This window comes from Rutidosis leptorrhynchoides, chromosome 4, assembly GCF_046630445.1.
Source record: "Rutidosis leptorrhynchoides isolate AG116_Rl617_1_P2 chromosome 4, CSIRO_AGI_Rlap_v1, whole genome shotgun sequence".
NCBI lineage: Eukaryota > Viridiplantae > Streptophyta > Magnoliopsida > Asterales > Asteraceae > Rutidosis > Rutidosis leptorrhynchoides.
In genome coordinates, this window is record NC_092336.1 from 593,471,872 (window position 1) to 593,616,050 (window position 144,179).

The window sequence follows — 144,179 nt, forward strand, 5'->3', positions numbered from 1 at the left end:
GTTCTTCATGACGATTAAGTAATCTCTAAATGTTTTAGAGATTATGTATTCTAGTTCTAATGGTAAACCAAATGAGTTTAATATCATATTAACTCATTAACTCCATGATTATATCTGAAGAAAATATATATGTATATATATTTTCATAAAGATTGTAATTAAAAATTCTTTTGTACAAACTGTTGATGATGAAAATATTTTAACGGGTAGGTAATACCCGAGGAATATTTAAATTTCACATTAATAAGTTACATTGTACGTTCTTCGAATCTGTTTCAACGATCATATACTATCCTACTTACATCCACCGATATACGTATCCGTTCACCAAAGAATAACTATTTTCATTCAAATTCAAATTTCATATTAGAATTTTGACATATCAGAATCCAACAAGTGGCATAATGAAGAAAAAAAAATGGACACAATAAAAATTGATTAGAAACACACTAATTAACAATATGAAATTTTGTTAAGAATCCACGCTAACAAAATCCTAGCTAACTGTTCCTAGCTAACTGTTAATTCCGTATTACATTTTATTTATCGCAATTTAATTATCGCAATTTATTTTATCGCAATTTAATTCTCGCAATTTTATTTATTGTTATTTAATTTCTGTTATTTACTTTACGCACTTTATTTATCGTTATTTAATTTCTGTTATTTATTTTACGCACTTTAAATATCGGGACACGTATTTAAGGTTTTGACATATCATATCGACGCATCTATATATATTATTTGGAATCACCATAGACACTCTATATGCAGTAATGATCGAGTTCTCTATACAGGGTTGAGGTTGATTCTACAATAATATATATAGTTTGAGTTGTGATCGAGTCTGAGACGTATACGGGTCACGACACGTATTAATTAATTCAAATATTATATATTAAACTATATATATGAACTATTGGACTGTCAACTGTGGACTATCGACTGTGGACTAATAACATTAAACGATTAAAATAAATTAAAATATTGATTATAACATATGAAACTAAACAATTCTTCAAGTTGCCACTTGATTTCATCTTAATTCTTAATTGTACCTTGACGATTACATTCTGCGTTCAAACTTTACATGATTCTTGAAAACACCTCAATCGAGAGGATGAACCAACCGCACTTCATTTACGGGAGAAAAGATTGATGCATATAGTTATGCACCTAAAAATACTCGGAACCTGAGTAAACGTTTAACACGTATCTGTGCTAGCTCTTTTGGCGTTGTTATTACCGAAAATAACTTTGCAAACCCTTTCCAAAATTAGTCAATTTTGTCACAGCTCCAGCAAGTCAACTTCAATTTTCATTCGGATTAACCTTATTATAATCTTGATATATATGCGTGCTCTTTTGTTGTTACCGGGGAACCTTTTATATCCCACCATATTATCAATAGATGTACCAGCAACCTCGCTGCTCCTTGGCTTAAATATCTTCGACAAATCACTATATTTATCTATTGAACTCTCATCATATACTCATCTGCATCTTGTAACAAGAACTGCCATACCAATTATCGGGAATCAGCAATCAGTACTTTGAAAACTCACAGCATATCTACATCAACAGTTATGTGTATGACATTTATCTCTTAGAATTATTGATGTCGAACGAGGTGTATATAAAATAGTTATTATTTTACTAGGAAAACACTATTAAATACGATACAATTTTACACAAGATATTTATTTATTTATAGAATGGATATACTTAAACCTTGCTACAACACTTATAGGCAGTGTACCTAATCGTACAGTAGTGTAGTTTTTAGTAAGTCCGGTTCGTTCCACAGGGAAATCTTTAAACAAAGCTCAACGCTATATTAGTTTACTTTTATAAAAATACAAATATATATATATAGGTAATATTATTATTATAAAAGGGGGGTTTTTACCGTTTAATGACCGGTTTGTCGATTTTAAAACTTTAGTCGCAGTTAAAACCTAATGTAAAATATAAAATAAATACAAGACTTTAAATTAAAGCGTAAAGTAAATAACGATAATGAAATTGTGAATAATAAAAATGCGATAAAATTAAATTGCGATAATTAAAAGTACGATAATTAAAAGTGCGATTAAATAACAATAAAAGTGCGATAATTAGAAGTGCAATTAAATATAAAATAAAGGAAATAAAATATGAAATAAAAGAATTATGCTTATTTAAACTTCCGTAATCATGATGTTTGACGTGTTGATTTTAGTTTTATGCCCTTGGGTTAATTGTCCTTTGTCCTGGATTATTCAATATGTCCGTCTGGTTTTTGTCCATAACAGTCCATCAGTCATAAATATAAATTGCAAGTGTCCTTGTCAAATTATTATTATACCCGAAGATAAATATTCCAACTAATTGGGGATTCGAATTGTAACAAGGTTTTAATACTTTGTTTAATGAATACACCAGGTTATCGACTGCGTGTAAACCAAGGTTTTACTACTTTGTTAACAATTACACCAATTACCCTTGAATGTAATTTCACCCCTGTTTTGATTATTCTAGTGGCTATTAATCCATTCCCGTGTCCGGTTAAATGAACGATTATTCGTACATATAAATACCCCGCCCATCGTGTCCGATCGAGTGTATATGGTAATTTATAGGGACGCCCAATTGTAAATCTTTATATTAACATTAACAAACTTTCATTTAGTTAAACAAATATAAAGCCCATTAATAGCCCATAGTCTAATTTCCACAAGTGTCGTTCTTTTATCCAAACCCCAATTATGGTACAAAGCCCAATTACCCAATTTTAGTAATTAGCCCAACATCATGATTACTTCGTTTTAAATAAGCATAATAATAACTTAGCTACGAGACATTAATATAAAAAGGTTGAACATAACTTACAATGATTAAAAATAGCGTAGCGTTACACGGACAGAATTTCGACTTACACCCTTACAACATTCGCTAACATACCCTTATTATTAGAATTATAATTAAAATTAAAATATAAATTATAAATATAAATATATTTACGTTGAAGAGGAAGAGAAAAAGGATGTCTAAAACTCGGCAGAAAACTGGCTTTATATAGGACCTGACCAGCAATCTCACACCATGCGACTCGCATGATTTTGTGCTTCTGGCCATGCGAGTCGCATGGCCACCCTGGATTCAGCCAACTACTTTGTTTTCTTCTTGCCGACGTAATATAATAATAATAATATATATAATATATAATTATATATAATTATATATATATTATATTATATTCTTGTGCATAGTAGACTAGATATTTTTGGTCCGTTGCGTCGGGCGTTTCTTCTTGGCTCAGGTCCCGGTTCCGGATTTTCGGACGTCCCCGCGTATTATTTTAAATCGCGTACTTTGCGTTCCGCAACTTGTACTCTTGTCATTTTGAGACGTTCCTCATCAATATTTTGAACCTTTTTGATTGTATCTTGTACTTTTTAGCTCTTTGGACCTTTTTGTCTTCAATTTGTCGAATCTGCCTTTTGTCTTCACCTTTTATTATTTAAACGAATATCACTTGTAAATAGAACAATTGCAACTAAAAGCTTGTCTTTCTTGAGGAATAATGCTATGAAATATATGTTCGTTTTTAGCATTATCAAATATTCCCACACTTGAGCGTTGCTTGTCCTCAAGCAATATTGTCTTGAAATACTAGAATCACTTCTTTATTCTTCACACTTTGTACATCAGTGATTTCTATACGGCGGTATAAACAATGGAAGTAACGATATGGTTTACAGTCCCACATGACTATAAAAATTTAGATCCATTAAGGAAATTGGATCTTTATGAAAACATTTGATCTTTTGAAATCTAGTTTTTACCCTAGATAAGTTTTCCGGAATAACCCTTTACCGGTGTTTGCAAAATATTTTTGTGGGTTTGGTGGGTTTCAGATTTGAAAATTTTAGCTCAAAACTTGAGGTTTTGTGTCACCCACTTGCTAACCTTGTATTTGGAAAGCAACACGTCCAGTTTACTTGTTCCGTATATTACCTTTCGGTAAACTACCGTCCGGTTGTAAAGGAAAGCGTTGAACAAGCAACTGTTAAGGCAATGTCCCGTGACATGCTTTTGATTATGGTCTATAACGTGTCGGACGCAATTACTATCCTTGGTAGGAGCAATAGTAAAGCTCACCCTTATAATTTGTCGGTTTGGCACAAGGTCCTGTCTTTGACCATGTTATGCAACCACCGTTCTTACGGTTGACACCCGATTTAGTTCAGGTAACCTAATGAATTTCAGGTGAATTCCTAGGATTTTACGTTCAATGGTAATGAACGCATTGAAAATAGGGTTTTTAGAAAACAAATCGGTTTATAATTTTGATCAAAATATTTTCTCGTTTTAAACTCGAGCTTAGATATCATCGAATTCCATGAGTTTGTAATTCTCAATCTTTAAGGTCAATCTCTAGGATTGAGTAATATCAGTCTTAAAAGCTGATTTTTAATCTTTAAGGAGATTATCCTTTCTGGGAATCTGATTCATTAGTCTTATCCAGCTAATTTGCATGGTGCCTCCCCATTGTACGAGATAAATCCTTCTCATGGTTAGGATAAATCTGACCACTTGGCGACCCTGTTTAATGCTGAGGTCCGTGGATTTCCTGCTGATTTTAGTGATGACTTTTCTAGATTTTTCGTCAACCTACAGCTGGTCTGAACGACAACTTCATGACCTAAATCAAGAAGCGCGTGTCTTTTTCGGAAGACTTTACTTCCTTTTAATGATGGAATTGATTCATCGTGTAGATCCATCTCTTCTTTTATTTCATCGGGTAAAATAGTTTAGTTTAGTCCAAAGCAAAAGTATTTTCAGTTATTTGTTACAGATATATGTGACATATGTTTAAAATAACTTGGTAAATTTTCCCACACTTGGTTTTTATTTTTCTTTTTATCGTCCTCTATTCCATTTTAAATGAATTTTAACATTTTAGTTTGTTTCTCAATTTATGTTCTTTCTGAGATAACAATAATTTCGGTGTTAAAACCTAGTTTTATCGTTCATAAATATGTATAAACATGATTTGAATTCATTTAATTAAAAATTTTGAAAAATTTTACTAGAATTGGGTAGTCAGTATATAAGACTAGGGCTGTTCTTTTTTATCAGAGAGCACTAGATTCTAATACAACTACTGATTTACTAGTATTTTTAATGGTAACCAAGTGTTTAATATAAAAATTTTAAAATCCGAAAGAATTTAACCCCTTCCCACACTTAAGATCTTGCAATGCCCTCATTTGCAAGAAATCAGTAACAATTTAAATTATTGAGGGTGATTTGTGTGAAAATGATTAAATTTTTACCAAAGTTTCCAAATATATTGGCGTTTGTTTGCTGAATGATAAATGGTGCACGTCATTTGTTCATTCCGTCTTGTTGTTATTTCACATATATTTTGCATCATTGTCGTCAAAATTACTTGCTTTTGCTGAACTTAATGCCAGTCTTTGAAAACGCGTTGTTTAACCCTGTTTTGTGCATAAAATAGAATACATACAATACAAATATAATCATACATGTAATTTGAAATGGAACTTTGGCATCCCACTTTCAAACTATAAGAAAAATATTAGTACACAATAATAATAAGAATATCAAACATTACATAAACGTAATAAAATGTTAAGTGTTTAAAATAATAAAAATAAAAATTACCAACTTATCTCTACTGATCAGGAGGTGGGTTAGGAGGAAAATTAGGATATGGATCCCAATTCATGTTCGCGTCCGGGTTCCATGGCTGATTATAGGTGAACTGGTATGCTGCGTCATAATCATATGAATCATAGGGTGGTCTCATTTCTGGCTGATGTGCGGGATAGTATGCGGGTCGGGTCGGATAATACATCTCGCCAGGCTGCAACTGGCTTATAATTTGGCGCTGATGATAATCCCATCGGCCATGCTCTCGTTGCCGGGAATGCTCGTAGTCATTCCGGCGTTGCCATGCCTCGTACTGCATATGCCTATCATAGTTCGTCATGTATTCATCCTCCATACGAATGCCTAAATCAAGAGCAGTCTCCCGAACAACTCCTATAATGTTGTTCGCCTCCTCCATCTCATCATCCGAACCTCTCTCTACCTGTCGCTGAGGTCCCTCGTATCGATATACCCAACCACGTCTCATCAATAATACCCTTGCACCGTGATAAAGGTTTGAACTTATAGTTTCACCTCCGTCCTCTATTTCGTTCATTGGACCCCCTTGGTGCTTATCTACACCTAAATACTCTCCAATGAGAGTAATGAAAATACCACCACCTATAATACTCCCCGATTTCATCCCCGAAACTACATTAGCGAGATAATAACCAACACAATAGGGAATGTTAACGAAACTCCTCGGGTCTCTAATACACTTGAGGTAGAACAAATCGTTTACGGTCAATTTCTCCTTATTCCTACCCCTTTGTGTAATTGTGTTTGCTAAGAATCTATGAATCACCCGGAGTTCAGCTCTGTCTATATCTAAGTATGTATGATTTCCACTGGCGTGAAATTCATTAAAGTGGGACATACGCCTCCAGACAGCGTTAATATCAAATTCCCTATCTACCCTTTCTCCTTGGGCAATCAAGCTATTACAGTCGGGGCTCAAAAGTTCAGCAGGGGTGTAAATCTGTAAGGCCCTAGCTAAATCTATCATGGACATTCTGTACATGCGTCCACCTAAAAGAAATCTAATAAAGCTTCTATCATCTATCCTTCTAACATCACTGTTTAACTTAATAGTACTAAGTAATTCTATACACCATTCCCTATATATGGTTCTACGAATGGAAAATAGGCGCATCCAATCGTTAAACTGAGAATTACCATACCTTTGCACCAATAATTCCCGAATCGGTTCGGCAAGGTTAACTGTTTCCAAAGGTACCCAGTCAATTGCCCTTGGCATTTCAACAACCTTAAAGTAGAGAATGTGCATGTTCTTTTGATAATCTGGATACTCTATCCAACATCGATCAAATCTCAGATTTGGGTGTAACTGATCTTCATTAATGTCTAAGCTCAGAATCCTTTGATGTGGAGCGAATTGACGAAACTGATTCATGAATAATTGATCTTGATCGTGATATGGAATATGTTGCTCCTCCTGTTCTTCTTCTTCTTGTTGCATATGTTGTTCTTGTTCATGAAACATTTCCGGTTCGGGCTCTGGTTGTCTGGATGATGATGCTCCTGAACCTCCAGTATCGGCTTTCTGCAAAACACATTAAACACAAAATTTGTGCATCCAAATATGCATTAGTGTTAGCAAAATAATAACTTGAAACAATTATGATGACATGTTCAATTCATAACACATTTTATACACATTTTCTTAACAATAACAATTCTACACTTTTACATACGAAAATGTGTACAATGTTTTATCACCTTTAAACTCTTAAACATGTCAACAATAATCATTATAGCAATTAAACACTTGTTACATGGCATTCAAATCAAACTAGTGCTCATTTTCATATTTTTGTCAAGTCTACACTTTGTCAAATAAACATATACGAAAAATGTACATCAAGTTCATAAGCATTTATCTTAAATAACATGCCAAATAATCACTACTAGCAATGAAACAAGTTTCAAATGGCCTTTATATCAAATTATCCAAGTTCATGAATTTTTAGACTTAAAAAGTCTACTTTAATTCTTAAAAACATGTTTAGGCTCAAAGTTTGGATCAATTAACTACCTAAACATGTTACACTACTTAATTTAGCAACAATTCATGAAAAAAATCGGCCATAACCTGTTTATATCAAAAAGCCCCAAATTGCTCAAGAACACAAACCCTAGATTCTTAAAAATTTGAAGTTTTTAGCTTCAATTCATGTTAAATAGCTTCTATCTAGGATATACATGCATAATATAACAACAATTTAGCTCTAATTACACCTAAATTTAACAAAATCAAAATATAAATTTTCTAGCTCAAGAACACAAAAATTCGAATTTAAAGAGATTAGGGGTGAAATCTTTACCTTTCTCCTGAAGGGGTTGAGACTACTGAATCTAGGCATGATTATTGTGAAGTTTTGCAAGAAATTTGGTGAAAATTGGTGAAAAATTGAGAGAGTTTGGGAGAGTTTTCGTGTATATGTGTGTGTTTGTGAAAGAAAGAGCAGAACTCGGCTGGATTTTGATCCTGTCCAGTTTTTTATGGCCATGCGAGTCGCATGGCTTCCTGCCCATCCCCATGCGACTCGCATGGGGTGTAATTCTGGATTTTTTTTTTTTTTTTTTTTTTTTTTTTTTTATATAAAAACCTTATACTTTTAAAACATAAAATTTAATAAAATTTTAAAAATTTTGTTTCTTTTTTAAGACGAGATCGTTTCGGGACGATGCCCTAGTCCGTCCCTCGACAAAATTTTAAAATTTGTCTTTTTGTAGCGATTGTTTTAAAAGCTTAGATTTTTTTGGGTTTTTTCAATGTTTTTGGCATACTCTAATTCAGTAAGATTAAAAATAATGATAATAAAAGTTCTCGTCCCTTCCTCGGGTAAAGCAATTTCGGTTCAAAGACCTAGTCTTCAACTTACGACGAATTTTAAAAATCATATTCTTAACTTAATGAGATAAAGTAAATTTTTTTTTTTAAATTCACACAACTTAAATATAAAATTCAAAATTTAATATTAAAAATTCACACCAAACTTAAAATTTGAAATGCATAAAATTAAAAATTCATATTTTAAAAATTCACACCAGACTTAATTTATAAATTCATATTATAAATTCACACCAAACTTATTTTAAAAATTCAAATATTTACAATTTTAAATATATTGTTTTTACAAAGTTTACAATATTAACTTAAGATTTAAATATTAATTTTAAAAACATGGTAAAAATAAATTTAAAAATCTTTTTGTCTTTTTATCCCACTTTAATCAATCAAATATTATCAAAAATATGCGCCCCTCTTTTCGGTAAAGTAATTTCGGTTCCAAGACCTAATTTAACTCATGACGAATTTTTGAAATATTTTGGGTTGATTGATTAAAGATATTTATACCTTAAGAATAAACGTTAAATTTCGCAGTGATGTAATAAATTTTTGAACAATATCAATAATTTCGGTCGCCAAACCTAATTTTATTTAATACCAATTTAATACTTTTTAGCGAACAAATTAGCGTTTATTATCAAAAGGTTAAAAATAAAAATAAAAATAAAAACTGTACAGACATACCTGTGAAATAGATTTCTTAGTTATATGATCTATTATATTCATAAGATAGTCGGTTTAATTGGTTTTCCATGGCTGCATAGGCGTAACCTCGAGCATTCATTGTCTTTTCTTCTAAACATATGAACGGTCCGTCTCTGCATAAAGTAACAAATTCGGTATTTGAATAGGTTTGATTATTTGAACATTTACCTCCATGTGACCATTTTCCGCATTTGTGACATCGTTCTAGGTGTCGTGCTCTTCTTTTTGCTGCGGATTTTGATTTTCCTTTACCAAATTGTAACTTATTATCTTCGCATCTGGATCCTTTTCTAACTCCGTCCATTCTTTCTCTGATTACTGATACTATTTCACTCGGGAGTATGTCATTATTACGTTTAGTGATCAAAGCGTGTAGCATTAGACCATGGTTTAGTTCACAGGCAGTCTTCATTTTGTAAAAACCTAAAAAAAAATAAAAATTCAGAATGGGGGGAGAAGACTAGTTCTTTAGGGTCTGCTAGGGAAAGACCATACGTGTTCCATTTTCGAGAACTACACGAAAACAGACAATCTAACTCTAACAGAAATACATATTATCCTTTAAAGACTTGATTCTCCCCACACTTAGTTAGCTGTGGTGTCGAAATTGTGATTAACTTCGTTGTCGACTTCCATCGGACCATGTATGTAATGTTTAACTCTGTGACCATTAACTTTAAATTCAATCCCATTTGAATTTATTAATTCTATCGTTCCGTATGGGAAAACTCTTTTGACTATGAATGGTCCAGACCATCTTGATTTCAATTTTCCAGGAAATAGCTTGAATCGTGAATTGAAAAGAAGAACTCTGTCTCCTTCTTTAAATTCTTTTGAACTTCTGATTCTTTTATCATGCCATTTCTTCGATCTTTCTTTATAGATTAACGAATTTTCGTATGCTTCATGTCTTAATTCTTCTAATTCGTTTAGTTGACTTAATCGTAGACGTCCGGCTTCATGTAAATCAAGATTACATGTCTTCAAAGCCCAAAATGCTTTGTGTTCAATTTCTACTGGAAGATGACACGCTTTTCCATAAACAAGTCTAAAAGGTGTGGTTCCAATTGGAGTTTTGTAGGCTGTTCTAAAAGCCCAGAGTGCATCCTCCAATTTAATGGACCATTCCTTCGGATTTGATCCTACAGTTTTCTCTAGAATACGTTTTAAAGCTCGGTTTGTATTTTCAACTTGTCCACTTGTTTGTGGATGATATGCGGTGGAGATTTTATGAGTTACTCCATATCTTTTAAGAACTTTCTCAAGTTGATTATTACAGAAATGAGTACCCCGATCACTTATTAAAGCTTTCGGTGTTCCAAACCTTGCAAAAAGACGTTTTAAAAAGTTGACTACAACTCGTGCATCGTTAGTTGGGAGAGCTTGTGCTTCCGCCCATTTAGATACATAATCAATGGCTACGAGTATATATAGATTATTATGAGATTTTGGAAATGGACCCATAAAGTCAATACCCCAAATGTCAAATACTTCACATACTTGGATGACATTTTGTGGCATTTCATCACGTTGACTTATTTTTCCGGCCCTTTGACATGCATCACAGGATTTGCAAAGAAGGTGTGCGTCTTTGTAAATTGTAGGCCAATAGAATCCAGCTTCATAAACTTTTCTTGCTGTTAGTTGAGGCCCATAATGCCCTCCTGTTGGTCCTGTGTGACAATGGTTTAAAATTTTACTAGCTTCATCTCCAAATACACATCGGCGTATTATTCCATCGGGACAACTTTTAAACAAATGTGGATCTTCCCAGAAATAGTGTTTTATATCACTGAAGAATTTCTTTCGTCTTTGGTACGATAATCCTTTTTCAAGGAATCCACAAACTAAGTAGTTTGCATAGTCTGCAAACCATGGGATTTCTTTATAATCTATCTTCAATAGATATTCATCAGGAAAGTTGTCTTGTATGGCCGATTCATTTAGAACTTCTAATTCGGGATTTTCAAGACGAGAAAGATGATCAGCGGCGAGATTTTCTGCTCCTTTTTTATCTCGGATTTCAATATCAAACTCTTGTAAGAGTAAGATCCAACGGATTAATCTTGGTTTAGCATCTTGTTTTGAAAATAGGTATCTAAGAGCAGAATGGTCGGTATAGACCACCGTTTTTGCTAGAACGAGATATGATCGAAATTTGTCAAAAGCAAAGACAATAGCAAGGAGTTCTTTTTCAGTAGTTGTATAGTTCGTTTGTGCTCCTTGTAATGTCTTACTAGCATAATATATAGGTTGAAATCGTTTTTCAATCCTTTGTCCTAAAACGGCTCCCATTGCAAAATCACTTGCATCGCACATTAGTTCAAATGGTAGATTCCAATTTGGTGTTATCATGATTGGTGCATTAGTGAGTTTTTCTTTAAGAATATTAAAAGATTTGATACACTCATCTGAAAAGATGAATGGCGCATCCTTTTCTAGGAGTTTATTCATAGGAGTGGCAATTTTAGAAAAATCTTTTATGAAACGTCGGTAAAAACCGGCATGCCCTAGAAAACTCCTAACTCCTCTAACATTGGTGGGATGTGGAAGTTTAGCAATTACATCTACTTTAGCTCTATCCACTTCAATTCCTTCTTTTGAAATTTTATGTCCAAGAACGATGCCTTCTTTAACCATGAAATGGCATTTCTCCCAATTAAGTACTAGATTTGATTTTTCGCATCTAATTAGCATTCGTTCCAGATTAACTAGACATGATTTAAATGTATCACCGAAGACTGAAAAGTCATCCATGAATACTTCCATGCATTCTTCTATCATGTCGTGAAAAATCGCCATCATACACCTTTGAAAGGTTGCAGGGGCGTTACAAAGTCCAAATGGCATGCGTTTGTAAGCAAAAGTACCATAAGGGCACGTGAATGTGGTTTTCTCTTGATCTTCGGGTGCTATTGGAATTTGAAAATATCCGGAAAATCCATCTAGAAAACAATAGTAACTATTTCCGGCTAATCTTTCCAACATTTGATCTATGAAAGGTAAGGGAAAGTGATCTTTTCTGGTGGCGTCATTTAATTTTCTATAATCAATACATACACGCCATCCTGTTACAGTCCTAGTAGGAATAAGCTCATTTTTCTCATTTGTAATGACAGTCATGCCACCCTTCTTAGGCACGCATTGAACTGGGCTTACCCATGGACTATCAGAGATTGGATATATCAAACCTGCATCTAGCAGCTTAATAATTTCTTTCTTAACTACATCTTGCATATTAGGATTTAGTCTTCGTTGGCGTTGCACATACGTTTTATGACCTTCTTCCATAAGGATTTTATGTGTGCAATACGAAGGACTTATTCCTTTAATATCATGAATCTTCCATGCAATGGCTGGTTTATGAGCTTTCAACACAGAAATGAGTTGTGATTTCTCATTTTCAGTAAGAGAAGACGATATTATTACAGGTAATTCAGATTCACCATGTAAATAAGCGTATTCCAAATGGTTTGGAAGTGGCTTTAACTCTAATTTCGGAGGTTCTTCTATCGATGATTTATATCGATATCTGTCTTCTTCTTTTAGCATTTGAATTTCTTCTGTTGTTGGTTCATATCCATTAGCTATAAGTGTAGCTAACATTTCAGCTTCATCAATTGGTTCATTACCTTCTCCTAAAGAACATTCTCCTGTTCCTTGTAATTCTGGAAATTCTTCTAATAATTCTGCATGTGCATCTATAGTTTGAATATAATAACATGTATCATCTGCAGATTGTGGTTGTTGCATTGCTCTATCAACTGAAAAGGTAACACTCTCATCCTCTATACTTAGGGTCAGTTTCTTACCGAACACGTCTATCATTGCTTTAGCCGTGTTTAAGAATGGTCTTCCTAATATGAGAGGAACTTGAGAATCTTCTTCCATGTCCAAAACAACAAAATCTACTGGAAATACTAAAGTACCAACTTTAACTAGCATGTTTTCCATTATCCCTCTAGGATATTTTATTGATCTATCGGCTAGTTGTATGCTTATTCTGGTTGGTTTCAATTCTCCAAGGTCTAGTTTAGCGTATAGTGAATACGGCATTAGATTTATACTAGCACCTAAGTCTGCTAATGCTTCTATTGAACTAAGACTACCCAGAAAACATGGAATTGTGAAACTTCCTGGATCAGATAGTTTTTCTGGTATCTTATTCAACAGCACTGCTGAACAATTAGCATTCATAGTAACAGCCGAGAGTTCTTCCATTTTCTTTCTATTCGTGATTAGATCTTTCAAGAATTTAGCATATCTTGGCATTCCTGAAATCACATCAATGAAAGGAAGATTTACATTTATCTGTTTAAACATATCCAAGAATTTGGATTGCTCGGCTTCAAGTTTTTCTTTCTTCATTTTACTCGGATAAGGAAGTGGTGGTTGGTATGGTTTAACATAAGGTTTATCCTTAACTGTGTTATCTTCATTAACCTTTTCAACTACCGGTTCTTTTTCCTTATCTTGATCGGGTTGTGGTTCTTGTGTAGTAGGAATAGTTTCATCAGAAGTTACAGGTATTTCAGGTGGTTTAAGTGTTGTACCACTTCTTGTGGTAATAGCTTTAGCTGTTTCATTCCGGGGGTTAGCATTTGTATCACTAGGTAAACTTCCCGGTTTTCTTTCACCTATTAACCTTGCTAGGTTACTTACTTCTTGTTCCAGATTTTGAATAGAAGCTTGTTGATTTCTAAATGCTTGAGCATTTTGTTCATTGGTTTGTTTTTGAGATGTGAAAAACTGCGTTTGAGTTTCAACTAGCTTCGTCATCATATCTTCTAAATTCGGCTTTTTATCATCGGTTTGTTGTGGTGGTTTGTTTTGAAAATTTGGTCTTTGCTGATTATAAGTATTATTGGATACTTGTTGATTGCTAGGACCTTGTTGGTTGTTATATGGAATATTTCGGTTATAATTCTGGTTTTGATTGTAAATCGGTCTTGGCGGTTGATAATTATTCTGATAATTATTTCCAGGCCTTTGGTTTATGTATGAAATATTCTCTCTTTGTTCTATTGTTAATTCAATACTGAGACAATCTTTTGTCAAATGTGGTCCTCCACACTGCTCACAACTAATTCGTATAGAGTGAATATCCTTAGTCATCTTTTCCATTCGTCTCTCGAAAGCATCTATCTTTGCCGAAATGGAATCTAAGTCATGGCTAGAATCGGCTCTAGCTGCTTTAGATGATCTAATGATATCTTTTTCTTGGTGCCACTCATGTGAGTGGGAAGCAGTATTATCAATAATTTTGTAAGCATCAGTTTCGGTTTTCTTCATAATCGAACCACCAGCTGCTATATCTATGTCTTTTCTTGTAGTGATGTCGCATCCTTGGTAGAATATTTGTACTATTTGGCAGGTGTCTAAACCATGTTGCGGACATCCTCTTAGCAATTTTCCATATCTTGTCCACGCCTCATATAGAGTTTCATTTGGTTTCTGTGTGAACGTAACAATTTCTGCTTGAAGTCTTACTGCTTTTGATGCAGGAAAGAATTGTTTAAGAAATTTGTCAATTAAAACATCCCATGTATCGATCGCCCCTTCAGGTAACGATTCCAACCAATCTTTGGCTTCTCCCTTTAAAGTCCAGGGAAATAACATGAGATATATCTGTTCATCCTCCACTTCTCGTATTTTAAATAGTGTGCAGATCCTATTAAAGGTACGTAGATGTTCATTTGGATCTTCCTTCGGCGCACCACTAAATTGGCATTGATTAGTCACCATGTGTAGAATTTGTCCTTTGATTTCATAATCTGGCGCATTAATGTCTGGATGAGTAATTGCGTGACCTTGGCCAGTGCGTTTAGCTCTCATTCGGTCTTCCATACTTAAAGGTTCCAGATTCTCCATAATTGAATTTGTTGAATCGGTATCACTAGATGATTCTGATTTAATGGTTCGTTCCTCAACAATCTCTGTTTGGATGATTGGTGGTTCCGGAGGAAAGTTTAATGGTTCAGGATCTATGAACCGTTCCTGAATATTTTCTGGATTCTCAATTGTGAGGTTGGGTTCAAAAAATGGATTATCGGAAATTTGAACTGAAGTACTTGGTCGACTGGATGACGATTCTAAAGAAAAATTAACGGCGGTTATATTTGTTAAACGATGTCTTGATCGAGTTACAGGTGGTGAACGTACAAAAGGTGATGAACGTCTTGCTCGGTGCATTCACTGAATATCCTATTAGTTTTTAAAAGGAAAGAAAAATTATAATAAGTTATCCAATCAATAGACTTTTCTGATTTTGCCCACGTTTCGAATAGCCAAAAGATGCAGCAGAGGGGCAGGATTCGTTTGGTCTCAATATAATTGAGGACTGTTTGGCTCCAATAACCCGGTCCACGTACAAATCCAACTATTACTACGAACCAGAAAATTTTGATGTCTATCAATTTAACTACTCAAAATAAATTTTCGTAATTTTAAGAAATTTAGATAAGAAGTAGAAAAAATTCTAAGTCCTAAAACTAGAATAGCGAGAAATAAGAGAGAAAAAGAGTTCGTCGAAAAAGGTCGAAAAAGAAAAATTGGTTGAAAAATAAAAGGCGACGGAAAAATAAAAGAAACTTATAAAAACTTAAAAATACTTTACTAACCTAACCTTATTACTACAACTAACTTAAAATTATAATCGCAAATTGAAATTACTAATTGGAATGATAATTGATACATAGTAAAAGGTCTAAAAATATTAAAGCTTACAAGGAAAAACTAAATCCCAAATGAAAAAAACTTAAAAAGAAACTAAAACGTAAAAAGGCGTCGCAAAATTCTAAAGCACCTAAATCTTAGTCTAAAGAAAAAGTACTTAAGGAATTCTACGGCAAAGCCTAAAAATATAGGAGTAAAAATAACTATAGCAAAAACTAAGTTTAAAATTAATTTTGAGCTAAAAATACAAATATTACGCTACAACGATTAAAAAGGGACAAAATATAAAAAGAAACAAAAAGTGATAAAAAAAATACAATTTTTATTAAAATATTATTTTTATATTAATTATATTAAAGTATTAAGTGTTAAATATAATAAAACTAATTAAAAGTAATTAATTAAACTAAAAACTTAATTAATAATAATAAAATCAATTAGGGTTTAATTATAATAATATATATTATACTCCGTAATTAATGCGTTTTTAGGGTTCAGATGTGGTCCTGTCAGACCCCTCATGCGACTCGCATGGGGTTTAGTTGAAATCTCATGCGACTCGCATGGGGTTCGGATCCAGGCCAAAAGTTGGGCTGCTACAGTACCTTGGCCCGATTACTTATTATTTTTTTTTTTTTTTTTCGGTTTTAAAAGATTTTTTAATTTTTTATATCTTTTTAATTTTTAAACAAAAATATAAATTTTACAAAAACTAATTATAACTTAAAAATTAAAAATATGGCGTTTCGCTTCGGCGAAAATATCCCCGGCAGCGGCGCCAAAAATACTTGATGTCGAACGAGGTGTATATAAAATAGTTATTATTTTACTAGGAAAACACTATTAAATACGATACAATTTTACACAAGATATTTATTTATTTATAGAATGGATATACTTAAACCTTGCTACAACACTTATAGGCAGTGTACCTAATCGTACAGTAGTGTAGTTTTTAGTAAGTCCGGTTCGTTCCACAGGGAAATCTTTAAACAAAGCTCAACGCTATATTAGTTTAATTTTATAAAAATACAAATATATATATATAGGTAATATTATTATTATAAAGGGGGGTTTTTACCGTTTAATGACCGGTTTGTCGATTTTAAAACTTTAGTCGCAGTTAAAACCTAATGTAAAATATAAAATAAATACAAGACTTTAAATTAAAGCGTAAAGTAAATAACGATAATGAAATTGTGAATAATAAAAATGCGATAAAATTAAATTGCGATAATTAAAAGTACGATAATTAAAAGTGCGATTAAATAACAATAAAAGTGCGATAATTAGAAGTGCAATTAAATATAAAATAAAGGAAATAAAATATGAAATAAAAGAATTATGCTTATTTAAACTTCCGTAATCATGATGTTTGACGTGTTGATTTTAGTTTTATGCCCTTGGGTTAATTGTCCTTTGTCCTGGATTATTCAATATGTCCGTCTGGTTTTTGTCCATAACAGTCCATCAGTCATAAATATAAATTGCAAGTGTCCTTGTCAAATTATTATTATACCCGAAGATAAATATTCCAACTAATTGGGGATTCGAATTGTAACAAGGTTTTAATACTTTGTTTAATGAATACACCAGGTTATCGACTGCGTGTAAACCAAGGTTTTACTACTTTGTTAACAATTACACTAATTACCCTTGAATGTAATTTCACCCCTGTTTTGATTATTCTAGTGGCTATTAATCCATTCCCGTGTCCGGTTAAATGAACGATTATTCGTACATATAAATACCCCGCCCATCGTGTCCGATCGAGTGTATATGGTAATTTATAGGGACGCCCAATTGTAAATCTTTATATTAACATTAACAAACTTTCATTTAGTTAAACAAATATAAAGCCCATTAATAGCCCATAGTCTAATTTCCACAAGTGTCGTTCTTTTATCCAAACCCCAATTATGGTACAAAGCCCAATTACCCAATTTTAGTAATTAGCCCAACATCATGATTACTTCGTTTTAAATAAGCATAATAATAACTTAGCTACGAGACATTAATATAAAAAGGTTGAACATAACTTACAATGATTAAAAATAGCGTAGCGTTACACGGACAGAATTTCGACTTACACCCTTACAACATTCGCTAACATACCCTTATTATTAGAATTATAATTAAAATTAAAATATAAATTATAAATATAAATATATTTACGTTGAAGAGGAAGAGAAAAAGGATGTCTAAAACTCGGCAGAAAACTGGCTTTATATAGGACCTGACCAGCAATCTCACACCATGCGACTCGCATGATTTTGTGCTTCTGGCCATGCGAGTCGCATGGCCACCCTGGATTCAGCCAACTACTTTGTTTTCTTCTTGCCGACGTAATATAATAATAATAATATATATAATATATAATTATATATAATTATATATATATTATATTATATTCTTGTGCATAGTAGACTAGATATTTTTGGTCCGTTGCGTCGGGCGTTTCTTCTTGGCTCAGGTCCCGGTTCCGGATTTTCGGACGTCCCCGCGTATTATTTTAAATCGCGTACTTTGCGTTCCGCAACTTGTACTCTTGTCATTTTGAGACGTTCCTCATCAATATTTTGAACCTTTTTGATTGTATCTTGTACTTTTTAGCTCTTTGGACCTTTTTGTCTTCAATTTGTCGAATCTGCCTTTTGTCTTCACCTTTTATTATTTAAACGAATATCACTTGTAAATAGAACAATTGCAAATAAAAGCTTGTCTTTCTTGAGGAATAATGCTATGAAATATATGTTCGTTTTTAGCATTATCAATTATGATCTCTCATTCTGAAATTCTGAAAAGTACTCAGTCACAAATTAATACTCTGAATGTTGAAAAAGCTGAATGAAGTAGCAGAAACCGTAGACGACTATAAACTACCTTAATCATCAGAAGTTTGATGATAAAGAATAGTATGTTGGAAAAACTCATAAAAAGTTGGAACTGGAAAATGGATTGAGCTAACCACGAAGGAGACCTAGGACAAATACAAGGACCATACCCTATATTCAAAGAATCCAGGTAACTCTGGATCCGTTAAAATCTTTAGAGATTAACTTGCTCCGAAGTCATGTTAAAATCCTGCAGAAAATCTTTCTCCATCAACCATCGAACTTAGAAATTCCAAAATATCATCATCAATATCTTTGATATTTCTGAGGATATTTTCATAAATATTCTCGTCCGAAATTATATACCTCCGTATGCTTCATGTGTATCATTATATTGGAAATATTCAATAGAAAATTTAGTACCGAAAAGCAGATTATGCTAAACTAGGAAGAAAGCCGTGGACAAATCACAAAGAATAAGTTTGACTTCAAAGAATCCAAATAATTCAATGTCTGATAAAGTCTTTAGTGAATATCTTGCTCCTTATTCTAAACCCTTGCAGCTAATAGTTTCTATCATCCTCTGATCTTAGATATTCCGAGATATTATCGTATCTTTCATTATAAATATCCTCGATATTTCTGAATATATTTTTATAACTAATACTATCTGGAATCATTTATCTCTTCGTGCTATCAGTGTTACCTCATATAGAAACTGTTAGTTTCTGTATTCTGTAAACTTTTGAGCTTAAAATATGAATGTTATTGAAGTAATGTTGGGAACTGATGCATGAGTTAGTATAATATAATGACACTTGATCAACGTGATTATATTACAGTAAGTCATACTGAGTTCTAATGGGACATGATGGTTCACAGTAGATCATACCACCATCATGTGTCATGTTACATAACTCTTTCATTCTAATTAACTTCTGAACATATCAAGAAAGTATATTCTTGATAGCTCTATTCTCAATGATTCTGGTAATTTGACGAATCAAATCGTGCTATTACGTTCTTTCTTGATTATAACATTAAGTTCATTCGAAACTCCATACTTACAAATTCTAGACCATTACTCGTTTTACTAGAGATCGAGAGGAGATTAAAAAGATGAAGAGCTCCGAAACATAAAGGAAGATATAAAACTCGACAACAACACTGAAATTACAATAATTAAAAATTAAAACATCACGACAATAAAAAAAAATTAAAAGATTACAATCAAACTACTCGTCGTCGTCAATTGTCATCTGCAAAGTAGCGTTCACCAGTCATTTCACCATCCGTGAGGTACTCTGGAGATATCGGTATTTCTCTTGATGCCTCAACTGCTGCTTCAGCTGATTCATCGAGGTAACGATAACCCAACGTCTCTTCATCTTTAAGAACTGCATACAAAGAAATGCGTTTACCGCGATCTTCAATGGTATCTTTTATAAAGTACCATTGATCATCGGTACACAGAAAACTTGCCCTACAATCCGAATCATAATCGTCTTTATAAAAGAACACAGACGTGAATTCACACGGAACTTTTTCCTTCAGAAAGGATAGCAAGTCTTGTAAACCAACATCACGAATGTCGATATCTTCAAACGAAATACTGTCGCCCCACTTATATTCCTTCATTTAATTACGGAAATCACCTCCGTAATGAACATTAAATGAAACAATCATTGGGGGAAATGTTAACATTTTGCAGTTTGGGAGTGTTTGATTTTGATTTTAAGAAAGGTGGAAATATAAAAGAAATATATGTTTGAGTGTATAAAATGAAGTATATGGTTGGTATTTTTTTTATAGTGTAAAAGTGACCATTGGGATAGCCGTTGGAATTTTTTTATTTTATTTTACTAACGGCTAAAAAAAATAAAAAATTGGGCAAGTTTTTGGGCGAAGGTGGATGATGCCCGTTGGGACCTCTCTCATGATAGTTTCATTCGTACTCTTCGAAAAATCGAATTGTTTTATCCATATTACTCAATAATGATAAAACTCTATTTTATCAACTCATATTCGTCATGAAAACATATTTATTGTTAACCATGACAACCACACTCAAATTTCGGGACGAAATTTATTTAACGGGTAGGTACTGTGACGACCCGGAAATTTCCGACTAAATTTAAACTTTAATCTGTATATGGTTTCGACACGATAAGAAAAATCTGTAATGTTGAGTCTCGAAAGTTTTGAAATCTATATCCATGTAATCAATTACCCATTGACTATGCTCGACGATTCACGAATATTTATGTGTATACTGATATGTATATATAATATGTACTTATTAATTGAAAATGTTAACAAGGTATTAGATATTAAATTGTATATATCATGTAACTATTAATTACTACATGAATAATAAAGTGTAATATTAAAAGTAACTATAAATTAAAATATAGTTGTTATGGTAATATTATTATTATTTTCCTTATTATAAATAATACTAATAATAATATTAATATCAGTATTAGATATATAATTATTTTCAATAGATAATATATAGACATGAATTTTTAGTACATTTAATTTGTTATAATTACTAATCTTAATATTAGTATTTTCATTATTATTATTAAAATAAATATTAAATATTAATATTAGTGTTATTAGTGTTATTATATATAAAATATAAATATAAAAATTGATATATTTAATTACTAATATTATTGCTATCACTACTAATATCATAATTAATAATAAAATTAAAATCTTAGCTATTATCATGACTATTATTATTATGAATAACTAGAAACTTATTTTTTTTATTTATCATTGATATCATTATCATAATTACTTTTAAATATTGTTTTATTATTATTTCTATTAAAGTTATCATTATAATTAGTTTTTATTAAACCTATTCTTATTAAAGAGATCATTAATATTACCATATTATTATTATTTATCTTTATCAATAATATTATTATTGTTATTACTATTATTATTATTAGTTAAAATTAATATTAACATTTCTAATCTAATTAAATTATTAACTAATATAGAATATAAATCAGATAAAGAATCAAGTTGTTTAGCATCACTATCAACTTTCTTTTCTTGTCTCTGATCTTACTAAATTATTGTACGAATTTGTTTCAAAGTCACAATAACAGACAAATGCCATTGAAGGTCCTTATCTGATTTTTTTTTTTTATTTATGTACCTGTTGAATCATTAACTGGTCGACGAATTTGATACATAAATCCAACGAATTACACACTATTGAGGTTAGGTTAATCATTTATATATTTTCGTTATCAATTATAAACCCTTTAACTGATGTCTGATTGAAATTAAAACAGAAATCAAGATTAAAAAGCTCACGGTCCCTGTTCTTAATGATTTTCCTAAAAACTTGATTTCGAATTAAATTTCAAAATCCATATATACAGTTATGTTAGAAAACCTTTACTCAGTCTATCTGGAAAATCTCAAACCACAATTCTTTCTAACAAGGACGAATTTTGAAGTCAAAATTTCGGTTTTCAAAAGTCAAACTTCTGTTAATCGTGAAATTGGAATTCGTGTGATTGTTTCTGGTCGAATCAAGGTTATAGAAAGTTTCTAAAGAAGGATTAGAACCTACTTCGTGTTAAAAGTTTATTCTAAAACGAACTTTAAATCATAATCAAAGTTTGGGATTGAAGTCGTGTTCTTCAGGTCTGTATTTTATTTTTATTTTGTTGTTCTGTTTATATATATGAATCAACTCAATAGGTCGTTTCTGTTTCAAAGGGAATAACCTAAAGCAATATATTAATTAGTGGTTATGTTTGGATTTGATCTCTGGTCGAACTGGAATTGATGAAGATGATGAAATAGCAGCACGTATTATATAAATTGATATGGAATTAAAAACAGAAAGAGTGAAACAGTTGGGTGGTTGTGGATGTTCTTGGTTATACGGGAGGTCGCGGGTTCGAACCCGACTCGAGGCGTTTTTTTTTTTTTGCTTAACACTTATTTTAGTGAGGTATAACCCTTTTATTTTTATTATTATTATTATAATTATTATTTTTATTGTTATTATTATAAATTGTTATTATTATGATAAAACTTATGATATGATTATTATTATTATTATTACCATTTTAATTATTAACAAGTAATATCACTAAGTATTATTAATTATAATTAAAATTGTTAATATCATTATTATTATCATTAATATTATTATAAGTACTGTTATTATTAGAGATTATTATTATAATTACTAAAGGATTCATTTCTTTAAATGTACCATTTTTATTAAAAACTAATATTATAGCTATTACTATTATTAAGATTAAGGATTATCACTACTAAGATAATTAGTATTATTAGAATTGCTAATAATGATATAAGAATTATTGTGGTTAGTATTATTATAACTAATACTATGGAAATAATACAAACTATTATTATTTTCACTAACAATTGTATTAGTATCAGTTTTAGTATTAATATTTAGTATTAACATAAATATCATTCTTAACAATATCATTATCTTTATTAGTATTATCACTAGTAGTAACATTACTAAAATTATTATTATTATCAGTATTAGTATTATTAGTATTACCATATTTACTAAAAGTAACATTATTTCCCAAACCTGTCGTTTTTGTTAAAACTAATAGTATCATTAAAAAGTAACATTTTACTATTATTATTATTACTATTACTAACATTATCAATATCATTAAAATTATTAGGATTATTAAAATAAAGGTTTTAAAGATATTGTTAAGATTATAAGTATAAAAAAATAAAGATTACATATACACCAATATATATAAATTACATAACTTAACTATATTAAAAAGTTCTATAGATAAAAATGAAAATACACAAATAAATAATGAAACTTATAAATTGTTAAATATAACAAATACATCATTAATAATAATAAATAGAATTATTCGATTACAGGTATATGTTTTTTTTAATTAATATATGAATAATATAGGTTCGTGAATCCGAGTCCAACCCTACACTTATTCAATGTCGTCATATGTATTTTTACTACAAAATACAGTATGGTGAGTTTCATTTGCTCCCTTTTTAAATGCTTTTGCAATATATATTTTTGGGACTGAGAATACATGCGCTGCTTTATAAATGTTTGACGAAATAGACACAAGTACTTAAAACTACATTCTATGGCTGGATTATTAAACCGAATATGCCCCTTTTTAGTCTGGTAATCTAAGAATTAGGGAACAGACACCCTAATTGACGCGAATCCTAAAGATAGATCTATCGGGCCCAACAAGCCCCATCCAAAGTACCGGATGCTTTAGTACTTCGAAATTTATATCATGTCCGATGGAGGATCCCGGAATGATGGGGATATTCTTATATACATATTGTGAATGTCGGTTATCAGGTGTTCAATCCATATGAATGATATTTTTGTCTCTATGCATGGGACGTATGTTTACGTGAAATGGAAATATGAAATCTTGTGGTCTATTAAAATTATGAAATGATTATTTATGCTAAACTAATGAACTCACCAACCTTTTGGTTGACACTTGAAAGCATGTTTATTCTCAGGTACGAAAGAAATCTTCCGCTGTGCATTTGATCATTTAAAGATATTACTTGGAGTCATTCATGAAATATTTCAAAAGATGTTGCATTCGAGTCGTTGAGATCATCAAGATTATTATTAAATCAGTTATGGTTAGATATATTATAAAAGGGTATGCATGCCGTCAACTTTCGTTGTAATGAAAGATTGTCTTTTCAAAAACGAATGCAATATTTGTAAAATGTATCATATAGAGGTCAAATACCTCGCGAGGTAATTAACTGTTGTGAATCGTTTATAATCAATATGGACTTCGTCCGGATGGATTAGGACAGGTCCTTTCAATTGTTGCCTACGTCGGCCCAACAAATTATAGAACGATAATTGCGGTATTATAAAGTTTCGAAAAGGTGCGGCGTTAATACACGAAAGAAAATTTTGTAGTAAGAGAATTTGACTAAAGGTAAGTACTTTTCCTCAAGTAAATTTGAAGTCGATAACATGAACTCGTATTATGGTTTTCAAGGTTTGAATCCAATGTTTGTTCGGTCCTTCGGGATATGGTTGATGTATTGTACTCATGTTTAAACGTGGTCCCGAGGCTTTTTGTAAAGCACTCCGAAATTTAGAAGTGAAACGAGGTACAGTTCTTTTAAGATACATTTGAACAAGCTTGTTAGGACCTGAAAACGTTTGTTGGAACAAGTTTCTGTTTCTCAAGAATTTCGCGCCGCGGAAGATTTATCGGTTTTCGAAAACGTTTGTTAGGACTATTCTCTCTCGTGGTGAATACTAGTATAATGTGAAGAGTCTCTCTCTCCATTAAGAATTTAGATAAAAGATTTCCTTATACGGAAGTATGAGTGTAATACGAGAGAAGTTTTTGCCTTAATTTTAGCATAACTAGCATATCGTAGTTCGTCGGTAAAACTGCGCGAAGACGAGATAGTATACACGTGTAACATACGTTTGGAGTTGAACAAATTTGCCATTCATTTGGAAGCATAAATATGGTTCGACAATAATCGAAGGTGTGTCCCTGGTATAGTTGTTATCAGTATTCTCGGAGTTTTCGGATGTCCAACAAGAAAAATGAAGTCATGTACATGGCACATAGTGGTGATTAGGTTGATCGAGTCCAATCTCCATCACGAGTCATTAGAACTTTGGTATGACTTACCGTAATATAACCACGTTGATCGAGTGTCGTTATATTACACTAACTCATACCTCCATTCCCACATCACTCCATAGATTCAAGTTCGTGTAATCGTGAAAATTTAAAATGAACAAAGTGTAACGACGTCTCTAACTTGACACGTATTGAATCGAAAGAATTTGTGCAACTATAAAGAAGCGTTCCCTGAGGGAAGTGTATAAATGATTGTTCACGTCAATGCGGTTCAAGTTAAATAATAATGTATTCCGGTACGAGAAGTGTAACGAATCATGATAACGAATAGTACGCAACCGTAGTGATAAATAGTGATGACGATACTCACCTTGAGTAGTAATGGTAGTAACAAGAAGTGGTAGATAGTAAGGAACACCGGTGTGACACCGATAGTAAGTTGAAACGGTGGCGAATAACAATCTGGGAGACAGAGTTCCCGAACAACTATGACTAACGAAGTCGTCGTCGTCCTTACGCGTATGAATCTTAAGTTTACGTGTGTTACCAGAAAGTGGCAGGGTACGAGTTCGTATGATGAAAATTTGGTACCATTAAGGAGTTCACCTAAGAAAGATTCAAGTATAATGCACAAGTAGTCAAGTAAGTGCTATCTATAGCAAATGTATGTCAGAATGCAAAGGCTAACTATTCGGTTGTAGTCTAGATTCACTAATGCGTCCTAACGACTCTGTCAGACACACTAATGCACATCCTAGATCCCTACAACCAAGGCTCTGATTCCATCTGTAGCAACCCGACAAAATTTTCATTGACGGCGCCGTTAACTTAGGTCCCGTTGCGTGGTCATAGTCTCTAAATGAGACACGTTTGACCAAAATTATGTCGCATTCATTTGAAACGTATAAGACTTACAAAGTTTAGTTTACCAAACGGCTCGACAACAAGTTTAAGTTTACAAAAGTAGTAATGTATAAATGAAATAACTTGCGACAAAATTAGTTGAAAATCACGGTTGCTATAAATAGCGTAAATATGTATGTAAACATTTGTTTGAATCCAAAGGTGCTATCACTAGCGTATGCATGTATGCTTGACTCCAAGCAAGTAATCAAAGTGTATGCATGTATGCTTGACTCCAATCAAGTATGAGTGTACGCGGAAGCATGTATCAAATAACCAATCATGAACCTGAGAAACATATAGAAAACTGTCAATGAAAAACGTTGGTGAAATCATAGGTGTAATTGTAAATGTTGTTTTTGAACCACAAGATTTTTGTATTGCCATAACGTTGATTATCAAAATCGTTTTCATTCCAAAGTTGTTATACGTTTGTGGAGCACCCAATTATCAAGACTTAACTGTTGACTAACCCCGTTATCATAGTGTTAGAACCTACACTATATACTCGAAAATATATTTCATCCACTAACGGTAGCGAACCGTCCGAATGAGGGCTTGTCAAGCCCATGTGATCACACAACATAAGTTCATGTTTACACCCTGCAAGTGTAACTAATGATAATTGAATTGAGGCCTTTTTGTTCTAACTCCACGTGGAATGTTTGTTTCCGTACTTGTATTCAAAGCATAAAAGTATGATACGTATATGTTTCTCATCCCATGATTTAAAAGTATAAAAGTTGTTGAAAGATGGGACTATGTGTGATGATCGCTCCAAATCCATATGGACGAACACGTCATTCATCGATTTCATTGCGAGGTATTTGACCTCTATATGATACGTTTTGTAAACATTGCATTCTTTTGAAAAGGCACACCATACATGAATATTTAAATCAAAGGTTTTCGACATCTGATGATTTCTACATATAGACAATCACCGTAATATAATAGTTTACAATGATACTTCCATTGACAATGCAGTTAAAATAAGATACATGGTGATGATTTGGTGAATGCAACGTTTCCTTGAAAAATATGTTATGTAAGACTCCATGCACATAGCTTGTCTAACATATAAGAAAACAGCGGAAGACTTCTAGGAAACCTGAGAATAAACATGCTAACAAGTTTCAACACAAAGGTTAGTGAGTTCATAGTTTTATTGTTTCGTATAATCTGTATGTAAAGGTGGATCACAAGATTTCAGTTGTTTCATCCAGAAACGTTTATCAAAATATTCTATAAGATTGAGCACCCTGGTAACTAAGCTTTAACGTCTTTATAATAAGTACCCCTGTGTTTAACATGCAACCAACATGTAAAATACACTCAAATAGCATACGTCTGTTTTATAGTTCAGGCTAGGGTTTCTATACCTGGAACAGACGGGGATGTCAAGCCCTATGGATCCATATACTACTACTCGCGCCCACCAGTTCTTATAACTGGCAGTTACTAGTTACCAAAGCTAAGGGATTTTCGGTTCAAACTCAGTATAGAATTAAGTATGTACTTGTATCCATTGCGTTTAAAATAAATTGCATGTATTCTCAGCCCAAAAATATATATTGCAAAAGCAATTAAAAAGGGAGCAATGAAACTCACCTTAGCAGCATATAAAGTTGTTCACCAAAATGTGACCGAAACTCGAATTACCAATTAATCATAGATCTCAACCTAGAGAACATATGTTGGTCAATAAATGTCTATTAAGCTAGGCCAGGTCATAGTGTATCACAATCCTAATACTCGAGATCGACATATAATAGTTATCCAAAGTCGTTTCAAAAAGTCAATTTTGACAATAGTTCAACAAAACGAGACGTGCCTTATATAAGGATTCATTTACTCGGTTGGTAATATTTAAAAGTTCACTTTATTAGTCTCGTAAAAAATTTGTTTAAATCTTAATTGCAGATTCAAAAGCAATTTCAATTAACGTCAATCATAATTCAGTTGATCATATCTTTTAATCCGTTTATCGAAACTATTCGATATCTAAATGAAAAGTTATTGATTTTTTGTCAGCTTTCCAAAAACATGTATATCATATACCTTTTACCAGTAATATATGTATTTAATTAGTGATTCATTATAAATTTTTTAACGACGAAATTTAGCATACAAGCATATATAAATACATATACTTGAGCACTAGACATGGATACATAATTAATATATAAAAGATAAGATATGAGTGCTTACGTATCAGTATTGAGATTCAATATTGTAGGAAAGTACGTAGACATAACGGAGATGATAAACACTAGGTTTGATTTACAAATATACCCCCGAACATTACCCATAACCTCTTTGGCAATAACCCATAATTTCCTTAGCTCTATCCCGCTTGAAAAACATTTTGAAAGTGACACGCTCATAACCTCGTCGTAGTATTTTATGTATAGTACTAATTAATAATATTAATAATAATAAGATTAATAATAATATTAATCTTAATAATAATAATAATAATAATAATAAATAAAATAAATACAGAGTAATATATGATTAGAGAAAGAAGTGTGTGAAAACTGAGCCTACAGTCGAGCAATTTATAGAACCTTTTCTGAAAAAGTACCCCATGTGATCGCATGGGATTTGTGCTTCAAGGCCATGTGATAGCATGGCACCCTGGGACAGCTCACAAATTTTTAACTTCTTGTTTGTCGACATAATTTTATATTATATATATAATATATTTAATTTATATAATTAATTATATATTATATTAAATTCACATGCATAGTTGACTTGTAATTTTTGTTCTGATAAGTCGTACGTCATCACTCGACTTATGTCCCAGTTCCGGTTTTTCAAATGTCCTTTCGTACGCTGAGAAAACTTGCATTTTACGTTTCGTGTCACGTACCTTTGTCAAAATATAACCTTAAATTATCCCTAAACTATACCACTGAAAGTATATATCTTAAACTTTCGAGTATTTTGGTCATTTACTTCTATAAATTATCGTCTCGCTATTTGTTAATATATATATATATATATATATATATATATATATATATATATATATATATATATATATATATATATATATATATATATATATATATATATATATATATATATAATAACAATTCGTTTTTATGTCCAAGTTAATATTATATTTTATCGTATTGTTAAATATATATTTTCAATATTAATAAACACGTTTTAAAATACATATCGCAAGTTATTCATATATCTAATTCTAACAGTTAATATTCCTTATTATTGTATGTGTCCAAATTACGTTATTTAAACAAACACTTTACCATTTATTCCGAATACCGTTAAGAATGAATGATTTCCCAAATCAACGTAAACCTCACAACAGAGGCCCGTAATAATATCATAATCCTTAAGGGACTTATTAAATATCTTTTAATTCAATCGTTTGGCATAATCTTTTAATTCCGTAGTTGAATATATCAATCAGATAATCAAACCAATAAGTTTAATGCACAGTATCATTTACTTAACATTTTGTTATGTTTTCAAGTTATAGTATATGTACCTATTTACATATAATTGTTCGCGAATCGTTGAGAACAATCAAAGTGTAATTGAATAATTCAAAATTTTGAGATTCAACTTCATAGACTTTGCTTATCGTGTCGGAAACGTTAAAGATTAAGTTTAAATTTGTCAGAAATTTCCGGGTCATCACACTGAATATGTAATTGAATTTGTATGAAAACGATTGTATATCGTTGTGAGCATTGTTAATAATTTTTTTTTTTTAATCAAAGTTGAAGAATGTATAGTGTAATATATTAATTGTGAACTTAAATATTTTCCTGGTATTACCTACCCGTTAAAGATTTCACAATTAATATTTTGTACAAAAGAATTTTTATTACCGTCTTTATAAAAATATATGTATGTATATTTTCTTCAGATGTAATACAGATTTAATGAGTTAATATCATATTAAGCTCATTTGATTTTCGGCTTGAACTAGAAATTAATAATCTCTAAAACATTAGAGATTACATAATCTTCGCGGAGTATTTCACTAATGAAATCAATACTTCCTTATTTATTCTTATTGATATTCCTTAGTGAAGGATGTTGATGCTTGTGGAATTTTTGTGAACCTTACAAGGCACAGATGATGTTTTCTGGAAAGTTTTGAGTACATCGAAAATGAAAATGTAAAATCAATTATGTAATTGAATAATACACTTGGTTTATTATGAAATGGAATTCATCGAGTTGAAACAGAGATTGTAGTTAACGATGGTTAAGTCGTTAACGAAGGATGTACATCATAGCATATTAGTAATATAAATTTAACCGAGTAATATTTACCCTTTTTCAATTCATACATAATAGCTTAGTACGAAAAGATTTATGATGGTTTTAAAATTTATATATATAAGATATACATATAAATTCTTTAGAGGAATTGAGTTAATACTTCATAACTCATTGATACAATATACTCGTTGTTGACTCGTAATGATGTCCACGGTGCTTTCTTGAACTGGCGGAGCTTGTGATTTTAGAGGCGATGTTGACAGCACTGACCGTGCTGGTGAGGCTAAGGGTACTATTGATGCTGTTGGTAAAACAAGTCTAGCTTGTACCTTACGCACCGTTCTTGTCAGGGTTTCTATTCTTCCTTCTATTATCTCTATTCATCTGATTTACGGTTAGAACTGGGATAAATAATATCTAAGACTTTAGAGATTACCTAATCATCGTAGAATGTTTCTCCGATGAAGTTATGAATCAATACTTCATCGTTTATTATTGTTGGTACTTCTTGGTACCTATGGTGCATATGATGTTGATATCCGAGGTACAGATTGTGATGTTGAGGCGTGTGATGGGGATGTTGTTGTTGGTGGTGGTAATGGTACTGTTGGTGTTGTTGTCGATGGTATGTTGTCGCCAATGCTGGTGGTGCCTGTGATGCCTGCAGGTTGTGCATCATGTTCTCCAAAGTCACTACTCGAGCGCGAAGCTCGTTGACTTCTTCTACTACTCCCAGATGATTGGCGGTTCGGACAAGCTAATGAGTAAGATTTAGAATATTGGATATTACGTAGTCATTGCGAGCTGTTCTGGAAATGAGGGTGAAAATGGTGTTACGAACGGGTTCGCCGGTAAGTGCTTCAGGTTCTTCGCCAAGAGGTGAATGTGGTGGATGGAAGGGATCGCATTCTTCCTGTCTCCAATGATTAAGTAGATTACGAACCCATCCCCAATTCATCCAGAATAGATGATGGCTAATTGGTTGATCTATTCCGGTCACACTGCTTTCGGAGCTCGAATGGAAATCCATATCGGAATACCTGTCGGAATCTGAGGAATTCGAACTAGATGCGGAATTCAACTTACACGTTTAGATAAAGGATTTTCGATATGAAATGATTTTTGAATATCGGATGATATTCTAATTACATAGAATACCTATATATAGTATAAGGGATCCGTAAATTACGGAGGAACTTTCGAAAGCTGTCAGGAAAAGTTTACAGTAACATATACGCTAAGATATGAATTAGCAGATACGCTATGATACGAATTTTGTCTATACATTATTCATGCAATCAATGCAGTAAGACGTGTCTAGACTAGGAATGATAAGCAGGTAATTTCTGACAAGAAATGATAAGCAAAACTTTTGACATGCAGACACAGTCAAAGTCCAGACTTACTAATGCATCCTAACAACTATCGGTTAGACACACTCATGCAAGACCTGGTTCAAGTAACATTCCATTTTTCATCATACAAGTCCGAGGCACGTGATTGATCTTTAGAATGTTCATATTTGGTTGTATAATTGTATAAAGATGATTGTATGATGCGTGTATGAAGGGTACCAAGCATGTACGTGTTGCTTGTTCGAATGTCGAAGAAAACTGGATGTTGTTTGAGTTACAAGGTGTGTATGTACCTTTTTAACCCCAAATAAATTTTAGTTAATATTTCAAAACCTTACCATTAGAAAGGAAATATTGTTACGTTTCCAACGATATTTGATTCATCGAAAACGGAGTTACGGTCAAAAAGTTATGGCCAAAACAAGTTTGCTGAAGTTCGGATGAAACAGGCAAATGCTGCGGCGCGACCAGAATGGCCACGGCGCGACAAATGCCTATTTTGAAGGTCAGAAATCTTAAAAAAAGTGATCTAAAATCACCCTTTGGGCCACGGCGCGACAAATCTGCTCCGCGGCGCGACAATAGGCACGTTCTGGTACTTTTCAGCCTTTTAATGAGTTAAATGAGGGGCAAAGTTGGTATTTCACATATGGACGGGTCTTTGGCCATAAAACTGATCCCAATTTTATCTAAACCTCATTTCCTTCTCATTTCTTCCCTCCCACTCACACCCCAAACTCTAGAGAGAGAGTAAAGGGTTTAGAGAGAGAAAGCTCAAATCGGGGATGAAGAAGAGTGATTCGGGTCGGGTCTCAAGAGTTAAAGTTGTTCTCCTCGTTCACGGCTACATTGTGATAGTGATAGTATGTTCTAACTCCGAAATTCATCTTTATGATTTGGTATTCAAGTTAGGGTTTTTAGCTTTTTAGTTGTAAAACCCATTTAGATGATGAAGTAGGTTTATGGAAACTAGTTATTTTTGATACATGGCGGGTTTTGGGTTGATTGACATTTTGACCATGATTAGGCTTTGGTTTTGGGTGTAATCACTTAGTTTAGTGATTTTGGACGCGTTGGAACCCTTTTGGGTGTATTTGAGTTGACTAATTTTGAAATGGGTCAAAATTAGGGTTTATGTGTCAAAGTGGGTTTCGAGTGATGAAATTATGAGTTTGGGTCTTGCATGTGTTGGTTAAACGTTAGAACATTTGTGTTGACTTGGTTTTTGGGTGTAAACCCTAATTTAGGTCAAAACGGGTCAAATGGGTATTTCGGGACAAGTAAGCTCGATTCGTTGTCAAATTAAGTTTTAAGTCAAGTTTTGGTAAATCAAGTAGGTAAATACTTGATTTAAGTGTTAGTGGTTGTCTTGGAAATATAATCACTAGTCGTTAGTGATTTTGGAGCGTTTTATGACTTTGGTCAAAATGAGCAATTTGAATTGGGTCAAAATTGAGGATGACACTAATTTGGATTAATTGGATGTTAAACGCTTTTGTTGAGTGTTAAATGATGTTTTTCATGTAATTACTCGCGAGAAGTGATTTTAGGTTAAAATTTGGTGTTTTAGCAATAAAGTCAAACTTGGTCAACCATGGAATGGGTTTTGTGTAAAATACGAGCTAGTATGCGTTTAAAGGTTAAAGTTGACATAATTGGGTATTTCGAGAACGCGGGAACTAGTCTCGTTAGTTTTGGACCTTCGGGTAGCGTTAAAAGTGCAAAAGGGTATATTTTGCACTTGTTGTTCATTTGGGCGGGTCGAGAGTCCAAATGGGGTTGTATGTTGATTATGTGTATACCTATATGCGTATTATAGGTAAAATCTTGCTCGGTTGCGTGTGGTGAAGATTTCGTGCATGTTTTGTAATGCTCGAGTTCACGAGGTGAGTGGAATGATTATACATGTGTGTATATAATGTATCTATTTGTAGAGCGGGGGATGGGGCCGGGTATACATGTCTATACCACCAAGAGTTAGTGATATATTTTGTTGTACACTAACGATTGCTTGAACGGATATTTCGTTGTTCGTGTCGCCTCGGGGTTAGTGATATATTTCGTTGTACACTAACGGTTGTTATGAACACCGGTGGGAAATTCGAAGTACCATTCCCTTGTGTGTTGGTTAACCATGGTTATTGTGTTGTAGTGTAGCATACTATATTGTTCGGGTTATATATATGCTATTGTTATGCTAGCTTGTGGTATTGGAGGTTTATAGCTTTGTATTGTGATGATAAGCTATTTGTGTTGCTAGCATGTATGCGGTATGTGAGTAAGTGTTTGCAAGTAGGTATATTATATAGGTATGTGTATAATTATTGCATTCACTAAGCTTTATGCTTACCCCTCTCGTTGTTTACCTTTTTACAGGTATTGTGATTATGAAGCTAGCTAGTTGTAGACTAGATGCTTAGGAGCGCTTGGGCTCGACGGGGTAGCTTTTGGATATTTGGACGCGGATGGGAGATTTGGTAGTCCCCGAGATTATGCTCTCGGTATTGGGTTGGGTTATTGAGTCTTAACCCGTATTTCTTGTGATCGGGTCATTATTACAAATGATTTTGTAAAGTGTAATTTGTGTGCCAAGGGTATTGATAGATTGTTAAACGTATCGTTATGATGTTATGTTTCGATTAAAACAGAGTTGAAAATGTATTATATTAATGGGACCTAACTAATAAAAAGAAAAAAGAAAAAATGTACTCCGTTTTTAGTTAAACGGATTTGGGTTATTACAAGTGGTATCAGAGCATAGTCTAAGGGAATTAGGAGACCTTGTAATAGGTGCCTAGTCTTAGACTTATTGATAGTGGTGCGTTAATTGCGGGACTTGTAGGATTACGGGTCGGATTGAGATTTGTTAGTGCCTTAGAGTAGGTGACTAACTAGGACTTGTGCTTGTCCAATGTGGAATTTTGTGGGGCCTTATTTCGTGTGTAAATTAGTGCCTTAGATCGCTAGTGCCTAATGTAAGTAGGCGAACTTGGACGTTGTTTTAGTGATAGTCACCTAGGTTGTAGGTTGACTTGTTGTTGTGGTGTACTTGTGTATGTTTATTATTATTGTATATATATACAGGTATCTTTTAGTGCGGCGTCCTAGGGACGAATTTATTGGAGAGATTCGCATGTTTGGCGGTTTGAGTGATCAAGTTCACGGTAAGGACTTGGGTCATTCGGGCACTAGGAGTTATCGCGTGTTATTTTGTGTGAATGTTGCGTCAGTCCGGGTAAAGTACTTTGCATGACCATGCGGAAATGGTAAGGTACGCATTTGTAATAGTGATTGATCACCATTATTACGAAAGTGTATCTTGACATCAAGCATGACATAACGGGTACCGAGCGGAGGAAACGTGGCATGGTTAGGGTAGATTCGGGATGAATGAGGAATCTTTTAATGGTTCCTAGGTTATAGTTGTCTCGGGTGACGTGATTGTTGTCACGTCGAGTTCATTGCGAGTCGGAAAGTGTTACGGTGGATCTGGTTAGCTAAGGTGAGTGAGCAACTCACGAGTTTGGTGCGTGCTTAGTCACCCTAAGTAGTGGGTGCACTGTTGAGATTGTTATTGGTTTTAGTTACCCATCGTAACTAGGATGACCAATTTATTGTATGCGTGTGTGTGCGTCGAGGATTTAAATTCCGTAATGGAATGCGACAAGTCTAATGACTGTAGTTTTGAGTTACACTCGGTAGAGTGTGTGGTTAGAGAATCGTGTTAGGATTCTAGTTGTGAGTCGCCTTGGAATTGGCGAATCGAGGAGTCTTCGGGTCGTTAAACTCATAGGAGTGGGACCCATATGACGATGATTGTGTTAGTGTGTTGTGGCTTATAAGGTAACATTCCTAATGGAATATCCCTTGTAGTAGTGGTTTTTATTGAGATGTGCGGAAGAGTGTAAGACTTGGTGTTTCCAAGCATCTCTTTAGCGTTAGATGAAAGGTTTCGTGTGGCTATATCGTTTGGCCTTGCGGAAATTGCGGGTAGCGTGTGATCGCTAGGAAATTTCGATAAGACGATAAACCGTAAGGTTTTGTCAGGTGGATATGACTTCGGGTCATTACTATAGAGAGATAGGTGACATCGAGCGTATGGAACCTAAAGGTCGAGTTTCTAAAATTCGGTTGATTGTGGTGGGAGTCTGCATGACACGGCGTCAGGTGCCTTCTTATACATGCTAGTGTAATGTTCAACTCCGGTGATGGGGTGATCACTTTGTGCTTAGGGTGCCTGTGAGATACCCTTTGGAAGCATCGAAGATTTTAAATAGTGATCGACGGGTGATAGTAATTCGACGGTTGCAAAAGTTGAAGTTTAGGAGCGTTGCAGTAAATACTTCTTATGAAGTGGCAGATAAGCGAATCTTGTTGCTCTTATGTGATGGACGAGTAAGGATGACCGGTGAGCCGGTGATGGGCTTAATGGTCGATTAGGTTGAAGGTTATGATGAAGCGTTGATATTGCGGTCGATGCAATTATTGTGTCGGATTGGTCACTCTTCCCCATGAGAGTGAGCAATTGTTGATAATGGTTCGTTGCGTAGAAGGTCGGGTGATCTCGACTGTGATGCACGACTGATTAAGCGGAGTGGCATATGCCTAGTCATAGAGGCGTGTGTGGGACTTTGGTGGAGTTCGCTTTGTGAACGGTGAAGAGCTGTAAATTATGATTTGTGGTATGACTGTGCGATGTCGTCGCGTGTACGACGTCTCAAGTGATAGTACATGTCGGCTCTAAGAGCCTAAAGTGAATTTGCGGGGATTTGATGTTTATGACCAACGGTGAGAATGGTCAGGTGTGACGTGAAATTACAATTCCGCGGGATGTTATCATCTTGGCGGTGAGAATGGAGAGATAAATCCTAAGTGGGGGAGTTTTTACTGCCGCCCGAGGAATCTCCGGTGGTGTTAGATCAAGTGAAGCGTAAGTCTTCTTGTATAAGGTGGTCGTGCAGTACCAAGTGTGGTATGAGACCAAGTGTGAAGTTTGAGATCACGGACGTGAAAGAATGTAACTGTCGTTGCGGGTGCTCTCGTGATGAAAAAAAAATTGGGCTGGTGCGAAACCCGGATAGTGCTGTTGAGTAGGTACGAGTTCGATTTCGGTATGGATACTATATATTCCCTTTCGGGAAACGTGATCGTGGTAATCGTCAGTGGATTATTCCATTTTATGGACGATTGTGAGGCGCAGAATGCCGGTTCCGATTGTCTCACATAGAGACACGCGGATATTGTTTCTTTGCGGGGGTGTGTTCCCTAGTGATGTGACGTGTTGGTTGCATTGAAATGTCGAGGCTATCCTTAACGGACGGTCTAAGTAAGAGGATTTACCGAGTGTTGGTGAATACTTTTGAAGGTCGCTTGACGAATTGCGAATTGTTGGGATGATAATTCGCTATTGACAGGATTCTAGTACACAAATAGTTTCCATGCTAGTGCTAGGAAGCCGTTTTGTATGGATGTGTTGTTGAGTTTAGGGGAGAAACTCTGTGTCGAGTGTTGATGTTTTGTTTAGCACGTTGAAATGTCCCGTTCTTATTGATTAAAAACGTTCCATATTAATTGATTTCGTTGCGAGGTTTTGACCTCTATATGAGACGTTTTTCAAAGACTGCATTCATTTTAAAACAAACCATAACCTTTATTTCATCAATAAAGGTTTAAAAAGCTTTACGTAGATTATCAAATAATGATAATCTAAAATATCCTGTTTACACACGACCATTACATAATGGTTTACAATACAAATATGTTACAACAAAATAAGTTTCTTGAATGCAGTTTTTACACAATATCATACAAGCATGGACTCCAAATCTCGTCCTTATTTAAGTATGCGACAGCGGAAGCTCTTAATAATCACCTGAGAATAAACATGCTTAAAACGTCAACAAAAATGTTGGTGAGTTATAGGTTTAACCTATATATATCAAATCATAATAATAGACCACAAGATTTCATATTTCAATACACATCCCATACATAGAGATAAAAGTCATTCATATGGTGGACACCTGGTAACCGACATTAACAAGATGCATATATAAGAATATCCCCATCATTCCGGGACACCCTTCGGATATGATATAAATTTTGAAGTACTAAAGCATCCGGTACTTTGGATGGGGTTTGTTAGGCCCAATAGATCTATCTTTAGAGTTCGCGTCAATTAGGGTGTCTGTTCCCTAATTCTTAGATTACCAGACTTAATAAAAAGGGGGCATATTCAGTTTCGATCATTCAACCATAGAACGTAATTTCGATTACTTGTGTCTATTTCGTAAAACAGTTATAAAAGTTGCGCATGTATTCTCAGCCCAAAAATATAAAGGGTAAAAAGGTAAATGAAACTCACTTTCACAGATTTTTACTTCGTCGGGAAGTAAGACTTGGCCACTGGTTGATTCACGAACCTATAACAATATATACATATATATCAAAGTATGTTCAAAATATATTTACAACACTTTTAATATATTTTGATGTTTTAAGTTTATTAAGTCAGCTGTCCTCGTTAGTAACCTACAACTAGTTGTCCACAGTTAGATGTACAAAAATAAATCGATAAATATTATCTTGAATCAATCCACGACCCAGTGTATACGTATCTCAGTATTGATCACAACTCAAACTATATATATTTTGGAATCAACCTCAACCCTGTATAGCTAACTCCAACATTCACATATAGAGTGTCTATGGTTGTTCCGAAATATATATAGATGTGTCGACATGATAGGTCGAAACATTGTATACGTGTCTATGGTATCTCAAGATTACATAATATACAATACAAGTTGATTAAGTTATGGTTAGAATAGATTTGTTACCAATTTTCACGTAGCTAAAATGAGAAAAATTATCCAATCTTGTTTTACCCATAACTTTTTCATTTTAAATCCGTTTTGAGTGAATCAAATTGCTATGGTTTCATATTGAACTCTATTTTATGAATCTAAACAGAAAAGTATAGGTTTATAGTCGAAAAAATAAGTTACAAGTCGTTTTTGTAAAGGTAGTCATTTCAGTCGAAAGAACGACGTCTAGATGACCATTTTAGAAAACATACATCCACTTTGAGTTTAACCATAATTTTTGGATATAGTTTCATGTTCATAATAAAAATAATTTTCTCAGAATAACAACTTTTAAATCAAAGTTTATCATAGTTTTTAATTAACTAACCCAAAACAGCCCGCGGTGTTACTACGACGGCGTAAATCCGGTTTTACGGTGTTTTTCGTGTTTCCAGGTTTTAAATCATTAAGTTAGCATATCATATAGATATAGAACATGTGTTTATTTGATTTTAAAAGTCAAGTTAGAAGGATTAACTTTTGTTTGCGAACAAGTTTAGAATTAACTAAACTATGTTCTAGTGATTACAAGTTTAAACCTTCGAATAACATAGCTTTATATGTATGAATCGAATGATGTTATGAACATCATTACTACCTTAAGTTCCTTGGATAAACCTACTGGAAAATAGAAAAATGGATCTAGCTTCAATGGATCCTTGGATGGCTCGAAGTTCTTGAAGCAAAATCATGACACGAAAACAAGTTCAAGTAAGATCATCACTTGAAATAAGATTGTTATAGTTATAGAAATTGAACCAAAGTTTGAATATGATTATTACCTTGTATTAGAATTATAACCTACTATAAGAAACAAAGATTTCTTGAGGTTGGATGATCACCTTACAAGATTGGAAGTGAGCTAGCAAACTTGAAAGTATTCTTGATTTTATGTAACTAGAACTTGTAGAATATATGAAGAACACTTAGAACTTGAAGATAGAACTTGAGAGAGATCAATTAGATGAATAAAATTGAAGAATGAAAGTGTTTTTAGGTGTTTTTGGTCGTTGGTGTATGGATTAGATATATAGGATATGTAATTTTGTTTTCATGTAAATAAGTCATGAATGATTACTCATATTTTTGTAATTTTATGAGATATTTCATGCTAGTTGCCAAATGATGGTTCCCACATGTGTTAGGTGACTCACATGGACTGCTAAGAGCTGATCATTGGAGTGTATATACCAATAGTACATACATCTAAAAGATGTGTATTGTACGAGTACGAATACGGGTGCATACGAGTAGAATTGTTGATGAAACTGAACGAGGATGTAATTGTAAGCATTTTTGTTAAGTAGAAGTATTTTGATAAGTGTATTGAAGTCTTTCAAAAGTGTATAAATACATATTAAAACACTACATGTATATACATTTTAACTGAGTCGTTAAGTCATCGTTAGTCGTTACATGTAAGTGTTGTTTTGAAACCTTTAGGTTAACGATCTTGTTAAATGTTGTTAACCCAATGTTTATAATATCAAATGAGATTTTAAATTATTATATTATCATGATATTATCATGTATGAATATCTCTATATATGATATATATCCATTAAATGTCTTTACAACGATAATCATTACATATATGTCTCGTTTAAAAATCATTAAGTTAGTAGTCTTGTTTTTACATATGTAGCTCATTGTTAATATACTTAATGATATGTTTACTTATCATAGTATCATGTTAAATATATATATATCCATATATATGTCATCATATAGTTTTTACAAGTTTTAACGTTCGTGAATCACCGGTCAACTTGGGTGGTCAATTGTCTATATGAAACATATTTCAATTAATCAAGTCTTAACAAGTTTGATTGCTTAACATGTTGGAAACATTTAATCATGTAAATATCAATCTCAATTAATATATATAAACATGGAAAAGTTCGGGTCACTACAGTACCTACCCGTTAAATAAATTTCGTCCCGAAATTTTAAGCTGTTGAAGGTGTTGACGAATCTTCTGGAAATAGATGCGGGTATTTCTTCTTCATCTGATCTTCACACTCCCAGGTGAACTCGGGTCCTCTACGAGCATTCCATCGAACCTTAACAATTGGTATCTTGTTTTGCTTAAGTCTTTTAACCTCACGATCCATTATTTCGACGGGTTCTTCGATGAATTGAAGTTTTTCGTTGATTTGGATTTCATCTAACGGAATAGTGAGATCTTCTTTAGCAAAACATTTCTTCAAATTCGAGACGTGGAAAGTGTTATGTACAGCCGCGAGTTGTTGAGGTAACTCAAGTCGGTAAGCTACTGGTCCGACACGATCAATAATCTTGAATGGTCCAATATACCTTGGATTTAATTTCCCTCGTTTACCAAATCGAACAACGCCTTTCCAAGGTGCAACTTTCAGCATGACCATCTCTCCAATTTCAAATTCTATATCTTTTCTTTTAATGTCAGCGTAGCTCTTTTGTCGACTTTGGGCGGTTTTCAACCGTTGTTGAATTTGGATGATCTTCTCGGTAGTTTCTTGTATAATCTCCGGACCCGTAATCTGTCTATCCCCCACTTCACTCCAAAAAATCGGAGACCTGCACTTTCTACCATAAAGTGCTTCAAACGGCGCCATCTCAATGCTTGAATGGTAGCTGTTGTTGTAGGAAAATTCTGCTAATGGTAGATGTCGATCCCAACTGTTTCCGAAATCAATAACACATGCTCGTAGCATGTCTTCAAGCGTTTGTATCGTCCTTTCACTCTGCCCATCAGTTTGTGGATGATAGGCAGTACTCATGTCTAGACGAGTTCCTAATGCTTGCTGTAATGTCTGCCAGAATCTTGAAATAAATCTGCCATCCCTATCAGAGATAATAGAGATTGGTATTCCATGTCTGGAGACGACTTCCTTCAAATACAGTCGTGCTAACTTCTCCATCTTGTCATCTTCTCTTATTGGCAGGAAATGTGCTGATTTGGTGAGACGATCAACTATTACCCAAATAGTATCAAAACCACTTGCAGTCCTTGGCAATTTAGTGATGAAATCCATGGTAATGTTTTCCCATTTCCATTCCGGGATTTGGGGTTGTTGAAGTAGACCTGATGGTTTCTGATGCTCAGCTTTGACCTTAGAACACGTCAAACATTCTCCTACGTATTTAGCAACATCGGTTTTCATACCCGGCCACCAAAAATATTTCCTGAGATACTTGTACATCTTCCCCGTTCCAGGATGTATTGAGTATCTGGTTTTATGAGCTTCTCTAAGTACCATTTCTCTCATATCTCCAAATTTTGGTACCCAAATCCTTTCAGCCCTATACCGGGTTCCGTCTTCCCGAATATTAAGATGTTTCTCCGATCTTTTGGGTATTTCATCCTTTAAATTTTCCTCTTTTAAAACTCCTTGTTGCGCCTCCTTTATTTGAGTAGTAAGGTTATTATGAATCATTATATTCATAGATTTTACTCGAATGGGTTCTCTGTCCTTCCTGCTCAAGGCATCAGCTACCACATTTGCCTTCCCCGGGTGGTAACGAATCTCAAAGTCGTAATCATTCAACAATTCAATCCACCTACGCTGCCTCATATTCAGTTGTTTCTGATTAAATATGTGTTGAAGACTTTTGTGGTCGGTATATATAATACTTTTGACCCCATATAAGTAGTGCCTCTAAGTCTTTAATGCAAAAACAACCGCTCCTAATTCCAAATCATGCGTCGTATAATTTTGTTCGTGAATCTTCAATTGTCTAGACGCATAAGCAATCACCTTCGTTCGTTGCATTAATACACAACCGAGACCTTGCTTTGATCATTCCCTTCGGGCAATGACAATATAGGTGCCGTAGTTAGCTTTTTCTTCAATAACTGAAACGCTTTCTCTTGTTCATCATTCCATTCAAATTTCTTCCCTTTATGCGTTAATGCAGTTAAGGGTTTTGCTATTCTGGAAAAGTCTTGGATGAACCTTCTGTAGTAACCAGCTAGTCCTAAAAACTGGCGTATGTGTTTCGGAGTTTTCGGGGTTTCCCACTTTTCAACAGTTTCTATCTTTGCCGGATCCACCTTAATACCTTCTTTGTTCACTATGTGACCGAGGAATTGAACTTCTTCCAACCAAAATGCACACTTTGAAAACTTAGCGTACAATTCTTCCTTCCTCAATACTTCTAACACCTTTCTCAAATGTTCACCATGTTCTTGGTCATTCTTTGAGTAAATAAGTATGTCATCAATGAAAACAATGACAAACTTGTCAAGGTATGGTCCACACACTCGGTTCATAAGGTCCATGAACACAGCTGGTGCATTAGTTAAACCAAACGGCATGACCATAAACTCGTAATGACCGTAACGTGTTCTGAAAGCAGTCTTTGGAATATCATCTTCTTTCACCCGCATTTGATGATACCCGGAACGTAAGTCAATCTTTGAATAAACAGACGAGCCTTGTAGTTGATCAAATAAGTCGTCGATTCTCGGTAGTGGGTAACGGTTCTTGATGGTAAGTTTGTTCAACTCTCGGTAGTCGATACACAACCTGAATGTACCATCTTTCTTCTTGACAAACAAAACAGGAGCTCCCCACGGTGATGTGCTTGGTCGAATGAAACCACGCTCTAAAAGTTCTTGTAATTGGCTTTGCAGTTCTTTCATCTCGCTGGGTGCGAGTCTGTAAGGAGCACGAGCTATTGGTGCAGCTCCTGGTACAAGATCTATTTGAAATTCAACGGATCGATGTGGGGGTAATCCCGGTAATTCTTTCGGAAATACATCGGGAAATTCTTTTGCAACGGGAACATCATTGATGCTCTTTTCTTCAGTTTGTACTTTCTCGACGTGTGCTAGAACAGCATAGCAATCTTTTCTTATTAGTTTTTGTGCCTTCAAATTACTAATAAGATGTAGTTTCGTGTTGCCCTTTTCTCCGTACACCATTAAGGGTTTTCCTTTTTCTCGTATAATGCGAATTGCATTTTTGTAACAAACGATCTCTGCTTTCACTTCTTTCAACCAGTCCATACCGATTATCACATCAAAACTCCCTAACTCTACTGGTATCAAATCAATCTTAAATGTTTCGCTAACCAGTTTAATTTCTCGATTCCGACATATATTATCTGCTGAAATTAATTTACCATTTGCTAATTCGAGTAAAAATTTACTATCCAAAGGCGTCAATGGACAACTTAATTTAGCACAAAAATCTCTACTCATATAGCTTCTATCCGCACCCGAATCAAATAAAACGTAAGCAGATTTATTGTCAATAAGAAACGTACCCGTAACAAGCTCCGGGTCTTCCTGTGCCTCTGCCGCATTAATATTGAAAACTCTTCCGCGGCCTTTTCCACTCGTGTTCTCCTGGTTCGGGCAATTTCTAATAATGTGGCCCGGTTTTCCACATTTATAACAAACTACATTGGCATAACTTGCTCCGACACTACTTGCTCCGCCATTACTCGTTCCGACACCATTTGTTCCTTTCGTTCTATTAACCCCTGGTCCGTAGAACTCACACTTCGCCGCGCTATGACCATTTCTTTTACACTTGTTGCAAAATTTGGTGCAGAACCCCGAGTGATACTTTTTACACCTTTGGCATAGCTGCTTCTAATTGTTGTTGTTGTTGCGGTTATTATTGTTGTTGGGATGATTGTTGTAGTTGCTGTTGTTGTTGTTGTTGTTGTTGTTGTTGTTGTTGTTGTTGGGCCGTTTGTTGTAGTTGCGATTGATGTTGCGATTGTTGGGATAATTGTTGCGATTATTGTTGTAATTGCTGTTGTTGTTGTATTGGTGATTCTTATCACCGTTTTCCTCCCACTTTCTTTTGACTTGCTTCACATTGGCCTCTTCAGCAGTCTGTTCTTTAATTCTTTCTTCAATTTGGTTCACTAGTTTGTGAGCCATTCTACATGCCTGTTGTATGGAGGCGGGCTCGTGTGAACTTATATCTTCTTGGATTCTTTCCGGTAATCCTTTCACAAACGCGTCGATCTTCTCTTCCTCATCTTCGAATGCTCCCGGACACAATAAGCACAATTCTGTGAATCGTCTTTCGTACGTGATAATATCAAATCCTTGGGTTCATAACCCTCTAAGTTCTGTCTTGAGCTTATTGACCTCGGTTCTGGGACGGTACTTCTCGTTCATCAAGTGCTTGAATGCTGACCACGGTAGTGCGTACGCATCATCTTGTCCCACTTGCTCTAGATAGGTATTCCACCATGTTAACGCAGAACCTGTGAAGGTATGCGTAGCGTACTTCACTTTGTCCTCTTCAGTACACTTACTTATGGCAAACACCGATTCGACCTTCTCGGTCCACCGTTTCAATCCGATCGGTCCTTCGGTTCCATCAAATTCCAAAGGTTTGCAAGCAGTGAATTCTTTGTAGGTGCATCCTACACGATTTCCTGTACTGCCAGATCCAAGGTTATTGTTGGTATGTAGCGCAGCCTGTACTGCGGCTATGTTTGAAGCTAGAAAAGTACGGAATTCCTCTTCATTCATATTCACGGTGTGTCGAGTAGTCGGTGCCATTTCCTTCAAAATAGTCAAATGGAACAAGTTAATCATACAGAATATTAAGAGTAGTTAATAGTATTTCGTAGCATAATATGAACTCATTTATAAAAGCTTTTTCTTCATATTAGCGTTTTATAAGTTTAAATTCGGGTAGTACCTACCCGTTAAGTTCATACTTAGTAGCTAATATACAATTCAACTGTCATAACCCGTCCTTAACCATAAGAACGTGTTAAATAACGTATGATTTCATTGCGAGGTATTGACCTCTATATGCGACATTTTTAAAAGAAAAACTGCATATATTATACATTACAAACCATGATTCTTATTTTTGTTACAAGCTTTGGACAACATAAAAATGATTATCGTTTAGCGATAATCTTCGACTTACAAACTTTACATATAATGATAACAACACAGTTTCTAGCATATTTTACAACACAGATCCTCGGGTATGCAGTTTTATTTTTGACACAAATATGCGTACGCAAGATCCTGCTCAAATTCAACATAATGCAGTGGAAACTTCTAATTATCACCTGAGAATAAACATGTTTAAAACGTCAACATAAAGTTGGTGAGATATAGGTTTAGTGCCGGCAGCAATATATATATAGACCACAAGATTTCATATATAAACAGTTTAATAAAAATATTCTAAGTGGTTGAGCACTTGGTAACCATACTTAACATTTAATCACGTCGCATATTCCCTTTATTATGAAATCTTACTACACCGTACCAAGTGTAGTCACGAAACGAAGTACTGTGCAACCGTTGAATACTGGTCGTCCAGTCCGGTTGGGGTTGTCAGGCCCGATAGATCTATCAACAGGATTCGCGTTTACAATACCGCTGTAAATAACAGTTACCAAGCTACAGGGAAGTATGCCAGTGGTACAACTCAACGTAGAATATATTTTTCAGTTACTTGTGTCCATATCGTAAAACATAAAATACATGTATTCTCATCCCGAAATATTTAGAGTTTAAAAGTGGGACTATATACTCACTTTTGTCTTGAAGATATGTAATTTCGACTTGGTCTCCGATTGATATCACGAACCTATCCATATATAGTTTATCAATATATTTCTATTTTAAACAATCGTCACATATATATACTTTTTATACTTTTAATAGTTTTAATAATTTCTTAGTCCGTAGTTAGCAGTCCGATGTTAGTAATTCAATTTTAATGGTTCATTTTTAGGTGTTTAATAAACCCCCAATGAAATAAATAAAAACCCCCATCGTATATGTATTGGTCGAGATTAATCTTGACCCATGGTACCGGTGTTGTCAAATGACGTGTTGCGTACATAAAGTACCGGTGTTGTCAAATGACGTGTTGCGTACAATCATGGGATCTTATGATTAATCTTCTCGTATTGTTTACGGGTGATCCTGAACCATATAAAATTAAATTATGAGTACATATATATAAAATATCATGTTATTTTAAAAAGATGTGATTTATTTAATTTTCTCCAATTATTTTCGTAGCCAAACTAGTCTTAGATATCCGATCTCGTTTTGGTCATAGTTTCTTCGTTACAACTCCGTTTTCGTTGATTCAACTTGCCACTTCCTTGGATCGAGTCCCTCTTTAAGACTATGAACTGTAAATACCTTAGTTTGTATTCGAAATCACAGGTCATAGGTCAAACTTTAGTGAAACTTATGAAGTTAATCATTTTCCATCATGTAAACAACCTTAAATGATTATTTTTCTAAAAATACTTATACTTTGAGTTAAATCATGAAATTTTTATGTGTTATCATATTCATAGTAAAAATCATTTTTCCAGAAAATAAACCTCCAATTCAAAGTTTAAGATGGTTTTTAATTATCCAACCCAAAACAGCCCCCGGTTGCACTCCGACGTCATAAATTCAGTTTTTAAGGTGTTCTTTGAAAAACCAAGTTATACCTTGTTAAGTTAGCATATAATTAAGATATGTTACAGGTCTTGAAGTATTTTAAAAGTTAAGTTAGAAGGATCTATTTAGTTTGCGAACAAGTTTGAAATCATTCAAACTATGTTCTAGTTTATAAACTCTTATATATATAGCTATAAATATATGAATTGAAAAAGAGTTGAAGTAGAGTTTTTACCTCAAGTTTAAAATGTAAAGTTGCTGGAAAGAAGTAGTAAAATAAAAGTTGAGAGAGTTCTTGCAAGTGTGTGTGAAAATTGGAAGTAAAATTTGGAAAATGAATGTGTAAAAATGAGTTAGAAATGGTGCTTATTTATAGGCTTGAAAATTTGGTTTTTAGTGAAAATATCTAAGATAAGTTAAAATTTATTATGTCATGAATGACATATTATTCCAATAATTGAAGATTTCTATTGGTATATACCAATAGTAAATACTTCTAGAAGCTGTGTATAGTACCCTAGATATACGTATAGGATTATTGAGGAAACGGAACGAGAATTCAAATATAACTATCTTTTGTAAATATACTTATATTGTTTTATGTATAAAAGCCCTTTAAAAATGATTAAATACATCACTTATACGATATATGTATAAACATTATAAATCATCAGTATTTATGTCAAATAACGTTACGTAGGTTATTGTTTTGAAAACTTAAGTTAGTAGTTTCAAAATATACTTATGACTTTTTGTTATTAATACAAAATGAGATATTAAAACATCCTGAGATCATGTTAAATATGTATGTATAATTATCATATATTGTATAGTTCGTGATATCATCGGTCAAACTAGACGGTCAAACGTTGTGTAAAACTCTTTTCAAAAACATAAATCTTAACAATTTGGATTGCTTATCATGTTGGTAAGGTTTAATTTATATAAATATTAATCTTATAAGTATAGAACGATCGAAAAAGTGCGGGTCATTACAGTACCTACCCGTTAAATAAATTTCGTCCCGAAATTTTAACTATTGTTATGATAAACTATTGTTCATTATATATAAATAATGTAAATATATATATAAATAATGTAAATATATATATAAATAATGGGTCATACTTCTTCATTATCTCATTTCCTATATTTTCTTTAGTAAGTGCTTCTCGTTGAACTTCTTTGATTTGTGAGTTGAGATTCATGCGAATTTTTATGTTCATCGCTCGTACTCGAATTGGTTCTCGTTCCTTTCTGCTTAGTGCGTCAGCCACCACATTCGCTTTCCCGGGATGATAACGAATTTCACAATCATAGTCGTTTATTAACTCGACCCACCTACGTTGCCTCATGTTCAGCTGTTTCTGATCAAAAATATGTTGAAGACTTTTATGATCAGTAAACACAGTGCATCTAACCCCATATAAGTAGTGTCTCCATATCTTTAACGCAAACACGACTGCTCCCAGTTCTAGATCATGCGTCATATAATTCCGCTCGTGAATCTTCAATTGTCGAGATGCGTATGCAATAACTTTCTTTCGTTGCATAAGAACGCAACCAAAACCTTGTCGCGAAGCGTCACAATATATTTCAAAATCATCGTTCCCTTCTGGTAACGATAAAATAGGCGCCGTAGTTAACTTCTTCTTTAGTAATTGAAATGCACTCTCCTGCTCAGAAGTCCATTCATATTTCTTCCCTTTTTGCGTTAACGCTGTCAACGGCTTAGCTATTCGGGAAAAATCTTGAATAAACCTTCTATAATAACCGGCTAAACCCAAAAATTGACGTATCTGCGTTGGTGTCTTAGGAGTCTCCCATTTTTCAATGGCTTCAGTTTTTGCTGGATCAACCTGAATTCCTTTGCTACTAACAACGTGGCCAAGAAATTGAACTTCTTTCAACCAAAAAGCACACTTAGAAAATTTAGCATATAGTTGTTCTTTTCTCAACAACTCTAATATCAACCTTAAATGCTCTTCATGCTCTTGCTCACTCTTGGAATAGATAAGAATATCATCAATGAAAACGATAACAAACTTATCTAAATACGGACTACAAACTCGATTCATGAGGTCCATGAATACAGCTGGCGCATTCGTCAATCCAAACGGCATGACCAAAAATTCGTAATGACCGTAGCGTGTCCGAAAAGCAGTTTTCGGAATGTCCTCTTCTTTGACACGTAGTTGATGATAGCCCGATCTTAGGTCGATTTTCGAATAAACACATGATCCCTGGAGTTGATCAAATAAGTCGTCAATTCTCGGTAGTGGATACCGATTTTTGATAGTTAACTTATTTAATTCACGATAATCTATACACATCCTAAAAGATCCATCTTTCTTTTTAACAAATAGAATCGGAGCTCCCCACGGTGAAGTACTTGGTCATATGAATCCATGATCCAGTAATTCTTTTAACTGACTCTGAAGTTCTTTTAACTCGGACGGTGCAAGTCTATATGGAGCACGAGCCACTGGTGCGGCTCCTGGTACTAAATCTATTTGAAATTCTACAGATCTAAATGGAGGTAATCCCGGCAACTTTTCCGGAAAAACTTCAGGAAAATCTCTTGCCACAGGCACGTCATTGATGCACTTCTCTTTTTCTTTCTTTTCGACTTTATTAACATGTGCTAAGATAGCATAGCACCCTTTCTTCAAGCATTTTTGAGCTTTCAAATAACTAATGAGTTTTAGCTTTGAGTTACCCTTCTCTCCATAAATCATTACTGGCGTTTTATCCTTACGAGGAATGCGAATTGCCTTCTTGGCGCACACAACTTCAGCTCCTATTTTGGACATCCAGTCCATGCCGACTATTACATTAAAACTTCCTAATTCTACGGGTATCAAGTCAATTTTAAACGTTTCTCCGGCTAAATTTATTTTACAATCACGGCAAATTTTATCGGCTTTAATTAGTTTACCATTAGCTAACTCAATCATGTACTTAGCATCGAGAGGTAATGATGAACAATTCAATTTAGCGTGAAAGTCTCTACACACGTAACTTCTATCAGCACCAGTATCAAATATAATAGATGCGGATAAGTTATTAATGGTAAACGTACCCGTAACAAGCTCCGGGTCTTCACATGCCTCTTTAGCATTAATAACAAATGCTCTTCCACGTGCAGGTCCGATATTCTTCTCTGGATTCGGGCACTGGCTCTTATAGTGGCCTTGTTTTCCACACCCAAAACAAGTAATGGTAGCCAAAGCAGTTCTATTTGCGTTGGTGGCAGGAGTCTTGGCACCATTTGTATTCGTAACGAGAGCCCTACAATCTTCAGCAAGATGACCCTGTCGATTACATTTGTTGCATACCACACTACAGTAACCAAAGTGATGTTTGTGACATCGGTTGCATAAAGGACTTTGTCCTTTGTAACCAAAACCTGAACCACTACCCGTACCTTTCGGGGTTTCTTGTTTCTTAAAAGTTTGTTGTTGATTACCTCGATCATAGCTTCCATTCCACTTTCTCTTGTTACCTGATACCTTCACATCAGTATTGAATGCTTTCTTATCCAAAATGACCTGATCCATTAGCTCGTTTGCCATGGTTATAGCTTCATGAATTGTCTTAGGTTTCGATGCTGTAACATTTGCCTTGACCTTTTTGGGCAAACCATCTTTGTACATTTCAATCTTCCGTTCTTCGGTTGGAACCAATTCAGGACATAGCAAAACTAATTCCATGAATCGCTGATTGTAGTTGTTGATTTCAGTACCAATAACCTTCAGACTTCGTAACTCATCTTCCAACTTCCTAACCTCGTTCCTTGGACAATATTCATTGATTAACATTGTTTTGAATTCTTCCCACGGAGTATCATAAGCTACATCTCCTCCTACAGCCTTCACATAATTTTTCCACCACGTGAGTGCACTATCTTGTAAAGTGCACGATGCGTATTTGGTCATGTCCTTTTCAACACAACCACTGATTTTGAACACAGTTTCCATCTTTTCTATCCACCGGGTTAAACCGATCGGTCCTTCTGTTCCACTGAATGATGAGGGCTTGCAAGCTTGAAAAGTTTTGTAAGTGCACCCCACACGAGGATTTGGGTTAACTGCAGCACCTCTTGCAGCCTCGACCCATAACATTCTGTCGTTCACTCGCTGATTGATGAGTTCCTGGATTTCTTGTTCCGTCATTCGGTTCAATCGCGCCATATTCTTCTATAAGAATGAAAAGAAAATAATTATTCACATGGAATATTATAGATGTAGTGTATATTTACAGTACATTATAGCTTATTAATAATATGAACCAGGTATTATTATAAAAGCCTTTTCTTCTTATTAGCGTTTTATAATTATATCTAGGGTAGTACCTACCCGTTAATGTTCATACTTAATAGCTTAGTACCGAACCAATTACTACAATCTAAATAATACTTAACCATGGAAAATTATTGCATTTCACACTTCACTATTTTACATATGCTTATCTTACATCGAACATTAAGCAACCCACACTAATAATATTATACAAAACATTATATGATCCCATGGTTTAATACGGCAGCGCATCGTTTGGTCTATTTTCTAGGACGTTTAGGTTCAAAGAATCGCTTAACGCTTATCCTGGCTGTCTGCCTATATTTTGGCTGTGGGGCTGAAGAACTAGATGCCGGGACAGCACGAATAGGAATAGCGGGAATAGGGGTGGTAGTGTTTAGTGGAGTTGGTGCCACATCATCCTCCCTAAACTCGGGATTTGAATTTTCTAATTCATTAGCTTTTCGTTTCTTTCCTTGTTCGAATTTGTCTTTCGTAATTTCCTCGGGTTCACTTTCCTCCTCGGGTTCACTTTCCAGATTTTCTATAGTTGGTTCATCCGGAATTTGTGAGTCTTCCCCAAAGATATTATTTTCGTCATCGGATAGGTTAATGACTGGAACACCATCTGAAGATTCTGATTCGGAGTCGCTGAATGTGATAATAAGTTTTGAGCCCGACATCTATCACACCACAACTAACTCATTAGTACTACATAATATTTACATATAAATTTTAACCAACAGTGATAAGCAATGGTTTTTGAAATCAGACCCGGTCAAAGTCCAGACTTACTAATGTATCCTAACGACTTATCAGTTAGACACACTAATGCAAACCTGGTTCGCTAAGACCACCGCTCTGATACCACATGTCATAACCCGTCCTTAACCATAAGAACGTGTTAAATAACGTATGATTTCATTGCGAGGTATTGACCTCTATATGCGACATTTTTAAAAGAAAAACTGCATATATTATACATTACAAACCATGATTCTTATTTTTGTTACAAGCTTTGGACAACATAAAAATGATTATCGTTTAGCGATAATCTTCGACTTACAAACTTTACATATAATGATAACAACACGGTTTCTAGCATATTTTACAACACAGATCCTCGGGTATGCAGTTTTATTTTTGACACAAATATGCGTACGCAAGATCCTGCTCAAATTCAACATAATGCAGTGGAAACTTCTAATTATCACCTGAGAATAAACATGTTTAAAACGTCAACATAAAGTTGGTGAGATATAGGTTTAGTGCCGGCAGCAATATATATATAGACCACAAGATTTCATATATAAACAGTTTAATAAAAATATTCTAAGTGGTTGAGCACTTGGTAACCATACTTAACATTTAATCACGTCGCATATTCCCTTTATTATGAAATCTTACTACACCGTACCAAGTGTAGTCACGAAACGAAGTACTGTGCAACCGTTGAATACTGGTCGTCCAGTCCGGTTGGGGTTGTCAGGCCCGATAGATCTATCAACAGGATTCGCGTTTACAATACCGCTGTAAATAACAGTTACCAAGCTACAGGGAAGTATGCCAGTGGTACAACTCAACGTAGAATATATTTTTCAGTTACTTGTGTCCATATCGTAAAACATAAAATACATGTATTCTCATCCCGAAATATTTAGAGTTTAAAAGTGGGACTATATACTCACTTTTGTCTTGAAGATATGTAATTTCGACTTGGTCTCCGATTGATATCACGAACCTATCCATATATAGTTTATCAATATATTTCTATTTTAAACAATCGTCACATATATATACTTTTTATACTTTTAATAGTTTTAATAATTTCTTAGTCCGTAGTTAGCAGTCCGATGTTAGTAATTCAATTTTAATGGTTCATTTTTAGGTGTTTAATAAACCCCCAATGAAATAAATAAAAACCCCCATCGTATATGTATTGGTCGAGATTAATCTTGACCCATGGTACCGGTGTTGTCAAATGACGTGTTGCGTACATAAAGTACCGGTGTTGTCAAATGACGTGTTGCGTACAATCATGGGATCTTATGATTAATCTTCTCGTATTGTTTACGGGTGATCCTGAACCATATAAAATTAAATTATGAGTACATATATATAAAATATCATGTTATTTTAAAAAGATGTGATTTATTTAATTTTCTCCAATTATTTTCGTAGCCAAACTAGTCTTAGATATCCGATCTCGTTTTGGTCATAGTTTCTTCGTTACAACTCCGTTTTCGTTGATTCAACTTGCCACTTCCTTGGATCGAGTCCCTCTTTAAGACTATGAACTGTAAATACCTTAGTTTGTATTCGAAATCACAGGTCATAGGTCAAACTTTAGTGAAACTTATGAAGTTAATCATTTTCCATCATGTAAACAACCTTAAATGATTATTTTTCTAAAAATACTTATACTTTGAGTTAAATCATGAAATTTTTATGTGTTATCATATTCATAGTAAAAATCATTTTTCCAGAAAATAAACCTCCAATTCAAAGTTTAAGATGGTTTTTAATTATCCAACCCAAAACAGCCCCCGGTTGCACTCCGACGTCATAAATTCAGTTTTTAAGGTGTTCTTTGAAAAACCAAGTTATACCTTGTTAAGTTAGCATATAATTAAGATATGTTACAGGTCTTGAAGTATTTTAAAAGTTAAGTTAGAAGGATCTATTTAGTTTGCGAACAAGTTTGAAATCATTCAAACTATGTTCTAGTTTATAAACTCTTATATATATAGCTATAAATATATGAATTGAAAAAGAGTTGAAGTAGAGTTTTTACCTCAAGTTTAAAATGTAAAGTTGCTGGAAAGAAGTAGTAAAATAAAAGTTGAGAGAGTTCTTGCAAGTGTGTGTGAAAATTGGAAGTAAAATTTGGAAAATGAATGTGTAAAAATGAGTTAGAAATGGTGCTTATTTATAGGCTTGAAAATTTGGTTTTTAGTGAAAATATCTAAGATAAGTTAAAATTTATTATGTCATGAATGACATATTATTCCAATAATTGAAGATTTCTATTGGTATATACCAATAGTAAATACTTCTAGAAGCTGTGTATAGTACCCTAGATATACGTATAGGATTATTGAGGAAACGGAACGAGAATTCAAATATAACTATCTTTTGTAAATATACTTATATTGTTTTATGTATAAAAGCCCTTTAAAAATGATTAAATACATTACTTATACGATATATGTATAAACATTATAAATCATCAGTATTTATGTCAAATAACGTTACGTAGGTTATTGTTTTGAAAACTTAAGTTAGTAGTTTCAAAATATACTTATGACTTTTTGTTATTAATACAAAATGAGATATTAAAACATCCTGAGATCATGTTAAATATGTATGTATAATTATAATATATTGTATAGTTCGTGATATCATCGGTCAAACTAGACGGTCAAACGTTGTGTAAAACTCTTTTCAAAAACATAAATCTTAACAATTTGGATTGCTTATCATGTTGGTAAGGTTTAATTTATATAAATATTAATCTTATAAGTATAGAACGATCGAAAAAGTGCGGGTCATTACATCAACTACTACAATTCTATATGAAAAACTGATTATAATAATAATTCGCGTTCAAACTTTTACACAATATTTTACAAACTTACAATACCGCTTATTTTTCATATAGCATGAAATATAGCACACAATAAATTTGATACAAGATGGTTGTGAAGATAATTCTAGCTAGTACACAAGTCGTTCAGCAAATGCAATAAAGACACGTAATTCATACGTCCAGAAACAAGTCATGCATTCTGGTTTTACTAGGACTACTTCCCATCCTTGGTCTTGTGGAACATAACCGTTATGGCCGTTGATAAGACAGCGTGTTGTAACGTCGTCAAAGGGACGAGGGTTACGTAATGTCCAACAGTCCCGTAACAATCTAAAAACCTCATTTCTTACCCCAATTACCGACTCCGTCACTTGTGGGAACGTTTTGTTTAATAGTTGTAGCCCGATGTTCTTGTTCTCACTTTGGTGAGAAGCGAACATTACTAATCCGTAAGCATAACATGCTTCTTTATGTTGCATGTTAGCCACTTTTTCTAAATCACGAAGTCCAATATTCGGATATATTGAGTCAAAATAATTTCTTAACCCGTTGCGTAAAATAGCATTTGGGTTCCCCGCAATATATGCGTCAAAGTAAACACATCGTAACTTATGGGTTTCCCAATGTGATATCCCCCATCTTTCAAACGAAAGTCTCTTATAAACTAAGACATTCTTGGAACGTTGTTCGAATGTCTTACAAACTGATCTCGCCTTAAATAGTTGTGCCGAGGAATTCTGACCAACTCTAGACAAGATTTCATCAATCATGTCTCCGGGTAGGTCTCTTAAAATATTGGGTTGTCTATCCATTTTGTGTTTTAAACTGTAAAATAGACAAGAGTTAGATTCATAAAAAATACTTATTAATACAAGCAATTTTTACATATATCATAAAGCATAAGCACACTATATTACATATATTACACCACACGAATACAACTATCTTATTCCGACTCGCTCGTTTCTTCTTGTTCGGTTTTGGTTCGTTTTGCCAAGTTTCTAGGGATATATGATCTTCCCCTAATACGAGCCGTCGTTGTCCACATTGGTTTAGAAAAACCTGGTGGTTTAGAGGTTCCCGGGTCATTGTTACAACTTAAGGACTTCGGGGGTTGACGATACATATAAAGTTCATCGGGGTTGGAATTAGATTTCTCTATTTTTATGCCCTTTCCCTTATTATTTTCTTTTGCCTTTTTAAATTCAGTTGGGGTAATTTCTATAACATCATCGGAATTCTCGTCGGAATCCGATTCATCGGAGAATTGGTAATCCTCCCAATATTTTGCTTCCTTGGCGGAAACACCATTGACCATAATTAACCTTGGTCGGTTGGTTGAGGATTTTCTTTTACTTAACCGTTTTATTATTTCCCCCTCCGGTTCTATTTCTTCATCCGATTCCGATTCTTCTTCCGGTTCTGATTCTTCTTCCGGTTCCGACTCTTCTTCCGGTTCCTCTTCGGGAACTTGTGAATCAGTCCACGAATCATTCCAATTTACATTTGACTCTTCATTATTATTAGGTGAGTCAATGGGACTTGTTCTAGAGGTAGACATCTATCACATAATATCAAACGCGTTAAGAGATTAATATATCACATAGTATTCACATGTTTAAAATATATAGTTTCCAACAAAATTTGTTAAGCAATCATTTTTCAAGTAAACACGGTCGAAGTCCAGACTCACTAATGCATCCTAACAAACTCGATAAGACACACTAATGCAAAATTCTGGTTCTCTAAGACCAACGCTCTGATACCAACTGAAATGTCCCGTTCTTATTGATTAAAAACGTTCCATATTAATTGATTTCGTTGCGAGGTTTTGACCTCTATATGAGACGTTTTTCAAAGACTGCATTCATTTTAAAACAAACCATAACCTTTATTTCATCAATAAAGGTTTAAAAAGCTTTACGTAGATTATCAAATAATGATAATCTAAAATATCCTGTTTACACACGACCATTACATAATGGTTTACAATACAAATATGTTACAACAAAATAAGTTTCTTGAATGCAGTTTTTACACAATATCATACAAGCATGGACTCCAAATCTCGTCCTTATTTAAGTATGCGACAGCAGAAGCTCTTAATAATCACCTGAGAATAAACATGCTTAAAACGTCAACAAAAATGTTGGTGAGTTATAGGTTTAACCTATATATATCAAATCATAATAATAGACCACAAGATTTCATATTTCAATACACATCCCATACATAGATATAAAAGTCATTCATATGGTGAATACCTGGTAACCGACATTAACAAGATGCATATATAAGAATATCCCCATCATTCCGGGACACCCTTCGGATATGATATAAATTTCGAAGTACTAAAGCATCCGGTACTTTGGATGGGGTTTGTTAGGCCCAATAGATCTATCTTTAGAGTTCGCGTCAATTAGGGTGTCTGTTCCCTAATTCTTAGATTACCAGACTTAATAAAAAGGGGCATATTCAGTTTCGATCATTCAACCATAGAACGTAATTTCGATTACTTGTGTCTATTTCGTAAAACAGTTATAAAAGTTGCGCATGTATTCTCAGCCCAAAAATATAAAGGGTAAAAAGGTAAATGAAACTCACTTTCACATATTTTTACTTCGTCGGGAAGTAAGACTTGGCCACTGGTTGATTCACGAACCTATAACAATATATACATATATATCAAAGTATGTTCAAAATATATTTACAACACTTTTAATATATTTTGATGTTTTAAGTTTATTAAGTCAGCTGTCCTCGTTAGTAACCTACAACTAGTTGTCCACAGTTAGATGTACAGAAATAAATCGATAAATATTATCTTGAATCAATCCACGACCCAGTGTATACGTATCTCAGTATTAATCACAACTCAAACTATATATATTTTGGAATCAACCTCAACCCTGTATAGCTAACTCCAACATTCACATATAGAGTGTCTATGGTTGTTCCGAAATATATATAGATGTGTCGACATGATAGGCCGAAACATTGTATACGTGTCTATGGTATCTCAAGATTACATAATATACAATACAAGTTGATTAAGTTATGGTTGGAATAGATTTGTTACCAATTTTCACGTAGCTAAAATGAGAAAAATTATCCAATCTTGTTTTACCCATAACTTCTTCATTTTAAATCCGTTTTGAGTGAATCAAATTGATATGGTTTCATATTGAACTCTATTTTATGAATATAAACAGAAAAGTATAGGTTTATAGTCGAAAAAATAAGTTACAAGTCGTTTTTGTAAAGGTAGTCATTTCAGTCGAAAGAACGACATCTAGATGACCATTTTAGAAAACATACTTCCACTTTGAGTTTAACCATAATTTTTGGATATAGTTTCATGTTCATAATAAAAATAATTTTCTCAGAATAACAACTTTTAAATCAAAGTTTATCATAGTTTTTAATTAACTAACCCAAAACAGCTCGCGGTGTTACTACGACGGCGTAAATCCGGTTTTACGGTATTTTTCGTGTTTCCAGGTTTTAAATCATTAAGTTAGCATATCATATAGATATAGAACATGTGTTTAGTTGATTTTAAAAGTCAATTTAGAAGGATTAACTTTTGTTTGCGAACAAGTTTAGAATTAACTAAACTATGTTCTAGTGATTACAAGTTTAAACCTTCGAATAACATAGCTTTATATGTATGAATCGAATGATGTTATGAACATCATTACTACCTTAAGTTCCTTAGATAAACCTACTGGAAAATAGAAAAATGGATCTAGCTTCAATGGATCCTTGGATGGCTCGAAGTTCTTGAAGCAAAATCATGACACGAAAACAAGTTCAAGTAAGATCATCACTTGAAATAAGATTGTTATAGTTATAGAAATTGAACCAAAGTTTGAATATGATTATTACCTTGTATTAGAATGATAACCTACTATAAGAAACAAAGATTTTTTGAGGTTGGATGATCACCTTACAAGATTGGAAGTGAGCTAGCAAACTTGAAAGTATTCTTGATTTTATGTAACTAGAACTTGTAGAATATATGAAGAACACTTAGAACTTGAAGATAGAACTTGAGAGAGATCAATTAGATGAATAAAATTGAAGAATGAAAGTGTTTTTAGGTGTTTTTGGTCGTTGGTGTATGGATTAGATATAAAGGATATGTAATTTTGTTTTCATGTAAATAAGTCATGAATGATTACTCATATTTTTGTAATTTTATGAGATATTTCATGCTAGTTGCCAAATGATGGTTCCCACATGTGTTAGGTGACTCAAATGGGCTGCTAAGAGCTGATCATTGGAGTGTATATACCAATAGTACATACATCTAAAAGCTGTGTATTGTACGAGTACGAATACGGGTGCATACGAGTAGAATTGTTGATGAAACTGAACGAGGATGTAATTGTAAGCATTTTTGTTAAGTAGAAGTATTTTGATAAGTGTATTGAAGTCTTTCAAAAGTGTATAAATACATATTAAAACACTACATGTATATACATTTTAACTGAGTCGTTAAGTCATCGTTAGTCGTTACATGTAAGTGTTGTTTTGAAACCTTTAGGTTAACGATCTTGTTAAATGTTGTTAACCCAATGTTTATAATATCAAATGAGATTTTAAATTATTATATTATCATGATATTATCATGTATGAATATCTCTTAATATGATATATATCAATTAAATGTCTTTACAACGATAATCGTTACATATATGTCTCGTTTAAAAATCATTAAGTTAGTAGTCTTGTTTTTACATATGTAGTTCATTGTTAATATACTTAATGATATGTTTACTTATCATAGTATCATGTTAAATATATATATATATCCATATATATGTCATCATATAGTTTTTACAAGTTTTAACGTTCGTGAATCACCGGTCAACTTGGGTGGTCAATTGTCTATATGAAACATATTTCAATTAATCAAGTCTTAACAAGTTTGATTGCTTAACATGTTGGAAACATTTAATCATGTAAATATCAATCTCAATTAATATATATAAACATGGAAAAGTTCGGGTCACTACACACGTGGTGTATTATTGTTGTCCTAGATTAATCCAGAGACTGATGATCGTGTGCGGATCAATTCATGGGAAAGTTTGTATCCCTAGTGTGATTAGTTGGTGATACCGAGATTTCTTCATTGAAGGAATGACCTGGTGGTGCAGACAGGGGAAGTTGGTTCTTGATTCGGAGAACATTCGTGATTGACCGGTTAAGTGATGTGTTTATGAACCAACGAAGTACGGAGCTTTAATGAGGCCTGGATCCTTCTCGATTGGATTAATGCAAGACTTAGTTCACGGCATACTGAATTTAGTAGATCGCGTTGGGTGATATGGTTATGGATGTAGCTTGTTGCAAGTTGTAACCGGGTAAATTTGATGGAATATAATGGTGTTTTCCGTATTCTGACGTTGAGTGTATGAGATACCGCTGGTTGCGGTAATGCACGCTAGTGATTATTAGCATGTGGGGAAATTTTCAGATTACGAAAGATATTATAGATGACGAGCATGGTTATGTTTCGTAGGATCGTAGGGCGTGGTCCCTGTTGTATGTAAGGGTTATTGGGATTTGTTATGGACAACGAGTTTAGAGGGTGTCGGAGGACCGTTGGGTGTAGGTCCGGATTAGTTAAGTGACGGGGATCACGAGGACGTGATCGAAATAAGTGGGGGAGAGTTGTAACATCCCATTTTTCATCATACATGTCCGAGGCACGTGATTGATCTTTAGAATGTTCATATTTTGTTGTATAATTGTATAAAGATGATTGTATGATGCTTGTATGAAGGGTACCAAGCATGTACGTGTTGCTTGTTCGAATGTCGAAGAAAACTGGACGTTGTTTGAGTTACAAGGTGTGTATGTACCTTTTTAACCCCAAATAAAGTTTTAGTTAATATTTCAAAACCTTAGCATTAGAAAGGAAATCTTGTTACGTTTCCAACGATATTTGATTCATCAAAAACGGAGTTACGGTCAAAAAGTTATGGCCAAAACAAGTTTGCTGAAGTTCGGATGAAACAGGCAAATGCCGCGGCGTGACCAGAATGGCCACGGCGCGACAAATGCCTATTTTAAAGGTCAAAAATCTTTAAAAAAAAGTGATCTAAAATCACCCTTTGGGCCACGGCACGACAAATCTGCTCCGCGGCGCGACAATAGGCACGTTCTGGTACTTTTCAGCCTTTTAATGAGTTAAATGAGGGGCAAAGTTGGTATTTCACATATGGATGGGTCTTTGGCCATAAAACTGATCCCAATCTTATCTAAACCTCATTTCCTTCTCATTTCTTCCCTCCCACTCACACCCCAAACCCTAGAGAGAGAGTAAAGGGTTTAGAGAGAGAAAGCTCGAATCGGGGATGAAGAAGAGTGATTCGGGTCGGGTCTCAAGAGTTAAAGTTATTCTCCTCATTCATGGCTACGTTGTGATAGTGATGGTATGTTCTAACTCTGAAATTCATCTTTATGATTTGGTATTCAAGTTAGGGTTTTTAGCTTTTTAGTTGTAAAACCCATTTAGATGATGAAGTGGATTTATGGAAACTAGTTATTTTTGATACATGACTGGTTTTGGGTTGATTGACGTTTTGACCATGATTAGGCTTTGGTTTTGGGTGTAATCACTTAGTTTAGTGATTTTGGACGCGTTGGAACCCTTTTGGGTGTATTTGAGTTGACTAATTTTGAAATGGGTCAAAATTAGGGTTTATGTGTCAAAGTGGGTTTCGAGTGATGAAATTATGAGTTTGGGTCTTGCGTGTGTTGGTTAAACTTTAGAACATTTGTGTTGACTTGGTTTTTGGGTGTAAACCCTAATTTAGGTCAAAACGGGTCAAATGGGTATTTAGGGACAAGTAAGCTCGATTCGTTGTCAAATTAAGTTTTAAGTCAAGTTTTGGTAAATCAAGTAGGTAAATACTTGATTAAAGTGTTAGTGGTTGTCTTGGAAATATAATCACTAGTTGTTAGTGATTTTGTGGCGTTTTATGACTTTGGTCAAAATGAGCAATTTGAATTGGGTCAAAATTGAGGATGACACTAATTTGGATTAATTGGATGTTAAACGCTTTTGTTGAGTGTTAAATGATGCTTTTCATGTAATTACTCGCGAGAAGTGATTTTAGGTTAAAATTTGGTGTTTTAGCAATAAAGTCAAACTTGGTCAACCATGGAATGGGTTTTGTGTAAAATACGAGCTAGTATGCGTTTAAAGGTTAAAGTTGACATAATTGACTATTTCGAGAACGCGGGAACTAGTCTCGTTAGTTTTGGACCTTCGGGTAGCGTTAAAAGTGCAAAAGGGTATATTTTGCACTTATTGTTCATTTGGGCGGGTCGAGAGTCCAAATGGGGTTGTATGTTGATTATGTGTATACCTATATGCGTATTATAGGTAAAATCTTGCTCGGTTGCGTGTGGTGAAGATTTCGTGCATGGTTTGTAATGCTCGAGTTCACGAGGTGAGTGGAATGATTATACATGTGTGTATATAATGTATCTATTTGTAGGGCGAGGGATGGGGCCGGGTATACGTGTCTATACCACCAAGAGTTAGTGATATATTTCGTTGTACACTAACTATGGACATTTCGTTGTCCAAATCGCCCAAGAGTTAGTGATATATTTTGTTGTACACTAACGATTGCTTGAACGGATATTTCATTATCCGTGTCACCTCGGGGTTAGTGATATATTTCGTTGTACACTAACGGTTGTTATGAACACCGGTGGGAAATTCGAAGTACCATTCCCTTGTGTGTTGGTTAACCATGGTTATTGTGTTGTAGTGTAGCATACTATATTGTTCGGGTTATATATATGCTATTGTTGTGCTAGCTTGTGGTATTGGAGGTTTATAGCTTTGTATTGTGATGATAAGCTATTTGTGTTGCTAGCATGTATGCGGTATGTGAGTAAGTGTTTGCAAGTAGGTATATTATATAGGTATGTGTATAATTATTGCATTCACTAAGATTTATGCTTACCCCTCTCGTTGTTTACCTTTTTACAGGTATTGTGATTATGAAGCTAGCTAGTTGTAGACTAGATGCTTAGGAGCGCTTGGGCTCGACGGGGTAGCTTTTGGATATTTGGACGCGGATGGGGGATTTGGTAGTCCCCGAGATTATGCTCTCGGTATTGGGTTGGGTTATTGAGTCTTAACCCGTATTTCTTGTGATCGGGTCATTATTACAAATGATTTTGTAAAGTGTAATTTGTGTGCCAAGGGTCATGATAGATTGTTAAACGTATCGTTATGATGTTATGTTTTGATTAAAACAGAGTTGAAAATGGATTATATTAATGGGACCTAACTAATAAAAAGAAAAAAGAAAAAAAATGTACTCCGTTTTTGGTTAAACGGATTTGGGTTGTTACAGTTCACTAGGACCATCGCTCTGATACCAACTGTGACGATCGCTCAAAATCCATATGGACGAACACGTCATTCATCGATTTCATTGCGAGGTATTTGACCTCTATATGATACATTTTGTAAACATTGCATTCTTTTGAAAAGGCACACCATACATGATTATTTAAATCAAAGGTTTTCGACATCTGATGATTTCTACATATAGACAATCACCGTAATATAATAGTTTACAATGATACTTCCATTGACAATGCAGTCAAAATAAGATACATGGTGATGATTTGGTGAATGCAACGTTTCCTTGAAAAATATGTTATGTAAGACTCCATGCACATAGCTTGTCTAACATATAAGCAAACTGTGGAAGACTTCTAGGAAACCTGAGAATAAACATGCTAACAAGTGTCAACACAAAGGTTGGTGAGTTCATAGTTTTATTGTTTCGTATAATCTGTATGTAAAGGTGGATCACAAGATTTTAGTTGTTTCATCCAGAAACGTTTATCAAAATATTCAATAAGATTGAGCACCCTGGTAACTAAGCTTTAATGTCTCTATAATAAGTACCCCTGTGTTTAACATGCAACCAATGAAATGTCCCGTTCTTATTGATTAAAAACGTTCCATATTAATTGATTTCGTTGCGAGGTTTTGACCTCTATATGAGACTTTTTTCAAAGACTGCATTCATTTTAAAACAAACCATAACCTTTATTTCATCAATAAAGGTTTAAAAAGCTTTACGTAGATTATCAAATAATGATAATCTAAAATATCCTGTTTACACACGACCATTACATAATGGTTTATAATACAAATATGTTACAACAAAATAAGTTTCTTGAATGCAGTTTTTACACAATATCATACAAGCATGGACTCCAAATCTCGTCCTTATTTAAGTATGCGACAGCGGAAGCTCTTAATAATCACCTGAGAATAAACATGCTTAAAACGTCAACAAAAATGTTGGTGAGTTATAGGTTTAACCTATATATATCAAATCATAATAATAGACCACAAGATTTCATATTTCAATACACATCCCATACATAGAGATAAAAATCATTCATATGGTGAACACCTGGTAACCGACATTAACAAGATGCATATATAAGAATATCCCCATCATTCCGGGACACCCTTCGGATATGATATAAATTTCGAAGTACTAAAGCATCCGGTACTTTGGATGGGGTTTGTTAAGCCCAAAAGATCTATCTTTAGGATTCGCGTCAATTAGGGTGTCTGTTCCCTAATTCTTAGATTACCAGACTTAATAAAAAGGGGCATATTCGATTTCGATAATTCAACCATAGAATGTAGTTTCACGTACTTGTGTCTATTTTGTAAATCATTTATAAAACCTGCATGTATTCTCATCCCAAAAATATTAGATTTTAAAAGTGGGACTATAACTCACTTTCACAGATTTTTACTTCGTCGGGAAGTAAGACTTGGCCACTGGTTGATTCACGAACCTATAACAATATATACATATATATCAAAGTATGTTCAAAATATATTTACAACACTTTTAATATATTTTGATGTTTTAAGTTTATTAAGTCAGCTGTCCTCGTTAGTAACCTACAACTAGTTGTCCACAGTTAGATGTACAGAAATAAATCGATAAATATTATCTTGAATCAATCCACGACCCAGTGTATACGTATCTCAGTATTGATCACAACTCAAACTATATATATTTTGGAATCAACCTCAACCCTGTATAGCTAACTCCAACATTCACATATAGAGTGTCTATGGTTATTCCGAAATATATATAGATGTGTCGACATGATAGGTCGAAACATTGTATACGTGTCTATGGTATCTCAAGATTACATAATATACAATACAAGTTGATTAAGTTATGGTTGGAATAGATTTGTTACCAATTTTCACGTAGCTAAAATGAGAAAAATTATCCAATCTTGTTTTACCCATAACTTCTTCATTTTAAATCCGTTTTGAGTGAATAAAATTGCTATGGTTTCATATTGAACTCTATTTTATGAATCTAAACAGAAAAGTATAGGTTTATAGTCGGAAAAATAAGTTACAAGTTGTTTTTGTAAAGGTAGTCATTTCAGTCGAAAGAACGACGTCTAGATGACCATTTTAGAAAACATACTTCCACTTTGAGTTTAATCATAATTTTTGGATATAGTTTCATGTTCATAATAAAAATCATTTTCTCATAATAACAACTTTAAAATCAAAGTTTATCATAGTTTTTAATTAACTAACCCAAAACAGCCCGCGGTGTTACTACGACGGCGTAAATCCGGTTTTACGGTGTTTTTCGTGTTTCCAGGTTTTAAATCATTAAGTTAGCATATCATATAGATATAGAACATGTGTTTAGTTGATTTTAAAAGTCAAGTTAGAAGGATTAACTTTTGTTTGCGAACAAGTTTAGAATTAACTAAACTATGTTCTAGTGATTACAAGTTTAAACCTTCGAATAAGATAGCTTTATATGTATGAATCGAATGATATTATGAACATCATTACTACCTTAAGTTCCTTGGATAAACCTACTGGAAAAGAGAAAAATGGATCTAGCTTCAATGGATCCTTGGATGGCTCGAAGTTCTTGAAGCAGAATCATGACACGAAAACAAGTTCAAGTAAGATCATCACTTGAAATAAGATTGTTATAGTTATAGAAATTGAACCAAAGTTTGAATATGATTATTACCTTATATTAGAATGATAACCTACTGTAAGAAACAAAGATTTCTTGAGGTTGGATGATCACCTTACAAGATTGGAAGTGAGCTAGCAAACTTGAAAGTATTCTTGATTTTATGAAACTAGAACTTTTGGAATTTATGAAGAACACTTAGAACTTGAAGATAGAACTTGATAGAGATCAATTAGATGAAGAAAATTGAAGAATGAAAGTGTTTGTAGGTGTTTTTGGTCGTTGGTGTATGGATTAGATATAAAGGATATGTAATTTTGTTTTCATGTAAATAAGTCATGAATGATTACTCATATTTTTGTAATTTTATGAGATATTTCATGCTAGTTGCCAAATGATGGTTCCCACATGTGTTAGGTGACTCACATGGGCTACTAAGAGCTGATCATTGGAGTGTATATACCAATAGTACATACATCTAAAAGCTGTGTATTGTACGAGTACGAATACGGGTGCATACGAGTAGAATTGTTGATGAAACTGAACGAGGATGTAATTGTAAGCATTTTTGTTAAGTAGAAGTATTTTGATAAGTGTATTGAAGTCTTTCAAAAGTGTATAAATACATATTAAAACACTACATGTATATACATTTTAACTGAGTCGTTAAGTCATCGTTAGTCGTTACATGTAAGTGTTGTTTTGAAACCTTTAGGTTAACGATCTTGTTAAATGTTGTTAACCCAATGTTTATAATATCAAATGAGATTTTAAATTATTATATTATCATGATATTATCATGTATGAATATCTCTTAATATGATATATATACATTAAATGTCTTTACAACGATAATCGTTACATATATGTCTCGTTTAAAAATCATTAAGTTAGTAGTCTTGTTTTTACATATGTAGTTCATTGTTAATATACTTAATGATATGTTTACTTATCATAGTATCATGTTAACTATATATATATCCATATATATGTCATCATATAGTGTTTACAAGTTTTAACGTTCGTGAATCACCGGTCAACTTGGGTGGTCAATTGTCTATATGAAATATATTTCAATTAATCAAGTCTTAACAAGTTTGATTGCTTAACATATTGGAAACATTTAATCATGTAAATATCAATCTCAATTAATATATATAAACATGGAAAAGTTCGGGTCACTACAGTACCTACCCGTTAAATAAATTTCGTCCCGAAATTTTAAGCTGTTGAAGGTGTTGACGAATCTTATGGAAATAGATGCGGGTATTTCTTCTTCATCTGATCTTCACGCTCCCAGGTGAACTCGGGTCCTCTACGAGCATTCCATCGAACCTTAACAATTGGTATCTTGTTTTGCTTAAGTCTTTTAACCTCACGATCCATTATTTCAACGGGTTCTTCGATGAATTGGAGTTTTTCGTTGATTTGGATTTCATCTAACGGAATAGTGAGATCTTCTTTAGCAAAACATTTCTTCAAATTCGAGACGTGGAAAGTGTTATGTACAGCCGCGAGTTGTTGAGGTAACTCAAGTCGGTAAGCTACTGGTCCGACACGATCAATAATCTTGAATGGTCCAATATACCTTGGATTTAATTTCCCTCGTTTACCAAATCGAACAACGCCTTTCCAAGGTGCAACTTTAAGCATGACCATCTCTCCAATTTCAAATTCTATATCTTTTCTTTTAATGTCAGCGTAGCTCTTTTGTCGACTTTGGGCGGTTTTCAACCGTTGTTGAATTTGGATGATCTTCTCGGTAGTTTCTTGTATAATCTCCGGACCCGTAATCTGTCTATCCCCCACTTCACTCCAACAAATCGGAGACCTGCACTTTCTACCATAAAGTGCTTCAAACGGCGCCATCTCAATGCTTGAATGGTAGCTGTTGTTGTAGGAAAATTCTGCTAATGGTAGATGTCGATCCCAACTGTTTCCGAAATCAATAACACATGCTCGTAGCATGTCTTCAAGCGTTTGTATCGTCCTTTCGCTCTGCCCATCAGTTTGTGGATGATAGGCAGTACTCATGTCTAGACGAGTTCCTAATGCTTGCTGTAATGTCTGCCAGAATCTTGAAATAAATCTGCCATCCCTATCAGAGATAATAGAGATTAGTATTCCATGTCTGGAGATGACTTCCTTCAAATACAGTCGTGCTAACTTCTCCATCTTGTCATCTTCTCTTATTGGCAGGAAGTGTGCTGATTTGGTGAGACGATCAACTATTACCCAAATAGTATCAAAACCACTTGCAGTCCTTGGCAATTTAGTGATGAAATCCATGGTAATGTTTTCCCATTTCCATTCCGGGATTTCGGGTTGTTGAAGTAGACCTGATGGTTTCTGATGCTCAGCTTTGACCTTAGAACACGTCAAACATTCTCCTACGTATTTAGCAACATCGGCTTTCATACCCGGCCACCAAAAATGTTTCTTGAGATCCTTGTACATCTTCCCCGTTCCAGGATGTATTGAGTATCTGGTTTTATGAGCTTCTCTAAGTACCATTTCTCTCATATCTCCAAATTTTGGTACCCAAATCCTTTCAGCCCTATACCGGGTTCCGTCTTCCCGAATATTAAGATGCTTCTCCGATCCTTTGGGTATTTCATCCTTTAAATTTCCCTCTTTTAAAACTCCTTGTTGCGCCTCCTTTATTTGAGTAGTAAGGTTATTATGAATCATTATATTCATAGATTTTACTCGAATGGGTTCTCTGTCCTTCCTGCTCAAGGCATCAGCTACCACATTTGCCTTCCCCGGGTGGTAACAAATCTCAAAGTCATAATCATTCAATAATTCAATCCACCTACGCTGCCTCATATTCAGTTGTTTCTGATTAAATATGTGTTGAAGACTTTTGTGGTCGGTATATATAATACTTTTGACCCCATATAAGTAGTGCCTCCAAGTCTTTAATGCAAAAACAACCGCGCCTAATTCCAAATCATGCGTCGTATAATTTTGTTCGTGAATCTTCAATTGTCTAGACGCATAAGCAATCACCTTCATTCGTTGCATTAATACACAACCGAGACCTTGCTTTGATGCATCACAATAAATCACAAAATCATCATTCCCTTCAGGCAATGACAATATAGGTGCCGTAGTTAGCTTTTTCTTCAATAACTGAAACGCTTTCTCTTGTTCATCATTCCATTCAAATTTCTTCCCTTTATGCGTTAATGCAGTTAAGGGTTTTGCTATTCTGGAAAAGTCTTGGATGAACCTTCTGTAGTAACCAGCTAGTCCTAAAAACTGGCGTATGTGTTTCGGAGTTTTCGGGGTTTCCCACTTTTCAACAGTTTCTATCTTTGCCGGATCCACCTTAATACCTTCTGTGTTCACTATGTGACCAAGGAATTGAACTTCTTCCAACCAAAATGCACACTTTGAAAACTTAGCGTACAATTCTTCCTTCCTTAATACTTCTAACACCTTTCTCAAATGTTCACCGTGTTCTTGGTCATTCTTTGAGTAAATAAGTATGTCATCAATGAAAACAATGACAAACTTGTCAAGGTATGGTCCACACACTCGGTTCATAAGGTTCATGAACACAGCTGGTGCATTAGTTAAACCAAACGGCATGACCATAAACTCGTAATGACCGTAACGTGTTCTGAAAGCAGTCTTTGGAATATCATCTTCTTTCACCCGCATTTGATGATACCCGGAACGTAAGTCAATCTTTGAATAAACAGACGAGCCTTGTAGTTGATCAAATAAGTCATCGATTCTCGGTAGTGGGTAGCGGTTCTTGATGGTAAGTTTGTTCAACTCTCGGTAGTCGATACACAACCTGAATGTACCATCTTTCTTCTTGACAAACAAAACAGGAGCTCCCCACGGTGATGTGCTTGGTCGAATGAAACCACGCTTTAAAAGTTCTTGTAATTGGCTTTGTAGTTCTTTCATCTCGCTGGGTGCGAGTCTGTAAGGAGCACGAGCTATTGGTGCAGCTCCTGGTACAAGATCTATTTGAAATTCAACGGATCGATGTGGGGGTAATCCCGGTAATTCTTTCGGAAATACATCAGGAAATTCTTTTGCGACGGAAACATCATTGATGCTCTTTTCTTCAGTTTGTTCTTTCTCGACGTGTGCTAGAACAGCATAGCAACCTTTTCTTATTAGTTTTTGTGCCTTCAAATTACTAATAAGATGTAGCTTCGTGTTGCCCTTTTCTCCGTACACCATTAAGGGTTTTCCTTTTTCTCGTATAATGCGAATTGCATTTTTGTAACAAACGATCTCTGCTTTCACTTCTTTCAACCAGTCCATACCGATTATCACATCAAAACTCCCTAACTCTACTGGTATCAAGTCAATCTTAAATGTTTCGCTAACCAGTTTAATTTCTCGATTCCGACATATATTATCTGCTGAAATTAATTTACCATTTGCTAATTCGAGTAAAAATTTACTATCCAAAGGCGTCAATGGACAACTTAATTTAGCACAAAAATCTCTACTCATATAGCTTCTATCCGCACCCGAATCAAATAAAACGTAAGCAGATTTATTGTCAATAAGAAACGTACCCGTAACAAGCTCCGGGTCTTCCTGTGCCTCTGCCGCATTAATATTGAAAACACTTCCACGGCCTTGTCCATTCGTGTTCTCCTGGTTCGGGCAATTTCTAATAATGTGGCCCGATTTTCCACATTTATAACAAACTACATTGGCATAACTTGCTCCGACACTACTTGCTCCGCCATTACTCGTTCCGACACCATTTGTTCCTTTCGTTCTATTAACCCCTGGTCCGTAGACCTCACACTTCGCTGCGCTATGACCATTTCTTTTACACTTGTTGCAAAATTTGGTGCAGAACCCCGAGTGATTCTTTTCACACCTTTGGCATAGCTGCTTCTGATTGTTGTTGTTGTTGCAGTTATTATTGTTGTTGGGATGATTGTTGCAGTTGCTGTTGTTGTTTTGGGCCATTTGTTGTAGTTGCGATTGATGTTGCGATTGTTGGGATAATTGTTGCGATTATTGTTGTAATTGCTGTTGTTGTTGTATTGGTGATTCTTATCACCGTTTTCCTCCCACTTTCTTTTGACTTGCTTCACATTGGCCTCTTCAGCAGTCTGTTCTTTAATTCTTTCTTCAATTTGGTTCACGAGTTTGTGAGCCATTCTACATGCCTGTTGTATGGAGGCGGGCTCGTGTGAACTTATATCTTCTTGGATTCTTTCCGGTAATCCTTTCACAAACGCGTCGATCTTCTCTTCCTCATCTTCGAATGCTCCCGGACACAATAGGCACAATTCTGTGAATCGTCTTTCGTACGTGGTAATATCAAATCCTTGGGTTCGTAACCCTCTAAGTTCTGTCTTGAGCTTATTGACCTCGGTTCTGGGACGGTACTTCTCGTTCATCAAGGGCTTGAATGCTGACCACGGTAGTGCGTACGCATCGTCTTGTCCCACTTGCTCTAGATAGGTATTCCACCATGTTAACGCAGAACCTGTGAAGGTATGCGTAGCGTACTTTACTTTGTCCTCTTCAGTACACTTACTTATGGCAAACACCGATTCGACCTTCTCGATCCACCGTTTCAATCCGATCGGTCCTTCGGTTCCATCAAATTCCAAAGGTTTGCAGGCAGTGAATTCTTTGTAGGTGCATCCTACACGATTTCCTGTACTGCTAGATCCAAGGTTATTGTTGGTATGTAGCGCAGCCTGTACTGCGGCTATGTTTGAAGCTAGAAAAGTACGGAATTCCTCTTCATTCATATTCACGGTGTGTCGAGTAGTCGGTGCCATTTCCTTCAAAATAGTTAAATGGAACAAGTTAATCATACAGAATATTAAGAGTAGTTAATAGTATTTCGTAGCATAATATGAACTCATTTATAAAAGCTTTTTCTTCATATTAGCGTTTTATAAGTTTAAATTCGGGTAGTACCTACCCGTTAAGTTCATACTTAGTAGCTAATATACAATTCAACTACTACAATTCTATATGAAAAACTGATTATAATAATATTCCGCGTTCAAACTTTTATACAATATTTTACAAACTTACAATACCACTTATTTTACATAAAGCATGAAATATAGCACACAATAACTTTGATACAAGATAGTTGTGAAGATAATTCTAGCTAGTACACAAGTCGTTCAGCAAAGGCAATAAAGACACGTAATTCATACGTCCAGAAACAAGTCATGCATTCTGGTTTTACTAGGACTACTTCCCATCCTTGGTCTTGTGCAACATAACCGTTATGGCCGTTGATAAGACAGCGTGTTGTAACGTCGTCAAAGGGACGAGGGTTACGTAATGACCAACAGTCTCGTAATAACCTAAAAACCTCATTTCTTATCCCAATTACCGACTCCGTTACTTGTGGGAACGTTTTGTTTAATAGTTGTAGCCCGATGTTCTTGTTCTCACTTTGGTGAGAAGCGAACATTACTAACCCGTAAGCATAACATGCTTCTTTATGTTGCATGTTAGCCACTTTTTCTAAATCACGAAGTCCTATATTCGGATATACTGAGTCAAAATAATTTCTTAACCCGTTGCGTAAAATAGCATTTGGGTTCCCCGCAATATATGCGTCAAAGTAAACACATCATAACTTATGGATTTCCCAATGTGATATCCCCCATCTTCCGAACGAAAGCCTTTTATAAACCAAGGCATTCTTGGAACGTTCTTCGAATGTCTTACAAACTGATCTCGCCTTAAATAGTTGTGCCGAGGAATTCTGGCCGACTCTAGACAAGATTTCATCAATCATGTCTCCGGGTAGGTCTCTTAAAATATTGGGTTGTCTATCCATTTTGTGTTTTTAAACTGTAAAATAGACAAGAGTTAGATTCATAAAAAAATACTTATTAATACAAGCAATTTTTACATATATCATAAAGCATAAGAACACTATATTACATATATTACACCACACGAATACAACTATCTTATTCCGACTCGCTCGTTTCTTCTTCTTCGGTTTTGGTTCGTTTTGCCAAGTTTCTAGGGATATATGATGTTCCCCTAATACGAGCCGTCGTTGTCCACATTGGTTTAGAAAAACCTGGTGGTTTAGAGGTTCCCGGGTCATTGTTACAACTTAAGGACTTCGGGCGTTGACGATACATATAAAGTTCATCGGGGTTGGAATTAGATTTCTCTATTTTTATGCCCTTTCCCTTATTATTTTCTTTTGCCTTTTTAAATTCAGTTGGGGTAATTTCTATAATATCATCGGAATTCTCGTCGGAATCCGATTCATCGGAGAATTGGTAATCCTCCCAATATTTTGCTTCCTTGGCGGAAACACCATTGACCATAATTAACCTTGGTCGGTTGGTTGAGGATTTTCTTTTACTTAACCGTTTTATTATTTCCCCCACCGGTTCTATTTCTTCATCCGGTTCCGATTCTTCTTCCGGTTCCAATTCTTCTTCCGGTTCCGACTCTTCTTCCGGTTCCTCTTCGGGAACTTGTGAATCAGTCCACGAATCATTCCAATTTACATTTGACTCTTCATTATTATTAGGTGAGTCAATGGGACTTGTTCTAGAGGTAGACATCTATCACATAATATCAAACACGATAAGAGATTAATATATCACATAATATTCATATGTTAAAAATATATAGTTTCCAACAAAAATGTTAAGCAATCATTTTTAAAGAAAACACGGTCGAAGTCCAGACTCACTAATGCATCCTAACAAACTCGATAAGACACACTAATGCAAATTTTCTGGTTCTCTAAGACCAACGCTCGGATACCAACTGAAATGTCCCGTTCTTATTGATTAAAAACGTTCCATATTAATTAATTTCGTTGCGAGGTTTTGACCTCTATATGAGACGTTTTTCAAAGACTGCATTCATTTTAAAACAAACCATAACCTTTATTTCATCAATAAAGGTTTAAAAACCTTTACGTAGATTATCAAATAAAGATAATCTAAAATATCCTGTTTACACACGACCATTACATAATGGTTTATAATACAAATATGTTACAACAAAATAAGTTTCTTGAATGCAGTTTTTACACAATATCATACAAGCATGGACTCCAAATCTCGTCCTTATTTAAGTATGCGACAGCGGAAGCTCTTAATAATCACCTGAGAATAAACATGCTTAAAACGTCAACAAAAATGTTGGTGAGTTATAGGTTTAACCTATATATATCAAATCATAATAATAGACCACAAGATTTCATATTTCAATACACATCCCATACATAGAGATAAAAATTATTCATATGGTGAACACCTGGTAACCGACATTAACAAGATGCATATATAAGAATATCCCCATCATTCCGGGACACCCTTCGGATATGATATAAATTTCGAAGTACTAAAGCATTCGGTACTTTGGATGGGGTTTGTTAAGCCCAATAGATCTACCTTTAGGATTCGCGTCAATTAGGGTGTCTGTTCCCTAATTCTTAGATTACCAGACTTAATAAAAAGGGGCATATTCGATTTCGATAATTCAACCATAGAATGTAGTTTCACGTACTTGTGTCTATTTTGTAAATCATTTATAAAACCTGCATGTATTCTCATCCCAAAAATATTAGATTTTAAAAGTGGGACTATAACTCACTTTCACAGATTTTTACTTCGTTGGGAAGTAAGACTTGGCCACTGGTTGATTCACGAACCTATAACAATATATACATATATATCAAAGTATGTTCAAAATATATTTACAACACTTTTAATATATTTTGATGTTTTAAGTTTATTAAGTCAGCTGTCCTCGTTAGTAACCTACAACTAGTTGTCCACAATTAGATGTACAGAAATAAATCGATAAATATTATCTTGAATCAATCCACGACCCAGTGTATACGTATCTCAGTATTGATCACAACTCAAACTATATATATTTTGGAATCAACCTCAACCCTGTATAGCTAACTCCAACATTCACATATAGAGTGTCTATGGTTGTTCCGAAATATATATAGATGTGTCGACATGATAGGTCGAAACATTGTATACGTGTCTATGGTATCTCAAGATTACATAATATACAATACAAGTTGATTAAGTTATGGTTGGAATAGATTTGTTACCAATTTTCACGTAGCTAAAATGAGAAAAATTATCCAATCTTGTTTTACCCATAACTTCTTCATTTTAAATCCGTTTTGAGTGAATCAAATTGCTATGGTTTCATATTGAACTATATTTTATGAATCTAAACAGAAAAGTATAGGTTTATAGTCAGAAAAATAAGTTACAAGTCGTTTTTGTAAAGGTAGTCATTTCAGTCGAAAGAACGACGTCTAGATGACCATTTTAGAAAACATACTTCCACTTTGAGTTTAATCATAATTTTGGATATAGTTTCATGTTCATAATAAAAATCATTTTCTCATAATAACAACTTTAAAATCAAAGTTTATCATAGTTTTTAATTAACTAACCCAAAACAGCCCGCGGTGTTACTACGACGGCGTAAATCCGGTTTTACGGTGTTTTTCGTGTTTCCAGGTTTTAAATCATTAAGTTAGCATATCATATAGATATAGAACATGTGTTTAGTTGATTTTAAAAGTCAATTTAGAAGGATTAACTTTTGTTTGCGAACAAGTTTAGAATTAACTAAACTATGTTCTAGTGATTACAAGTTTAAACCTTCGAATAAGATAGCTTTATATGTATGAATCAAATGATGTTATGAACATCATTACTACCTTAAGTTCCTTGGATAAACCTACTGGAAAAGAGAAAAATGGATCTAGCTTCAATGGATCCTTGGATGGCTCGAAGTTCTTGAAGCAGAATCATGACACGAAAACAAGTTCAAGTAAGATCATCACTTGAAATAAGATTGTTATAGTTATAGAAATTGAACCAAAGTTTGAATATGATTATTACCTTATATTAGAATGATAACCTACTGTAAGAAACAAAGATTTCTTGAGGTTGGATGATCACCTTACAAGATTGGAAGTGAGCTAGCAAACTTGAAAGTATTCTTGATTTTATGAAACTAGAACTTTTGGAATTTATGAAGAACACTTAGAACTTGAAGATAGAACTTGAGAGAGATCAATTAGATGAAGAAAATTGAAGAATGAAAGTGTTTGTAGGTGTTTTTGGTCGTTGGTGTATGGATTAGATATAAAGGATATGTAATTTTGTTTTCATGTAAATAAGTCATGAATGATTACTCATATTTTTGTAATTTTATGAGATATTTCATGCTAGTTGCCAAATGATGGTTCCCACATGTGTTAGGTGACTCACATGGGCTGCTAAGAGCTGATCATTGGAGTGTATATACCAATAGTACATACATCTAAAAGCTGTGTATTGTACGAGTACGAATACGGGTGCATACGAGTAGAATTGTTGATGAAACTGAACGAGGATGTAATTGTAAGCATTTTTGTTAAGTAGAAGTATTTTGATAAGTGTATTGAAGTCTTTCAAAAGTGTATAAATACATATTAAAACACTACATGTATATACATTTTAACTGAGTCGTTAAGTCATCGTTAGTCGTTACATGTAAGTGTTGTTTTGAAACCTTTAGGTTAACGATCTTGTTAAATGTTGTTAACCCAATGTTTATAATATCAAATGAGATTTTAAATTATTATATTATCATGATATTATCATGTATGAATATCTCTTAATATGATATATATACATTAAATGTCTTTACAACGATAATCGTTACATATATGTCTCGTTTAAAAATCATTAAGTTAGTAGTCTTGTTTTTACATATGTAGTTCATTGTTAATATACTTAATGATATGTTTACTTATCATAGTATCATGTTAACTATATATATATCCATATATATGTCATCATATAGTGTTTACAAGTTTTACGTTCGTGAATCACCGGTCAACTTGGGTGGTCAATTGTCTATATGAAACATATTTCAATTAATCAAGTCTTAACAAGTTTGATTGCTTAACATGTTGGAAACATTTAATCATGTAAATATCAATCTCAATTAATATATATAAACATGGAAAAGTTCGGGTCACTACAACCAACATGTACAATACACTCAAATATCATACGTCTGTTTTATAGTTCAGGCTAGGGTTTCTATACCTGGAACAGACAGGGATGTCAAGCCCTATGGATCCATATACTACTACTCGCGCCCACCAGTTCTTATAACTGGCAGTTACTAGTTACCAAAGCTAAGGGATTTTCGGTTCAAACTCAGTGTAGAATTTAGTATGTACTTGTATCCATTGCGTTTAAAATAAAGTGCATGTATTCTCAGCCCAAAAATATATTGCAAAAGCAATTAAAAAGGGATCAATGAAACTCACCTTAGCAGCATATAAAGTCGTTCACCAAAATGTGACTGAAACTCGAATTACCAAATAATCGTAGATCTCAACCTAGAGAACATATGTTGGTCAATAAATGTCTATCAAGCTAGGTCAGGTCGTAGTGTATAACAATCCTAATGCTCGAGATCGACATACAAAAGTTATCTAAAGTTGTTTCAAAAAGTCAATTTTGACAATAGTTCAACAAAACGAGACGTGCTTTATATAAGAATTCATTTACTCGGCTAGTAATATTTAAAAATCCATTTTATCAATCTCGTAAACAAGTTGTTTAAATCTTAATTGCAGATTCAAAAGCAATTTCAATTAACGTCAATCATAATTCAGTTGATCATATCTTTTAATCCGTTCATCAAAACTATTCGATATCTAAATGAAAGGTTATTGATTTTTCGTTAGCTTTCCAAAAACATGTATATCATATACCTTTAGCAGTAATATATGTATTTAATTCGTGATTCATTATAAACTATTTAACGACAAAATTTAGTATACAAGCATGCATAAACATATATACTCGAGCACTAGACATTGATACACAATTAATATATAAAAGATAAGATATGAATGCTCACGTATCAATATTGTGATTCAATATTGCATGAAAGTACGTAGACACAACGGAGATGATAAACACTAGGTTTGACTTGCGAATAGTACCCATGAATATTACCCATAACCTTCATAGCTATAACCCAAAGTTTCCTTAGCTCTATCCCGCTTGAAAACCCATTTTGAAAGTGACACGCTCATAACCTCGTCGTAATATTTTATGTAATAATATTACTAAAAATAATACTAATAATAATAATAATAATAATAATAATAATAATAATAATAATAATAATAATAATAATAATAATAATAAGATTAATAATAATATTAATCTTAAAAATTATAATAATAATAATAATAATAATAATAATAATAATAATAATAATAATAATAATATATAAATATAATACGGAGCAAGAGATAGATTGATGAAATATATATTGAATTCGATCACCAGGCTTCGCATTTTATAGTACCTGACTTGTCCCAGCCCACCATGCGATCGCATGGTTTTTGGGCATCAAGGCCATGCGATCGCATGGCCCTCTGATCCAGCTCACATTTGTTTAACTTTTAGCTTGTCGGCATATTTTTATATAATATATTTAATTTAAATAATTAATTATATATTATATTAAATTCACATGCATAGTTGACTTGTAATTTTTGTTCCGATAAGTCGTACGTCATCACTCGACTCATTTCCCGGTTCCGGTTTCTCAAACGCATTTTCGTACGCTTAGAAAACTTGCATTTTACGTTTCGTGTCACGTACGTTTGTCAAAATATAGCCTTAAATTATCCCTAAACTATACCACTCAAAGTATATTTTAACTTTAGAGTGTTTTGGTCATTTACTTCTATAAATCATTGTCTCACTATTTGTTAATATATATAATAAGAATTCATTTTATGACCAGTTTAATATTATATTTTATATATTTTCAATATTAATATATACGTTTTAAAATACCTATCACAAGTTATTCATATATCTAATTCCAACAGTTAATATTCCTTATTATTGTATGTCTCCAAATTATGTTATTTAAACAAACACTTTACCATTTATTTCGAATATCGTTAAAAATGAACGATTTCTCAAATCAACGTGGACCTCACAACAGAGACTCGTAATAAAATCATAATCTTTAAGGGACTCAATAAATATCTTTTAATTCAATCGTTTGGCATAATCTTTTAACTCCGTAGTTAAATATATCAATCAGATAATTAAACCAATAAGGTTAATGCACAGTATCGTTTTCATAACACTTTGTTACGTTTTCAAGTTATAGTATATATATGTATCTATTTACATATATTTGTTAACGAATCGTTGAGAACAATCGAAGGGTATTTGAATAGTTCAAGAATTTTAGGATTTAACTTCATAGACTTTGCTTATCGTGTCAGAAACATTAAAGATTAAGTTTAAATTTGGTCAGAAATTTCTGGGTCATCACACTATGATCTCACCTCGAGTGCACGAGTATAATGTACTTCACAAAGTAAACGTGTGCATGATAGTTGCTTAGCCTTGACCTAATCAAGTAAGTTGTATCAATTAACCGGTTACGACACAAGGTCGGGCGAAATGTGTTCAATTAGTCATATGGCTCGTTACGACTCGAATAGTATAGCATGTGAATCACGTTGTCAAGTTTCATGCAAGAATCAAGTATAAAGGCACATTAGAATGATTGCATAAGTGTTTGGTTAAGTTTGACTAAAAGTAAAACTTGGTCAAAGTCAATGAAAAAGTCAACACGTTCGGGTCGGGTCCTGAACTATTTTCCTAAGCTTAGAAATCATATATGAGCATGTTGGCCAAGTTTCATGTCAATGGGGGGTGCGTAGCATAGCTAGAATTAAACGAAAATGGACATTTTTGGGCAGTCTGCCTCAGATGCATCGCATCCAAGGCAGATGCACCGCATCTGTGTCTGGTTCAGCAACTCTGGGGCAGTTTAACACTTAGACGTATCCAACTTCAAACAAGCATAACTTATGAACCATAAACATTCAAAACACGTATCTTATATCGTTGGCAAGGTATTTTGACGAAAAATACAACTAAACACATTTCATCAATCAAGTTCATCATTTAAAATAACAAAAACCTCGTCGAATGATCGTTAAATGTCCAAAATCAAAGTTTCAAGTTCGTAAAATGCATTTCTTGACTCGGGAATCCAATCTACACATATGATATGCCGTTTTGAAGGTAATTAAACATACAATATAACTAAACACTTACTAATAATATTTCATGGCATTCAAAACATCAAAAGTTCATTTTAAAAGCTATCAAATCCTAACCAAGAATCACAAAATCAATAATCATGTTAGTGATGTTTTCCAAATCAACCTACACATCAAATTGAAGCTAATGATGCTAGTAACACATTTAATACATGAACTTTAGCATTTAAACAACATTTAATCATCCAAAATTCAAGATTAAATAAACCCATTTCAAGTTCATGCTAGTTTATGCAAAATAACAAGATCGAGCAATTAAATCATATATTCATGCTAGAGACGAGCCATAGACACTAACTAACACCATTTCAAGTCAAAAACACGAATTAGAGAAATCTAGAGTTTTAGAAAATTTTACCCAAACGAGATGAATTTGATACTAAAATGTAGAGGATGATGAGAGGATCACGAATATGTAATTTGTTTTGTTGTAAGCCTCCTAGATAGAATTTAGATGATGAATGAATGATTTAGGTGTTTGAGTTCAAAAATGGAAGTAGAGAAAAGAGAGAAAGAGATGAGGAGGTGAAAATGAAATGAATGGTGGAAAGAGTGGGTTGACTAGTTGACCTAGTCAACTAGTTTGCCCACTTGGCAACTTCGGTCCCTCAAGTTTCAAAGCGGGTGCGTGAATTAACCAAACGAATATTTTAAAAACTCTAAAGTAACCGGGGGATGTTATAACCAAATAACGGAAATATTTAGAACGATAGTCAATGAAAGGTACGAATTTAGATAACGAAAGATATTATCTAAAAAAAGACGGGCGTTAAAATAATTTAACAGAAAAATGCGGGATGTTACAAATTGATTTCCGTGTTAAAAGCCCACAAACCAGCTATTGCATGGAAGATCCAATATATCAAGGGTATAAGTCCTTCATATTGTACACACAAAATTCTCATGGAAGATGATTTTAAACCTTGTGTGCAACTTCAACGAAGACTAAACCCTAACATGCAAGATGTGGTGAAGAAAGAGATAATTAAACTACTTGATGCAGGTTTAATTTATCCTCTCTTTGATAGTCCATGGGTAAGCCCGGTGTAATGCGTACCGAAGAAAGGTGGCATTACTGTGATCACAAATGAAAAAGATGAGCTTATTCCTACTCGGACTGTAACTGGATGGCGTGTTTGCATTGATTATAGAAAATTAAATGACGCCACCAGAAAAGATCATTTTCCCTTACCTTTCATCGATCAAATGTTGGAAAGGTTAGCAGAAAATAGTTACTATTGTTTCCTTGATGGTTTTTCAAGGTATTTTCAAATACCAATCGCACCCGAAGACCAAGAGAAAACCACCTTCACATGCCCATATGGCACTTTTGCGTACAAACGCATGCCATTCGGACTTTGCAATGCCCCTGCAACCTTTCAAAGGTGCATGATGGCAATTTTCCATGATATGATAGAAGAATGCATGGAAGTTTTCATGGATGACTTTTCAGTCTTTGGTGACTCTTTTGAGTCGTGTCTTTCAAATCTTGAATGAATGCTCATTAGATGCGAGAAATCAAATCTAGTGCTTAACTGGGAGAAATGCCATTTCATGGTTAAAGAAGGCATCGTTCTAGGTCATAAAATCTCAAGTGAAGGAATTGAAGTGGATAAAGCAAAAGTTGATGTAATTGCTAAACTTCCACATCCTATCAATGTCAAAGGAGTTAGGAGTTTTCTAGGGCATGCCGGTTTTTACCAACAATTCATTAAAGATTTTTCTAAAATTGCCACTCCAATGAACAAACTCCTCGAAAAAGATAATTCATTTGTCTTCTCGGACGAATGTATTAAATCTTTCAACATTCTCAAAGAAAAGCTCACTAATGCACCAATCATGATAGCTCTAAACTGGGCCCTTCCATTTGAGCCAGTGTTTTTGCAATAGGAGCCGTTTTAGGTCAAAGGATAGAAAAACGATTTAAACGCATTTACTATGCTAGTAAGACTTTACAAGGAGCACAAACGAACTACACAACCACTGAAAAGGAACTCCTTGCTATAGTCTTCGCTTTTGATAAATTCCGATCATATCTTGTTCTAGCAAAAACGGTTGTCTATACCGATCATTCTGCTCTTAAGTACTTGTTTTCAAAACAAGATGCTAAATCACACTTAATTCGTTGGATCTTGCTCTTGCAAGAGTTTGACATCGAAATTCGAGATAAAAAGGGAGCAGAAAATCTTGCCGCTGATCATCTTTCACGCCTTGAGAACCCTGAGCTAGAAACTCTCGATGAATCCGCGATACAGGATGACTTTCCTGACGAACATCTCATGAAGATCGAGAGTGATGAAATACCATGGTTCGCACCAATTGCGAACTATTTGGTATGTGGATTTCTTGAAAAGGGAATGTCGTATCAAAAACGAAAGAAAATCTTTAACGACATTAAACACTACTTTTGGGAGGATCCACATCTGTTTAAAAATTGTCTCAATGGAGTAATACGCAGGTGCGTATTCGAAAATGAAGCTAGATAAATCTTACTTCATTGTCACACAGGACCTACAGGAGGGATTACGGACCTCAACTCACGCGAAGAAAGGTCTACGAGGCTGGATTCTATTGGCCTTCTATTTTCAAGGATGCCCATCTTCTCTGTAAATCCTGTGATGCATGTCAAAGGTTCGGGAGAATAAGTCAACACGATGAGATGCCATAAAATGTCATTCAAGTCTGCGAACTTTTCGACATTTGGGGCATTGACTTCATGGGCCCTTTTCTAAAATCTCATAATAATCTCTACATACTCGTTGCTATTGATTATGTGTCTAAATGGGCGGAAGCGCAAGCTCTCCCAACAAATGATGCACGAGTTGTAGTCAACTTTTTGAAACGTCTTTTTGCACGGTTTGGAACACCAAAAGCTTTGATAAGTGATCGGGGTACACATTTTTGCAACGCTCAACTTGAGAAAGTTCTTAAAATATTTAAGGTAACTCATAAGATATCGACAGCTTATCATCCACAAACAAGTGGACAAGTTGAAAACACTAATCGAGCATTAAAACGTATTATGGAGAAAACTGTAGGTGCAAATCCGAAGGAGTGGTCCATGAAATTGGAAGATGCTCTTTGGGCCTTTCAAATGGCCTATAAAACTCCAATTGGAACCACACCTTTTCAACTCATTTACGGAAAAGCATGTCATCTCCCGGTTGAGATTGAGCATAAAGCATTTTGGGCTCTTAAGACATGCAATCTTGATTTGCATGAAGCAGGACGATTACGTTTAAGCCAGCTGAATGAATTAGATGAGTTAAGGCATGATTCATATGAAAACTCACTCATCTACAAAGAAAAAACAAAGAAATGGCACGATAAACGTTTAAACAAAAAAATGTTTCATGAAGGAGACCGTGTCCTTCTATTCAATTCTAGATTTAAACTATTTCCTGAAAAGTTAAAATCTAGATGGTCAGGACCGTTCATAGTTACAAGAGTTTTACCTTATAGAACGGTCAAATTAGTGGACTCAAATGATAAACCATTCAAAGTAAATGGACACAGACTGAAACACTATTTTGATGGACCACGAGAGATTGAAAATGATCTTAATCATAAGTTCGACACCACAGCTAACTAAGTGTGGGGAGAGTCGAATGTTCCAAGAAAGAGAAAGAACTCGTGTTTGAAATTCTGTTCTTGTTTAGTATTTTCAAGAATGGAATCCTATTGGTCTTTCCCTAGCAGACCCTAAAGAACTAGTCTTCTATTTTTACTTTTCTTTAGTGTGTTTTATTTTTGTTTCTATTTGTTTTCAGATGCATAAGTCGCGCACTTCGTTCGATCAAAACCATTCTCTTCTCATATACGCACTGATCTACACCTTACCAATTGATATGGTGTTGGAGATCAGGAAGAAAATGACTGCTGTTAGAAAAGAGAAAAGGACAGAACATAACAAAGTTAATTTCGCACAAGGTACATCTAAATCTGCTGTAAAACGAAGGGCAAAACAACTCGAGAAATGTTACAAGTGCGGAAAATGGTCCCATGAAGGGGAATGCCCCAAGAATCAAACTTATTCTAATTTTGAGTTTGTAACTTCATGCCGAGAAGGGCCAGTCAGGTGTTTCCAAGAAAAATTACTAAACCCGAGAGGGTACGCATATGAAGATATGGAAAATCAACTGGGTCGCCTCGCTTTCGAAGCAATTCGCTCAGGTCATTTTCAAGATGATAATTCTGTGAGATTCTGAAATTCTCACGAGTGTGCGAGTGTAATAGTTTGTTATGTGATTTATTTTAGTGTGCTATTGTGTGATAAACATGTATGATTGTTTGTAAAGAATAATGTATTTGTATTTTAAGTTTGTTTGTTTGTTTAAATGCATTCAATCTTCGGCTTTCAAGCGATATATCCTTTAATTTAAGTGTTTAGATTGGTAGTCGGTAAGATTAGGTACCTAAAACTGAAATTACTACTATCAAACAAAATTTGAAAGTTTGAATTAGGGAATATCGTTTATTGAGAAGATATAAATATCTTAAGTCAAATACTTAATATAACAATTTCAAAATATTCGCGAGTGAAATTAAGTTCCTGCCGAAATCGCGTAGAACGAAAATTTTGTTATTATTATTAAAAGATAATTTGATTTAAGTGGGATAAAAACTTACTTTTAATTAATAACTTTAAAATGACAATTGCTATAAATTAGTCGCGAGTTAAAGATTAGGTGTTTACACCGAAATTACTTTACCCAAGGGTGGGGCGAGAATTTTGTTATCGTTATTTTATCCTTATTAATTTAAAGTAAAAATAATAATAAAAAAATAATGCGTAAATATTTTTTTTTGTTTGATTTTCAAATCCTTTTGTGTGATTTTATCAATGACTTGAAATGATGAGAATAATAATTAATCGCGGGAAAGACTAGGTAATAAACCGAAATTACTCTACCCAAGGATGGGGCGCAAATTTTATTATTATCATTACAAGTTATCAATTTTAAGTATTGTAAATATTATATAAAAAAAATGTGTGTCTTTGTGTGCATGTTTGTTTGTTTTGTTTGTTGTGTGAAAATAGGTAAAAAAAACAAGTCATGTTCATAGACTGGCAGCAAGTTCAACAAAGTAACTAATTTTTTGACGAAACATGTGAACAAGAGAAGATATTGGTAATAAAGAATAATTCAACTCCAAACATCGCAAGTTAGGGCTTTCTAGCTCTAAGAGGTTTTAACACCATTTCTATACTATTTGCCCTCGTGAATTCTAATTTTTGTCTGATTTCATTGCAAATGAGGGCATTGCATGATCTCAAGTGTGGGGAGGGGTTATAATTCTCTCGGTTTATATTTGGCTTATTTTCTAAATTTTGTTAAAAATTTAAAAATTTTAACTAAATGAATTCAAATCTTGCTTAATACGTTTATGAACAACAAAACTAGGTGTTAAAGCTGAAATTATTGTTACCTCAGAAGGACATAAATTGAGAAACAACCAATTCGTGAATTTATTTAATTATAACAGGGATAAAAATATTCGAGAAAAAAGCCAAGTGTGGGGAGATTAACCAATCTATTTGTTTAAAACTGCATATCACATGTTTGTGCAAAGTTTTGCAGGTACTTTTGTTGTAATCCATAAAGAATGGTGATTAAACAACATGATTAAAACTGGGACATGGGCCAATTGGAGAACTAAAAGTGCGATCTACACTATAAGGGATAGTGTTGCACCCAACTGACCCTTCGTACAAAATGTTTTTAAAAGATCAAAATGTGTTCATAAAATCTTATTTTCCTTAAGAAAAACATTAATCTTTTAATACACGAGGTCTTCAGGATGAATCAATTCCATCCTTAGAGGAAGTAAAGTCTTCCGAAAAAGAAATGCGCTTCTTGATTTAAGTCAAGAAGTTGTCGTCCAGACCAGCTGTAGGTTGACGAAAAATCTAGAAAAGTCATCTCAAAAATCAGCAGGAAATCCACGGACCTCAGCATCAAACAGGGTCGCCAAGTGGTCAGGCTTATCATATCCATGAGAGGATCTGTCTCGTAAAATGGGGAGGACGCCTTGCAAATCAGCTGGATAAGACTGATGAATCAGATCCCCAGAAAGGATAATCTCCTTAAAGATTAAAAATCAGCATTTAAGCCTGATATTACTCAATCCTTGAGATTGACCTTAAAGATTGAGAATTACAAACTCATGGAATTCGATGATATCTATACTCGAACTTGACCGAGAAAATGTTTTGAAAAAAATATAAAACCAATTTGTTTTCAAAGAAATTATTTTCAGTACGTTCATTACTGTTGAACGTAAAATCCTAGGAATTTACCGAAATTCACTAGGTCACCTGAACCAAATCGGGTGTCAACCGTATGAACGGTGGTTGCATAGCATGGTCAAAGACATGACCTTGTGCCAGACCAAAAACTTCTAGGGTGATCTTTACTATTTCTCCTACAAAGGATAGTAATTGCATCCGACACGATATTGACCATGATTTTATGTAATGTCTTAAAAGACATCGCCTTAATAGTTTCTTGTTCATCGCTCTCCTTTGCAACCGGACGGTAGTTTGCCGTAAGGTAATATACGGAACAACTAAACTGGATGTGTGCTTTCCAAACACAAGGTTAGCAGTGGGTACACAAAACCGAAAGTTTTTAGCTTAAAATCAAAAGAGAATACGAAACCCACAACCCACAAAAATGTTTATGAAAACTTACACCGGTGATGGGTTAATTCGAAAAACGTGTTTAGTGTAAAAACTAGCATGCATTTTCAAAACACAAAACATTTTCATCAGATTCCTATTTTCCCTAAGGATCCAAATTTTCAAGTCATGTGGGACTTTAAACCTCCTTTCAAATGTGCACTTTTCTCTAGAAACCATAGAGTAAATTGGCTATTTGATTGCAAAGTGCCGTTGACCTGAACCCGAGGCAACTGTAGATGGCACACCCACTTTTAACCATGGTTCTAATGTTACGATCATTGTACAAACCACCGTTGTTTCAAAATCACCGATGTATATAGTGTGAAAAATAAAAGAGTGATTTGTGTGAAGTGTGATTTTATTATTTCGGAGTATATTTAGTACAGAATTGCTTGAGGGCAAGCAATGTTCAAGTGTGGGGATTTTGATATTGCCCAAAATGAACATATTATTAGTCACAATATCAGTCCTTAATGTTATGATTTTATGTGTATTCGAGTAGTTTAGGGTTGTAATTATTTAAAATGTCTAAAGCATCGAATGAAATATTATTATGGATTTTCAATGATAAAAAGATCAAAATGAAGATAAAATGAAGATTTCTAATTAGCAACAAAAGACTACGACATCGCGCCTCAAGACTACAAGTGAAAACTATCGAAATCAACAATTCTGCGCGCCTGCACGAGAAAAATCATAACTAAATCATCCGGACTCGAAAAAAAGTGAATCCAAAGCCCAGACGTTCGTAACTCAGAGGACTACAATTCTAAGTTGAATTTCTACCCCGAAAATATCCAAATCAGTCGATGGATTTGAGTCATATCCACGAAATATTAAATAATTATATAAAGTTAGGTATTGCTCAAGTTTAATACTAAAAGAAATGCTAAGTGGCCAAGTTTGGCCAAGTATCCTAAATTCCATACATGGTTGCTACTTCACTTTGAGATTAAAATACAGAAAAAAGAACAAGTAGTGATCAAGTTTGGTAAAGCAAATTAAACTATGGAGTATTATATAATATTTCTTAACTGATTGCAACTTTGAGGGATATTAAACAATTCAGAAAAGGGACTACATGGGATCATATAATGAGACTTAAATCATCGAGGGACTGGACGACAGGACACAAACTACACAACTCAAACTGTAATACTCCGTAGTAGTAATATTTAGAAGTTTATTATTTACTCCATAGTACAAAGGGTGAAGGTTTATAATATTGTTATTATTCAAGTATTGTACGGGTGTTGAATTTGAAGTTTTCTACCGCGTTGAATTAATGGAAGCTAAGAACTTTTGTGTAAGTTTTATGTATTTTTCTACCATGTTTAGTAGCTAAATTAATATTATGCTTATTTAACTCAAGTAGTTATGATGTTTGACTAAAAATACGAAATGAGTTGATTTAATTTGTACAACGGTTAATATTTAGATAAAGAACGACCTTAAGGGAGATTGGGGTTTTAACTATTAATGGGTATGGTAAAATAATTAAGTGACAACTTGTTAAATTACCACTACTTATAATTTACTATATGCATAAATAACCACATAAGTTGACCGGACACGGAAGACGGATTATTTATATATACGGTAAATTATTCATTGAAACGGACACATGAATGGATTAACGGTTAAAAGACTAGTTAAAATTAAGGTGGGTTACATACAGTGACAACTGGTGTAATTATTGACATAAGTGACAACCGCGTCAAACCATCTAAATAGTAATTAGTTAGAATATTTAACTGTGGTTACAAGATAAAATGACGAGGATACTCGCATTTGATGCTTGTAATTATAGGACTGCGCTGGACAACTCCAGGTGGACATATTAAATATTCTACGGGTACAAAAGAAAATTAACCCAGGGTAAAAAGTAAAAGTAAAAGTCAAACATCGTAACTACGGAAGTTAAATAAGCATAATACTCTTTTTTATTATATTTTCATCTCGTTTAGTTAAAGTAATTTTTATTTACTGCAGTAATTTTTATTTACTTTATTGCTACAATCTAGTTTAAATTTATTGTCTTGTTGTTTGATTAAATAGAAAAGCCAAAAAGACAAACCGGTCGTTAAACGGTAAATCCCCCAAAGCTACCTATAATTACTATATATTATTAAATCTAGTTTAACTACTTAATTAACTAATTTAACCTAGTAGAACACCTGATAATAGTGTTCACGGATCGACATCCCGGATTTTACCTTAGCTATATTACTATACGGTATGTATACTTGCCTATTGTGTTTTAGTTTAATTTAGGTAATTTCCTGTAGTAAATAATAAAAAACTGATAACCGTTTCGTACACCACTAAAAAATACATCAAGTAGCCTTAATGAGCAAAAAATACCAACACACACAGCTGTGTGTTGTAAATAAAAAATGCAATTTAAAGACAAAAGTAGGGAAGGAGTGAATGAATTAATCAATGAATTAATTAATCAATGAATGAATGAATGAAATGGTGGGCACATGAGGATATTTATTCATTCATTTCTGTCTCTAACTTTTCTTCTTTGGATGCCAACATCCGTGACTTGATTATGAAAATGACATCAACGCTAATTTACAATATTATATATTTGTGATGATATCTTTTTTCATCTTTTTAAAATCTAGACTATCTTGTCTTTATATTTGATTTGATACATATACTAAAATAACAATCCTTGTAAAACATATTTTTAATTCCATGGCCGACACTTGACTTTAAGTAATTATATATTAATTATTAAAATTAATACAAAACAATTATTACATATAATTTAATTAAATCATATTTAAATAAACTCTGCTTTTCGAATAATAGGTTATATAATTATATATCAACAATATATAACAATGGTGTCTAAATGCTAAAGTGTGTGACCCCATAGGCCTGTATATAATCAGTAGTATAGATTTATGTTATGACGTGCACACTAAACCAACATGTTTTAATATGTATAAGGTTGGGGCCTAAATCTAAGAACACTTCTAATCCTAAAAGGGTTAGTAGTGGAGGTATGACCTAGAGTCATTCTTTAAAAAGCGTGAATTTGAAGTTAGGAAATGTAGGAGTCTTTGGTTAATTAGATTGGTTTGATCAGTGAAATGTGATTTGGATTGTTATCACTACCAAATTAAAGTACATAAAAGTAAATAAGGCAGAGGTGTCACGAGGTATGCGCGTCAAAACCGGAAGACGAAAACGCGATCCGAAAATGCACGTCAAAACCGAAAGACAAAAACGCGCGTCGAAAACGGACGCCGAAAAAGCGCCTTAAAACCGGGCGCCGAAAAAGCGCCTCGAAGCCGGGCGCCGAAAACGCGCTCCGAAACCGGGCGCGGAAAATGCGCGTCGGAAAAGCGGGTTGAAAAATCGGGTCAAAACGGCCGGTAGAAGCCGAACGTCGAAAAAGCGCCTCGAAAACGCGCCTCGAAACCAGGCGTCGAAAACGGTTGTCGAATATGCGCGCCAAAAACAGGGGCTGAAAATGAGGGTCAAAACCGGGCGTCAAAAACGTGCGTCGAAAACTCGCGTCCAAAAATCGGGTCAAAAACGGGCGTCGAAAACGGGCTTCGAAAAATCGCGTCAAAAAATGCGTGTTGAAGAACGCGCCGTCGCAGGTCGAAATCAAATCTTTTAAAGTAAACCCATTTTGGTCTTCAGAAAATTTTTTATTATGTAATTTTGGACCCATTTTGGTCTTGAAGTAATTTTTGATATTATGTGTTTGGACTCATTTGGGTATTTAAATAAACCCAATGGACCCATTTTTAAAGTTTTTGGTCTTGTTTGCCGGGTCTAGGTAGAATCCACCAATTATAAAACATAACAATATAGGGTGTGTTTGGCACACCAGCTTATTGGAGCTTATGAGAGCTTATAGCTTGAGCTTATACTTTTAATAAGCTCCAAGTTATAAGCTTTATTTGGTAGACATAAAAAGTAAAGCTTATGAAAATCATAAGCTCTTAAAAAATAAGCTACTTGTAGTAGATTATGAAAAAAAGTAGAGTTTATGAACTGGAAAATAAGCTCCAGCTAGTTTGCTAAACACTTAAAAAAATTAATAAGCTCCAGCTACCAGCTTTAAAAATAAGCTCCATCTCCAGCTCTAGTCCATAAGCTAAGCTCCAGCTAGTTTCATCCAAACACACTCATAAGCTGGATATAGTTAATAGTAAATAAACCTTAAGATGCTCATTATTTTTATAGAGAGCCGTTGAATTTGTGGATGAAAATCATATCTGATGTACTCCAACAAAGCTACAATCTGATTATGATCTTGAGAAAGAATGACATCAAAAGTCTGCAACAAAAGAACCAATCACATCAAATAAGTAAATGAGATACAATGTTGATGCAAATAAGTAATAATGATTTAGTAATTAAAGACTACACATCACATGTTTTTTCATAATATCTAGCATGACCAAAATATTGATGTATATATGAGCCATTTTATGCTATCTCATGCAAGAAACTTTGAAGAAGGACCGTAGAAATCAGATTAAAAAAAATGTGCTAACCTGGTAAATATGGCACCAAAAATCAGAAACTTATAAATCCTTCTCCAAAACCATTTTTATAATTTTCAGAGTGAACCATAAGTATATTTCGAAATCCTGCATATAAATTCCTGCATATATCAAATATCGATAATTCAATTTGATAAAAACAGACAGTTAGAGAAAAAGGATAGTCAAGTTTAAAGAAATTACTGAAAAGGATCATGAATGCTCACCGAAAAGTCAGACCGGAAAGACAAAAAGGATAGTCAAGTTTAAAGAAATCACTGAAAAGTCAAACAGAAAAGTCATATCGAAAAGTCAAGTTTAAAGGTTTAAGAAAACTCGCCGGAAAATCAATGAGTGAGTTAGACCGGAGAGTCGACTTAAAATGTTTAAGAACACTTACCAGAAAATCAGACCAGAGAATCATGTTCAAATGTTCAAGAACACTCATCGAAAAATTGAACAGGAAAGTCATGTTCAAAGGTTCAAGAAAACTAACCGGAAAGTCAGACCGGAAGTCAAGTTTAAAGGTTCAAGAAAACTCACAGGAAAGACAAACAAGAAAGTCACACGGGAATATCAAGTTCAAAAGTTTAAGAAAACTCAACGAAAAGTCAAAACATAAATTCAGACCAGAAATTCAAGTTCAAAGGTTCGAGAAAGGAAAGTTAGACCGGAAAGTCAAGTTTAAAGGATCAAGAATATTCATCGAAAAGTCAGACTGAAAAATCAGACCGAAACAAGTTCAAAGGTTCAAGAGAACTCATCGAAAAGTAAAAAAACAAAGTCAGGTCAGAAAGTCAAGTAAAAAGTTTCAAGAATACTCAACGGGAAGTCAAACTATAAAAACGTATACCGAAAGTTAAGTTCAAAGGTTCAAGAAAACTCACTAGAAAGTCAAAACATAAAGTTTGACCAGAAAGTAAAATTCAAAGGTTCACGAAAACTCACCGAAATGTTAAACTGAAAAGTTAAATCAGAAAGTCAAGTTCAAGAAAACTCACCGAAAATTCATATAAGAAAGTCAAATTCAAATGTTTAGAAAAACTCACCTAATCTAAGTAAAAACAAAACTTACAAAATCGGAAATAAGTTTGATGAACACAATAAGAAGTTGGTTTAAGGTGAGAAAATCTTGGTTTGTTCTTAACAGATCTATTTTGCCATGGTTACGGTGGTGGTACATAGTTAGATATGATCTCTTTGAAGGTACATCGTTCGATTTGATTCAGGTACATTGATAAAGGTGCGCCGAAAATTCGGATACATCCGACCACCACCATAACCTAGAACCCATTTTTGTTTTAAGATCTAAAATAAGGGATTTCGGATTTAGATCTCAAACCTTGAAGCTCAACCAACTCATGTGAATCTTTAAATTAGTTTTGTTGCGTAACAAACAACCAAAACCCATGTGAATGATTTTTGCTTTTGATTTTATACCATGAAAAGTGTGACAACCCGGAAATTTCCGACCAAATTTAAACTTCAATCTTTATATTATTCCGACACGATAAGAAAAGTTTGTTAAGTCAAATCTCAAGAATTTTAAACTGTGTTCATTCATTCATTTAACCTCGACCAAAATCCGACGATTCACGAACCATTATACAAATGGATATGATTGTATATATGTGTGTATATATATACTATAACTTGAAAACGTAAACAAAATATTAGATATAATACTCTACATGAACGTATTTGTTTATCGATGGGATTTGAAGATAATATCAAATGACTGATTTATCAGTTACATTGTATGATTACGAGTCTCTGTTGAGAGATCCACTTTGAATTAGGAAACCTTTCCTTTTTAACGGTATTCGGAAATAATGATAAAGTGATTTTCATGTAAGAACAAAAGTGTCACTAACGAGAATTAGACAAAAGATAGTGGAAGACTAAATTACATAAGAAATCAATTGATTTAATTTCAAATGTACGAAAACGTTTTTCGATATAACAAGATTAAATTATTAATGTTTTTGTTCAATTAACATGAGTTGGAATATTAGTTGTTAGATATATGAATAACTCGCAACGTATATTAAAACATGTTTATGTATATTAGATAGATATGGTTAAGTAAACGCTCTTACATAAACGAACTATATCTATTTAAGTTTGAGAACGTAAACATTATATGGTACAATATTTTCTATTATGTAAGTGGATTTAAATTATATGTTGAAATATAAATATCTTTAAAAGACCAAATAATATATTACTAAATAAATATTTCTAATATGGATAAATTACATTTCTAAATAAAAACATATTTGTATTTTACAAAGTGATAGAATATAATATTAATTTACTCATAAAACGTTTTGGTAATATTATTAAACATATTTTGATAAACAACGAGACATTGATTTAAAGAAGCAAATAACCAAAACACTCAAAGGAATAAGTTACACTTTGAGTTAGATTGTTTTTCATTAATTTGAGTCTTGTTATGTATAAAGGTACACTACACGGAACATAAAGTATTAATTTGAGTCTTGTTATTTATCGAAACCCCATCATTTACTCATTCGCATCTTGTAACGATAATTGCCATACAAATCATTGAGAATTAGCAATCAGTATTTTGAAATCTCGAAGCATGTCTACGCTAACAGTTAGATGTGTACGTACAATGACTATCTCCTGGACTTACATACTTTGAATGTGAAGTTTCTGAAAAATACCCTGAACTGCAAACTAGTTCTCAAAATGCTGATGAAGCAGCAAAAACTATAAACGAACTTAACAGCAAAAAGTTTAATGATCAAGAGTAGTGTGCTAGCAAAGCTCACAAAAAGAGAAGGTTTGGTACTGAAAAACGAATTGAGCAAAGTATGAAGGAAGCTATGGACAAATCACAAGGACTGAACCTGCCTTCAAAGAATCCAAATGATTCAGTATCTGTTGAAGTTATTAACGAATACCTTGCTCCTAACTCTAAACCCCTGCAACAATACCCTTCATCATCCTCTGATATTAGAAATTATAAGATATCATCGTATCTTTCATTATAAATATCCTCCATATTTCTGAAGATATTTCCATAATTATTCTTATCTGAAATCATTTACCTCTTCGCGTTATCTGTATTACATCATAAAAGAAATTATTTTGGTTTCTAAATTCTAAAAAATTCGTATTTAAAATATGAATGTTTTGAAGTAGTGTTGGAAACTGAAGCATGAGTTAGTATAATATAATGACACTTGATCAACATGATTATATTACAGTAATTCATGCTGAGTTTCTAAATGAAACATGATGATTCACAGATCATAACATTATCATGTGTCATGTTACACGACTCTTGTATTCTATTTAACCTCTAAAATATCAAGAAAATATTTCTTGATGATTCGGCCTTTTCTGAGGTATTCTGGTAATTTGACAAATCAAGATCATGCCATTACAATTTTCTTCTTAGAACATTAACCATGTTCATTCCAAAATTCATACCTACGAATTCTAGACCATTAATCGCTTGACTTGAAGTCGGGAAGAGGAGACAAAAGCATAAAGCTCTGAAATGGAAGTTGGAGTATAAATCGCAGCAAATAGAAGGGAGCATTAACTGTTGATGACACTGATTATAAAGACAGAAGCAGTGACTTTGAAATATAAGGGAAGATATAAAACCCAACAACAACCCAGATACTATAAACCGTATATATCGATGCATATGGCAACATAAAGACACGGGAGAACTAAAAACACTATAAAACCAAGAGTATAGTAGAAGTAAATAGATTCTTACGGCGGTAGGTGAAAAAGAAGAATGACAGATATGAAAGTTAGGAGTATATCAAGAATCAGAACGGGATGGAGCATATTGGTGAATACTTTAAAGTATGAGTTAAGGGAGAAAGAATAAAAGGTGTGAGTTGTAAGGAAACGAAGGAGGTGGATTTATAGTGAAATATCCGACAGAGAAATCAAGATGGATTATCGCATTAATTCGAAGAGGATCATAATTTCCTTAATCGCCGAAGAATCAAATTCTATATAGATTACAAAGATTTTCTTTAATTCGGAGATCAACCGTGATGACGTCAAAAGATAAGGCAAATCTTTATTTTCTCATTTCACTCTTTTACGATGGCTTCACTCATACGCTTCGAGAAATCGAATTATTTTGTCCATATTTCTTAATCATGATAAAATTTTATATATCAGCTTATAATCGTCATAATAACATTCTTACTATTAGACATGACGACCTCGATCAAATTTCGGGGACGAAATTTCTTTAACGGGTAGGTACTGTGACAACCCAGAAATTTCCGACCAAATTTAAACTTCAATCTTTATATTATTCCAACACGGTAAGCAAAGTTTGTTAAGTCAAATCTCAAGAATTTTAAACTGTGTTCATTCATTCATTTAACCTCGACCAAAATCCGACGATTCACGAACCATTATACAAATGGATATGATTGTATATATATGTGTATATATATACTATAACTTGAAAACGTAAACAAAATATTAGATATAATACTCTAAATGAACGTATTTGTTTATCGATGGGATTAGAAGATAATATCAAATGACTGATTTATCAGTTACATTGTATGATTACGAGTCTCTGTTGAGAGGTCCACTTTGAATTAGGAAACCTTTCCTTTTTAACGGTATTCGGAAATAATGATAAAGTGATTTTCATGTAAGAACAAAAGTGTCACTAACGAGAATTAGACAAAAGATAGTGGAAGACTAAATTACATAAGAAATCAATTGATTTAATTTCAAATGTATGAAAACATTTTTCGATATAACAAGATTAAATTATTAATGTTTTTGTTCAATTAACGTGAGTTAGAATATTAGTTGTTAGATATATGAATAAATAGCAACGTATATTAAAACATGTTTATGTATATTAGATAGATATGGTTAAGTAAACGCTCTTACATAAACGAACTATATCTATTTAAGTTTGAGAACGTAAACATTATATGATACAATATTTTCTATTATGTAAGTGGATTTAAATTATATTTTGAAATATAAATATCTTTAAAAGACCAAATAATATATTACTAAATAAATATTTCTAATATGGATAAATTACGTTTCTAAATAAAAACATATTTATATTTTACAAAGTGATAGAATATAATATTAATTTACTCATAAAACGTTTTGGTAATATTATTAAATATATTTTGATAAACAACGAGACATTGATTTAAAGAAGCAAATGACCAAAACACTCAAAGAAATAAGTTACACTTTGAGTTGGATTGTTTTTCATTAATTTGAGTCTTGTTATGTATAAAGGTACACTACACGGAACATAAAGTATTAGTTTTCTAAACGTACAAAAATGCGTTCGAGAAACCGAAACCGAGACTATAGTCATGTGACAACATACGAGTCATCGATACTAAAATTACAAGTTAATTATGCATGTAAATATAATATAATATTTAATTAATTAAAAAGATTTTATATATATATATATATATATATATAATTTTATATAAACCGTCGGCAGAAAAATGAAGTGGGAATGAGCTGTAACTGAGGGCTCCGCAATCGCGGAGCTAATTCCCTCAAAGACTCCGCAATCGTGGAGGTGACAGGGACCAGAGTTTAGGCTATAAAGTTTGATGAATTCGGCCAATTCATTTCATTATTTACCTATCATCTTCATATTACTCCGTATTAATATTATTTATTTTATTATTTATATTAATTATTATCATTAATCCAAAGATATTACTAGTAGTATTAGTATTATTATTAATCATATTGTTATTATTAGTAGAAGTAAGAGTATTATTATTATTAGTACAATACATAAAATACTACGACGGAGTCATGAGTGGGTTATTTCAAAAACGGATTTTTATGAGCGGGATAGAGTTAAGGAAATTATGGGTTATAGCTATGGAGGTTATGGGTAATGTTCGGGGATATGCTCATGAGGTCAACTTAGTGTTTATCGTCTCCGTTGTACGTACCTTTCCTGCAATATTGAATCTCAATATTGATACGTGAGTACTCATAATTTAACTTTTATATATTAATAGTGTATCCTTGACTAGTACTCGAGTATATAGGATTATGCATGCTTGTACTTTTGATATTGCCATTAGATAGGTTATGTTGAATCCTGAATTAGTTACATATGCGGTTGAGATAAGGTATAAGATATGCATGTCGTTGGAAAGCTAGCGAAAAATTAAGAACTTTTCATTTAGATATCGAATGGTTTCGATGAACGGATTAGAAGTTATAGTCAATTGAATCTTTGTATTATTATTAAAAATGATTATTATTATCGTCCTTATAATTTTTATCTAATTGTTATTATTATTATTATTATTATTATTATTATTATTATTATTATTATTATTATTATTAATATTATTATTATTATTATTATTATTATTATTATTATTATTATTATTATTATTATTATTATTATTATTATTATTATCATTATCAATAAAAAGTATTATCATTAAAAATTGTTATTTTATTATTATTACTATCGTTATTATCGTTAAAGTTATAATTAAGTATTATCATTAATATTATCATAATATTTATTTTCATTAGTATTATTATAATTAAAAACTAATATTAGTAACACCTAATTATTATGATTACTATGATTATCATTAACATGAACGCGATATAAAAGACGATTAAAAAGCTATTAAACGAATCGATTAGGAAATAATGAGTATGAGTATCATGATGAAATTAAAATATTGTAAGATATTGATTTAGATAAAATTATCGTTCTTATTTTTATTATTACTATTATTATTAAAAGTATCGTTAGTATTAAAACTATCATTTTTAACTAAAATTATCATTTTAATAGAAATGTCTTTGTTATTATAAAATATCATTATTATTATCATTTTAGAGTTATTATTTTAAAGTTAATATTAAAAAGTATCGTAAATATTAAAGTTATCATAATCAGAATTATCGTTTTATCATAATATCACTTTTAGTAAATATAAATATTGATATTTTTTATTAATAGAATAATAATTATTATTATTACGAAATAATACAACTTTTACTTATTATTATTATCAATGTTATTTTATCAAATAATTATGTAATACAAAGATATTTTACTACGTGTAATATAATTACGTTAATACTACCTATCATATTATTTTTATGATATTAAATGAACTTTATAAATTTTACTATTTAAGATGTATAAAAGTATAGTTTTATTACATAAATTTTAATATAAAATTTTATTTATTAATGAATGAATTATATTATTTACTCTATTAAAATCTGTTAAAAATATTTAAATATATTAAACGACTATATTTAAGTTATATAATAATCATGTATAGATTTTTTTGAAATCATTTAAGATTAAGTTGACTTTTGTTAACTTCTACATATTAGTCTCGAGCATTAGGATTGTGGTACACTACAGTTTAACCTAAATTGTTAGACAAATATTGACCAACATATAAATATATATAATTAATATAGGTTCGTGAATCCAATGCCAACCTTGCACTTGTTCAATGACATTATATGTATTTTTACTACGAAATACAGTATGGTGAGTTTCATTTACCTTTTTACCCTTTATATTTTTGAGCTGAGAATACATGCAAATTTTTATAAATGTTTTACGAAATAGACACAAGTAATCGAAACTACATTATATGGTTGAATGATCGAAGCCGAATATGCCCCTTTTTGCTTGGTAACCTAAGAATTAGAAAACCAATCTACTAATTGACGCGAATCCTAAAGATAGATCTATTGGGCCTAACAAACCCCATCCAAAGTACCAGATGCTTTAGTACTTCGATGTTATTTTATCATGTCCGAAGGATTTCCCGGAATGATAGGGGATATTCTTATATGCATCTTGTTAATGTCGGTTACCAGGTGTTCAATCCATATGAATGATTTTTGTCTCTATGCATGGGACGTATATTTATGAGAACTGGAAATGAAATTCTTGTGATCTATTAAAATGATGGAAATGAATGATTATGATAAACTAATGAACTCACCAACCTTTTGGTTGACACTTTAAAGCATGTTTATTCTCAGGTATTAAAGAAATCTTCCGCTGTACATTTGCTCATTTTAAAGATATTACTTGGAGTCAATCATGGCATATTTCAAAAGACGTTGCATTTAAGTCATTGAGTTCAATAGAGATTATTATTAAGTAAATGACAGATTAGATCATTTATAGTTGGACATTATGAAATGGTATGCATGCCTGTCCATTTTCGATGTAAAGAAAGTTTATCTTTTAAAAATGAATGCAATGTTTGAAAAATGTATCATATAGAGGTCAAATACCTCGTGATGTAATCAACTATTGTGAATCATTTATAATGTATATGAACGGGTCCTTTCAAAAAGGTTTTTGTGATTGTGATTGAGTGGATGGCTTTTAGGATTTTTGTTTTAAAAAAAAGAAAATAAAGATTAAAGTGGGAGAGAGATGAAAATAGGAGAAAGAGAGAATAAAGCCCACAATTAAAAGTCAAGAGATAAACAAAAGATGTAATTACCCCTAAATGTTATGCATGTGACTGAAGGTAACGACATAAAATACTGTGATTTAGAAGGAAGGACAAAGAGTGGGATAAATTTATACCACGGGGGACAAGGAATGTAGTAAAAATGAAAAAGGACGAGGAGTGTTATTTAAAGTATGCCACAGGAACGAGGATCGTAATTTTGTCTTTTTAATAAGGTAAAAGGGGTAGAATCCACCAATTATAAAACATAATAATATAAGCTGGATATACTTAATAGTAAAGAAACCTCAAGATGCTCATTATTTTTATAGAGCGGTGTTGAATTTGTGGATGAAAATCATATCTGATGTACTCCAGTAAAGCTACAATCTGATTATGATCTTGAGAAAGAATGACAGTAAAAGGCTGCAACAAAAGAACAAATCACATCAAATAAGTAAATGAGATACAATGTTGATGCCAATAAGTAAAAATCATTTAGTAAATAAAGACTACATGTCACATGTTTTTTCATAATATCTAGCATGACTCAAATATTGAAGTATATATGAACCATTTTATGCTATCTCATGCAAGAAACTTTGAAGAAGGACACAGATACATGGCAGAATTTGGGAAATTTACGAGCCTCCCCAATCATTATGCGAGCCAAATGTTTGGCGAGATCAAGGAACAAAGAGGAGAAAAAATTGAGCAAACAAAAGGGGGTGAAAGGTAATTGCAATTCTAAACATTGAGAAAGCACGTGCTAGGCAAAGTAAAAGCAGAAGTAGACATTCTACCCAAGCTAGTAACGGTGAAGGAAATTCAGAACACAGTGTGGGTCTAAAGGAATTCGCAGAGCAACTGGGACTCGACGTGGAGGATGGGGAGCGGTCAAGGGTAAGTGGAAAGGGCGGGATGAAAAATTGATTATTGATGTGTATGGTCCACATGATGATGCTAATAAATTGAAAATGTGGTCGAGTCTTGAGAAATTTATAGGTGATTATGATGCGGCTTGGATTATATGTGGGGATTTTAACTAAGTAAGAGAGCAAACGGAATGACAAAATTGTTGTTTTAAAGAAAGGAGAGCAAAGTGGTTTAATGATTTACCCGGCAAAATGCTGAAACCAAGCACGAGGACCCTGTTTTATGCCATATAAATATTTATGCAAAAGACATACATGATCAGGGTATCTCGGGTCCCGAAAACATGGAGGTTGGTGCATGTAGACAGTCTCAGATAATTGCCCGTGGAGAAAGACGTTCTTGCCATCTAGCTGATGAACCAGCCAGTGTCGAGAGATCGCCAAACTGAGGACAGTGCATATCGTAGCCGGTTTAACAACCAGACTAAAAGTTTCGTCACAATCAATACCAACCTATTGCCTGTGACCGTTAGCAACGAGTCGAGCCCTATACCTGCTCAAATTACCTTCTGCATTAATTTGTGTTTAAATAGCCACATGGAGTGAACTATGTTCATGTCTGATGGGCGTGACATAAGTTTCTAAGTACGGTTGTTAATTAAAGCATTAAATTCGTCAGTCATAACTTGTTTCCAATTCGGGTCACGAAGGGCATCGGGATAAGTGCGAGGAATAGGAGAGAGAATGGAAGTATGAATATTAAGATGCTCGACAGGTTTGGTGGTACCTACACGAGTACGGGTGATGATAGGATGAGTGGACTGAGTGGCAGTAGCCTCAGTACGAGGAGGCTGTGTCTCTGAAGTGGTGGCAGTAGCCTCAGTGAGAGGAGGTTGTGTCTCCGAAATAGTGATAGTAGCCTCAGTAGGAGGAGGTTGTGTCTCCGAAGTACTGATAGTAGCCTCAGTAGGAGGAGGTTGTGTCTCCGAGAGTAAGTGAGTGGGAGTAGTGACAGCGAGTTCAGAGAGGTGAAGAGTTCGAGAGAACTGATTAGGTGGAGGGTCCAGAAATCATAAGAAGGTGGTTGAGTGGGAGTCATGGAGCCGAAAGGAAAATATGTTTCATCGAACGTAACATGATGGAATAAGATGATGGTGTTGGTTGTAAGATCGAGACATCGATAGCCCCGGTGATTTAATGGGTAGCCAAGGAAGATACATGGAGTGGAGCGAGGGGCAAGTTTATTAGTGTGTGAAGGTGCGGGTAGCAAAGACAATCAAACACGCAGAGAGTGGAGTAGTTGGGTTTTTATTTATAGAGGTGAGTATGAGGTATGTCGTGATTTATGGCAGACGATGGAAGAATGTTGAGGAGATGGGCTGCCATATGAAGAGCTTCCACCCAGTAAGTAGGCAGAAGATGGGCTTGGAAAAGGAGAGTGCGGATGATATTGTTGATGGTGCGAAGCATTCTTTCAGATTTCCCATTTTATTGAGAGGTATGAGGGAACGAGAATTGAAATTGTATCCCGTTAGTTTGTAGAAGATGATGAAACACTTTATTATCAAATTCACCACCGTTTTCACATTGAAAAGCTTTTATTTCTTGGTTAAATTTAGTTTTTATAAATGAACAAAACTGAATAAAGGTATTAAGAGCATCAGATTTGTAACGTACAGGAAATACCCATACATAATGAGTGAAATGATCCAGAAAAATAATTTAATATTTCAAACCACTAATACTAGCAACTGATGAAGTCCATAAATCAGAATGAATAATAACAAAAGCAGAACTAACATTAGAACTTGAAACAGAAAACGATAGACACACGTATTTGCCAAATTGACATGCGTGACAAAGCAAGACATAGTTTTATTACACGTAATATCATTATTAGAAATAAGTTTACAAAAAACATCATGTCCGGGATGGCCGAGACGTTGATGCCAAGTAACGGGGCTTGTCAAGAGAGCATGTTGCGGAGACTGCGGTGTGACAAGGTATAAATCACCGGTGCTGTCACATCGGAGAAAAAGCTGGCGTGTCAAATAGTCCTTTACAGAAAAATCAAAGGGATCAAATTCAACAGAAACAATATTATCACGTGTAAATTGACGAACAGAAATAAGATTTTTTTAACGATGTTGGGTGTTACAAGAACGTTATGTATAACGACCCTCATTTTTCCATTCTATATTTCTCATTTTTCCATTCTATACTTTTGCTTATTAAATGCCGAACTAAATAATTAAACTTAACAATTAAACTTTAATTAACGATTGATAAGAATAATATCAATTAACTTTATGTAATAATTAATAAGTTACTAAAAGATAAAAAAAATATAATAATGAGATTATTAACTTTTGTGAATAAATAAATAACTTTAAAACTTGTGTACTTAAAATAAATAAACTTGGATAATTAAGGAACCATTTAAGCTAAATTAAAGTGCAAGGTCTAAAGTGAAAAAGTTAAACCTAACCCTAATAAAACCCTAGCCGATTTTGGAAGGGCAAAATTACCCTTCCGCCCCTCTAATTTTTGGCCCAATCAACAACCCTTAACCCCTTCTTCAAGCTAACTTGTTCCCTAAGTAATTCCCAATTAAACCCTAATTCTAGAATCCTCCTAACACTCCTATAAATAGAGACCTAACCTAAACCTAATTCTTGTACCAAATCACAACAACAATTCTCTCCCAAAAATCTCTCTCCCTCCCTCTTGTTTTCGACCAAAACCGAAACCTCAACACCATCATCACCATCGAAATCTTCAAGGATTTCCAAGTGATCTTCAAGTGTTCTTCGCGTTCTTCGTGTTCTTCAAGAATCTTCAAGGAGTTCTTCAAGTTTTTCAAGGCTTTGATCTTCAATCTTCATCGTGTTCATCACTTCTTTGTTAGTCATCATGAATCTTCAAAGGTATAACATAAACCCTAAACTATTTACATAAACTTTGATTCATTTAATTCATATTCATGTTATAACACATTCATAAACATACACACACCTAGATCTACACATGAAAGAAAAAAAAAATATGTTTGTATGTATATGTATGTCGACCAAGAGGAAAAAAAAAAGGGAAAAGGAAAGTTTGATCTTAAAACCCTAGGTTATTACATGAAAGATTTGTTTATGGTTAATTTAGGAAACAAAATAAATATATGTACATATATATATATATATCGACATATATATATATATATCAACATATACATATATATACATGTAAAAAAAATATTTTTATTATATATATATATATATATATATATATACATATATATATATATATACATATATATATACATATATATATATACATATATATATATATATATACATATATATATATATATATATATATATACACGAAAATATACATATATATACACTAAACCCTAATTACTTAAACTCTAAACCTAATTAATTATTAAACCCTAATTAATTAAACCTAAACCCTAGACATTTATGAAACCCTAGGACATTAATTACGAAACCCTAGTTATTAATTACTACTTTAATTAACTAACCCTAATTAATGAAACCCTAATACTACTTATACTATTAATTAACATGTATACACTATTACTATTACTAATACCTATAACCTACTACTTATATTATAACACATAAAAACATTTTGGGATATGTATTAGAGATGTATAGATCTTCGAACTTTCTTGACGAATGGTTTCTACGAAATTCTAGGTGGAAGGATTTGGATTTCCGATTTAAAGGATCCTATAGCTCAAGCCCCTAGACCTGAAATGGCCATTCGAAGGGAAAGGGGTGATTGGAAGCTTATCTAATACGGCAAGTATCCTAAAATAGAAAACACTCTTAAAGTAGAACCTTTCTAGTTATAGAAACTTACTAAAATAAGGAACCTACTAAAAGTGGAAACTTTCTAAAAATAGAAACTTACTAGGAAAGGAAACTTAGTAAAACGAACTATACTTAAAACACTATCATACTTAAACATCTACTTAAACTTGGGCAAAAACACTTACTACTCTTAAATGTCAATAGGTTGACTTTCTGTTCGTTCCAACTTTCTATTCCGAGGAATAATCATCATCTCTCTCTACTTACTAAGGTGAATTCATAGCCCCACTTTACTTTGTGCACAACTTATTTACTTTATGGGGTGAGACACATGCTGCTTTTAATATTTACAATTTAGACACAAGTGCCAACTGTTAAAACTATGCTATACCCGGCTATGTCCGACTAAGTCCCTACAGTGATATTTTTAATTGCTCGTTGAATGCATGCTTAATTATTGGGGGTAGGTGTAGTGACCCGAACTTTTCCATGTTTATATATATTAAATGAAATTGATATTTACATGATTAAGTGTTTCTAACATGTTAAGCAATCAAATTTATTAAGACTTGATTAATTGAAATAGATTTCATATAAACAATTGACCACCCAAGTTGACCTGTGATTCACGAACGTTAAAACTTGTAAAAACTATATGATGACATATATATATGATTATATATATAGTTAACACGATATTATCATAAGTAAGTATCTCATTAGGTATTTTAACAATGAGTTATATACATAAAATTGTGTTTATTGAATTAAGAAACTCGAAACGATATATATAACGATTATCGTTATAACAACGTCTTACTAATTACATATGAATCATATTAAGATATTGTTACACTATGTTTAATCATGATAAATTATAAGTAAACATGTCATTATGTATATTAACAATGAACTACATATGTAAAAACAAGACTACTAACTTAAGGATTTCGAAACGAGACATATATGTAACGATTATCGTTGTAACAACATTTAAATGTATATATATCATATTAAGATATATTAATATATCATAATATCATGATAATATAATAATTTAACATCTCATTAGATATAATAAATATTGGGTTAACAATATTTAACAAGATCTTTAACTTAAAGGTTTGAAATCAACATTTACGTTTAACGACTAACGATGACTTAACGACTCAGTTAAAATGTATATACATGTAGTGTTTTAATATGTATTCATACACTTTTTAAAGACTTCAAGATACTTATCAAAATACTTCTACTTAACAAAAATGCTTACAATTACATCCTCGTTCAGTTTCATCAACAATTCTACTCGTATGCACCCGTATTCATACTCGTACAATACACAGCTTTTAGATGTATGTACTATTGGTATATACACTCCAATGATTAGCTCTTAGCAGCCCATGTGAGTCACCTAACACATGTAGGAACCATCATTTGGCAACTAGCATGAAATATCTCATAAAATTACAAAAATATTAGTAATCATTCATGACTTATTTACAAGTAAACAAAATTACACATCCTTTATATCTAATCCATATAACAACGACCAAAAACACCTACAAACACTTTCATTCTTAAATTTTCTTCATCTAATTGATCTCTCTCAAGTTCTATCTTCAAGTTCTAAGTGTTCTTCATAAATTCCATAAGTTCTAGTTTCATAAAATCAAGAATACTTCCAAGTTTGCTAGCTTACTTTCAATCTTGTAATTGATAATCCAACCTCAATAAATCTTTCTTATTTATAGTAAGATATCTTTCTAATACAAGGTAATACTCATATTCAAACTTTGATTCAATTTCTATAACTATAACAATCTTATTTCGAGTGGAAATCTTACTTGAACTTGTTTTCGTGTCATGATTCTGCTTCAAGAACTTTCAAGCCATCCAAGGATCCTTTGAAGCTAGATCTATTTTTCTCATTTCCAGTAGGTTTATCCACAAAACCTGAGGTAGTAATGATGTTCATAACATCATTCGATTCATATATATAAAACTACCTTATTCGAAGGTTTAAACTTGAAATCACTAGAACATAGTTTAGTTAATTCTAAACATGTTCGCAAACAAAAATAAATCCTTCTAACTTGACTTTTAAAATCAACTAAACACATGTTCTATATCTATATTATATGCTAAGTTAATGATTTAAAACCGGAAAACACGAAAAACACCGTAAAACCGGATTTACGCCGTCGTAGTAACACCGCGGGCTGTTTTGGGTTAGTTAATTAAAAACTATGATAAACTTTGATTTAAAAGTTGTTCTTCTGGGAAAATAATTTTTCTTATGAACATGAAATTATATCCAAAAATCATGGTTAAACTCAAAGTGGAAGTATGTTTTCCAAAATGGTCATCTAGACGTCGTTCTTTCGACTGAAATGACTACCTTTACAAAAACGACTTGTAACCTGTATTTCCGACTATAAACTTATACTTTTTCTGTTTTGATTCATAAACTTAAGTTCAATATGAAACCATAGCAACTTGAAACACTCAAAACGGATTTAAAACGAAGAAGTTATGGGTAAAACAATATTGGATATTTTTGCTTGTTGTAGCTACGTGAAAATTGGTAACAATTCTATACAAATCATATCCTAGCTAACTTATATTGTATTATACATGTATTCTAATATATTATGTAATCTTGGGATATCATAGACACGTATGCAAATGTTTTGACATATCATATCGACCCATCTATATATATTATTTGGAACAACCATAGACACTCTATATGCAGTAATGTTGGAGTTAGCTATACAGGGTTGAGGTTGATTCCAAAAATATATATACTTTCAGTTGTGATCTAGCCTGAGACGTGTATACACTGGGTCGTGGATTGATTCAAGATAATATATATCGATTTATTTCTGTACATCTAATTGTGGACAACTAGTTGTAGGTTACTAACGAGGACAGCTGACTTAATAAACTTAAAACATTAAAACGTATTAAAAATGTTGTAAATATATTTTGAACATACTTTGATATATATGTACATATTTGTTATAGGTTCGTGAATCGACCAGTGGCCAAGTCTTACTTCTCGACGAAGTAAAAATCTGTGAAAGTGAGTTTCATTTGCCTTTTTACCCTTTATATTTTTGGGCTGAGAATACATGCGCAATTTTTATAAATGTTTTACGAAAAAGACACAAGTAATTGAAACTACATTATATGGGTGAATGATCGAAGCCGAATATGCCCCTTTTACTTGGTAACCTAAGAATTAGTAAATCAGTCTACTAATTGATGTGAATCCTAAAGATAGATCTGTTGGGCCTAACGAACCCCATCCAAAGTACCGGATGCTTTAGTACTTTGAATTCGTTTTTATCATGTCCGAAGGATTTCCGAGAATGATAGGGGATATTCTTATATGCATCTTGTTAATGTCGGTTACCAGGTGTTCACCATATGAATGAATTTTATCTTTATATATGGGATGTATATTGAAATATGAAATCTTGTGGTCTATTATTATGATTTGATAATATATAAGTTAAACCTACAACTCACCAACATTTTTGTTGACGTTTTAAGCATGTTTATTCTCAGGTGATTATTAAGAGCTTCTGCTGTTGCATACTAAAATAAGGACAAGATTTGAAGTCCATGCTTGTATGATATTATGTAAAAACTGCATTCAAGAAACTTATTTTTGATGTAATATATTCTTATTGTAAACCATTATGTAATGGTCGTGTGTAAACGGTATATTTTAGATTATCATTATTTGATAATCTACGTAATGCTTTTTAAACCTTTATCGATAAAATAAAGGTTATGGTTGTTTTAAAAATGAATGCAGTCTTTGAAAAACGTCTCATATAGAGGTCAAAACCTCGCGACGAAATCAATTAATATGGAACGTTTATAATCAATATGAACGGGACATTTCAGTTATTATCCGAGCGTTGATCTTAGAGAACCAGAAAATTGCATTAATGTGTCTTACCGAGTTTGTTAGGATGCATTAGTGAGTCTGGACTTAGACCGTGTTTTTCTTCAAAAACGATTGCTTAACATTTTTTTTGTTGGAAACTATATATTATTAACATGTAAATATTATGTGATATATTAATCTCTTAACGTGTTTGATATTGTGTTATAGATGTCTACCTCTAGTACAAATCTCATTGCTTCACCTAATAATAATGAAAAGTCGAATATATTTTGGGAAGATTCAAAAATTCCCGAAAAGGAACCGGAAGAGGAGGAACCGAAAGAGGAGGAACTGGAAGAAGAGGAACCAGAAGAGGAGGAATCGGAAGAGGAGGAACCAGAAGAAGAAGAGGTTCCGGAGGAAGAAATATTGATACCTATAGTAAATCGATTAAATAAAAGAAAGTCCTCAACCAACGGACCAAAGTTAATAATGGTCAATGGTGTTTCCGCAGAGGAAGCAAAATAGTGGGAAGATTACCAATTTTCCGATGAATCGGATCCCGATGAGGATTCCGATGATGTTATAGAAATTACCTCGACCCAATTTAATAAAGTGAAAGAAAATAATAAGGAAAAAGGTATAAAAATAGAGAAACCAGATTCCAACCCCGATGAACTTTATATGTATCAACAACATCCGTATTTTCTAAAATTTAACAATGACCCTGGAACCTCTAAACCACCAGGTTTTTCTAAACCATTATGGAAAATGATGGCTCGTATTAGAGGAACACAATATATTCCTAGAAAATTAGAAAAACGAACCAAGTTCGAAGAAGAAGAAACCAGTGATTCAGATTAGAGGGTTGTAATCATATTGTGTATTATATGTATTGTAGTGTGCTTGTACTTTTATGTTCTACGTAAAAATTGCTTATATTGTTTGTTAATTATCTTTTACGAATCTAATCCTTGTCTATTTTACAGTATAAAAACAAAATGGACGTTAAGGATAGACAACCGAATATTTTAGAAGACCTACCAGAGGATATGATTGAGGAAATCTTGTCTAGAGTCAGTCAGAATTCATCAGCACATTTAGTTATGGCGAAATTAACTTGTCAAACATTTGAAAGACTTTCCAGAAATGCCTTAGTTTATAAAAGGCTTTCCTTTGATAGGTGGGGTATATCACATTGGGGAGACCGTAAGTTACGCCGTGTTTTCTTTAAAGCATTAAATGCGGGGAACCCAAATGCAATTTTACGCTACGGGTTAAGAACCTATTTTGACTCAACATATCCCAACATAGGATTTCGTGAATTAAAAAGAGCTTCTAACATGCAACATAAAGAAGCATGTTATGCTTACGGGTTAGTGATGTTCGCTTCTTACCAAAGTGAGAAAAAGAACATCGGATTGCAGCTTTTAAATAAAACTTTCCCACAAGTGACGGATTCAGTAGTTGGGGTGAGAAACAAGGTTTTTAGATTATTACGGGGCTGTTGGACATTACGAAACCCTCATCCTTTTGACGACATTACAACATGCTGCCTAGCCAATGGTCATAACGGTTATTTTCCACAAGACCAAGGATGGGAAGTCGTCTTAGTAAAACCATAATGCATGACTTATTTCTGGACTTATGAATTACGTGTCTTTATTTCCTTTGCTGAACAACTTGCGTATTAACTAGATTTATCTTCAAAACTGTCCTGTATCATAGTGTACTATATTTCATGTTATATGTAATATAGCGAAGTTGTAAGTTTGAAGAATATTTGTATGTGATATATTATTATAATCAGTTTTTCATATGGAATTGTAGTAGTTGAATTGTATATTAGCTACTAAGTATGAACTTAACGGGTAGGTAGTACCCGAATTTAAACTTATAAAACGCTAATATGAAGAAAAAGCTTTTATAAATGAAATATTATGCTATGAAATACTATTGACTACTCTTAATATTCTGTATGATTAACTCGATTCAGTTGGCTATTTTGAAGGAAATGGCACCGACTACTCGACACACCATGAATATGAGCGAAGAGGAATTTCGTACCTTTCTTGCTGCAAACATAGCCGCAGTACAGGCTGCGCTACATACCAACAATAACTCTGAATCTAGCAATGTAGCTAACAGCGCAAGAAATCGTGTAGGATGCTCCTACAAAGAATTCACTGCCTGCAAACCTTTGGAATTTGATGGAACCGAAGGACCAATTGGATTGAAACGGTTGACCGAGAAAGTCGAATCGGTGTTTGCCATAAGTAAGTGTACTGAAGAGGACAAAGTTAAATATGCTACAGATACCTTCACAGGTACTGCGTTAACGTGGTGGAACACCTATCTTAAACAGGTAGGACAAAATGCTGCTTACGCACTACCTTGGTCGGTGATGTTTTAGCAGAGTAGTATATAAAATAGCTTATATTTTTGCAGAAAATACTATTAAATACGATACAATTTTACACAAGATATTTATTTATTTATAGAATGGATATACTTAAACCTTGCTACAACACTTATAGGCAGTGTACCTAATCGTACAGTAGTGTAGTTTTTAGTAAGTCCGGTTCGTTCCACAGAGAATCTTTTTAAACAAAGCTTAACGCTATATTAGTTTACTTTTATAAAAATACAAATATATATATATAAGTAATATTATTATTATAAATGGGGGGTTTTTTCCGTTTAATGACCGGTTTGTCGATTTTAAAACTTTAGTCGCAGTTAAAACCAAATGTAAAATATTAAAAATAAATACAAGACTTAAATTAAAGCATAAAGTAAATAACGATAATGAAATTGCGAATAATAAAAGTGCGATAAAATAAACTTGCGATAATTAAAAAGTACGATAATTAAAAGTGCAATTAAATACAATAACAATAAAAATGCGATAATTAGAAGTGCAATTAAATATAAAATAAAGGAAATTAAATATGAAATAAAAGAATTATGCTTATTTAAACTTCCGTAATCATGATGTTTGACGTGTTGATTTTAGTTTTATGCCCATGGGTTAATTGTCCTTTGTCCTGGATTATTTAATATGTCCGTCTGGTTTTTGTCCATAACAGTCCATCAGTCATAAATATAAAGTGCGAGTGTCCTCGTCAAATTATCCTTATACCTGAAGTTAAATATTCCAACGAATTGGGGACTTAAACTGTAACAAGATTTTAATACTTTGTTTAATAATTACACCAGGATGTCGACTGAGTGTAACCCAAGATTTTAATATTTTGTTATCAATTATACCAAGTGTCCTTGTACATAATTTCACCCCTGTTTTAATTATTCTAGTGGCTATTAATCCATTCCCGTGTCCGGTTAAATGAACGATTATTCGTACATATAAATACCCCGCCCATCGTGTCCGATTGAGTGTATATGGTAAATTATAGTGACGCCCAATTGTAAATCTTTATATTAACATTAACAAACTATCATTTAGTTAAACAAATATAAAGCCAATTAATAGCCCATAGTCTAATTTTCACAAGTGTCGTTCTTTTGTCCAAACCACAATTATGATACAAAGCCCAATTACCCAATTTTAGTAATTAGCCCAACATCATGATTACTTCGGATTAAATAAGCATAATAATAACTTAGCTACGAGACATTAATGTAAAAAGGTTGAACATAACTTACAATGATTAAAAATAGCGTAGCGTTACACGGACAGAATTTCGACTTACACCCTTACAATATTCGCTAACATACCCTTATTATTAGAATTATAATTAAAATTAAAATTAAAATATAAATTATAAATATAAATATATCGTATGAATGGAGAAAAGAGAAAGATAGATGGATTTGTGGTGCACCAAAGCTCGATTTTTATAGGCATGTGGGCTGGAACTGGGGCTCATGCGATCGCATGGCCAGCTGGGGAGGCTCATATTTGGTTGTTTTCTTCTGCCGACGGTTTTATAAATAATATAATATATTAAATAATTATAAGAATTATTTAAATATTATATTATATTTATGTGCATCGTTGACTTGTAATTTTTAGTCCGTTGCGTCAAGCGTTGAGAGTTGACTCATGTCCCGGTTCCGAATTTTCGAACGTCCTTGCGTATAATTTAATATCTTGTACTTTGCGTTTTGAATCTTGTACTCTTGTAATTTCGAGACATTTCTTATCAATAATTGGAACCTCTTTGATTGTATTTTGTACTTTTGAGCTTTTTGGTCGTTTGCGTCTTCAATTCGTCAAATCTGTCTTTTGTCTTCACCTTTTATTATTTAAACGAATATCACTTGTAAATAGAACAATTGCAACTAAAAGCTTGTCTTTCTTGAGGAATAATGCTATGAAATATATGTTCGTTTTTAGCATTATAACGATAGAACCATGGTTAAAGGTGGGTGTGTCATCCACAGTTGCCTCGGGTTTAGGTCAACGACACTTGCAATCAAATAGCCGATTTACTTTCGGTTTCCAAAGCAAAGTGCACATTTGAAAGGCGGTTTACAGTCCCACATGACTATGAAAATGTAGATCCTTAAGGAAATTGGATCTTTATGAAAATATTTGATCTTTTGAAAATTCAATCTTGCTTTTACCCTAGATAAGTTTTCCGGAATAACCCTTCACCGGTGTTTGCAAAATATTTTTTTTTTTTTGGGTTTCAGATTTGAAAATTTTAGCTCAAAACTTGCGGTTTTGTGTCACCCACTTGCTAACCTTGTATTTGGAAAGCAACACGTCCAGTTTACTTGTCCTGTATATTACCTTTCGATAAACTACCGTCCGGTTGTAAAGGAAAGCGTTGAACAAGCAACTGTTAAGGCAATGTCCCCTGACATGCTTTTAATTATGGTCTATAACGTGTCGGATGCAATTACTATCCTTGGTAGGAGCAATAGTAAAGCTCACCCTTATGATTTTTCGGTCTGGCACAAGGTCCTGTCTTTGACCACTATGCAACCACCGTTCTTACGGTTGACACCCGATTTGGTTCAGGTGACCTAATGAATTCCAGGTGAATTCCTAGGATTTTACGTTCAATGGTAATGAACGCATTGAAAATGGGTTTTCAGAAAACAAATCGGTTTTAATTTGATCAAAATATTTTCTCGTTCAAGCTCGAGTTTAGATATCATCGAATTCCATGAGTTTGTAATTCTCAATCTTTAAAGTCAATCTCAAGGATTGAGTAATATCAGTCTTAAAAGCTGATTTTTTGATCTTTTAAGGAGATTATCCTTTCTGGAGATCTGATTCATTAGTCTTATCAAGCTAATTTGCACGGTGCCCCCCCATTGTACGAGATAAATCCTTCTCATGGTTAGGATAAATCTGACCACTTGGCGACCCTGTTTGATGCTGAGGTCCGTGGATTTCCTGCTGATTTTAGAGATGACTTTTCTAGATTTTTCGTCAACCTACAGCTGGTCTAGACGACAACTTCTTGACCTAAATCAAGAAGCGCGTGTCTTTTTCGGAAGACTTTACTTCCTTTTAATGATGGAATTGATTCATCGTGTAGATCCATCTCTTCTTTTCTTTCATCGGGTAAAATGGTTTAGTTTAGTCCAAAGCAAAAGTATTTTCAGTTATTTGTTACAGATATATGTGACATATGTTTAAGATAACTTGGTAAATTTTCCCACACTTGACTTTTATTTTCCTTTTTATCGTCCTCTATTCCATTTTAAATGAATTTCAACATTTTGGTTTGTTTCTCAATTTATGTCCTTTCCGAGGTTACAATAATTTCGGTGTTAACACCTAGTTTTATCGTTCATAAATATGTATAAACATGATTTTGAGTTCATTTAATTGAAAATTTTGTAAAATTTTACTAGAATTGGGTAGTCAGTATATAAGACTAGGGCTGTTCTTTATTATCAGAGAGCACTAGATTCTAATACAACTACTACGTTACTAGTATTTTTAATGGTAACCAAGTGTATAAAGATAAAAATTTTAAAAATCCGAAAGAATTTAACCCCTTCCCACACTTAAGATCTTGCAATGCCCTCATTTGCAAGAAATCAGTACAATTTAAATTATTGAGGGTGATTAGTGTAGAAATGATTAAATTTTACCAAAGTTTCCAAATATATTGGCGTTTGTTTGCTAAATGATAAATGGTGCATAGCATTTGTTCATTTCGTCTGTTGTTACATCACATTTATTTGTCATCTTGTCGTCAAAATTAGTAGCTTTTGCTGAACTTAATGCCAGTCTTTGAAAATGCGCTGTTTTACCCTGTTTTGAACAATCGACAATATACATATATACAAGTATAATCATGCATGGCAATTTGAAATGGGACTTAATATCCCACTTTCAAATTCTAAATATGAAATATTAGTACACAATAATAATAAAATAATAAAAATTACACAAATTTATCCAATAACATAAGTTTAAACATGAAAAAGTCAAAAGATAAAAACATAATAATCATAAAAATAACCAAATGGAACTAAATCAGTCTGGATAGGAGTTCCAGTTCATCTGATCGGGTGGGTTCCATTGTGGTTATAGGTGTTCTGATAGGCTTGGTTATAGTCATACCGGTTAAAGGGTGGTCGGATATCGGGGCTATGTGGCGGAAAATGAGCAGGTCGAGTAGGTACATAGTTATTTGGTACCTGATATGATAGCTGGCTCATGATTTGGTGCTGATGAACTAACCAGCTATCGTGTTGGCGTCGCCTATAATCCTCGTATACTCGCTCGGAGTTCCACTGCTCATACATACTATGGCTTGCCGCGTTCGTCATTTCTTCCTCATCTATACGAACGTGGACGTCAAGAATAGCATCTCGAAAGACATCCCTAATGTCTTCTGCCTCCTCCATTTCCTCGTCTGAGCCTCTCTCTACCTGAGGATGAGATCCCTCATAGGGTACTGCCTGGTTACGTCTACTTTTCAATACCTTAGCACCCACATAAACTTTCAATCCTAAGGGCTCAACCTGTTCTCTACAAATCTGTAATGGACCCCCTTGGTTCCTATCAACACCTAAATACTCTCCAATGAGAGTAACAAAAATACCTCCTCCTATTATACTCCCGTCCTGCATTCCCTCTACCATTTTAGATAAATAAAAAGCAACACAGTAAGGGATATTGACAAAGCTTCTAGGATCCCGAATACACTTTAGGTAGAATAAATCATATAAGGTAATTTTTTCTTTATTATGACCTCTTTATGTAATCGAGTTAGCCAAAAATCTATGAATAATACGAAGCTCGGCTCTGTCAATATGTGTATAGGAGTGTCCTCCTGCTCGTGTAAAAACATCAAAATGTGACATACGCCTCCAAATGGCGTCAGCGTCAAAGTTACTATCTACCCGTTCACCATAATGAATCAAGTTTGTACAATCGGGTAATAGCAACTCACCAGGAGTATATATCTGTAAGGCCCTGGCCATGTCCAGCATGGACATTCTGTACATCCTACCGCCAAGGATAAACCTAAGAAATCTTCTATCATCTATCCTAACTATATTTGTATCAAGTGATACAGTACTCATCAACTCAACACACCATTCCTTATATACAGGTCTACGAATAGTGAAAAGACGTTCCCAATCTGTAAAAGAAGAACTGCCATACCTTTGAACTAAAAGCTGTCTAACACGGTCAGCTAGATGGACCGTTTCCAAAGGGGCCCAATCAATTACCCTTGGCACCTCTACATTTTTTGTTACCAATTTGAATTTGTTCCTTTGATATATCTCGTAATCTCTCCATCTTCTATCAAATCTCAGATTAGGATGTAGAGTGTGCTCGGGAATCGTTGGGAATTCTACTGGCGGCCTCATTGGGAATACTATGAATTCATCAACAAACTGTACTGGATCATAATAAGGTATGTGCTGATCAGGCTGTTGTTGTTCCTGTTGTGGTTCTTGTTTGTGTTGCATTTCTGGTTCTGGTTCTGGTGCTGGTGCTGGTCGTCTAGATGATGATGCTCCTGAACCTCTAGTATCGGCTCTCTGTAAAACACATTAAACACAAAAATTATGCATCCAAATATGCATTAGTGTTAGCAAAATAACAACTTAAAACAATCACTATAACATGTTAAATCAAAATTAAACTTATACACATTTTCACAATTTTTCACAATTCTACACTTTTCAAATAAGCACATATGAAAATGTATACAAAATTCATAAGCATTTAACTCAAATAACATGTCAAAATATTCATTATTAATAATTAAACAAGTCTCAAATGGCAAATATATCAAATTAATCAAGTTCATGAATTTTGGACTTAAAAAGTCCACTTTAATCTCCAAAAATCATGTTTAGGATCATTGTTTGGATCATTTAACTATCTAAACATGTTACACTACTCAATTTAGCAATAATTCATGACAAAAAATCGGCCATAACCTGTTTATATCAAAAAGCCCCAAATTGCTCAAGAACACAAACCCTAGATTTCTAAAAATTTTGAAGTTTTTGGCTTCAAATCATGTTAAATAGCATCAATCTAGGTTATACATGCATAAAATACTAACAATTTAACACTAATTACACTAGAAATTAACAAAATTGTATTAGGTAAAAAATTGGTAATTATCACAAAAACTAGGAATTTATAGAGTTTAGGGGTGTAATTTTTACCAATTTGCTGAAGAATGAGAATCTAGGCATGATTAGAGCAAGAAAAATGACGAATTACGGTGAATTTTGGCGAAATTTGGTGAAGATTTGAGAGTTTTTTCGGGTGTATGTGTGTGTTTTGTGTGAAGAACAGACCCGCTGCTGTATTTGTTTCTGACCTGCATTTGGTCCCCATGCGATCGCATGGGTTCCAAGTGCAAACCCCATGCGATCGCATGGGGTGCCGGCTACAGTGTTTTCAGCTTTTTTTTTTTTTTTTTTTTATAAAACCTTATGCTTTATAAAACTTATAATTAATTAAATTTTAAAAATTTTGTTTTCCTTTAGGAGCGAGGGCGTTTCGGATCGTTGTCCTAGTCTGTCCCTCGACAAAATTTTAAAATTTGTCAAATCAAAGCGCGGTTTTTTTTAAAAGTAAAGATTTTTGGGTTTTTTAATGTTTTTGGCATACTTTAATTTAATAAGATTAAAAATAATGATAATAAAAGTTCTCGTCCCTTCCTCGGGTAAAGCAATTTCGGTTCAAAGACCTAGTCTTCAACTTACGAAGAATTTTAAAAATCCTATTTTTAACTTAATGAGATAAAGTAAATTTTTATTTTTAAATTCACACAACTTAAATATAAAATTCAAAATTAATATTAAAAATTCACACCAAACTTAAAATTTAAAATGCATAAAATTAAAAATTCATATTTTAAAAATTAAAAATTCACACCAAACTTAATTTAAAAATTCAAATATTTACAATTTTAAAAATATTGTTTTTACAAAGTTTACAATATTAATTTAAGATTTAAATATTAATTTTAAAAACATGGTAAAAATAAAATTAAAAATCTTTTTGGCTTTTTATCCCACTTTAATCAATCAAATATTATCAAAAATATGCGCCCCTCTTTTCGGTAAATTAATTTCGGTTCCAAGACCTAATTTAACTCATGACGAATTTTTGAAATATTTTGGGTTGATTGATTAAAGATATTTATACCTTAAGAATAAACGTTAAATTTCGCAGTGATGTAATAAATTTTTGAATGATATCAATAATTTCGGTCGCCAAACCTAATTTTATTCAATACCAATTTAATACTTTATAGCGAACAAATTAGCGTTTATTATCAAAAGGTTAAAAATAAAAAAAATAAAATAAAAACTGTACAGACTTACCTGTGAGATAGATTTCTTAGTTATATGATCTATCCCATTCATAAGATAGTCGGTTTAATTGGTTTTCCATAGCTACATAGGCGTAACCTCGAGCATTCAGTGTCTTTTCTTCTAAACATATGAACGGTCCGTCTCTGCATAAAGTAACAAATTCGGTATTTGAATAGGTTTGATTATTTGAACATTTACCTTCATGTGACCATTTTCCGCATTTGTGACATCTTTCTAGGTGTCGTGCTCTTCTTTTCGCTGCGGATTTTGATTTTCCTTTACCAAATTGTAACTTATTATCTTCGCATCTAGATTCTTTTCTAACTCCGTCCATTCTTTCTCTGATTACTGATACTAATTCACTCGGTAGTATGCCATTATTACGTTTAGTGATCAAAGCGTGTAGCATTAGACCATGGTTTAGTTCACAGGCAGTCTTCATTTCCTAAAAACCTAAAAAAAAATAAAAATTCAGAATGGGGGGAGAAGACTAGTTCTTTAGGGTCTGCTAGGGAAAGACCATTCGGGTTCCATTTTCGAGAACTACACGAAAACAGACAATCTAACTCTAACAGAAATACATATTATCCTTTAAAGACTTGATTCTCCCCACACTTAGTTAGCTGTGGTGTCGAAATTGTGATTAACTTCGTTGTTGACTTCCATCGGACCATGTATGTAATGTTTAACTCTGTGACCATTAACTTTAAATTCAATCTCATTTGAATTTATTAATTCTATCGTTCCGTATGGGAAAACTCTTTTGACTATGAATGGTCCAGACCATCTTGATTTCAATTTTCCAGGAAATAGCTTGAATCGTGAATTGAAAAGAAGAACTCTGTCTCCTTCTTTAAATTCTTTTGAACTTCTGATTCTTTTATCATGCCATTTCTTCGTTCTTTCTTTATAGATTAAAGAATTTTCGTATGCTTCATGTCTTTATTCTTCTAATTCGTTTAGTTGACTTAATCGTAGACGTCCAGCTTCATGTAAATCAAGATTACATGTTTTCAAAGCTCAAAATGCTTTGTGTTCAATTTCTACTGGAAGATGACATGCTTTTCCATAAACAAGTCTAAAAGGTGTGGTTCCAATTGGAGTTTTGTAGGCTGTTCTAAAAGCCCAGAGTGCATCCTCCAATTTAATGGACCATTCCTTTGGATTTGATCCTACGGTTTTCTCTAGAATACGTTTTAAAGCTCGGTTGGTATTTTCAACTTGTCCACTTGTTTGTGGATGATATGCGGTGGAGATTTTATGAGTTACTCCATATCTTTTAAGAACTTTCTCAAGTTGATTATTACAGAAATGAGTACCCCGATCACTTATCAAAGCTTTCGGTGTTCCAAACCTTGCAAAAAGACGTTTTAAAAAGTTGACTACAACTCGTGCATCGTTAGTTGGGAGAGCTTGTGCTTCCGCCCATTTAGATACATAATCAATGGCTACGATTATATATAGATTATTATGAGATTTTGGAAATGGACCCATAAAGTCAATACCCCAAATGTCAAATACTTCACATACTTGGATGACATTTTGTGGCATTTCATCACGTTGACTTATTTTTCTGGCTCTTTGACAAGCATCACAGGATTTGCAAAGAAGGTGTGCGTCTTTGTAAATTGTAGGCCAATAGAATCCAGCATCATAAACTTTTCTTGCTGTTAGTTGAGGCCCATAATGCCCTCCTGTTGGTCCTGTGTGACAATGGTTTAAAATTTTACTAGCTTCATCTCCAAATACACATCGGCGTATTATTCCATCGGGACAACTTTTAAACAAATGTGGATCTTCCCAGAAATAGTGTTTTATATCACTGAAGAATTTCTTTCGTTTTTGGTACGATAATCCTTTTTCAAGGAATCCACAAACTAAGTAGTTTGCATAGTCTGCAAACCATGGGATTTCTTTATAATCTATCTTCAATAGATATTCATCAGGAAAGTTGTCTTGTATGGTCGATTCATTTAGAACTTCTAATTCGGGATTTTCAAGACGAGAAAGATGATCAGCGGCGAGATTTTCTGCTCCTCTTTTATCTCAGATTTCAATATCAAACTCTTGTAAGAGTAAGATCCAACGGATTAATCTTGGTTTAGCATCTTGTTTTGAAAATAGGTATCTAAGAGCAGAATGGTCGGTATAGACCACCGTTTTTGCTAGAACGAGATATGATCGAAATTTGTCAAAAGCAAAGACAATAGCAAGGAGTTCTTTTTCAGTAGTTGTATAGTTTGTTTGTGCTCCTTGTAACGTCTTACTAGCATAATATATAGGTTGAAATCGTTTTTCAATCCTTTGTCCTAAAACGGCTCCCATTGCAAAATCACTTGCATCGCACATTAGTTCAAATGGTAGATTCCAATTTGGTGTTATCATGATCGGCGCATTAGTGAGTTTCTCTTTAAGAATATTAAAAGATTTGATACACTCATCTGAAAAGATGAATGGCGCATCCTTTTCTAGGAGTTTATTCATAGGAGTGGCAATTTTAGAAAAATCTTTTATGAAACGTCGGTAAAAACCGGCATGCCCTAGAAAACTCCTAATTCCTCTAACATTGGTGGGATGTGGAAGTTTAGCAATTATATCTACTTTAGCTCTATCCACTTCAATTCCTTCTTTTGAAATTTTATGACCAAGAACGATGCCTTCTTTAACCATGAAATGGCATTTCTCCCAATTAAGAACTAGGTTTGATTGTTCGCATCTAAGGAGCATTCGTTCCAGATTAACTAGACATGATTCAAATGTATCACCGAAGACTGAAAAGTCATCCATGAAAACTTCCATGCATTCTTCTATCATGTCGTGAAAAATCGCCATCATACACCTTTGAAAGGTTGCAGGGGCGTTGCAAAGTCCAAATGGCATGCGTTTGTAAGCAAAAGTACCATAAGGGCACGTGAATGTGGTTTTCTCTTGGTCCTCGGGTGCTATTGGAATTTGAAAATATCCGGAAAATCCATCTAGAAAACAATAGTAACTATTTATGGCTAATCTTTCCAACATTTGATCTATGAAAGGTAAGGGAAAGTGATCTTTTCTGGTGGCGTCATTTAATTTTCTATAATCAATACATACACGCCATCCTGTTACAGTCCTAGTAGGAATAAGCTCATTTTTCTCATTTGTAATGACAGTCATGCCACCCTTCTTAGGTACGCATTGAACTGGGCTTACCCATGGACTATCAGAGATTGGATAAATTAGACCTGTATCTAGCAGTTTAATAATCTCTTTCTTAACTACATCTTGCATATTAGGATTTAGTCTTCGTTGGCGTTGCACATACGTTTTATGACCTTCTTCCATAAGGATTTTATGTGTGCAATACGAAGGACTTATTCCTTTAATATCATGAATCTTCCATGCAATGGCTGGTTTATGAGCTTTCAACACAGAAATGAGTTGTGATTTCTCATTTTCAGTAAGAGAAGACGATATTATTACAGGTAATTCAGATTCACCATGTAAATAAGCGTACTCCAAATGGTTTGGAAGTGGCTTTAACTCTAATTTCGGAGGTTCTTCTATCGATGATTTGTATCGATATCTGTCTTCTTCTTTTAGCATTTGAATTTCTTCTGTTGTTGGTTCATATCCATTAGCTATAAGTGTAGCTAACATTTCAGCTTCATCAATTGGTTCATTACCTTCTCCTAAAGAACATTCTCCTGTTCCTTGTAATTCTGGAAATTCTTCTAATAATTCTGCATGTGCATCTATAGTTTGAATATAATAACATGTATCATCTGCAGATTGTGGTTGTTGCATTGCTCTATCAACTGAAAAGGTAACACTCTCATCCTCTATACTTAGGGTCAATTTCTTACCGAACACGTCTATCATTGCTTTAGCCGTGTTTAAGAATGGTCTTCCTAATATGAGAGGAACTTGAGAATCTTCTTCCATGTCCAAAACAACAAAATCTACTGGAAATACTAAAGTACCAACTTTAACTAGCATGTTCTCCATTATCCCTCTAGGATATTTTATTGATCTATCGGCTAGTTGTATGCTTATTCTGGTTGGTTTCAATTCTCCAAGGTCTAGTTTAATGTATAGTGAATACGGCATTAAATTTATACTAGCACCTAAGTCTGCCAATGCTTCTATTGAACTAAGACTACCCAGAAAACATGGAATTGTGAAACTTCCTGGATCAGATAATTTTTCTGGTATCTTATTCAACAGCACTGCTGAACAATTAGCATTCATAGTAACAGCCGAGAGCTCTTCCATTTTCTTTCTATTTGAGATTAGATCTTTCAAGAATTTAGCATATCTAGGCATTCCTGAAATCACATCAATGAAAGGAAGATTTACATTTATCTGTTTAAACATATCCAAGAATTTGGATTGCTCGGCTTCAAGTTTCTCTTTCTTCATTTTACTCGGGTAAAGAAGTGGTGGTTGGTATGGTTTAACATAAGGTTTATCCTTAACTGTGTTATCTTCATTAACCTTTTCAACTACCGGTTCTTTTTCCTTATCTTGATCAGGTTGTGGTTCTTGTGGAGTAGGAATAGTTTCATCAGAAGTTACAGGTATTTCCGGTGGTTTAAGTGTTGTACCACTTCTTGTGGTAATGGCTTTAGCTGTTTCATTCCGGGGGTTAGCATTTGTATCACTAGGTAGACTTCCCGGTTTTCTTTCACCTATTAACCTTGCTAGGTTACTTACTTCTTGTTCCAGATTTTGAATAGAAGCTTGTTGATTTCTAAATGCTTGAGCATTTTGTTCATTGGTTTGTTTCTGAGAGGTGAAAAACTGCGTTTGAGTTTCAACTAGCTTCGTCATCATATCTTCTAAATTCGGCTTTTTATCATCGGTTTGTTATGGTGGTTTGTTTTGAAAATTCGGTCTTTGCTGATTGTAATTATTATTGGATACTTGTTGATTGCTAGGACCTTGTTGGTTATTGTATGGAATATTTCGGTTATAATTCTGGTTTTGATTATAAATCGGTCTTGGCGGTTGATAATTATTCTGATAATTATTTCCAGGCCTTTGGTTTATGTATGAAATATTCTCTCTTTGTTCCATTGTTAATTCAATACTGAGACAATCTTTTGTCAAATGTGGTCCTCCACACTGCTCACAACTAATTCGTATTGAGTGAATATCTTTAGTCATCTTTTCCATTCGTCTCTCCACAGCATCTATCTTTGCGGAAATGGAATCTAAGTCATGGCTAGAATCGGCTCTAGCTGCTTTAGATGATCTAATGATATCTTTTTCTTGGTGCCACTCATGTGAGTGGGAAGCAGTGTTATCAATAATTTTGTAAGCATCAGTTTCGGTTTTCTTCATAATAGAACCACCAGCTGCTATATCTATGTCTTTCCTTGTAGTGATGTCGCATCCTTGGTAGAATATTTGTACTATTTGACAGGTGTCTAAACCATGTTGCGGACATCCTCTTAACAACTTTCCATATCTTGTCTGATGTGAAGCGAGGTGTATATAAAATAGTATTATTTTTAGTGCGAAAATACTATTAAATACGATACAATTTTACACAAGATATTTATTTATTTATAGAATGGATATACTTAAACCTTGCTACAACACTTATAGGCAGTGTACCTAATCGTTCAGTAGTGTAGTTTTTAGTAAGTCCGGTTCGTTCCACAGGGAAATCTTTAAGCAAAACTCAACGCTATATTAGTTTACTTTTATAAAAATACAAATATATATATAAGTAATATTATTATTATAAAGGGGGGTTTTTACCGTTTAATGACCGGTTTGTCGATTTTAAAACTTTAGTCGCAGTTAAAACCTAATGTAAAATATAAAATAAATACAAAACTTAAATTAAAGCGTAAAGTAAATAACGATAATGAAATTGCGAATAATAAAAATGCGAGAAAATAAAATTGCGATAATTAAAAAGTACGATAATTAAAAGTGCGATAAAATAAAATAACAATAAATAAAAGTGCGATAATTAGAAGTGCAATTAAATATAAAATAAAGGAAATTAAATATGAAATAAAAGAATTATGCTTATTTAAACTTCCGTAATCATGATGTTTGACGTGTTGATTTTAGTTTTATGCCCATGGGTTAATTGTCCTTTGTCCTGGATTATTCAATATGTCCGTCTGGTTTTTGTCCATAACAGTCCATCAGTCATAAATATAAAATGCGAGTGTCCTCATCAAATTATTCTTATACCCGAAGTTAAATATTCCAACTAATTGGGGATTCGAATTGTAACAAGGTTTTAATACTTTGTTTAATGAATACACCAGGTTATCGACTGCGTGTAAACCAAGGTTTTACTACTTTGGTAACAATTACACCAATTACCCTTGAATGTAATTTCACCCCTGTTTTAATTATTCTAGTGGCTATTAATCCATTCCCGTGTCCGGTTAAATGAACGATTATTCGTACGTATAAATACCCCGCCCATCGTGTCCGATCGAGTGTATATGGTAATTTATAGGGACGCCCAATTGTAAATCTTTATATTAACATTAACAAACTTTCATTTAGTTAAACAAATATAAAGCCCATTAATAGCCCATAGTCTAATTTCCACAAGTGTCGTTCTTTTGTCCAAACCCCAATTATGGTACAAAGCCCAATTACCTAATTTTAGTAATTAGCCCAACATCATGATTACTTCGTTTTAAATAAGCATAATAATAACTTAGCTACGAGACATTAATATAAAAAGGTTGAACATAACTTACAATGATTAAAAATAGCGTAGCGTTACACGGACAGAATTTCGACTTACACCCTTACAACATTCGCTAACATACCCTTATTATTAGAATTTAAAATTAAAATTAAAATTAAAATATAAATTATATATATATATATCGTATATATTGAGAGAGATTAAAATTATGTGTAAAACTCGGCAGAAAACTGGCTTTATATAGGACCTGACCAACATTTTCACTCCATGCGACTCGCATGGATTTGTGCCTCTGGCCATGCGAGTCGCATGGCCACTCTGGATCCAGCCAAATTAGTTTGTTTTCTTCTTGCCGACGTAATATAATAATAATATATAATATAATATATAATATAATATAATTATATATATATTATATTATATTCTTGTGCATAGTAGACTAGATATTTTTGGTCCGTTGCATCGGGCGTTTCTTCTAGGCTCAGGTCCCGGTTCCGGATTTTCGGACGTCTTTGCGTATTATTTTATATCGTGTACTTTGCGTCTTGTAACTTGTACTCTTGTCATTTTGAGACGTTCCTCATCAATATTTTGAACCTTTTTAATTGTATCTTGTACTTTTTAGCTCTTTGGACCTTTTTGTCTTCAATTTGTCGAATCTGTCTTTTGTCTTCACCTTTTATTATTTAAACGAATATCACTTGTAAATAGAACAATTGCAACTAAAAGCTTGTCTTTCTTGAGGAATAATGCTATGAAATATATGTTCGTTTTTAGCATTATCAAATATTCCCACACTTGAGCGTTGCTTGTCCTCAAGCAATATTGTCTTGAAATACTAGAATCACTTCTTTATTCTTCACACTTTGTACATCAGTGATTTCTATACGGCGGTATAAACAATGGAAGTAACGATATGGTTTACAGTCCCACATGACTATAAAAATTTAGATCCATTAAGGAAATTGGATCTTTATGAAAACATTTGATCTTTCGAAATCTAGTTTTTACCCTAGATAAGTTTTCCGGGATAACCCTTTACCGGTGTTTGCAAAATATTTTTGTGGGTTTGGTGGGTTTCAGATTTGAAAATTTTAGCTCAAAACTTGCGGTTTTGTGTCACCCACTTGCTAACCTTGTATTTGGAAAGCAACACGTCCAGTTTACTTGTCCCGTATATTACCTTTTGGTAAACTACCGTCCGGTTGTAAAGGAAAGCGTTGAACAAGCAACTGTTTAAGGCAATGTCCCGTGACATGCTTTTGATTATGGTCTATAACGTGTCGGACGCAATTACTATCCTTGGTAGGAGCAATAGTAAAGCTCACCCTTATAATTTTTTCGGTCTGGCACAAGGTCCTGTCTTTGACCATGTTATGCAACCACCGTTCTTACGGTTTACACCCGATTTAGTTCAGGTGACCTAGTGAATTCCTAGGATTTTACGTTCCATGGTAATGAACGCATTGAAAATAGGGTTTTCAGAAAACAAATCGGTTTATAATTTTGATCAAAATATTTTCTCGTTTAAGCTCGAGCTTAGATATCATCGAATTCCATGAGTTTGAATTCTCAATCTTTAAGGTCAATCTCTAGGATTGAGTAATATCAGTCTTAAAAGCTGATTTTTAATCTTTAAGGAGATTATCCTTTCTGGGAATCTGATTCATTAGTCTTATCCAGCTAATTTGCATGGTGCCTCCCCATTGTACGAGATAAATCCTTCTCATGGTTAGGATAAATCTGACCACTTGGCGACCCTGTTTGATGCTGAGGTCCGTGGATTTCCTGCTGATTTTAGAAATGACTTTTCTAGATTTTTCGTCAACCTACAGCTGGTCTGGACGACAACTTCTTGACCTAAATTAAGAAGCGCGTGTCTTTTTCGGAAGACTTTACTTCCTTTTAATGATGGAATTGATTCATCGTGTAGATCCATCTCTTCTTTTCTTTCATCGGGTAAAACAGTTTAGTTTAGTCCAAAGCAAAAGTATTTTCAGTTATTTGTTACAGATATATGTGACATATGTTTAAAATAACTTGGTAAATTTTCTCACACTTGGCTTTTATTTTCCTTTTTATCGTCCTCTATTCCATTTTAAATGAATTTTAACATTTTAGTTTGTTTCTCAATTTATGTCCTTTCCGAGGTAACAATAATTTCGGTGTTAAAACCTAGTTTTATCGTTCATAAATATGTATAAACATGATTTTGAATTCATTTAATTGAAAATTTTTAAAAATTTTACTAGAATTGGGTAGTCAGTATATAAGACTAGGGCTGTTCTTTTTTATCAGAGAGCACTAGATTCTAATACAACTACTGCTTTACTAGTATTTTTAATGGTAACCAAGTGTTTAAGATAAAAATTTTAAAATCCGAAAGAATTTAACCCCTTCCCACACTTAAGATCTTGCAATGCCCTCATTTGCAAAAAATCAGTAACAATTTAAATTATTGAGGGTGATTTGTGAAAATGATTAAATTTTTACCAAAGTTTCCAAATATATTGGCGTTTGTTTGCTGAATGATAAATGGTGCACATCATTTGTTCATTCCGTCTTGTTGCTATTTCACATATATTTTTCATCTTGTCGTCAAAATTTGTTGCTTTTGCTGAACTTAATGCCAGTCTTTGAAAATGCGTTGTTTTACCCTGTTTTGTGCATAAAAGAGAATACATACAATACAAATATAATCATACATGCAATTTGAAATGGAACTTTGGCATCCCACTTTCAAACTATAAGAAAAATATTAGTACACAATAATAATAAGAATATCAAACATTACATAAACGTAATAAAATGTTAAGTGTTTAAAATAAAAATAAAAATTACCAACTTATCTCTACTGATCAGGAGGTGGGTTAGGAGGAAAATTAGGATATGGATCCCAATTCATGTTCGCGTCCGGGTTCCATGGCTGATTATAGGTGAACTGGTATGCTGCGTCATAATCATATGAATCATAGGGTGGTCTCATTTCTGGCTGATGTGCGGGATAGTATGCGGGTCGGGTCGGATAATACATCTCGCCAGGCTGCAACTGACTTATAATTTGGCGCTGATGATAATCCCATCGGCCATGCTCTCGTTGCCGGGAATGCTCGTAGTCATTCCGACGTTGCCATGCCTCGTACTGCATATGCCTATCATAGTTCGTCATGTATTCATCCTCCATACGAACGCCTAAATCAAGAGCAGTCTCCCGAACAACTCCTATAATGTTGTTCGCCTCTTCCATTTCATCATCCGAACCTCTTTCTACCTGTCGCTGAGGTCCCTCGTATCGATATACCCGACCACGTCTCATCAATAATACCCTTGCACCGTGATAAAGGTTTGAACTTATAGTTTCACCTCCGTCCTCTATTTCGTTCATTGGACCCCCTTGGTGCTTATCTACACCTAAATACTCTCCAATGAGAGTAATGAAAATACCACCACCTATAATACTCCCCGATTTCATCCCCGAAACTACATTAGCGAGATAATAACCAACACAATAGGGAATGTTAACGAAACTCCTCAGGTCTCTAATACACTTGAGGTAGAACAAATCGTTTACGGTCAATTTCTCCTTATTTCTTCCCCTTTGTGTAATTGTGTTTGCTAAGAATCTATGAATCACCCGGAGTTCAGCTCTGTCTATATCTAAGTATGTATGATTTCCACTGGCGTGAAATTCATTAAAGTGGGACATACGCCTCCAGATGGCGTTAATATCAAATTCCCTATCTACCCTTTCTCCTTAGGCAATCAGGCTATTACAGTCGGGGCTCAAAAGTTCAGCAGGGGTGTAAATCTGTAAGGCCCTGGCTAAATCTATCATGGACATTCTGTACATGCGTCCACCTAACAGAAATCTAATAAAGCTTCTATCATCTATCCTCCTAACATCACTGTTTAACTTAATAGTACTAAGTAATTCTATACACCATTCCCTATATATGGTTCTACGAATGGAAAATAGGCGCATCCAATCGTTAAACTGAGAATTACCATACCTTTGCACCAATAATTCCCGAATCGGTTCGGCAAGGTCAACTGTTTCCAAAGGTACCCAGTCAATTGCCCTTGGCATTTCAACAACCTTAAAGTAGAGAATGTGCATGTTCTTTTGATAATCTGGATACTCTATCCAACATCGATCAAATCTCAGATTTGGGTGTAACTGATCTTCATTAATGTCTAAGCTCAGAATCCTTTGATGTGGAGCGAATTGACGAAACTGATTCATGAATAATTGATCTTGATCGTGATATGGAATATGTTGCTCCTCCTGTTCTTCTTCTTCTTGTTGCATATGTTGTTCTTGTTCATGAAACATTTCCGGTTCGGGCTCTGGTTGCCTGGACGATGATGCTCCTGAACCTCCAGTATCAGCTCTCTGTAAAACACATTAAACACAAAAATTGTGCATCCAAATATGCATTAGTGTTAGCAAAATAATAACTTGAAACAATTATGATGACATGTTCAATTCATAACACATTTTATACACATTTTCTTAACAATAACAATTCTACACTTTTACATACGAAAATGTGTACAATGTTTTATCACATTTAAACTCTTAAACATGTCAACAATAATCATTATGGCAATTAAACACTTGTTACATGGCATTCAAATCAAACTAGTGCTTATTTTCATATTTTTGTCAAGTCTACACTTTATCAAATAAGCATATACGAAAAATGTACATCAGGTTCATAAGCATTTATCTCAAATAACATGCCAAAATAATCACTACTAGCAATGAAACAAGTTTCAAATGGCCTTTATATCAATTTATCCAAGTTCATGAATTTTTGGACTTAAAAAGTCCACTTTAATTCTCAAAAACATGTTTAGGCTCAAAGTTTGGATCATTTAACTACCTAGACATGTTACACTACTCAATTTAGCAACAATTCATGACAAAAATCGGCCATAACCTGTTTATATCAAAAAGCCCCAAATTGCTCAAGAACACAAACCCTAGATTCTTAAAAATTTGAAGTTTTTAGCTTCAATTCATGTTAAATAGCTTCTATCTAGGATATACATGCATAATATAACAACAATTTAGCTCTAATTACACCTAAATTTAACAAAATCAAAATATAAATTTTCTAGCTCAAGAACACAAAAATTCGAATTTAAAGAGATTAGGGGTGAAATCTTTACCTTTCTCCTGAAGGGGTTGAGACTACTGAATCTAGGCATAATTGTTGTGAAGTTTTGCAAGAAATTTGGTGAAAAATGATGAATTTTTGAGAGGGTTTTGTAGTAAGTTCGTGTTTGTGTATGTGTGTTGTGAAAAAGAGCAGCTCGGCTGGAATTTTGATCCTGGCCAGTTTTTGGCTGCCATGCGACTCGCATGGTATAAGCCTTTCCCCCATGCGAGTCGCATGGGGGTATTTTCCAGGTTTTTTATTTATTTTTTTTTTTATTTTTTTTTTTTTTTTTTTTAATAACCTTATACTTTTAAAACATAAAAATTTTAAAAATTTTGTTTCTTTTTAAGACGAGGTCGTTTCGGGAAGATGCCCTAGTCTGTCCCTCGACAAAATTTTAAAATTTTGTCATTTTCAAGCGATTGTTTTAAAAGCTTAGATTTTTGGATTTTTTTAATTTTTTTGGCATACTTTAAATCAAAAAGATTAAAAATAATGATAATAAAAGTTCTCGTCCCTCCCTCGGGTAAAGCAATTTCGGTTCAAAGACCTAGTCTTCAACTTACGATGAATTTTAAAAATCATATTCTTAACTTAATGAGATAAAGTAAATTTTTGTTTTTAAATTCACACAACTTAAATATAAAATTCAAAATTAATATTAAAAATTCACACCAAACTTAAAATTTGAAATGCATAAAATTAAAAATTCATATTTTAAAAATTCACACCAGACTTAATTTAAAAATTCATATTATAAATTCACACCAAACTTATATTAATTTTTCAAATATTTACAATTTTAAATATATTGTTTTTACAAAGTTTACAATATTAATTTAAGATTTATATTAATTTTAAAAACATGGTAAAAATAAAATTAAAAATCTTTTTGTCTTTTTATCCCACTTTAATCAATCAAATATTATCAAAAATATGCGCCCCTCTTTTCGGTAAAGTAATTTCGGTTCCAAGACCTAATTTAACTCATGACGAATTTTTGAAATATTTTGGGTTGATTGATTAAAGATATTTATACCTTAAGAATAAACGTTAAATTTCGCAGTGATGTAATAAATTTTTGAACGATATCAATAATTTCGGTCGCCAAACCTAATTTTATTTAATACCAATTTAATACTTTTTAGCGAACAAATTAGCGTTTATTATCAAAAGGTTAAAAATAAAAATAAAAATAAAAACTGTACAGACATACCTGTGAAATAGATTTCTTAGTTATATGATCTATTATATTCATAAGATAGTCGGTTTAATTGGTTTTCCATGGCTGCATAGGCGTAACCTCGAGCATTCATTGTCTTTTCTTCTAAACATATGAACGGTCCGTCTCTGCATAAAGTAACAAATTCGGTATTTGAATAGGTTTGATTATTTGAACATTTACCTCCATGTGACCATTTTCCGCATTTGTGACATCGTTCTAGGTGTCGTGCTCTTCTTTTCGCTGCGGATTTTGATTTTCCTTTACCAAATTGTAACTTATTATCTTCGCATCTGGATCCTTTTCTAACTCCGTCCATTCTTTCTCTGATTACTGATACTAATTCACTCGGTAGTATGTCATTATTACGTTTAGTGATCAAAGCGTGTAGCATTAGACCATGGTTTAATTCACAGGCAGTCTTCATTTCGTAAAAACCTAAAAAAAATAAAAATTCAGAATGGGGGGAGAAGACTAGTTCTTTAGGGTCTGCTAGGGAAAGACCATACGTGTTCCATTTTCGAGAACTACACGAAAACAGACAATCTAACTCTAACAGAAATACATATTATCCTTTAAAGACTTGATTCTCCTCACACTTAGTTAGCTGTGGTGTCGAAATTGTGATTAACTTCATTGTCGACTTCCATCGGACCATGTATGTAATGTTTAACTCTGTGACCATTAACTTTAAATTCCATCCCATTTGAATTTATTAATTCTATCGTTCCGTATGGGAAAACTCTTTTGACTATGAATGGTCCAGACCATCTTGATTTCAATTTTCCAGGAAATAGCTTGAATCGTGAATTGAAAAGAAGAACTCTGTCTCCTTCTTTAAATTCTTTTGAACTTCTGATTCTTTTATCATGCCATTTCTTCGTTCTTTCTTTATAGATTAACGAATTTTCGTATGCTTCATGTCTTAATTCTTCTAATTCGTTTAGTTGACTTAATCGTAGACGTCCGGCTTCATGTAAATCAAGATTACATGTCTTCAAAGCCCAAAATGCTTTGTTTTCAATTTCTACTGGAAGATGACATGCTTTTCCATAAACAAGTCTAAAAGGTGTGGTTCCAATTGGAGTTTTGTAGGCTGTTCTAAAAGCCCAGAGTGCATCCTCCAATTTAATGGACCATTCCTTCGGATTTGATCCTACGGTTTTCTCTAGAATACGTTTTAAAGCTCGGTTGGTATTTTCAACTTGTCCACTTGTTTGTGGATGATATGCGGTGGAGATTTTATGAGTTACTCCATATCTTTTAAGAATTTTCTCAAGTTGATTATTACAGAAATGAGTACCCCGATCACTTATTAAAGCTTTCGGTGTTCCAAACCTTGCAAAAAGACGTTTTAAAAAGTTGACTACAACTCGTGCATCGTTAGTTGGGAGAGCTTGTGCTTCCGCCCATTTAGATACATAATCAATGGCTATGAGTATATATAGATTATTATGAGATTTTGGAAATGGACCCATAAAGTCAATACCCCAAATGTCAAATACTTCACATACTTGGATGACATTTTGTGGCATTTCATCACGTTGACTTATTTTTCCGGCCCTTTGACATGCATCACAGGATTTGCAAAGAAGGTGTGCGTCCTTGTAAATTGTAGGCCAATAGAATCCAGCTTCATAAACTTTTCTTGCTGTTAGTTGAGGCCCATAATGCCCTCCTGTTGGTCCTGTGTGACAATGGTTTAAAATTTTACTAGCTTCATCTCCAAATACACATCGGCGTATTATTCCATCGGGACAACTTTTAAACAGATGTGGATCTTCCCAGAAATAGTGTTTTATATCACTGAAGAATTTCTTTCGTCTTTGGTACGATAATCCTTTTTCAAGGAATCCACAAACTAAGTAGTTTGCATAGTCTGCAAACCATGGGATTTCTTTATAATCTATCTTCAATAGATATTCATCAGGAAAGTTGTCTTGTATGGCCGATTCATTCAGAACTTCTAATTCGGGATTTTCAAGACGAGAAAGATGATCAGCGGCGAGATTTTCTGCTCCTTTTTTATCTCGGATTTCAATATCAAACTCTTGTAAGAGTAAGATCCAACGGATTAATCTTGGTTTAGCATCTTGTTTTGAAAATAGGTATCTAAGAGCAGAATGGTCGGTATAGACCACCGTTTTTGCTAGAACGAGATATGATCGAAATTTGTCAAAAGCAAAGACAATAGCAAGGAGTTCTTTTTCAGTAGTTGTATAGTTCGTTTGTGCTCCTTGTAATGTCTTGCTAGCATAATATATAGGTTGAAATCGTTTTTCAATCCTTTGTCCTAAAACGGCTCCCATTGCAAAATCACTTGCATTGCACGTTAGTTCAAATGGTAGATTCCAATTTGGTGTTATCATGATCGGTGCATTAGTGAGTTTCTCTTTAAGAATATTAAAAGATATGATACACTCATCTGAAAAGATGAATGGCGCATCCTTTTCTAGGAGTTTATTCATGGGAGTGGCAATTTTAGAAAAATCTTTTATAAAACGTCGGTAAAAACCGGCATGCCCTAGAAAACTCCTAACTCCTCTAACATTGGTGGGATGTGGAAGTTTAGCAATTACATCTACTTTAGCTCTATCCACTTCAATTCCTTCTTTTGAAATTTTATGTCCAAGAACGATGCCTTCTTTAACCATGAAATGGCATTTCTCCCAATTAAGTACTAGATTTGATTTTTCGCATCTAATTAGCATTCGTTCCAGATTAACTAGACATGATTTAAATGTATCACCGAAGACTGAAAAGTCATCCATGAATACTTCCATGCATTCTTCTATCATGTCGTGAAAAATCGCCATCATACACCTTTGAAAGGTTGCAGGGGCGTTACAAAGTCCAAATGGCATGCGTTTATAAGCAAAAGTACCATAAGGGCACGTGAATGTGGTTTTCTCTTGATCTTCGGGTGCTATTGGAATTTGAAAATATCCGGAAAATCCATCTAGAAAACAATAGTAACTATTTCCGGCTAATCTTTCCAACATTTGATCTATGAAAGGTAAGGGAAAGTGATCTTTTCTGGTGGCGTCATTTAATTTTCTATAATCAATACATACACGCCATCCTGTTACAGTCCTAGTAGGAATAAGCTCATTTTTCTCATTTGTAATGACAGTCATGCCACCCTTCTTAGGCACGCATTGAACTGGGCTTACCCATGGACTATCAGAGATTGGATAAATTAAACCTGCATCTAGCAGTTTAATAATCTCTTTCTTAACTACATCTTGCATATTAGGATTTAGTCTTCGTTGGCGTTGCACATACGTTTTATGATCTTCTTCCATAAGGATTTTATGTGTGCAATACGAAGGACTTATTCCTTTAATATCATGAATCTTCCATGCAATGGCTGGTTTATGAGCTTTCAACACAGAAATGAGTTGTGATTTCTCATTTTCAGTAAGAGAAGACGATATTATTACAGGTAATTCAGATTCACCATGTAAATAAGCGTATTCCAAATGGTTTGGAAGTGGCTTTAATTCTAATTTCGGAGGTTCTTCTATCGATGATTTATATCGATATCTGTCTTCTTCTTTTAGCATTTGAATTTCTTCTGTTGTTGGTTCATATCCATTAGCTATAAGTGTAGCTAACATTTCAGCTTCATCAATTGGTTCATTACCTTCTCCTAAAGAACATTCTCCTGTTCCTTGTAATTCTGGAAATTCTTCTAATAATTCTGCATGTGCATCTATAGTTTGAATATAATAACATGTATCATCTGCAGATTGTGGTTGTTGCATTGCTCTATCAACTGAAAAGGTAACACTCTCATCCTCTATACTTAGGGTCAGTTTCTTTCCGAACACGTCTATCATTGCTTTAGCCGTGTTTAAGAATGGTCTTCCTAATATGAGAGGAACTTGAGAATCTTCTTCCATGTCCAAAACAACAAAATCTACTGGAAATACTAAGGTACCAACTTTAACTAGCATGTTCTCCATTATCCCTCTAGGATATTTTATTGATCTATCGGCTAGTTGTATGCTTATTCTTGTTGGTTTCAATTCTCCAAGGTCTAGTTTAGCGTATAGTGAATACGGCATTAGATTTATACTAGCACCTAAGTCTGCCAATGCTTCTATTGAACTAAGACTACCCAGAAAACATGGAATTGTGAAACTTCCTGGATCAGATAGTTTTTCTGGTATCTTATTCAACAGCACCGCTGAACAATTAGCATTCATAGTAACAGCCGAGAGTTCTTCCATTTTCTTTCTATTCGAGATTAGATCTTTCAAGAATTTAGCATATCTTGGCATTCCTGAAATCACATCAATGAAAGGAAGATTTACATTTATCTGTTTAAACATATCCAAGAATTTGGATTGCTCGGCTTCAAGTTTCTCTTTCTTCATTTTACTCGGGTAAGGAAGTGGTGGTTGGTATGGTTTAACATAAGGTTTATTCTTAACTGTGTTATCTTCATTAACCTTTTCAACTACCGGTTCTTTTTCCTTATCTTGATCAGGTTGTGGTTCTTGTGGAGTAGGAATAGTTTCATCAGAAGTTACTGGTATTTCAGGTGATTTAAGTGTTGTACCACTTCTTGTGGTAATGGCTTTAGCTGTTTCATTCCGGGGGTTAGCGTTTGTATCGCTAGGTAAACTTCCCGGTTTTCTTTCACCTATTAACCTTGCTAGGTTACTTACTTCTTGTTCCAGATTTTGAATAGAAGCTTGTTGATTTCTAAATGCTTGAGCATTTTGTTCATTTGTTTGTTTTTGAGATGTGAAAAACTGTGTTTGAGTTTCAACTAGCTTCGTCATCATTTCTTCTAAATTCGGCTTTTTATCATCGGTTTGTTGTGGTGGTTTGTTTTGAAAATTAGGTCTTTGCTGATTGTAAGTATTATTGGATACTTGTTGATTGCTAGGACCTTGTTGGTTGTTGTATGGAATATTTCGGTTATAATTCTGGTTTTGATTGTAAATCGGTCTTGGCGGTTGATAATTATTCTGATAATTATTTCCAGGCCTTTGGTTTATGTATGAAATATTCTCTCTTTGTTCCATTGTTAATTCAATACTGAGACAATCTTTTGTCAAATGTGGTCCTCCACACTGCTCACAACTAATTCGTATTGAGTGAATATCCTTAGTCATCTTTTCCATTCGTCTCTCGAAAGCATCTATCTTTGCGGAAATGGAATCTAAGTCATGGCTAGAATCGGCTCTAGCTGCTTTAGATGATCTAATGATATCTTTTTCTTGGTGCCACTCATGCGAGTGGGAAGCAGTGTTATCAATAATTTTGTAAGCATCAGTTTCGGTTTTCTTCATAATAGAACCACCAGCTGCTATATCTATGTCTTTTCTTGTAGTGATGTCGCATCCTCGGTAGAATATTTGTACTATTTGACAGGTGTCTAAACCATGTTGCGGACATCCTCTTAACAACTTTCCATATCTTGTCCACGCCTCATATAGAGTTTCATTTGGCTTTTGTGTGAACGTAACAATTTCTGCTTGAAGTCTTACGGCTTTAGATGCAGGAAAGAATTGTTTAAGAAATTTGTCAATTAAAACGTCCCATGTATCAATCGCCCCTTCAGGTAACGATTCCAACCAATCTTTGGCTTCTCCCTTTAAAGTCCAGGGAAATAACATGAGATATATCTGTTCATCCTCCACTTCTCGGATTTTAAATAGTGTGCAGATCCTATTAAAGGTACGTAGATGTTCATTTAGATCTTCCTTCGGCGCACCACTAAATTGGCATTGATTAGTCACCATGTGTAGAATTTGTCCTTTGATTTCATAATCTGGCGCATTAATGTCTGGATGAGTAATTGCGTGACCTTGGCCAGTGCGTTTAGCTCTCATTCGGTCTTCCATACTTAAAGGTTCCAGATTCTCCATAATTGAATTTGTTGAATCGGTATCACTAGATGATTCTGTTTTAATGGTTCGTTCCTCAACAATCTCTGTTTGAATGATTGGTAGCTCCGGAGGAAAGTTTAGTGGTTCAGGATCTACGAACCGTTCCTGAATATTTTCCGGATTCTCAATTGTGAGGTTGGGTTCAAAAAATGGATTATCGGAAATTTGAACTGAAGTACTTGGTCGACTGGACGACGATTCTAAAGAAAAATCAACGGCGGTTATATTTGTTAAACGATGTCTTGATCTAGTTATAGGTGGTGAACGTACAAAAGGTGATGAACGTCTTGCTCGGTGCATTCACTGAATATCCTATTAGTTTTTAAAAGGAAAGAAAAATTATAATAAGTTATCCAATCAATAGACTTTTCTGATTTTGCCCACGTTTCGAATAGCCAAAAGATGCAGCAGAGGGGCAGGATTCGTTTGGTCTCAATATAATTGAGGACTGTTTGGCTCCAATAACCCGGTCCACGTACAAATCCAACTATTACTACGAACCAGAAAATTTTGATGTCTATCAATTTAACCACTTAAAATAAATTTTCGTAATTTTAAGAAATTTAGATAAGAAGTAGAAAAAATTCTAAGTCCTAAAACTAGAATAGCGAGAAATAAGAGAGAAAAAGAGTTCGTCGAAAAAGGTTGAAAAAGAAAAAATGGTTGAAAAATAAAAGGTGACGGAAAAATAAAAGAAACTTATAAAAACTTAAAAATACTTTACTAACCTAACCTTATTACTACAACTAACTTAAAATTATAATCGCAAATTGAGATTACTAATTGAAATGATAATTGATACATAGTAAAAGGTGTCTAAAAATATTAAGGCTTACAGGAGAAACTAAATCCCAAATGGAAATAACTTAAAAAGAAACTAAAACTTAAAAAGGCGTCGCAAAATTCTAAAGCACCTAAATCTTAGTCTAAAGAAAAAGCACTTAAGGAATTCTATGGCAAAGCCTAAAAATCTAGGAGTAAAAATAACTATAGCAAAAACTAAGTTTAAAATTAAATATGAGCTAAAAATACAAAAGTTACGCTACAACGATTAAAAAGGGACAAAATATTAAAAGAAATAAAAAGTGATAAAAAAAATACAATTTTTATTAAAATATTATTTTTGTATTAATTATATTAAAGTATTAAGTTTTAAATATAATAAAACTAATTAAAAGTTGTTAAAATTAATTAAACTAAAAACTTAATTAATAATAATAAAATCAAATTAGGGTTTAATTAATAATAATAAAATAATATCCGTAATAAATGCGTTTTTAGGGTTTGTTTGTGGCCCTGTCAGACCCCTCATGCGAGTCGCATGGTTTAAGGGGGTGGGTCATGCGAGTCGCATGGACACCCTGAACTGGTTCAATTGGACTGGTTCAAATGACAGGTCACGTAATATTTAATATTTTATTTTCTTTTTTTTCTGTTTTAAATTTAAATAAAATATATATATATAATTAAAATAAAAACTTAAAAATAAACTTAAAATACTTTATAATTTTGTAAAAATAAAAGAAAAACTTAAAAATATACTTAAAATATTTTTTTTCAATTTTAAAAGCTTTTTTTTTTTATATTTTTTAATTTTTAAACAAAAATATAAATTTTACAAAAACTAATTATAACTTAAAAATTAAAAATATGGCGTTTCGCTTCGGCGAACATCCCCGGCAGCGGCGCCAAAAATACTTGATGTCGAACGAGGTGTATATAAAATAGTATTATTTTTAGTGCGAAAATACTATTAAATACGATACAATTTTACACAAGATATTTATTTATTTATAGAATGGATATACTTAAACCTTGCTACAACACTTATAGGCAGTGTACCTAATCGTTCAGTAGTGTAGTTTTTAGTAAGTCCGGTTCGTTCCACAGGGAAATCTTTAAGCAAAGCTCAACGCTATATTAGTTTACTTTTATAAAAATACAAATATATATATAAGTAATATTATTATTATAAAGGGGGGTTTTTACCGTTTAATGACCGGTTTGTCGATTTTAAAACTTTAGTCGCAGTTAAAACCTAATGTAAAATATAAAATAAATACAAAACTTAAATTAAAGCGTAAAGTAAATAACGATAATGAAATTGCGAATAATAAAAATGCGAGAAAATAAAATTGCGATAATTAAAAAGTACGATAATTAAAAGTGCGATAAAATAAAATAACAATAAATAAAAGTGCGATAATTAGAAGTGCAATTAAATATAAAATAAAGGAAATTAAATATGAAATAAAAGAATTGTGCTTATTTAAACTTCCGTAATCATGATGTTTGACGTGTTGATTTTAGTTTTATGCCCATGGGTTAATTGTCCTTTGTCCTGGATTATTCAATATGTCCGTCTGGTTTTTGTCCATAACAGTCCATCAGTCATAAATATAAAATGCGAGTGTCCTCATCAAATTATTCTTATACCCGAAGTTAAATATTCCAACTAATTGGGGATTCGAATTGTAACAAGGTTTTAATACTTTGTTTAATGAATACACCAGGTTATCGACTGCGTGTAAACCAAGGTTTTACTACTTTGTTAACAATTACACCAATTACCCTTGAATGTAATTTCACCCCTGTTTTAATTATTCTAGTGGCTATTAATCCATTCCCGTGTCCCGTTAAATGAACGATTATTCGTACATATAAATACCCCGCCCATCGTGTCCGATCGAGTGTATATGGTAATTTATAGGGACGCCCAATTGTAAATCTTTATATTAACATTAACAAACTTTCATTTAGTTAAACAAATATAAAGCCCATTAATAGCCCATAGTCTAATTTCCACAAGTGTCGTTCTTTTGTCCAAACCCCAATTATGGTACAAAGCCCAATTATCCAATTTTAGTAATTAGCCCAACATCATGATTACTTCGTTTTAAATAAGCATAATAATAACTTAGCTACGAGACATTAATATAAAAAGGTTGAACATAACTTACAATGATTAAAAATAGCGTAGCGTTACACGGACAGAATTTCGACTTACACCCTTACAACATTCGCTAACATACCCTTATTATTAGAATTTAAAATTAAAATTAAAATTAAAATATAAATTATATATATATATATATCGTATATATTGAGAGAGATTAAAATTATGTGTAAAACTCGGCAGAAAACTGGCTTTATATAGGACCTGACCAACATTTTCACTCCATGCGACTCGCATGGATTTGTGCCTCTGGCCATGCGAGTCGCATGGCCACTCTGGATCCAGCCAAATTAGTTTGTTTTCTTCTTGCCGACGTAATATAATAATAATATATAATATAATATATAATATAATATAATTATATATATATTATATTATATTCTTGTGCATAGTAGACTAGATATTTTTGGTCCGTTGCATCGGGCGTTTCTTCTAGGCTCAGGTCCCGGTTCCGGATTTTCGGACGTCTTTGCGTATTATTTTATATCGTGTACTTTGCGTCTTGTAACTTGTACTCTTGTCATTTTGAGACGTTCCTCATCAATATTTTGAACCTTTTTAATTGTATCTTGTACTTTTTAGCTCTTTGGACCTTTTTGTCTTCAATTTGTCGAATCTGTCTTTTGTCTTCACCTTTTATTATTTAAACGAATATCACTTGTAAATAGAACAATTGCAACTAAAAGCTTGTCTTTCTTGAGGAATAATGCTATGAAATATATGTTCGTTTTTAGCATTATCATTGTCCATGCCTCATATAGAGTTTCATTTGGCTTCTGTGTAAATGTAACAATTTCTGCTTGAAGTCTTACGGCTTTAGATGCAGGAAAGAATTGTTTAAGAAATTTGTCAACTAAAACATCCCATGTATCAATCGCCCCTTCAGGTAACGATTCCAACCAATCTTTGGCTTCTCCCTTTAAAGTCCAGGGAAATAACATGAGATATATCTGTTCATCCTCCACTTCTCGGATTTTAAATAGTGTGCAGATCCTATTAAAGGTACGTAGATGTTCATTTGGATCTTCCTTCGGCGCACCACTAAATTGGCATTGATTAGTCACCATGTGTAGAATTTGTCCTTTGATTTCATAATCTGGCGCATTAATGTCTGGATGAGTAATTGCGTGACCTTGGCCAGTGCGTTTAGCTCTCATTCGGTCTTCCATACTTAAAGGTTCCAGATTCTCCATAATTGAATTTGTTGAATCGGAATCACTAGAGGATTCTGATTTAATGGTTCGTTCCTCAACAATCTCTGTTTGAATGATTGGTGGTTCCGGGGGAAAGTTTAGTGGTTCAGGATCTACGAACCGTTCCTGAATATTCTCCTGATTCTCAATTGTGAGGTCGGGTTCAAAAAATGGATTATCGGAAATTTGAACTGAAGTACTTGGTTGACTGGATGACGATTCTAAAGAGAAATCAACGGCGGTTATATTTGCTAAATGTCTTGATCTAGTTACAGGTGGTGAACGTACAAAAGGTGGTGAACGTCTTGCTCGGTGCATTCACTGAATATCCTATCAGTTTTAAAAAGGAAAGAAAAATTATAATAAGTTATCCAATCAATAGACTTTTCTGATTTTGCCCACGTTTCGAATAGCCAAAAGATGCAGCAGAGGGGCAGGATTCGTTTGGTCTCAATATAATTGAGGACTGTTTGGCTCCAATAACCCGGTCCACGTACAAATCCAACTATTACTACGAACCAGAAAATTTTGATGTCTATCAATTTAACCACTTAAAATAAATTTTCGTAATTTTAAGAAATTTAGATAAGGAGTAGAACAAAAATCTATGTCCTAAAACTAGAATAACGAGAAATAAGAAAGAAAAAGAGTTCGTCGGAAAAATGTCGAAAAAGAAAAATGGTTGAAAAATAAAAGGTGACGGAAAAATTAAAGAAACTTATAAAACTTAAAAGTACTTGACTAACCTAACCTTATTACTACAACTAACTTAAAATTATAATCGCAAATTGAGATTACTAATTGGAATGATAATTGATACATAGTAAAAGGTGTCTAAAAATATTAAAGCTTACAGGAAAAACTAAATCCCAAATGGAATTAACTTAAAAAGAAACTAAAACTTAAAAAGGCGTCGCAAAATTCTAAAGCACTTAAATCTTAGTCTAAAAAAAAACTTAAGGAATTCTACGGCAAAGCCTAAAAATCTAGAAGTAAAAATAATTATGGCAAAAACTTATGAATTAAAACTAAATATGAGCTAAAAATACAAATATTACGCTAAAACGATTAAAAAGGAAAAAAAATATAAAAATATATAAAAAGTTGTAAAAAGTACAATTTTTATAAAAATATTATTTTTATATTATTTATTTTATAAAACTATTAATTTTACAATTTAAATAAACTAATTAAACTAAAAATACAAATTAATTAATATCTAAAATTAATTAATATAATAACTAAAACTAATTAGGGTTTAATATTAATAATAATTAATAATATTCCGTAATTAATGCTGTCGGCAGGTTCAGTAGGGCGTGTCATATGGGCTCATGCGATCGCATGAGTCCTCAGTTGCCCAGCCATGCGATCGTATGGGCTAGGGTTTCGGGCCACAGAGTGGGCTGCTACAGTACAGGCCGAATTAATAAATTTTTTTTTTTTTTTTTTTGCTGTAAAATATAAAATATATTTATAAATTAAATAAAACTTAAATTTTTACAAACTAAAAAAATATAAATAAAGAAACTTTATAAAACTTAAATATTTACCAAACTCTTAAAAAAAATATTTATATTTTTGTTTTTCTTTTACTATTTTTGAATATTTAAAACGTATTTTTACAAAAGCGTACTAAAAATAAAAATCTTTTTTTTTTTATATTAGCGTTGCGCTTCCGGCTTTTAAACTAGAATGATGTTCCCCGGCAGCGGCGCCAAAAATACTTGATGTTTTAGCAGAGTAGTATATAAAATAGCTTATATTTTTGCAGAAAATACTATTAAATACGATACAATTTTACACAAGATATTTATTTATTTATAGAATGGATATACTTAAACCTTGCTACAACACTTATAGGCAGTGTACCTAATCGTACAGTAGTGTAGTTTTTAGTAAGTCCGGTTCGTTCCACAGGGAATCTTTTTAAACAAAGCTTAATGCTATATTAGTTTACTTTTATAAAAATACAAATATATATATATATATATATATATATATATATATATATATATATATAAGTAATATTATTATTATAAATGGGGGGTTTTTACCGTTTAATGACCGGTTTGTCGATTTTAAAACTTTAGTCGCAGTTAAAACCAAATGTAAAATATTAAAAATAAATACAAGACTTAAATTAAAGCATAAAGTAAATAACGATAATGAAATTGCGAATAATAAAAGTGCGATAAAATAAACTTGCGATAATTAAAAAGTACGATAATTAAAAGTGCAATTAAATACAATAACAATAAAAATGCGATAATTAGAAGTGCAATTAAATATAAAATAAAGGAAATTAAATATGAAATAAAAGAATTATGCTTATTTAAACTTCCGTAATCATGATGTTTGACGTGTTGATTTTAGTTTTATGCCCATGGGTTAATTGTCCTTTGTCCTGGATTATTTAATATGTCCGTCTGGTTTTTGTCCATAACAGTCCATCAGTCATAAATATAAAGTGCGAGTGTCCTCGTCAAATTATCCTTATACCCGAAGTTAAATATTCCAACTAATTGGGGACTTAAACTGTAACAAGATTTTAATACTTTGTTTAATAACTACGCCAGGATGTCGACTGAGTGTAACCCAAGATTTTAATATTTTGTTATCAATTATACCAAGTGTCCTTGTACATAATTTCACCCCTGTTTTAATTATTCTAGTGGCTATTAATCCATTCCCGTGTCCGGTTAAATG